General features: G+C 45.5%; 3 protein-coding genes across 5 annotated transcripts; 1 reads left to right on the forward strand and 2 right to left on the reverse strand.

The window, feature by feature from the left end:
- Positions 1-28465: 28465 nt before the first annotated feature.
- LOC139055518 (uncharacterized) lies at positions 28466-61078 on the reverse strand. Its single transcript, XM_070533020.1, has 7 exons — positions 60997-61078; positions 55999-56164; positions 55021-55103; positions 53954-54076; positions 44447-44567; positions 39742-39884; positions 28466-28680 (listed from the first exon to the last, which is right to left on the reverse strand). The coding sequence occupies exons 2-6, from the start codon at positions 56134-56136 to the stop codon at positions 39876-39878; spliced, it is 474 nt and encodes a 157-aa protein (XP_070389121.1). The 5' UTR covers positions 56137-56164; positions 60997-61078; the 3' UTR covers positions 28466-28680; positions 39742-39875.
- A 2709-nt stretch (positions 61079-63787) lies between these two features.
- LOC139055519 (nose resistant to fluoxetine protein 6-like) lies at positions 63788-96443 on the reverse strand. The gene is made up of 10 exons (XM_070533021.1): positions 96318-96443; positions 95636-95720; positions 80310-80743; positions 78901-79109; positions 77911-78022; positions 76419-76503; positions 70457-70548; positions 68063-68242; positions 67576-67669; positions 63788-63895 (listed from the first exon to the last, which is right to left on the reverse strand). The coding sequence occupies exons 3-10, from the start codon at positions 80671-80673 to the stop codon at positions 63847-63849; spliced, it is 1185 nt and encodes a 394-aa protein (XP_070389122.1). The 5' UTR covers positions 80674-80743; positions 95636-95720; positions 96318-96443; the 3' UTR covers positions 63788-63846.
- Positions 96444-97030: 587 nt separating this feature from the next.
- Positions 97031-113443, forward strand: LOC135910940 (uncharacterized). 3 transcript variants are annotated; one of them, XR_010567172.1, is made up of 4 exons: positions 97031-97138; positions 99922-100164; positions 109340-109527; positions 113079-113443. XR_010567172.1 is itself a non-coding variant. In XM_070533022.1 (3 exons), exons 1-3 carry the CDS (start codon positions 106768-106770, stop codon positions 113137-113139), a joined length of 315 nt encoding a protein of 104 aa, XP_070389123.1. In that variant the 5' UTR covers positions 106754-106767; the 3' UTR covers positions 113140-113443. The 3 variants fall into 3 exon arrangements, 1 of the variants encoding a protein (XP_070389123.1); XR_011511825.1 differs by lacking the exon at positions 109340-109527; XM_070533022.1 differs by lacking the exons at positions 97031-97138; positions 99922-100164 and adding an exon at positions 106754-106833.
- Positions 113444-122262: the final 8819 nt, after the last annotated feature.

Here is a 122262-nt window from a genome sequence, read left to right on the forward strand (position 1 = left end):
GGAGATCAATTCCCGGCAGTCCGGAGAGCTCACGACATCGGGAAAGCCTTTGACCTTCCGGTGCCTACGTGGGCGGAGCCACAGACTTAGCCTGGGGGCCTGTGCCCTGGGGTCCTAGTTTCTCTGGACCAAAATAAAATCCTTGCTTTGCCTTGCCATGCCACTTTGTATTAGATCTCTACAATTAATCTATAATTTACCTTAAAGATCGTCTTTCTATAAGTTATCATCGTATATATTATTTTCTTCAGATGAATTTCTATTACCCGCACATCACACCATCGGGCGATATGTCCAGCGTAGTTTTTATTCTAACATGGTCATCCACTCTTTGGACGAAAGTTTCAATTATAGGGGCATCATGAAAGAGCCGCAATATTGCTCTGTTTTCTGCGCACCCAGTGATATCATTAAAATATATAATAAATAATAATTATCGCACTTTGAACCTTTCTGGAAACACTGAATAAACTTCAAGTTAGAGTAATAATCATTTCTGGGAACATACTGAGTCCGGTTAACAGGCAGTCTGCTATCCATTCTATTATATTGTGTTCAATTCCGATAGACGTTATTTTCTCCATTAGTTTGCAGCGGCGCATGGCAAGTTCATAAGCATTTGAGAAATCAATAAAAATAGCACCAGTTAGAATCTGGAGTTAATTATTGATGCGAAGTCGTCTGTTAACTGTAGTAATTGTGTTATAGTTGACAAAGCTTTTCGGTCACCGTGTTGCATAGAATATAGCACGTTATTTCCTTCTAAGTACGTCATGACGGGTTTACCTAACGTGTGTTCCATTTATTTACAGCAGCAACTAGTTAGTGATGTTGGTCTCTATGCTACCGCGTGTAATTTATTTCCTTCTTTATGAATGCGGATAGCCTTGGGTCATAACCAACCTATGGGAAGAGAAGCTGTACTCAGCGATTCGGAAAACATAATCTGCAGAAAAAGTTCAGCAGCATGTCACACTCCTGTCACAAGTGATAGCGACAGCCTGCTGCACACCGGGTAATGCGCCGTCTCGCGTCGTAGCGTTGCTGCTTTCGCAGTTAGTAGTCTTCATCGGCTCCTTTTGCACGATTAGCTGCGGCTTCGCGGGCTCGTATAGCGGGGTCGGACACGCGCCAGCGACGTTTCTCTTCGACATTACGTTACATCCTCTCAGCAGATGACTGAAACGTATGCAGTTCTGCCTATTGTATGGGTGATTTCAATGAATTGATGCACTGTTCACGTCACTTTGTTGCGCGCTTGTAGCCTCAGCCATACGGGGGCGTGAGTTGTTGCACTTTTTGCTCGCTTACGTGGGTATGGGCTATTGGTTACGGTGTCATGAGTCGCTGAAAAGCTTGCGTGTTTTATTTGTTCTTTTTTTTATAGTCAATCTGTGTATGCCTAGAGGAAATGGTCGCGGTCCGACCACAGAAATCTCCCTACGGCCATAGCCCTCTAAGCAGTGGTTCATACCCACGTAAACACAGCCTTCCCATTACGACGAGAACAGAGAAGTAAAATTCTACGCTCAAATCATGAGCGGCAATGGAGTCAGCTCGGAAAACGACGACGCCCGAGCCATTGCTGATGATGATAGTTTTTTGCGTAACAGAGCCTGCTATGGGAAATAACATCGCTGAACGCGCGAGTAGTGGCACGTGTACTAGAGCGTTTGCGCGTCTGGCGCCGATAATTTCTACATGCGAAGCTGTATCTAGCTGACGGGCTGGCATTTTAAAGGCACCATGGCGCGACCTGGCGGTGGTCAAAGCTGGATGGGTAGTACGGAAAATAGTTCGTCCCGTATTGTAACACTGGTCTAACTCGTTTTGTGCCTTATTTTGACTTGTGTGCGTAGTTTCGCACTCGAAAAGCGCTGGACACGTACTTTGGGCGTCGTGGACTACATAATGCAGCGCAGGTCATGAGATGCGGGAGCCTTTTCTCCGACAAACCATGCTAAGGCGGGCGGAGTCGGTCAGTTGGTAGCAAACTCTAGGCCAAACTACGCCGAGCACCGCGTGATCCCCAAGCATCGTCACCACCGTTATGAATGAGTGGTGAATTGTTATAAGGGTCATGGGCTTTACACGCTGGAAGTTTCAACACATGGTATGACGACCTGGTCGTGAGCGACGGAAATTGGCTGGGTAGGATACAAGTCGCAGCTCTCCCCATAAGGTTGCGCTGTCGCCAGGCTGTGTAGAGCTGGTCCCGCTTTCAGGGTTTTCAGGGTTTATTTCTTGTTTTATTTTGGAGTTCAGCCATCGCAAAAGGCACCTGCGTTCTCTGGGAGTAGCCTGTGCGCCCCATTTTATTTTAACCGTGAACAGTGCAGTCGTCTCTAAATATGAATGTGGATGAGTTCTTTTTGTTAGAAAACTGCCAGGCACGGGAATTTGCAGCACGTAAACGAATATTTGATGGTGAAGCCGACCACCTAATTAAGGGAAAGTTCACATAGAGAGCTTGAAACTGTTTCAGAACGTGTTGTCGAAAGAACAAGCTAAAGAAAATGGATCGACTAACATGACACAAAGAGTCAGTTACAGGTATAATATAAGGCACTGGGCATAAAAAGTGTTTAAGCAGCCGCAATCACAAATACGTTAGTGTAAATGAACGAATCGAAACACGCGAAACTGTTGTCGAAGCATCGTTCTTTTTCCTAGAAAAAGAAAGCTACTGGGCGTCAGCGCTAAGGCTACGGGCTCCCAATCAGAACATTTAGTCATTGGCACGTCTGTTAACGCGCTTTTGCGGCATAAGCTTGCATGTGACCCGCAGTCTCAGCGTCAACCCATACCAGATTTGGTCCAGCTGAGTCACAATGCTAACGCTAGTGGCTCATTTTATTACTTTCACTCGTTAAATAATTTATTGTTATTGTGCTACAATTCTCCGCTGATGCACGTGCTTAAAGAATAGACACATAATGCAGCACTCTGTCATTGCATCTTGAACATCGCGTGACTTGAGCAGCACACGCATGAAAGCAACGGCGCACCGAAACAGCGTCTGGGACCTCTCGTGCGAAGTGCACGCATTAGGCCCAATGCTTTGATTTCTTGGCAACGGAACGGATGCCACAAAGCCTCCCATGCACGAAATTCACAAAAAATGTCCGTCGCAGCGCAGCTGAGACGAGCAGATATACCGCGACGCCATGCATTCACCAGGAGGGCATCGCGTTTTGTGCTACCCGAAACCTACAAGCTCGGCATAGAGGGCTCTGTTGACCGGCGTTTCTGCAGCGCTGCTTCACGGAGCGGAGCTAAAACGGCAACGTTAGGCAGCCGGCGTCGCGTCCGGTATAGATCGCCAGTGGTGGCGTGGGCCCGAGGATCCGACGATTTGGGCCCGCGAGGCATAGGAGCGACAACATCGACGTTTACTTAAACCCGAGGGCTGCACATTTCACCTTTGCTGCTTTACCATCTGTAGTAGTGCACGGGGGTGTTTTCTTCTTCTTTTTTTCTACTACTCGACTAGACGTCGCGTTTCTGTAGGTTGCAGGCAGGATTCCAACAAATGTATCCACTACACGCTTCACATTGCTCAGTGCTTGTAGCGTCTGCATTACGAGAGGCAGGAGCTGTTGCATTTTCGGGAGGTTATGATTCATTGCTGATGATTACATTTTTGTACCACTAGAGCGGACAGCGATTTTTTTTAAGGTCATAGGGTGTACGAGCTACCTCCAGCTTGCGCCTAAAGAAGGTGACAGTTGCTGCGCGTACCGTTTCAAAAATGCTTTTGGATATATTATCAAGCTCCCACGCCTCCTTGGTGCCTATTTGCCATGGTAAATTTAAGATGCGTACTCTGTTATCAGAACTTCGCCCATGCAGTTGTCAGCGGGTGAAGCAGGCGCACTCGAGGTCAGCGTGCGCGTGAAAACGGATTAGAAATAGTTGGTAAATGTATTTGCTACAATGCGCATCTCTTCTGTGACCAAACCTGACATATCTCTTTCACTGCTCATACCTTTTGACTTCGATAGGTAGCGCCAGAACAATGACGGTTTATTCCTTGTGAAATTCGTTAACGCAATGGAAAGGAAATAGTCTTTTGCTGCTTTCATTTCTAACTGCAATCGGCATGTGGTTGTTTGCATCTCTACAGAATTTATCCTTTCTCTTCGCCATCTTCTCTTTTTCCATTTGAGGCGAAATATGCTCCCCTTGAGTCATGGCGTTTGCTGCTGAATCCTTTTGAATTTTGTCGTTATGAAGTTATTTTCGCAATGCATTGTATCTTCTTTTAGGTTTACGCGAACACCGCCTGAAAGGCCTGTTCGGCAGCCTTCCCTCTCAGCCAAGTGATCACATTAATCTGCTCTGACAAACGGATGAATGCAGATGTAATGTTAGGAAAACCCGGAAAGATTGAGGAAAGCCAATTTTTTTTTCAACACAGAAAGAGCAAAAAGCAAAACAAGCTTGAAAATTTCTATATGCACTTGTTATTATATACTAGCCGCATTCCAATGTACCGTAGACGAGTAGAAGAGCACACGACGGTGAGCACTTAGTGGCTGTGGTGTTGGGCTGCTAAGCACGAAGTCGCGGGATCGAATCCCGGCCATGGCGACCGCATTTCGATGGGAGCGAAATGCGAAGACACCCGCCTACTTAGATTTAGGTGCACTTTAAAGAACCTCAGCGGGTCAAAATTTCCGTAATTCCCACTGCAGCGTGCCTCATAATCAGACTGTGGATTTGGCACGTCAAACCCCATATCTTAATTTTTTAACGACGGTGAGCAGGCGAGGAGCAGTGCGGTAACATGCACGTACTGCCTACTGGTGATTTTGGCTGTTGACTTGAAACATCTTTTTCTATCTTGAAACAAAATTTAATCGACTAAATGTTTTTAAATCGCACAATCATAGGCCGGTGCAGATATCGAGCTATCTGACATATCTTTATCTGGAGGCCGTTGATGCCTAAATTTGGCATGAATCTCGCAAAAAAGTCATATTTTACCAAGTTCAGAGGTATTTTTTTAAAGATATGCCTTTTTATTTTAAATAATTTTTAATATAATGTAGTGTCAGGCGGAAACGGATAAAATTATTGTACCTGAAAAATTACCGCAGTCTACATAAAAATTTAAAAAACGCAATTCATTTAGCTTTTTTACGCAGCCAAATAAATGCGCAAAATTATAATATGCATTCAATTATGAGGTAATACGAAATAATAATGTCAATAGAGTGCTCTAAAAAAGTTTCTTATTGCATCTCGTTTCAGGCTTAATTGAAATATATACATACAGCCAACTTTTGTTTTTTCGCAGAAACATCAAAGATAGCTCACGCTATAAGAATTTTTTTTCTTCCAAAATACTTTGGCGATACCTTATACACGCAATAGACCTCTAGCCCAGTTTTTAAGAAAATCAACGATGGTCGCTTTTGAGGTCTAGGACGTTTAGCGTGGAATGACCCATACCAAATGGCGTTCTGTGCGCGACCAGTTAAGTCCGCATACAGAAATACGGGAGTCCACAACTGGCTTACCGGCAAGACAAAGCAGGACGATAGAGCAGTCACTACTGCTAGCTGAAGTCTGAGCAGCACCTAACCCAGAGGCAGATAGATCCTATGCTATGAACTGTATGAAAGAACGATACTGTTCGGAATGTTTTTTGCGCGTTCCGCCTCGTTAGGCCACACTGACACGTATAATTACATCGTGCCAATGCCAACTGCCTCATTCACCTGATCACCACGCTTTCCATGTTGCGTAGCATGAGCGCGCGAACCCACATGCGTGTCCATCTGCGCAGACGCGACGGGGTTGCGTTTGGACAGCCTCTCATTTGGATGATGTGGTTTAAGCGTGGTTGACATTGCCTTGCACTGACATCGCGTTAACACAGAAGCTAACTCAGGTTTCAGCTCTTTTTATGTTTATAAAGAAATCTTCGCTCCATGTAAGTTCTAAGAAGGTGCATTGGATGTCCGCCTTTTTTTTATTCAAGACAAATGCCCTTGTGTAATGCACAAACACTTGAAAGACGCAGAATGAAACGATGAGTTGACCTTTAGAGATGTCCCAACCTGAAGACCACTTGTCCAAGTAGCTGATGTGTGTATTATATAACCTAAGGGAAGTGTCGCTGATGCTATTAGAGGTTGGATTGAGCGACATTTTGACGAGACACACAGAAGAGAAACATACACCACAGAGCACAGGTGTGTGCTTCTCGTCTGTGTGTCTTGTCAAAATGTTGCGCAATCCAACCTCTAATACGTTATTCCAAGACGCCCAGTCTTCAACCTTGTCGCTCAAACACGCTGAAAGAAACATTTTTTAGCCGGCATTTTTCGTGTCCCTCCATGAGCAGAAATTAACATCACGAGCAATGGCTCATATCTTCCTAAACTAGCATAAATGCAATCGCACATCCCCCTCGCAATATGAAGACTGCAAGCGCTCAGCAAAGGGATGCTAACCGTGCATCCATTCATTGTAAGCACGCATACAACGTCGATAACAACGTAAGCTGCAATAAAGAACAAGCTGAAAGCAAGCAACTACGTCATCAGCAATGAGTCATAGCCCGATGAGCAAGCAAAAGTTCAATGGATCATACCGCTATAAGCAATGGCTCACACCTCCATGAGCAATGCCTGATACCCCTGTGAGGCAGATGCCACAAAATCTGAGCCAAGTGAAACGAACACTGCATACATGCATTGCGACCACCCACACAACAAACAGAACAGCATACATTTCAATAAAGAAAAAGCTCAAAACAAGCATCTGAAGCATAAACGAAGCATTGCGTAACCCCTTCAGCAGTTCTATTGGTTGGACATACGCTTTCACAAGGCCGAGAAGGCGAGTAAATTTTATGATGGGGTTCAATTAAAGTACGTTCAGTCGGTAGAGACAGGCTGCCGCTTGAAGCCCGAGGTGGGAACACAATGACAAGGTAAGCAAAGACGACTTGGTGCATTTGCCTGCTTTCTCCAACGATTTCAATCTTAATTTACTTTCAGCCAACACCAACAAGGGCAATGCGGCCACCTACAATGAAAAAAGCTATTTAGGACAGTTTGAGGAGACCTCGCTACCACAGCACTGAGCAGGACACGGGCAATTGGTGAAGGCTACAATTAATATGCGACAAATACTGCAATGCAACAACTATCATATTGCAGGTTCTAGAAACACAAAGAACGAAAGACAACTTCCAATCCAACGTGAGGTTTTAACACACCCATAAACAATACAATGCCTAGAATACCTAAAAAACGTTCAACTCACACAAAACATAATTGTATCACAGGTTAACAGGAAATAACTGCCATTGGGATCCTATTTATAAATGTGCTTTTCAGTTGGCCTAATGAATTATTAGTAAAATTAATGTTTTTCTCATTGCGCATGGTGTTCAGTATTGTGAGCAATAAGAAGGGCAACCTTTGGTTACCATAACGTGTGCAACGTTTTAAAACGTTCCACTGTTCCGTCTTCGTGTACTATACATGGTCGCGTTTTCTACAAGCTTGGCTAACTTAATTATTGCGCCATAGTTATTTGCTATTGGGAGTTTGTACTGTCGGCATAGTTTATAACTGCAAAATAAATGAACCGGCGTAAGATTATGCTTTTGAAAAAGGCCCGCGATATGTGCAAGGAAAGGAGCTTTGGGAATTATGTGGACTATTCTTCTTTGTAAAAGTGTAATTCTATTCAGGCTTTCGCTTCTTGTACTTCCCAAGACAAGAAGTCCATGGTTAATTTGGGGGAGCAAAATAACATGTTGACTGATATAGGTAAGTGAAAATGGTGGCAAACCATTATTTTATTATTTATTTATTTATTAGTACCTCAAAGGCCCCATTGAAGGGGTATTACATGAGGGGGTGGAATTTCAGCAGTACATTTCTTCTACGGATGATCTGAATGACGATGAGTCGATCTGATCAACGATGGCGTTTGGCAGGTCATTCCAGTCCCTTGCTGTATGGACGAAAAATGATGACAGATGCGCAGAAGTGCGAGCAGGGGGCGGGTAGACGGCCTTCCCGTGGTTTGTGCGACTTGAAGTGCGATGGGCGGGGCTGATAATGGAGTTCAGAGATGGATGATAAAGGAATTTATGAAACAGACGCAATCTGGAAATTTTCCGGCGGTTAGCTAAAGTTGTGAGATGAGCATTACGTTTTAGTTCAGTTACACTTACATGGTAGGAATAGGCGGAGAAAATGAAACGAGCTGAGCGATTTTGTACAGATTCAAGAGTAATGGAAAGGCTATTTTGATGAGGGTCCCAGATCGCGCATGCATACTCTAATTTGGGGCGGATTAGTGTTATGTAAGCAAGGGATTTCACTGATGGGGGTGCTAGTCGCAGGGTTCGTCGAAAGTAACCAAGGACGCGATTTGCCTCGTTAGTAATCTGTGAAATATGAAAAGACCAATTTAGATCAGATGTCAAATGGATGCCTAAATACTTATAAGTTGATACTGAAGCGATTTCTGCATTCCCAATTAGGTATTTTGAAGATGGTTGTGAGTGACGTCGGTGGAATGATAGCAGAGATGTTTTTTTCACATTTAAGGACATTAGCCATGAATTACACCAGGTTAGTACGTGCTGAATGTCAGACTGAAGAAACAAAATGTCATCGGTGTTAGTAATAGGCCGGTAGATAACGCAGTCATCAGCGAATATGCGGATGTTAGAACATATGTTAGCTGGCAAATCATTAATATATATGAGAAAGAGAAGGGGGCCCAAGACGGTGCCCTGAGGTACCCCAGATATAACAGAGGAATAAGAAGATGAACATTTATTAGCAAAGACAAACTGCTGCCGATTAGTGAGAAAGCTGCATATCCAATTAAAAACATGTTCGTTAAGATTGAGACGAGAAAGTTTTAGGAATAGTCGTTTGTGAGGAACTTTGTCAAAAGCTTTTTCAAAATCGAGAAAGAGGGCGTCAATAGGAATGTTAAGGTCAATGCTAGAGCTAAGGTCGTTAATAAAGAGGGCTAACTGTGTTTCGCAAGACAAACCTTTTAAAAATCCATGCTGGTTAGGGTGGAAGAAGTTGACGGATACTAGAAATTTTATAATTTGAGAGAAAATTATACGTTCCATTAATTTAGAAGTGATACATGTGATAGATATCAGTCGATAATTATGGCGAGAAGATGAAGGCCCTTTTTTGGGGACTGGGATGACCTTGGCTATTTTCCAGTCATGAGGTATAATAGCTGATGAAAGCGATTGCTGAAATATATGAGACAGTATGGTGCTAGTTGCATGTTTTGTATTTTTCAACACTTTAGTATTAATATTGTCGACACCAGCTGAGGCGGTTAATTTCAAAGAGTCGATCATTTTGACAATGCCATCAGGTTCGAAGTTGAAGCCCGGCATAGGTGGAAAGTTAAAGGAAGGGAAATCAGGTAATTCGTTATCGGGTTCGTGGGTGAAAACTGAGCTGAATGATAAATTCAAAACTTCCGCAACGTCATGATCTTCAATTGGATTATTATCATCGTCACACAGTGTTATGTTTCTGATGGGGTTAGGATTGATGCATTTCCAGAATTGACGTGGGTTTGTACGAATCATGTCGGGTAGAGTAGAAGAAAAAAATGAGTGTCTAGTCTTGTATACATGTAGGTTATAGGATTTTTCTGCTTCGTAATAATTTTGCCACGTGGTGGGGTTATTGGTTTTTTTGGCGCTTCGGTAAAGTCTTTCCTTTTTGTTATTCATGCGTTTTAGCACGGAATTGAACCAAGGTGATTCATGGCGCTCAGTTACGGTGATGGTAGGTATGAATTTTTTAATTAGAGCGTGCATTTTGTTTTTGAACAGTAGCCAATTAGTTTCAGGAGTGCGATTATGAAAATCGGTTAGAAACCAGGTTCGGAATGCATCAAGTTCACTGTTGATGCTTTCATAATCTCCTCTGTCATAAAGTGTGATAGTTTTAGTTATTTTTTTGGGGTGCGGCAAGTGGTTGAAAAACGTAGCGTGTATTACTGAGTGGTCACTGATTCCCGGCAGATTTAAGAGTGATATCAAGTTTTCTGCATGTGATGTTAGTATTAGATCTAATATGTTCGATGATTGAGCATTTTGCCTTGTTGGGCTGGTGACCAGTTGGGTCAGACCAAAAGTGTGGCACGTATTCAAGAAATCGCGCGCACAAGAATTAGCCGTGTCAGTTGGGTTCTGCCAATTAATTTCGGGAAAGTTGAAGTCACCTAGGACAAAGAGACAAGCGTGTGGAAGTTCCGAAGTTATCATATGAAGGGCGTTGTGGAAAGAAGGTATAAACGAGGCATCACTGTCTGGGGCACGATAGCAAGCGCAGATTACTGTCGGTGGAAATGAGGCTTTAGAACAGATGAATAATATTTCGATGGGAGAGTCAATCGGCATAACATGAAATTTCAGGCTGTAGTGTGTTGCTATTAGAACGCCACCGCCTCGTTTACCGATGCGGTCGCAGCGGAAGACGTCACAGTTGTGGAATGCGGTCTGTACTTCGTTATCCGTTATGTTCTCGTTTAGCCATGTTTCTGTTAGTACGACTACATTGCTTTCTGTGGTGTTGATTAGGCTAGATAGAGCATCGCGTTTAGGCAGGAGGCTTCTAATGTTAGTGTAAAGGACTGATAGCGAGTTCGGAATGTTATTTTGGGCATGTTTGGCTGATAGCTATAGTGTTCGTGGTAACACTGATTGTGATGTGTGATCGAACGTGTACGTTGTGGTGCCGATAACCATCCTGTCATGTCGAAGGGTGAACTTTTTTTTATGGCTTTTAGCGTAATCTATGAGGTTTTTACGGGCAATACGAGTGTTACGGGAGTAGTCTTCGGATACGCTATGAACTGTACCCTTAAACAGTTTTGCGTTAGAAAGAACCAGTTCCTTGGTTTTGAAGTGTGCGAACTTGACAATGATAGGCCTGTTCTATTATAACCACGATTCCAGACAACTTACCGACGATATACTTACCATGGTCATGCAAAGTCATCTGTTCGCCAACGAATACTACCAGCGTATTTACAGGTGGCACTAAATCTATCTCACTGTCATTTAGCTAAATCAGAGGGAGCTTAACATATTTGTTGCGTGGACAGAACAGGATGCCTCTGGTTTTATTCGCGTGAATTTTTAGGTAATTGTGAGTTACCCATTCATTTATTTAAAAAAAATATTTATGGGGTTTTACGTGCCAAAACCACTTTCTGATTACGAGGCACGCCGTAGTGGAGGACTCCGGAAATTTCGACCACCTGGGGTTCTTTAACGTGCACCTAAATCTTAGTACACGGGTGTTTTCGCATTTCGCCCCCATCGAAATGCGGCCGCCGTGGCCGGGATTCGATCCCGCGACCTCGTGCTCAGCAGCCTAACACCATAGCGACTGAGCAACCGCGGCGGGTTCATTTATTTTCGTTAGTGCATTATTAGCTCTTAATACTATGTGAGCACCTGATTTGCCAGCAATAAACAAACTCGTGTCGTTAACATGTATTTTGTATTTCGCAGACGTGTCTACATTAGTTATTTTATTTATGTAAAGTGCAAAAAGAGAGTCTCAAGGTACTACCGTGAAGAACGCCCGACTTTACCATCTTTTTTTTTTCCTGAACTTTCAGCTGCAATATTTACAGATTGTATCCAATTCTGCAAATACGAATAAATAAAAAATTTGCTACTCCCCTTATACCATAATATCCGAGATATTTTTAATAGAACGCCATGATTAATAACGTCGTAAAATGTATTTGTGAAGTGCAAAAACAACCCAAGTAACACGTTCGGGGATTCAAATTTTCCGATATGTACTCATTTTGTTCTGGAAGAGATAGATCAGTCGATCGTTTTTCATGAAAACTACCTTGTGCCGTGTTCATGAAATTGTGGTGGTCAACAAAATACGTCAGATGTTTTAAAATAGCCTTCTCTAACCCATTACAGAAAATGTACAAAATTGATATTGGCAAATTTTAGCTCCTTCACAGAAGAGAAAGTTCTAGGACACTGGTCCAGACGGGTTTCGGCACTCAAGGCCTTAAGGGCGTTGGTCAAGTTCTTAAGGACATGTGAATTGTGCGAACGCCTTTGACTATTGTTGCGCGTAACATCGCGTTACTGTGTGCATTTCTTTTCTCGTTTTTTCTTTTTTTTCTTCTCTCTTCCTTCTCCTTTTATTCCCTTTACCCCTTTCCCCAGCACAGGGTAGCCAGCCGGTATTTACACTGGCTAACCTCCCTGTCTTTCCTTGCCTTTTGTATCTCTCTCTCTCTTGGAAAATTCCTGTAAGCGAAGATAAGGTAAACATGCGCGTGAGAGGAGGTGGCTGAAATATCAATCGCGTGTTTCACGGGTTTTATTTAGAATCCTTATGCATCAGTCGCCTTATTATTGCGTAACTGCAGAAAGTAAGCCATAACTTCGGTTTCTGAAACAGGTTTGAGAAAAACAGTGGGATCAGTACAAGAGTCGTTGTATCTTAAGCCTGCGTCAATGTTTGGACCTGGGCTTCGACCTGGATGGCGCGTGTTAGCCGCTTTTCCCCGAAAGTGACGGCGTATTCGGATGGCAGTTTCACAATGCACTGGCGTCGTTGAAAAGTTCATATAGAATAGCCATCTAAGTGTTACTGCTAGGCCGTGTAACGTAAAACTATTCCAATATATCTTTATTCCAATCTCCTGACGTCAAATTTGCGTAACCCCCGACGCAAGCATCGGGCGGTCACCCACAGGGTTGTCTGAAGAAACCAAACAAATGCTCCCCTCGTTCACAGGAGGTCGCTTTTGTTTGCTTGAAAAACGAATAGCACTGCCTGCACTTAGTCGCTTGTCTTATCTAATTGGCTCACAACATGCGAGGAGCATATTCAAGTGGAGAGGGATTCGATGGGGCTGAGTCACTGCGCTGAATATCGATAACCGGATGAAGAGGGTGGAGCCGGCGTCTGCAATTCGTCCGCTTTCTCTTATTTAACTTGCGGTGGCTCGTCGACAATCATGGCGGCATGCAACGGAAGCTTAATAATGACGCTAAAACGGATCCTCAGCAAAGAAGAGTTGGCAGAACGAGATCGTAAACCTGCCGAAAGTTCTCGAAAACGTTACACGGCCACGCAAAGAGATTTATTACACGGAAATAAACCCAGGCTCTCCGGTAGGGGCGAGTAGCCAGTGCCGGAGCGATCGGCGGTAGCCATCTTTTATTCCTTTCGGAACGGTGCAGGCTGCGGCTATTCAGAAGAAAATTCAGTTTTGTTCGGCATATTAATGCATCTTTAACGCGTACGCGTCACTTTGGCGCGGTAACTTTTTGCGGTTCTGGGACGTCTCGTAAGGGGCAATTGAAGTGGCTGCAGCTCGAAAACTTTTGACCAATAGTAAAGGGCTAATGGCAACAAGGTGTTGAATCAGAAATAACTATTTTTGTTTTGTTAGGTCAAATTATGCATAATCAGTGTGACACGTCATATCAGATGGGGAGCTACCGCGGTTTTCGTGACGTCGCGTGACACACAGGTGAAGGGGGGGGGGGGGGTGGTTCAAAAAAGTTTTTGACCAATCGCGGTAGGCTGATTGCAAATTGGAATAGAAAAGTTTGGAATAGTTTTACGTTATAGCGCCCCTAGTCTGTAACAACACGCGCGCTCGATTCACTATAAGGAATCAAGGTCATCCCTTCCGGACTTGGTTGTTATCGTAAAGGAGCTTTCGGGCTGTAATTCACCGCATTCCTAGCAGCGCCAGAACTCTCGCAGACGACCACCCGAATATGCCATAATTATCCAGGTAACAACCAAGTCAACACTACAAGCGAACTAATCGAGGCGTACCATGCAATGTAGATATGAGATGCGACTGTTTTGCTGAGACTTCCATTAGCCAGTATCAAATATAGACAAGCTTCGTGAACAAGTGGCTGGCCCGTTAGGGTATCTGGATGGACATGTCATGTTTATCACTACTTTCTGCGCTTGTGAAATCTTTGTGTATATGTACCGTTGCCTATTTGCTATGATTAAAACTGCTCCAGGTTAATGTCTGGGTCGGTGTAGCTGTTTCTTTTGCAGTTTTCATCTTTGTTGACATAATTAAAAATGGATGCGTGAGACTACTAACAATCGATCACATTCCATCCCATAATGGTAAAGGTAAGATTAAACTTGGCGGTAGCTATTTTCTGCTGGCTGACGTGGAATAGCGCAGCCAGAGCACCAGCAACATGTTTGCTTTTAAAACTTTCTATTATTTTGGGGACGTATTTGCAGGAAGCGCTGGTAGGCAGTAGTAGATGTGTGAAAATGGGTTATAACCAAACCTGGGGTGCCTGGTGATGACGCTATCGCCTCGCCAAATTTCTCGTTCTTTAATGTAACAAGATCTTAGGCACATTAGAGAATATTGCTGCGCGCGCAAGCCACCCTGCAACCTTGGTCATGGAGGCAATAACCGCCAACTTGGTAAAAGCTTTTCTATACATTTAATCCCATTCATTTGTTGCCATGAAGTACATTTCTTGGCTATAGGGTGCGAAAATAGAAACTTCATGCCATTGTGTGCTCAACGTCCGTCTGATTGGCCTTGTATGCATCTTACGTATGCCGTGACTGATTGTAAAATAGGCTCAAGGTGTGTAATCAGACGAGTCCACATGCATTGCGCATAAATATGTGCGTCGCAACTCCTTTGGGGAACAGCGAGTACTTAGAGCACTCTTTAAGATATATCTTACGATTGCAGGTTGCGGGCATGCCGCGGACAGCATTTCTTCAGACTTCCAGCCTCCGGAAGATGTCGTGGTTGACTGCAGTTCAGAAGCGGAAAATAGAAGGGCACGTACAGCTTGCTTGGTAGCTGCATATAGGTCATTCTTTCCAAATTTATTAAGCATCAAGATTCAGTAATATTTCGCTCATCAGTAGTGAGAAAAACATATCATTACTGCTATACCGTGTCTTTTTCATATTCATATGCATTAAACTAACGCACCAATTCTGTTGGCAGTTTTCCTGATGCACCTTTCTACGTGTTATGACAAAGCTGCATCTACGTGATGTGAATAAACAAGTGGCAATTTTAAGACTGCATCAATTAAATGCTAAGTGAAAGAAATGTATAGCTGCCATTGTTGAAGCAGTAATTAATCAGCCTCTCCAATAACTAACAATATTGAAGACAAATGTAGCATGGTTGTGTACAGCTGAGTTTATTTGTTACAATTCATATTTACAATGACATTGACACTACGCCAATAAATGTGACATCTTCGGTCTTACGCTTTATTGTGCGTTTTGTTGTACTGCATGATGACTTGGGATGCCACACGATGACATAGATTACTGCATTGTTGCGATTTACGTGCAGTGTCAGGCTGATTAAACAGGTCGAAGCATATCAAGTGTTCTTCTTGTTTGCACATTCTGTACATGGGATCATAACCAGACGCTTCTGAGTGGAGAACACAAATTGACACACACAGCCTATTCTTTTGCTGTATGCAAAGATGGAATGCTGACACACGACACTCATATTTATCATTCGTGCCTACTGGATAATTTTATTTTGTGTCCCAGAAACATGCATTGCATGCGTGTAATCTCGGGGAAGAATATTATCCCAGATGCACAATTTAAAGTAGATGGTGACCATTTTCTGTAGTAATATTTCCGCTACCGTATAATTAAAAATATATACATATTCTTCGTTGCATGCTTCTTACATTCCTCGCCTTGCAGTTACCTAGCTGTAGTAAATATATCTACCACGTGTCTGTAAACTATGAACGATAGAAATAAGCAGTTAGGCTGTTCTGTTTCTTAAGGCTTTTCAACAATAAAAAGTGAACTCACTTTTTATTGACCCGTGCTTCCTATGAAGAAGAGTACGAAGGATGCTTCATGAGGCACAACGAAACACTTCGATGACATTCCAGGTGACCCGATAAATGCGGTGGTGCCAACAAACACTGCTACTTGCCAAAGCTATCAGATATTCGCACCTTCTAGCCAAGGCAAGACCACAGAGATACTGAAATCCATTTCTTGAGTTTCAGTCGCAGTTTTTGAAAAGCTGCGACCAGCAATTACTGATTCTTTTAAAGCACAGGAAACTGAAGACGTTAGCCTCTCAAACAAGCTTGTTTCTTTTTAATGAAGCTAAAGCTAATTATGTCTTGCTGTTCCTTGGGAGTACTCTTCGAAGTACACAGGTCACCTTTTCCAAGTACTCCTGAGTGCTCGATGTTCTGCATGAAAAATCGACGCCCCTCAGATAGTCGCTGTCGTGATAAACTAATAAAAAAAGGTGGCAAAAAGCTTTCAACCGCATTATGCGGATTCTCAAAATAATATTGACTGCACAGAAGTTGCTTGTGCTTTACCAACCAGTGTACATGAACGTGTTCTCATGTTTTCGGATTATAATAGGTGTTTTCCTATCAAGTTCACAGTCGATATTACGTCTAGTGTAATATTACGCTACCTTTCAAAACCTCATGGCAGTCGTTCCACAGATTCATTTATTCAAGCAGATTGTGCAATTTTGCATCTTTTAAAATCTGGGGACCTTGTGCTGCCGGAAAAAGGGTTTCCTTAGGTAAGAGGCAAGCTTGCAGAGAGTGGGGTAAAGTTTCAAATGCCAGCCTTTTGCTGCTCCACTAGCCGTTTACTTAGAAGCCAACAATAAATGTAAAGTGGAAAACCCAAGAATACATGCGGGAATCTCCATCTATCAGATGAAAATATAGGATAGTCTAAAAAACTGCCCTCAGACCTAGTTCCTTATGTAGGAAAAATAATAGACATGTGTGGGGTGCTTGAAAATTTAAAGAAGCCAATAATTAAAGCAAAGGACCACCCCTGAGGCTTCGTGCCTTTTGATTTCATCACATTTGAACGTCATCACAATTTCAACTTTTCATTTTTCTGTTAGATGAAGTTGCTAGACCTGGAAAACCCAGAAGATATACTAGCAAGCATAACTTCGCAAAAAATATTTTGGAGTAACAGTTTTTATACGAACTACTTTCGGCTTGAAACCATTACACCCTACGAACCTGTATATGACATGACACTAAAGCTTGTCATGTGGGAGCAGATCATTCAAATGCTCTAATGCTTGGTCCAACTCAATCACTCTGACATTGTCACATGTGCTACATATTGCCGGTCTTTGACAGGTCCGATATTACAGCGGAGTAGAGGGACGAGTGAGCCGGAGCGGCTGCAGAAACATTACCATGTTTTGCTATGGCGTCATCATTTGCCACCTCATAATATCATGAACATAGGCCTCCTGAGAAACTAAAGCGAAACTGCTTCCTATATAAGCTACTGTAGAGAATTACGTAAGGCACCATGACGATTACGAGTACTTTTTCTGAAGTTTCGATGTCTATAGCATTCACAGAGCGGAAAAGAATGAAATGTAGTAATAATCATCTCGCTATTCTTCCAAGACATCTATCTGCGCGGCGGCATTTGTGGCGTTCCCTAGGTTTAAGAAACAACAATTCAATAAAGGCAGCTCTTACGTATGTGTGCAGGCTGTTTGTATGGTCTTTGGTGGTTAATAAAAGTATAGTAAGCGCTTTTGCCATCCTTATTTCATTTGTCCGCCTACACATGATCATTATATAGCAGAAGTTTCTCACCTGATGAGCCTTCTAAGTATCACAATGATCAACATGGCAGGTCTGCTTCTGTTGTACTTCTTTAGAGAATGGCATAGCAAAAATCCGCTGGAGAAGTGGTTCAAACATCTCAATTTTGGACAAAATTATGTCCCTCTGCGTCCGTCACTTCATTTACTCACTCAATGATTACACACTAGGCAAATTCATCGTATTTCCAATAAATTAGCATCTCGATGACTGCTTGCAGGCAATCGGTCTTAGTCACGATCAGGCAGCTCCTTCACCTAACTAAGCGGAAAAGTCTAAGGAACATATCAGGGAGATAATCAAGCAAAATGCTTCAGGTGAAGTGTACAAGCAATCACATTCAAACCGCTACGTTGGTTTTTGTGGAAACACCATAATATATACATCTATACGTGTACGAAAAGGACAATTATTATAACATAAGTTAAATGAACTGCTAACCTCAAACAGAAATTGCTGCATCTCTTCGGGGCGTTTAAGCTTTATGGTGACGGGTTTATTAATGGCCTGACGATATGCTGGCTGTGTCGCACAACTGAAATACATTGAAGGCCTAGTTGTTTGTTTCGCTTATTAAAGTGACGTATTCTGTTGGAACCCTCCCGGACTTTCCTGAGTATGGATGCTTGCTCGGTGGGTGCTGCAACTGCTACTGCTGCTGTCTTGCTGAATAGGTCGTAAAAACAGTTCGGCAGAGACACTTAAGACTGCTTACGTTTGGGAACGCGAAATCATTACTGTCAAGCACCACCACGCAGGAACACAGAAGAAAAATAGTCGTTGAATGTTGCCGCTATTTGTTGTCGGTCACTAACCTCCACGTCATTTATTGTCAATTTGTGTATGGGGTCCTTTTTTTGAGTTAGATAAGTACAGAATTTTCGCGGGTCTTTAATGAGGAAGTTGTGCAATTTTACATTATTGAATTGGAATTTCGATTGTCTTATTTTATTTCTTAGCACTCTACGAAGTGACGCCACAGTACTGAGTGCAACCCTCGAAATGTTACGGGAAAGCCTGCTTACGCGACGTTTTAGGTGAATTATTTCTCGTGTAATCCATAGACTGTGGCTATGAATTTTCTTTTTCCTCAGCAGGACGTACCGATGAATACACTGATGTACCGTACTTTTAAAATCCAACCACAATTCATTCGGACTTGTGTGGCCTGCACTGTACCTCGCAAACAAATTATCGTATTCTTTTTCAAGAATATCCAAAATACTCTCGTCTTCAGCGTTATTGAAATCGTAAAATTGTTTTGTTGCTTGGCGTGTGATTGGTCGTGCCATATTGCTTTTGAAAAGCACTAAATCGTGGTCGGATATACCAGGCATAATATCCACCGTGAAACCCAGCCTTTCAATAGCATCCGACACATATACAAGGTCTAGAAATGAGCTCGTGGTAGCAGTAACCCGCGATGGTTCAACCACAACCTGCTTCAAATTAAAAGATAAAGCAATATCGAGTAGCAAATCAGAATGCCGGCATGAATATGAGACGCTCAAGGATTCCCAGTTGATTTTTGGTAAGTTAACATCACCGCACAAAACGACATGTGCATATCGTTTATCGTGCTCATTCGAAAAGTCATACGGCGTCTCAAGCATACGTAGATCTGAATTTGGTGGCCTGTAAACGGTGCCAATAAAGATGTGTTTGCTGTTGTTTCAACGCGTACGAGCCGTGGTGCGCTGTCTGCGAATGCACGGGTGCGCGGACGTGAGCTTGCGCGCGTCCGCAAGCATACTTGTGGTCTGGACTTTACGTCATGTTGGCGAGAACAACATCGTCTATAGTTTGACCGATGGTTCGATGCACTGGCCGTACTGGCGCAGCCAACGTAACGGGACGCGGCCAACGCGCTCCGACGCGCCCGGCATTTAGCGACGATCGCCTGCGCGACAATGACGTCGCACTCTAAACGCGCCTATGACTTTAACGACTGCTTCGCCGGCGCTTGGTCGCTCAGTCTCGCCATGAATGGCGCGACGTCTGGGCCATCTGTGCGTGTGCTACAGCGCCATGGACTGACTGAATTCAATCATCTGATAGATGTAGTTAGACGGCAGGCTGCGAAATCTGCAGCAAAGGCAAAGTTCTCTGCTGAAACAGCGGAGCAAAAGGAGGCCAAATTGGCTCGTTATAGAGAAGCTTACTAAGTGCGGAAGGGTGACAAGCTCAAAGCTACTGCAACCACCGCCGTCGTTAAGCAACACGAACAACAACAAGGAGGAGACGAAGTCGTGGATACAAGTAACGGCACCCACAACCAACCTTTCACTAGCCACACGCTTCGGCTGGTGGCAACCTTGATTGCGACGGCTAGGTTTCACCGCGACTTCACGGACAACCCATTCGGCAGCATCTGTAGCGTGTGTGAAAGACTGTGGCCTAGCTTTGATGAAACACTGTGCTTTGCAAAATCCAGTAAAATTGATCTTCCGCTCGTGATAACTAGGTGTACAAGAGTTAAACCTCAGCCATATTTTTGTGCTTCGGCTTGACGCACCGCAAGGCGCCGCCACTTCATGCGCCTTCCTCGGCGCACATCTTTTGTGACATGATCTGGTCGCCCGCGCTGACCGGTGTTATAACTTCAAAATATGCTTCCTTCGTGGCACGAGCTAAAGCTTTCACTTAAGAGGAAGCTTCAGCTAGAGCGCAACTCCAACGCAGCCCATTCAAATGCATATAAAGCGCGAAATCGTTTTTGTAAAATAAACCCTGAACCGATTTTTAATTATATGTGCTGCATTTGAGAGAGAAAATTAAATTCTAGCGACTGTTGGAAGTGGAACTTAGATTTAGGGCCTGAATTTTGTTAAAAAATACTTTCAAAATTCGGAAGTGAAAGAAATAGAAGCACGAACTTTGCAAATTAATAGCTGTGCATTAAGAACAGATATCGAGGTCCTGTAAACAGCATCCAGCGGATAATTCAGAGTGGACAAATTTTTATGCCAATGTGTATGTTACGTGTATTTCTTGCGTCGAGAAGAAAGGTTTCGCAAAGTCTGTATTTCCATATCACTAAATTTCGTGAGATTCATATGTAACACATCAATTTTATCCGCTTTAGGTGCGACATTTGAACCAATTGACATAATTGTGATATCACTTTTGATTTGATTGCTGAGTTACAGCGTTGTAAACTTCATAGTTCCGTTCCCTGAAAATCTTTGATTTTTGCCACTTTTTAATAAAACAGCGATAACCTAAATAAAATATTCGAAGCAATCAGTCACTAGATATTAAGCTTTTCTTTTAACTGCAACAAAGTTCGCCAAATTTCGTGCAGTGGTTGCCGAGAAATAACAGTTCTCTTTTGACATCTATTCAGATAGCAGCACCTGAGCTGAAGCTTCCCCTTAATGCATCACGCTGGCTCTCCAGGAAACCCATGAAACTGGACGCTGATGTATACGCAAGCCTGTGGCCAGAGTGGTGCACAATTAAAAAAACAAGAAAATCAAGTGTTGAACGCAAGCTTAGCTGATGCCGTTATCTCGGCCAGGCAGACGCATATCTAAGGAAGGCCGACGAGCTCTCTGACCAGGTGTCTAGCGAAATCGTCGATTCATTGCCAGTAGAGGAAGTAGCTGGCCGTCTTCGAGGTAACGCCGATGCATAAGCGCACGCGCTTCCAAGTGCCGATGTGAAGCGACAGTTTCGGGGTGTGCTTCTTGTTTGCTTTGATTGTGCGTCATTGCTTAAGTCATAGCCGGGAATTTGGAATTCTTGAAAGTCGATACGCCACGTGGTGGTACAAATAGGAAGCTCAACGAAATGTCTAATTCCTTGGTATGTTGGCATTAGTCGCTTGACTACATATGTATTTATGTTTAATTATAAATTATTTTCTCCTCTTTGTGAAGCGATAAACCCATGTACGGGTCATATAACGTAAAACTATTACAATATGTGTTTATTCCAATCTCCTGAAGTCAAATTTGCGTAACCGCCGACATAACCATCTGGCGGTGACCAGCAGGGTTGTCTGAACAGACCAATCAAATGCTCTCCTCGTTCATATGAGGTCACTTTTGTTTGCTTGATAGACGAAATACATTTCCTGCACTGTGCGGCTCCTCTTATCTAATTGGCTGACAACAGGCGAGGAGCACGCTCAAGTGGAGAGGGAATCGATAACCGCATAAAGAGGGTGGTGCCGGCGTCTGCGATTGGTCCACTTTCCCTGACTTAGCTTGCGGTGGCTGGTCGAAAATCGCGGCGGCATGCAACGGAAGCTTATAAATGACGGCAAAACGGATCCTCAGCAAAGAACAGTTGGAAGAACAAGGTCGTAAACGGGCTGAAAGTGCTCGAAAACGTTACACGGCCACGCGAAATGTTTCAGAATACGCAAATAAACCCATGCTTTCCGGCTGGTGCTGGTAGCCAGTGCCTCAGCGATCGGCGGCAGCCATCTCTTATTCCTTTCGTAATGGGGCAGCCTGCGGCTATTCAGAAGAAAATTCAGTTTCGTTCGGCATATTAATGCTTCTTTAACACGTACACGTCACTTTGACGCGGGGAGTATTCGCGGCTTTGTGGCGTAGCGTGACAGGCAGGTGAAGTGGGTGCAGCCCGAAAGCTTTTGAGCAATCGCCGAGGGCTAATTGCGAATAGGCGTCGAATCAGGAATAACTAATTTTCTGTTTTTCGGTCAAATTATGCATAATCAGTGGGTACAAGTCATATCCGATGGGGGGCTATGGCGGATTTCATGACGTCGCGTGGCAGACAGGCGAAGTGGGGGTGGTCCAAAAAAGTTTTTGACCAATCGCGGAGTGCTGACTGCAGAACTGGTATAGAATAGTTTTACGTTATAGCGCCCTACATTTCCTTCATAGTTGCCTCAAATTTGATCTTGCTTCAGATGCCATCGTCGTACTTGTTCTGCAGGAAGTTGATTTGCGGGCGGCTTTAGTACTGGTGCTCTAGCCATTTTCACCCCTCGCTAGGTAAGCAGCTCACCAATCTGAGCTTCACTGAGCAATAGAAGAGAGGAAATCTCAAGGTGACGTTTCTTTCCCGGAAATTCCAATGCAGCTGCCGCGAGGAAGCCAAGTACATGAGTCAAAAGAGAGCCACCAATAACGCCACCCCCACAAGAGATAACTCTTCTTTGGTGACAAGCAACATGTAGGCGCATTCTATATGTGCACAACATGCCAGCTGCTAGCCATTACAAAGCATATGATGTACTGTTGTTCTAAAAATGAGGCAATTGACAGACACCATGGATGCTATACCCCGAGATATCTAGTCAACTACGCTTACTGATTAATTCGCCGTCTCCTCGTCAATAATAAGCATGTTTCTCTACTGTGGGCGAAGCTCGCCGAATTCCTCTAAACGGAAGATGGGATCGGTCCATTCTCTCCTTGAGATCCACCTACGACTCACGAACAGCCAACAATGTACACGCGCCTCAAGCGCTTAACGCGATAGGGACTTTTATATATACACATTATTTTTTGACCATGTGCATGCCAATTTGATGTGCACCCTCTGCTTACAGCAGACACCTGGAATATGCTACTTGTGTGAGAGCTCACGGGACACCAGAAAGCCAAAGCAAAAGGCCGACTTTTTCCAATGTGCAATAACTTTTCTCATGCACATAGCTAAGAATCGTGCAGCACTCATAACATAGTTAAGAAATAGGACATCATGGCAACGCATAAACCTGAAAATAATTTGCAGCTGTCTTGAAACAGACTTCGCTGTTGCTGTCTGCCAGTTCAGTCAGGCATGAAACTCTGCGCGAATTATTTTAGGAAATGTTGCAGCCATTGCTAAGTAGTAAATAATCGCCAGGAGCAGGCAACTGGCCAGTAAACCCTTGTGCGGTACCATGTGTCATCAAAATACGAAGGTTCAGGCCATGGCTAATCGATCGACGTAACATTCTCGGCATTTACCACGAAAGCTTTCTTATATTAACGGCCTCCCATCGCGCCGAACTGAAGTTTATGCCTGTAGATGCTGTGAATACAAATTATTCGCCTGCACGTTCTAATCTCAAATTTGGATGCTTTTTAATAGCCTGTGCATTTTTTATCATTTACAGAACATTTTATATCTTGCATATTTGTCTTATCACTTGTGGGTAGCAGCTATGTAGACTACTAACCGTCGGCGAAACGTTTTACTAACTTCAGCATGTCGCACAAGAAAGGCGGTGGGCGTCCATGATATGTATATGCGCCTAGAAGAACACGCTGAAATGTAGCGGCGTCTGCTTGACAAGGGTTAAAAAGTGTTATTCGCTTGGCGAGTTCTTCAACAACTGGCGAGGCTTCAGCAACGCTAGACACTACAAAACAAATTTGCGTGTATACGTTATCGCAAGCGTATACGTTACAAACTCAAAAAGGGTGGGTAAACTGGTGTTCAATCTGAGACAAGCTGCTTTAGACTCCACGCGCTTGTCGTAGAGCAAAATGAGTAAAAGCATAAAAAGTTTCCAATAAGAAGCCACCTTCCACCAATTCTGCATTCTTGAATAGTTTCCAGTTGCGTTCAAAACCACGTGCTGCTAATAAGTTCAGAAGTGGTGGGTACCAGGTGGTTATGACACCGGCGTATAAGCGAGGATGGCTTAGTATGGAACCAGTGCCTTGCGAACTTGTGCCACTGCCACTGATGGGCGCCTTCTCGTATTGGCATTGCAAGCATGGGCACTTGCAGCTTGCACGTCACTGTACGTCAGTCTAGTGACACCACAGCAAAAATGACAAGCCTAACCACGGCGTAGCATCGTTGATACACTCTCATTTTTCCGCTGCCTAGAGCGAGCCCGCATGCCTGGCACACCCGAGAGTGTTGTGATGTACAGCTTGTGTCGCTAGAAACTTCAACAGCATGAGTTCCGGCTCAATATACAGCTTCGTATTCTAACACCACGAAGGAGAAGGGCATTTGCGCGTCAAAGTTAGCATCGACTTGGGTGTGCGTTAAACGAGATGTTTTTCCTTAACATCTCTCTAGGCCAAGATGACGCTCCTGCACGTTATTGACACATTACGTGCCCATGAATGTGCGTAACCACTGTTGTAAATATTTTGTCCGTGTATCCACCAGGGGTGTTGGCAACATGCACAACATGAAAATGCATAAGAACCCAGCAAAAAGATAAACAAATGACATACCACTGTTAGACAAGCCATTCTAAACAAACAAAATGGCAATCACAGCAACAACTTGTGCCAAAATGCTACTGACATTAATTTTTTACTTTGTAGACAGGACGCATATATATTTGCATGTCTGCAACGAAAGTGAGGAAGTGGGACAGAACTTTTATGCTTAGACCAGTGGAGAAATGATAGGTGCCTGCACCTGTAATAGAAGCCGTCCGAACGTGTGTTTGGCAGTAGCATGCTACACCGTAGCCAGACCCCCTTCACCCGAGCTCCTCAGCAGACTGTCGCTAAAGGCATGCGCCAGTTTCTTTAAAGGTCCATTACAGTTTTCCTTTCTACCAATAACTTGGAATTTTAGGCCTTCAAAACCACAGATACTTACCCTATGTAATTCTTGGGAGGGCTTCGTGAAAATTTAGCACAAAATATCAACGACTATAGAGGCTGCAAGAAAAAGCATCTCATTATGCAGTGCAGAGCATGCCATGTGCTAAATACGTGCTGCATGTGCTTTTCCGGATGTGAAAGAAGCCCAGTAATAAATGTAATATCACCGCCTGACTGGTCGCTCGAATCAATTTGCGTGTATTTGGCGTCTTCTTTCAAACTCGGAAAAACACTTTACGCAGCCCCGTATTGAGCAACAGAAAGCTGTACTGGGAGTTTCTCATATTTTTTTTCATCTTATAATGTTGGAGAAGATGAATGAATAATTAATTAGGACTAAATATGTTTTAGGCAGAATGCGAAAAATTATCTGAGTATCTACTAGCGACGAGAAACAACATTACCTTGATAAGGTCCAGCTATGTGGCACTTACATGGTCCCAAATATTGGTGCACGATACTGGTGGGAACCCTGCGTTTGTTAATACTCGTTGTTAGGGTGCCTGCGTCAGTAATTTCTCCGGGCATAACCACAGCGATGACGATGAACTGTAGTTTAGCCTTTTGCGTCGAGCCGGCATTTGTGAAAGCCTAGTCATTGAGACTTAAATATAGAAAATGTAGAGCAACACGAATGAAGAGAAAGAAAAACATTTGCGTTGACTGCCCACTCGCATACCAGTCCAGTTACTGTAACATCTAAATTTTTTGTTTTTGTTTTACTTCTCTTGCTCTGCGTGTATCGTTTTTATATAAAAATTTCTTTTAGCTACCTGCTGCCGTCCGATTTTCGCCCTGTCCCCCTTAGTGGGTTCGAGCCGTGACAAAGTTTAATCATCATCATCATTATCATCATCATCATCATGTGGGTCCCCACGCACTAAGGGAATCGCTATAGGCGAAGAATTCCGTGATATTTGCGTTCATTCGCGATAATTGGCGGTGTTTCTTGTGGCGAACGTTTATGTCCTTCAGAATTCTTCAGTGGGAGCGAAACGAGTCACTGCGCGGAAAGTCATCCGAGTATCGGCGTTCGAAGCAGTGCCGGAAGAACTTGAAAGCAGTCACCGACGGGAAGGAGCAGTCGAAAGCTCGAAGCTAACAGTAAGAGGCGAAAGGCAGCGAGGGAAGTAGAGGGCAAAGCAGTTTTATCGTTCCACTTTATGACCGTGGCGCCCCACCTCCGCAGTAAACGCCTTCTTCTTAAATGGGTAAAACATTGTTCCACATGCACCTGCGAAGGTTTATTCCAATTAATCCTGCATGAAACAGGTTACGACTTGCCCTTCGCTACGTCAGAACGAAGATGTGCCAGAAGAGCTATCATTGGCTGGTGCGATATGATTCGGTGGCAATTGGCAGCTGATCAATAAAGCAGCACTAGTCTGAAGCAGCTTCAACGCCGCCAGTGCTAAAACGAAAAGGGGGGTAGGAATTAAAACAAAAAGCTATGTGTTTGTACTTCAGGACGGAGGACTCCATGCACGGGAAGTAGCAGGTTGAAATCCGAAGTTGACTGTGTCCACATGACTTGCTTTAACAATGACTTGGCGAAAACTGATGTAAAGTACACCTATGGCTTTTTGCTTGTTTGATTTGTGGAAGAACCCGAGCACCCTTAAACCGTGCATGGTGTATGTTTCGCACAAAACACCCTTCCAGCAGCCCGAAATTAATGAGAGGGTGAACAAGAGGGTTCTGCTTACAACTAAACCCGTCTACAAAACTAAGGGCGTAAGAAGGGTGTTTCGACATATAATTTACTCTCGAAAGTGTTACTTTCCTGAATGCGTGGCGATTCTCATGGGAGCTTGGTTTAGCGGAGGCAAGGAGTGCACATTTTGACAGCTTGAGAACGGAGAGTCAACTGGCTTTATTCAAAAGTAAAAGCAGTCTTTTTTTTTTGAGTGGCAGTGGTGGCGCCCCAGTCGGGTAGCCGCTCCTGTTCCAAGAATTAGAAGGGGCGATAACCCCAACCTTCATGCAAACTGGATTTTCAGAGCAAGGGGGCAATGATCCCCACGGCGGAGACAACGAAGTGAGGGACGGTCACTCCAATTCCTTTATCATGCTTGCGTTCCGCACTTTAAGGTGCCACAAGCTCGTGGCACTACAAGGTGCGGCGTGAGTATATTCTTGGTGACAATGTGTCTAACAAGGTCACTCGCTTTCTACTTGTGATCGGTTCCAGCAGAATTTTTGTTGGGCTAGTTGGTGCATATTACTGAAGTACTACAGCGCCAAACAGACGACACAAGAAGAAGAGACACGGACGAAGCGCTCGTCCGTGTCTCTTCTTCTTGTGTCGTCTGTTTGGCGCTATAGTACTTCAGTAATTGTGATTGGTTGTTAAGAAAAGAACGATTCCTCGCCAAGACCAACGACACCATCACTGAAACCGATTCCCCTAGAGCATGTAACCCAATTTCTTTTCCTGGTTTGGCATGAGCAGCGTCCTTTTTCTGTCAGCATGTGTGATGCATTGTGTAGTGCCTTTTCAGTTGTTCTTCCTCATTACGAGTGCATTTATGTCGCAAGTTTGACAGGCGCATATCTCGACACCGGTGCCATCTTGAAAATTTCTTCTATGCGCGTATGCCTTGCAAGCTCGCCGGCAACAATTCGTAAACTGCAGCATCCACTACAGAATAAATACATATGTCGGGTGCAAGTGATGTTCGCCTGTCCAAACAATCCAGTTCAGTGATCGCACTTATGCTGTTTGCCATGGGCAGTTTCTATAAAAAGCTTACGCATATTAAAAAAAGCACCCGTTTGTAAGTTATCAGGGGAAGGGCTTGTCGCGATGCGCCGATGCCGTAAGCACCTCGCTTACGAAGTACACAAGTAGAATAAGAGTCAATAAAAGCAGTAGAAGTAGTTATTATACTTCCATTGATATGGTCGTAAACGACATAGGCAACGCTCAGCCTGTCGCCAAGGAAATGTTGCCTGAGGGATCACCTTCCCCTTGTTCGGGTTCTGCCTCCGCCTTAATCTGCTATGCTATCACATCATAGGCCTGGGACGTCATAGAGTACCGGTAATTTTGACGAGTGGGAATAGTAAATTCACGAAAGGCAACGATCTTTCTTGTTAGCATTTATTTCTGTTGATATTCCAACAATTTGCTGACACGTACTGACCGAGCCCAACGCTGTTTAGCTTTGGTCTTCTTGCAAGTACCGGTGCACTTAGTACGTCAAGCCTAGTGGCCTCTGGTTGGCTAGCATAGTGAAATTTCATAGCGTAAATCCAGCACTGTTCTTTTTTTTTCACGTCAGCACCTCCGAGCTACTCTTGATGTTCTTGCTTCCGGGCACCGCCATCTTCAATCCACCTCCTGAAAAGCAGCTTCTCGAGCACACCGGTCGGCGCCTCGCATGCGATGAAGGCCACGAATGACAGCAGGAAAGACCAGACGAGTACGGCAAAGGCGAGTGTGAGCTGCAAAGAATTTTGAGAGGTTTCGCGCCGCACGTTACGTACACCTAGCAGAGAATTACGGTTTACCTTACTTAGAAAATACTGCCCAAGTAGTTGGTACAGCCACTGTGCACAGTACATATTAAAGAGCATTATAAGAGCACTGCGTGGGCCTGACTTCAGTGCTCCGGCCCAAAGCCCCTCCGTTCACGTGCCATCGCCGCTTTAGCTAAATAGCGCCAACCATTGATGTGCGCCCCGGTTCCCGGTTCCCCCAGTTGTTCCGATTCCTATATTTCCAATTCCTAAATTTTCAGTTGTTGCACGCTCGCACCTCACTATTAACATGGTTGCGCTCTTTTGGGTGTATATTGGCCCGACAGAAATAATCGTCAATCTGCCTTGCTTACGTTTCCTTTCTCAGAAAACGACCAACCGCTCCCCTAGAGGAAAGTGAGGGTAAGCGAAGCTTGTAATCGAACTCACAGGTAACGGTGCCGGATTACTTCCGCCTCCCGCTACCTCTGCTCGGCATCTTTTCGTTGCTGTCGGATCGGCTGGGCTTGGGCGGCTCCAATGGATGGATCGGCGCGCCGACGGTGAGGCCTTCCACAGGCCACTTATAGCCGCCACTCATCGAAGGCTGCCTGTTCTTCGGCTGCCTGTTCTTCCCGTACCATCCGTTTTCGGAGATTGAACGGAAGCAACATGAAGCTGGCTCAGCACGTGCGACACCCTCTCTTGCCCCTTCTTTCCCTGGCGTTAGCGGATCGGCTCTGATTGGTAGAGCACGTGGCGTGGGCGCGCGCTTTTGCAGCTGAAATCCTTGCTAATGATTCTCGCTCCGGCGCTGGCGCAACTGTCAACTCAACAAACCGCCCTTTCGCACAGCTGCTCTGCTCTTGGAGCAACTGGATTTGTGTGCGTGCCTGTGTGTGACCGCAGCAAACTTGTGAGCCTATACAAGCTTTGCTTGAAAACTCGGCACTCACTACTTTCTTGTCGAGAATGATGTGTCACGCGGATAAGCTCACGCCGTTTGTGACTTGGACGTGCCGGGCTCACAGAGGTAAAAAAAGGTAATGCGGGCAAGACAGGCGATGATTATTGTTGTGGGATAAGCCCCAAAGGCGTATATTTTTTATGAGCGCTCTATGCAGCAGTGACGCCGCCCCCGGTTAAAACCATAAACCGCGACTACGTAAATTCTGCTTGACGCCGGAAGCTGAGCGGATGAGCATAAGTTGCCGGTACTTAACCTGGTGGGCGAAAACGTGTTTGGAAGTAATTTACCCGGCCTAAGCCCGGGCCAGTGGCTTTATGCGCTGGCCCGGCCCGGGCCTGCACTTGAATTACCTGGTGTGGTCGGAGCACGCCCAAAAAATGTTGTAGTACACGCCTTAAAATGTTGTAGCTTAGATGGCATATCGAATGAGATTGTAATGCCACCGAAGTGACAATAAAACATTGCAATGACATTTCAGTCTTACGCATGCGCTTGTCGTCTTTTCCTAAATGTAAATTTCAGTGTGGAGGATGCCAACATGCATGCAGTGCTTCCGGTAGGGCACTCTCTGTGGAACTAATAGAATGCCTGTTCCGAATTCCCATATACCGTGCTCTTATATTCCAATGTGATAATCCAGATGTCCTAAGACGTATATGCCCAATGGGCATGCCTTCTGAGAGAAAAAAACTTTTACTTTAAATTGCATTCTGCAACCCTTGCCGTTAGGTTCAGATTGAGCAAAGGGGTTGTTTCGTATCACTTTAAACCAAATCTCGGTTGTGTTCTAAACGCTGAAACTATTGACCATTCTTGTGTATTCTTCACAGACGCCGTGTTCCTTGGGAACAACTTGAAAAGCACACTTACATAATATACAGACATTACGTCATATTATATATGTTTTCTACCATTTAAGGACCCTGGCAGTTCTCAGCAGCAGCTACCGTCAGAAAAGTCGCGTAAGGTACGCAAGGAAGTCTGCTAAAAAAGCGCAATAAAATTAGCATAGAGTAATTATTGATTCGGTAGAGATACAAGCAGTCATAGAGGCATAACGTAATCAAGGAAAACAGACCACATAGGTAAATACCCTGGAAGATGTCTACAGAAACTACACAGCTACCTTAAATCTAAACAAGAAAAGTAGGAAGATACCTATAAAGAAAGGGGTCAGACGAGGAGACACAATCTCTCCAATGCCATTCGCCACGTGCTTGGAAGAAACATTCAAGCTATTAAACTGTGAAGGCTTAGAAGTAACGATCAACGGCGAATATCTCAGCAGCCTTTGGTTTGCAGATGACATTGCCGTGTTTAGCAATACCGGATACGAGTTACAACAAATGATTGAGGACCTTAACACACATAGTGTAAGAGTGGGTTTGACGATTACTATGCAGAAGACAAAGATAATGATGAATAGCCGAGCATGAGAACAAGAGTTCAGGATTGCTAGTCAGCCCCTAGAGCCTGCGAAGTAATACGTTCACCTAGGTCAGTTAATTACAGGGCACCCTCATCATGAGAAAGAAATTTCCAGAAAAATAAAATTGGCTTGGTTAGCATACGGTAGACATTGCCAGCTCCTGACTGGAATCTTACAATATCATTAAAAAGGAACGTGTATAATCAGTGCATTTTACCGGCGCTGACACATGGGGCAGATACTTAGAGATTGACAAAGAAGCTTCAGAGCAAGTTAAGGACCGCACAAAGAGCGATGGTTCGAACAATGCTAGGCATAACCTTGAGACACAGAAAAGAGCAGTTTGGATCAGAGAGCAAACGGGTATAGCCGATATTCTAATTGACATTAGGAGAAAAAACTGGCGCTGGGTAGGTCATCTAACGCGCAGGTTTGATAACTGTTGGGTGATTAGGGTTACAGAATGGGTACCAAGAGAAGGGAAGCGCAGCAGAGGACGGCAGAAGATTAGGGGGTGCGATGAAATGAAATTTGCGGGTACTAGTGGAAATCGGTTGGCGCAGGGTAGGGGTAATTGGAGATCGCAGGGAGAGGCCTTCGTCCTGCAGTAGACATGGAATATATTGATGATGGTGATGTATTACCAAAGTACTTTTGACAACAGCCTCCCGAGCCTCTCCCTCTCTTATCGGCTTATGGCATCATGCAGTTATCTAAATTGTGTGATTTCCGCCTTTTACAATTATGTAAATCACGTATTAAACATGAGATATAATTATTATTCAACAGTGGGCACCTTTACACCTTTACTTATTGCTGCCATATAAGGTATAACGAATACTGGTATGTGCCGTGCTCACATTTCGCTTAAAACATATTTCATTATATTTTTGGGGACCATTGCATTCCTTATACCCATATTTCTTGACTTTGTATTAAAACATGACGTTCACTATTATCGTATTCCCTTTATTTTGTGCCAGTATTGCATTGTGTGACATTTTTATGATTGTGTTGCTTTGTAAAAGATATTTCGCTTGTGTCCGCACCAATTCTTTAGTGCGTACCACACTAGCGACGTATACAGTAAAAAAAAGGGAGCACCGTGAAGTCGCTACATGTATAGTCGCTTTTTCACCACGTCACCTCACGCATCTATGTTCAACTATATATCTGCGACTTAGACTCCTACGTTTGCCACATACCTCAAAAGCATTGCATTAGTTATTTCAGTTTTTTTAAGTGCCGACCTCCACCTTATTTCGTCTATGTGTCACTTCGGTCACAGCCATTCACTTTCCTTGGCCATCTTATTTACTCATTCCTTAGCACGCGAACCGAGACCACGTTCGGGCAATGCAGGATATTCCCATGTTGACGAGTGCCAAACCTGTAGGGAGCTTTGTGGGCCCGTGTTCGTACTTCCCCTGCTTCATGCGCAATTTCGTGGAAGTCACCCAAAGTCTTCCGGCGCTCAGCGAGGCAAATGGTTCATTTTCCTAGAGCCCAAAACAAGCAAACGCCTTCTCTATGTTTACCTCGACACCATCTATTTTGGCACATTTCAACCCATCGGCTCCTACTGAAGTCCGCACTTGCGCCAGTGTTAATAGAATCGTCGCCATTTCATCTCGGCATGGTCAAGGGCATGGCCGTGTGATTCCATACGCAGGTCATTTGATTTCTGTAGCCTCGCGGAAATATTCGCCCAAGCATTGAGATTGCCCTGTACTTAACTGGGCATTTGCGAAATTTGGTCCTAAATTGTACGGTCGGCCATTTACAGTGACTGAAGACCACCACACGCTGTCCTGGCTTTCTTCCCTAAAGGATCCTGCAGGACGCCTTGATCGCTGAGCTCTGCGATATCGGGAATGTTCTTACACGGTGGCCCACAAGTACCGTGGTTCACACCAAGATATCAACTGTCTGTCACGCCTTCCCAACGCTCCCCGGATAGTTTTGCGACTTACTCTGCTACTCCATTTCTCTTCTCACTGCCTACTTTCGCTGACCTCACCACCCAGATGCGCCACGACAAATTACGGAACGACACGCGTGACGTCATGAACGGGCTCGCGTTTGCGACGACCTAATCTTCGCTTCAAATGTTCGTCCTCCTGGAAGGCACTTTATATCGGCGCTGCATGCACGCCTAGTGGTTCTGAGCTGCTGTTTGTCATCCCCCGCTATCTGCGTGCCGATGTTCTAGATACCTAATGTGCACACTCCGAGTCACCTCGGGGCCTCCCGCGCGTGCAACAGTGTGTTGCGCCGCTTCTTCTGGTCCAGCCTACGCCGATTTCTCGCAGCCGCATCGCTACATGCGGATTATGCTAGCGCCGGAAAAAGCCTCCTCTGCTTTCGGTTCGTCGCCTTCAACCTATAGACTATTCATAACTATTCTTTCACATTGGCTTGGAGCTGCTTGGACCTTTTGTAATATCTACTTCCAGCGTCAAATGCATTGCCGTCTCCACCAATTACGTGACTTGGTATGCGATCACCAAAGCTATTACTACATCTTGCGCAACAGACGTAGCCGAGTTCCTTCTCAATGGCATCCGTCATATTGGTGCTTTACGTCAACTACATACAAACCACGGACAGTATCTTAAACCATGAAATGGTTTTGGCTGCAGTTCTCAGCGACGCTCATGTGACTCAGAAAAAGCCAGAGCCGTTATGCGGGTGCTCAAGTGAGAACATTGGGAAAGTTGTGAGAAAAAAAGATCATCCAGCCAATGACTCAACATTTAAAAAAATGCGGTCTCTGGCCCCCAATCCTTTATACAGGACCGCGTTACATGCCCTAGTTAGTGCCCGAACAGGCAGACAGACACACAGACAGACAAAAGAACTTTGACGAGGTCCTGAGAAGTGCCGCACATACTCTGCCCAAAGAACTATTGCTTCCGAGTTATTTGTAATGAACGTCACAATACCACTCAAGCTGTAACTTCTAGTACGCTAATGTACTGCGATTTCGAATAGCTACGTTCGAATGGCAGAGACAGGGCACCACAAACTTCCTTTTCATCTTTTGGCACTTACACAGGGTTGCCCGTGCCCGCTGGAGCGTCATCGATGCGTGTGTTCCGCGCTACGGGTTTTCAGTCGACTCGACAGATGACGCGACACTGTGTGGCAACTCCTGCCTGTGGCGACGTCTTCAGGCGGCTTTCTTCTAGCTTGGCGGCGTCCATACGGACCAGTGCACAGCATGGCGGGGCGTGGTGTAGTGTGGTGGGGTGCGCCGTTGCGAAAATGCACTGCACCCATTTTAAGTTTGTGGTTATTATCATGTCCAACCAATATGCTTTGCCGGTTGCCGTTTCATCCTTGCATTTACTTTCGATTATGGGCGAGCCATCATTATTTTCTGCAGAGATGCGTACGACTTACACTGTTGCTGTGCCACCAAACACAAGCGCACTACTGCCTATCAACCGGAGACGAACAGTCGTACTGAGTGTTTTAGTCGCAAAATTAAGGATAGGCTTTCAACATATATCTTCCCGACGCGACCGTTACTGGGACAGTAGGCTTCTCCGCGACAAATTCGCGTAGAATTTTTTGCGCCTCGACAAAGCTGGGTAGTGACCATTTTATTCATTCTATGGCCGTAATCCCATGTTGCATTTCGACACCGTCCTGCATATCACTGAAGATACTCAGTTGGAATACGACCACCACATCATTGCCCGAGCCGGACAATCACGTCAAGTTGCGCATTGTCACCTTGCTATTTCCTAGAGCAAGCTGAAGAGCGAGTACTTGAGTCGCCACCATGACGCCAACTTCCTTCCCGAGGACCGTGTCCTTCCACGATCTACGACCCACCGCGTCGTCCTATCGAAAAAGGCACTGTCGCGCTATGCCAGCCCTTAGCGGGTCCTCCGCCAGGTGACAGACGTAACCTACGAAATGTCCTTTCTCGCGACTGCTACTTTCTATTGCCGACCGCCCACTGACATTGTCCATGTTGGCCACTTAGAACGCCATCTGTCTTCGTCCACATAGGGCATACCGGAAAAAGTGCTCCCGTTCAGGAGGCACATATGTTACAGCGCTGCGCGCAAGGCTAAAGAAGGAGAGTGTAAGGTCGCTCTGATTGTTCGTGTTCTTAAGTGTCACGAATCGGCCACGTGCTGTGTGTATAGAGAGGGGGTGCCCTTCTCTCCCCCCATGTCAGCGGGGCAACCGTTTCTGAGTTATGTGGGGTCACGGACCGCGCGGTGTTGGGTGACACGTCGCGGCAGGCGCCAGGAGGGCGAGTGCCGATTCCGGGAAGTCGGTACTGTGCGCACGGTGTTGGCAGTCCGCCGACGGTCACACGAGTCCACACAGACCAGTCTTGAAAGGGACCGCTGTACACGGTATCGTGGGTCTGGCGCCCGAGTACCTGACTAAGTGGAGGCGCCGCCGCGGTTAAGAAGGGCTTAGCAACCTTGACCCCGTGCCGCATATACGGAGCAAGGATCTATTCTGCTACGCGTCCAGAACGCAATCGCCAGCCTTGTTCGTGGGTACGACTGCCTGTGTGGTGTCGAAGGCCAGCTTACAGTGCACGCTGTAGGGGTGCGGTGCACACGTGAAGAGTGCATTCGGAAGGCGGCGTCTTGTAAACACGCCTTCGGAGAACTTTGTCTTGTAGACAATAAGTAGGACAAGGAGGGCCACCCGTCTCCCACACGGCCAAACTTTGAGTACATCGGCACTACGTGGTGTTGATGCCCCTGCTTCCGCGACATTTGCGGCCTAGACGCCGTTGGGATTTGAGGCGGTCTAGCGATAACTTGGTCGGCCCTGGCGGGCTTTGCTGAGCCCATCACTAACTACGTAGAAATGAGAGGGCAACGGAGTTTTAAGGAAAAAGGAAAAGAGCTTTGTTTTCCAATATGTTTATTTTTAAGAGTAAGCCCATCCCTGTGGGTTGTGGCTTAACAAACGGTTGACTCTGATTGGCAACTGAACCTGTGGGACGGGCTAACGGCCCTACCGCCTTCTTTTTCTTTGTGTACTTGGGCTATAAAAATGGGGACGACTTGCTGTCCCTCAGACTTGGCTGAAATCTGGATTGCTGATAGATCAGTGTGCCTCCGTACTATGCACGTGAAAATGAGTCTGGGCTCTAACAGTCATTGAGACAGTCGAAGAGTGAGACTTTGTTTCTCAATTGTTCAAATTTGTAATGTATTTGTTTTACCTGCCATGTATACAGAAAAGTTTACATAAAAATATTTCTTGCACACCTGATCCCATCGTTTCCTGCCTGTATTTGATCAACAACTGCCGATCATAGTCCGAGAAGCTTCAAGTTTCAACGGGGAAGCGAGGACAGAGAACGAACGAAACATTACGGAGAGCAAGAGAATGTGCCTGAATAGGAACATGTTATCCACCTGCTCGAACAACCGTACTCTGTTATCTCGAACAACCGTACTCTGTTATATAACGTGTAAACAGATTTCCATGTTGCTTTGCTCATTTTGTTAGAATATGTACTCACAGAAAAACGACTGATAAATGCACGTTTATTATTGCGAAAATAGAAGTTGAGAACGCTCAACTCTAGCTGAAACCATCTTCTGCATACAAATGTGGTGTAGTTCTGTGGGTATTTTTATTGGTCTAATGTGCGAACGCTGATCGCCCTAATTATACGTAGCTGAGCTGTGTGTATGTCCGTCCGTACGTCTGTTTGTCTGTGTGTGTGCGCGTTTAGTGTGTTCCATGCGTGAGTGTGTGCGTGCGCGTGTGTGGGCCTGCACGGGAAGCTGAATACTGTGGCAATTTGAATGTGTCGTCCGTAAATGTTCTTTCATTTGTTGGATATATTCTCACACAAACAGTGTGAAGAAAAGGGGTTAACCAAGGGGCCCGATATTTGTTAATCACTGCATAAAAAGCCAACAAACAAAGACACCAAGGACAACACAGGGGAAATAAGTTGTACTAATTGAAGTAAAGAAATTATAAATTCATGGGATTGACGGTCGATGTATAACAACTTGACGCATGTGGGCAACGATCCGACGTCTTCACATTACGTGCGATGCTCTACCAATTGAGCTGCCGCGCCGCCGACTTTTCATGCTCTTTCCGGGGTATTTTTCTGTTAGTGCGAGAAATAACCCTGGGATTGTTAGCCAGCACCACCACTCACAGAACATGGCGGCGGATGTGGAACATCATTTCTGCCGCAGGCTTCACGAGTATGTGATTTTTTCGGGTGAAGGACACTGGTCAATAAAGCCACACGTGCTATCTGAAATCATCAATGTTGCCGGATTTCAGGCCCTCGTTAAGAACGAGAAAAGAGGGCGTTAACCGAGGGGCCAGATTTTTATTAATCATCTCATAAGAAGCCAACAAACAAGGACATCAAGCACAACACAGGAGAAACTACTTGTACAAACTAATTGCAATAAATATTATAAATTAATGGAAATAAGCTTGCATTAAAAAAAAATTTGCCGCAGGTCGGCAAAGATCCCACGTCTTCGCATTATGCGTGCGATGCTCCACCCATTGAGCAACCACTGTGCCGCATTTCCATCCACTGGCTGGGGTATTTATGTGTTACTACTATAACAAACCCTGCGAGTGTTATCTTGCGCAACCACTCGCAAACCTTGGCGGCGGATGTGGAACATCCTTTCTGCCGCACCTCTTTCATTACATTACGAGGGTCTCGGATCCAGCAACTGATGCATTCAGGGAGCACGTGTGGGTTTATTGACCAGTTGCCTTCACCCAAAAAGATCACGTGCTCGTGACGCCTGCGAAGGAAGGGGTGTTCCACATCCACCGCCAATGTTTGTGAGTGATGGCGCTGGCTAGCACCCCCAGGATTACTTCGAGTAGTAGCACATAAATACCCCAGAAAGTGGATGGGAAGACGGCGCCGTGGTAGCTCAATTGGTAGAGCTTGGCACGCGTAATGCAATTAAGTGGGATTATTCCGCCCCTGGGGGAAGTTGTCTTTTATACACTTTCAATTCCATAATTTATAATTTCTTTATTTCAACCCGTCAGTAAAATTATTCTCCCCGGTGTTGTCCTTGGTGTCCTCGTCTGATGGCTTCTTATCACACAAACAACGTGTGACACCGCAAGAGCAACGTAACTCTTACAATTCACCGAGGCTTCGTTGGCAGACTAGGCTGATAAGCGCAATCTGCTATTACAGCTTGAAATTTCGCACTTTGCGCTTGATCTGCAGTGTTAAAAACAACGGCATCTATATGTGTAGGTTTTAAAGCGAAAGCTTTACTGGCCGCGAACTTGCGAGTTCGCCATGGCGGTGCTCCGAGGAGGCACATGACGTCACAACGCGCGCCTCGCCACGGATATTTCTCTCTCTCTCGCTCCCTAGTCACTACTGCGCAAGCGTCACCAGTAGCACCGAGCCACAGGTGTTCCGCCGCTGCGCAGCGCCGCGCCTTTCCGAGACGGCGTTTGGTATGACGTCACACGAGTTCCTCGGCGTTGCGCTCGCCTCCGCTCGCTTCGCCAGCTGCGGCGCATGCCTGATAACATGTCGGAGGATTGAGAAGGAGAGCTCGCGTACGCCGCTACCACAGTTGAGGCGGCAGTATGGACGGCGACAATTCTGATAAACAGGAGGAGGCCTGAAATCGATATCGGAACAAGATGAAGAGGAAATGAATCGCACAGGAAACAGACGAACAGCGCGCCGCACGACTGGCTAAGCGCCGCAACATAGCAAGACATACAGACTAACCTGGACTTGCAATTAAGATAAACCAAGGCTAAATATGCTATGCCTTAGCTTTCGCTACGTATATCCTGGCATATCCAAGCTAAGCCACTACCAATTTTAATGCGAGAACGTTAGTGGTCGCGAACTAGCGATTTCGCCGTGGCGGTGCTCCGAGGAGGCACATGACGTCACAACGCGTGCATTGCCATGGATATTTCTCTGTCTCTCAATCCCTAGTCTCTACTACGCATGTGCCACTAGTAGCTCTGAGCCACAGGTGTTCCGCAGCTGCGCCGAGCCTTTTCGCTGCCGCCTTTTCTTTCTAATTGCTTTCGAGCAGTAGCCAGCCTCGTGTAGCGCTGAAAAAAGTTTATAGAAAAAGTGCAACAGTTTTACCATAGTCGCTTTTCACAGAGCCTGCGTGCTCATGGCGATATATGTCTTGTCGACTGTATATTCCGTCGGCCATCCGCTAGTTGCCTAGTATGTCTGGCATGTGCAATAAAGTGAGCCAATGATGAAAACATTTGGTGCTAAAACGTGGTTCTTTACGTACAGAGAATCACATCCATTTCAGCGATGTTTCTGAGAGACTGAAAAATTTTAAAGGGGATACAGCCGTACAGAAAGTCGTATTTCTTGAAGGCGGCTTGCAATGATTGCTTACATTGTGAGGAACTATGTCTATGATGACTTAGTTGACAATTTTTGAAGGTAAACTGAAATGACAGCTTCACTACTATCAATGTAGCGCAGCATTGTTCTATAAAGAAGCAGTTTAATAAAAGGAAAATGACACACCCACCTAATCGTGGATGGCTCATTCTCCCTTTATTAATTAGTTCCCTCCACCTTGCGAGTTTCCGCAGAACTATTAAATAATGAAGCAAAACACTAAATTTACGAAGCGCAACCTACCTGATTAAATGCCGAAAAGTAGACTCGTTCTCTGGATGAGTGCATCATGAGTTCGAGAAACAGCCAGTGGATGAGGTACACGCCGTACGAAAGCCTGCTCAATGGGAAAAATGCTTTCCAGGACAAGAACTTGTTCAGAGTTCCTAAAGAGAAGCAGGGTTTGTTTCAGTTTTGGGCATGTGTACAAAATGCGAACCAAGAAATGTAGCTGGCTTTAAAAAGAGATGACATCTATGCAGCACTTGCCATCACCATGCTGTTTCTCGCTGGCGCTAGTTTCTTCTAATAAATAACAAATAGACACCAGGGCAACCTTACCTCCGCGGCCCGCAGCACACATTAGTACGGTCCAGGCGAGAAAGAAAGACCACAGTATCCTGTCGAAGAATGCCAGAAACAGATCCGTGCCTTCCGACGTGGGACTGTGGCTCGAGTACCAGATAAACTTCACATAAACGCAGAATAGCACACAACAAACCGATGCACACCAGCCAGCCAGCTGAAGAGTCTGAAATGTATTAAAAGGGTTGGAAAACTCAGCCGTAGATAACAGCCGCGCACTAAGCAGCGCGCGAATCGTTGCAGGACGAAATTCCGACGCGCCACCGACGCGCGTCGAGCTGGTCGTCCAATTAGTGCAATTAGTGCGTCCTCAAGTTACCACCGCCAACTTGAGTACGCACTAACCTCCTGCGCGATATTAACGCAACAGCGTGAATGGCCCCGTGTCGGTGAAAATCAGCCGTCGATCTGCCCCGTTCAGAGTGAACCGTCCTTCAGCAAAAAAAAAAAAATATATCGCTCCGAATCACGAATACCCAGTCACACAAGCCTCCTGCATAGCGCAAGGACGTTACTGATCCAATTGAATTTCTGCAAGTAAAATACCTACAAAAAATCGTAAACTATAACTTACGCTCAGACAACAGACAAGAAAGCGTCGGATTGTAATGGAATACACGATAAAACATATCTTTGTTAACGAAAAGTCAAACATGAACCCCTTATCTAGCATTTTTCCCATTCATTGAGGGAGGCGCCAAGCTTCGTTCCTTGCAACAACACAATCCAGATGGCGCCCGTCTCCGCGCATTCGAGGCCTACGCCTGGGGTCAGGTTTCTACGGAAAAGCTAGCCTTCGGGCACAGCGTTCGCCGACATCGTTTCCCGGTAAACATTACGGTTGCATAAGGTGCAGTTGCTGGGAAGCGGTAGAAGCAGTCACGGATCCTTGAATGCTATCGCGTTCCACTCCTAAGAGGAAGCTTTAGCTCCGGAGCTCCCATCTAAATACATGTAAAAGGAGCGCTCGTTTTTTTTTTTGGCAACCACTGCACCAGATTTGACGAGGTTTGCTGCATTTCAATTAAAAATTAAAATCTGGTGACTGTTGGTTTCCAATTCTTTATTTAGGTCATCAAATTCTTATTAAAACTTTACAAAAATCGAACATTTTCAGGAAATGAAGCTATCATGCATACACTTCTCCACCTCAGCAAGGAAACAGGATATCACAATTCTTTATATTGCATCTGATAGTGCATCTAAAGAGGAAAAAATCCATGTGTTGCACACGAATCTACAAAAAATTGGTAATAGGAAAATCCCGCTTTTGCAGAGTCCCTGTAAACAACGTAATAAATTCCCGCAAGATATAAATCTACATATCGAATTTGTCCGCTTTGAATGATATAGCGAATGCTGTTTACTGAACTACGATATCTGTTCTTGACGCAGAGCTATTAATTTAGAAACTTTGTGTGTCTATTCACCACTCAAATATTCTAAAATTCACTCAAATATTCTAAAGAAAGTTGTACGTACAAGATACTGACAGAAGCAACAACTTCATGAAAAAACCATGCATACTTGGTGGACTCATGGCGTTTGCATAAATGGCATAATGCGGTCGCACATCGCACAGACTTGTTTGAACAAGTGTTCTCAAGAACTCTTTGCCCTGATCTTTCACAAAAACAAATATAGTTACCATCTGCTTTAGCAATAAGTGGCATAAACCTGATCCGACCCTTATGACTGAACGAAAGAAATTGTTTTGACTTCTCCGTTACGAAGTCGAACCTCGCACATACTCTGCAAAAAATTCTGCGTGCCGTTTGCGCATTTACTTGTGACACGCACAGTACTTGCAGAAGGTAAAATAAATTTACAGCAAAGCATTACATGTTGTTGCGTGAGCAAACATGGATGGGTTGTGTCCGCCCCACTTTCGCGTTTGCTCGGGCACGCGCTCAGCTTCCAAAAGCTCGTGTGTGTGTGTGTGTTTCGACGGTGCGCCAGTGAGACGCCCAAGTATTTTGCGGATCCAACAGTCCACTGAATATTTTGAAAGGTTTCCGGAGACATTCCCCAGCTTCCTTGCCAGGACCCTAAGCATTCCTTCCAGTTTATTGCACTACCGGTCTCTGTACAAGATTATTTCTTGACTTGAACAACCCGTTGGATATTTTCCTAGTAAGTGTAGAATGTCGGCAACGCGGTCAGCATAAAAACGAATCTTTGCTTCGATTGAAAAAAGAAAATCATGAAAAGCAGAGGAAAAAAAGATGTTTTCTTTTATTTCTTTTCTCCCCGCATTCCCCCTCTCCCGCTTTTGTCCCCTCGTCTTGGGAACGAAGCTCACAGACGTCGGACGACAGCGCTCATTACCTCTGAGGTCTCTCCCTTTAAAATCAGCCGCCAGCGAAAACACACGCACGTGACGTCACTGCACTAACCCTTCAAATCTAACATGCCGACGATGACGAAGCCGCCTTTGACGAAAATAGCTCCTCCTATCGAAACGTTGGCCAGCCTTTCTGAGGCACCTTATCCTTGTTTACAAACTTTATACTACAGTGCGCTATTCCATCTGTCAGCCCCTTTCTTGATTTTGCGCCTCTATGTCTGAAATATTGATGGGGGCTTCAAATGTTTCCTTCTGTGCATCGTCCGTGCCAAATGCATCAATGGCAAATGAGCATCCGGCTGAGAGCGGCGATCTAAGTGCGCCTCCTTGCGGCGTCGGTGGGCTCTGCAAAGTGCCCTCAAAATAATTTTCTACTTGCGTATTTGTCCTATCAAGGATGGATAGGACTCGACAACTGCTTTCTCTATTCTTTTCTCATCCTGTGTGACTTCGTCTTGGTATCCAATTTATTTTATTTCATATCGTGCAGCGTACATATTTTCGTCTCATGGAGCACATTTCATAGCCGGTTCTCCCAAACATATTTGCTCAGCACTCGCGTGAATTACGGAGCCGTGATGCTTCTCTATTGTCTCTCTAGGTTGCCTCCCACGTTCCTTAAATTGTCGCTAAAGTTCTGGGGCTGGCCCCTCTCAATTTGAAGAAGGAAGTCTGGTTTGGATTAGAGGGTGTTTTATTTCGGTTTTTGCTCTTACATAACAGGTATGTTAATTCTGTAGCGTTTATCTAAATTCATTCTAAACATATTCCCTCATTGCAAAGTGCATTTGTGGTCTCCGGGAAGTACTTTTTCTATGTTATTCGCTTCGTTTGCACTAAGTATTTCATCCGTAAGTAGTCCATCATTCAGGTTCCCCGTTTCCCGATTAAACTTCGTTTTCTTTCTTTTTTCGCCTACAGTTAAAACCTCTAGGCTCTGGTCCTTAAAATAAACATTTGTTACGCCATAATCCTTTCAATGCCTTCGTAGATGTTTTTAGGGAACCATAGGGCAGCAAATACAATAGCGAGTGGCAGGTCAGCTGCAAATGAGACGCCAGAAGATCTTCCTCAGTTCTCCTCTTCAGCTAATCACGTGCTGGCTTCGCAGTGATTTAAAAATATCCGCACTTGAAGCATGACACGCAGGTTCTTATTTATGTGAAAATGCAGACAGGGGTGTCTCATACGTTAAGGCGACTTTGAAACACGCTTCCTCTCGGCATAATGGGCTGACAGCTCAAGGAACCGGAATTTAGACCACTCACTGATAGCGAGGTGTCATCAGATACAGAGGCGACATTTCGTAAAAAAGGCAACATTGACTTTAGAAGAAACAATAGAACATACATTCCCGCATTCCAGTCGGGTGCGTGTATCAGATGTTTCGGACACATACTCTTGCCGTTTTTCACGCGGATACTGTTATTGAGACTGTCAGCACTCCATTGTTAGTGGGGAGTCATCGTCATGTCAACGTTATCTTCTTTTATTATTATTTTAATAAAGTTTATCTATCTATCTATCTATGTTCAATCATCCTTGACGTGACAACCACGTCGTTTCGGTCGTGGTTGTCGTTTTGCTGTCGGAAACGCTTCCGCTTGAAGGACATTGCACAGAATTCCAGCAGTTTCGGGCAACGTCGGGCGCGTTGAAGGGAGACAAGAAAGCCCCTGCTGTCGCAGTAAATAATTTATGAGCCAGGACTCGTTGCTATAGTGATACCTTTAGTTTGTCTGCTCACCTTCGAGATTTAAGATTGTAAATTATCTTATTCATTACCAAACAAAATTGTGCGTCGATGAAAAATTTTGATCACCACCGGCCAACGACCACCACAAAAGCGGGCGAAAGAGCGAAAGACAGCTATTCGCTTTAGGTTTCCATGCTTTACCTGTGCCGCTCTCATCAGCAGAAAAATGCGGGCACCTCGCATCATTGGTAAGAACTCCGCATTCGTTACAGCTTTGATGCTCAACCATCGCGAACCCAAAAGTAAATTCAGAAACGTACCTTGGAAATCTTGCGTTCCGCGACGTCTACTACGATGAGACACGTCATACAGCCGCTAAAGTAGCATACAGCGTGATAAAAAGGTCGGATGTAGTATGCATTAAGCGTGCTGATCATTCGCCTGCAAGAAACGTCAAAAAATAAATGACACGTGCTTACGGCGGGAAGATAGTTGCAATTGAGTGTTAAATTAAAAATCTCAGCGAACAAGTTCTGCCGAAATGCACAATGTCGCAGAACTTTAGCGAAATAAAGAGCAGACCTCAGTGCAATGCAGGAACGGACCAGTTTGTCAAAGTTCTGGATCTCAGCGAGCTCTGGCAACGTCCTCAGATGAATAAACTAATGGTATGAAGCTCTGAAATTCAACCGTCGATATGCCTCCAGTTTCATTCGCTGAACCCGATTCGCTCTTAGGTTATCATCATTCCACAGTTACCTCATAGCCTGCCGAAGAACAAATAGCGACCTCGCCAAACCATCCATGCCTTCCTTCTTTTATTACAGCGAAAGTTCTACTACGTCATGTATCGCACGGCGTAACCAAACCAAGATGTTTGTCATAAGTTAAACCTGGAATCTATTTTAAAGGGCGGGTCTAACTCAAGGAATTATTTTCTTGAAGATTCCTATGATGCGAAGAGCCTCAATGTCGACGTGAATTTTAAGCTTAATATTTCTGAAAACAGTACCTTGCACAAATCATAGCGCTTTTTTTACAGAAAAACCCAATTTGTTTAACAGGGGACGATCCGTTTCTCGTAAAGAACGGTGGCGTAGCACTGAAATTTGTCAGTTCACGATTTAACGAAAGCCTGTTTGCCTTTTCAATTGATGTCGACGACCTTAATTATTTCTTATCACATAATTCACTACTACAATGCCTTGATGAATGTATTGATTAATAGGGCCTTTCAAATTTCCAGACTCAGTCTGGCATCAGTGTCAGTAGCTCTTTAGAATTATGTCGTTTTTATTTACCGTGGACGTACAATTATTTGGATGGTAAACCCCACCTTCAAAAATAAGGCATTTGCCTTAGTTGATCCATTTCTGCCATAACAATTGATTGTTTTATTAGTAAGAACTCACAGATCTGTTTCGGATGCGTTCATTAACACTAGCGTATAGCTGTTTTTAGATGTGTTCTCAACATTTATTTTTTTTCATTATCTTTGATAGTCTGATCCTTCGAATGTTCTGGACACAGTGCATACGCGTGTTACACCATTAGAATTAACCCATGCATTTTCTGAGAAAGGTGTAATAACGTTTGTTCACTTTACGCTATTGGCGTTGCGTGACGTTGACGCTACATGGGCGTTAATGTTGCACTAAAGCCGTTGCTTCTGGATGAACTACCCACGTAGAAATGAGATACTTTCATTTACCGCCGCCTACGGCAAACTTACTAAATATCGTGCTGTTAGTTCAAATTATTAAATTACCGATGAAAATCCTGCGAGCACAAGACGATCGACAGCTTCCTTGGGCAATCTGGAAGGTTAACTACGGCAGGTTACCCAACTCTTCTAGAATTCTCTGTTGCTGAAGGCCTGTTCGTGTTTTTTTGTCTGTTGTAGCGTAAAACCAAATGAAGTAGCTGTAAATGCGTAAAAAAGTGCAGTAATTCTGTGCATGCAGGGAATCGCACTTAACTTGGAAAAAAAGTCCCCGCAGCGTGCAAACGTCAATGCTCTTTTTCTGCCTCGAAAAAATTAGGCAACGTGTGCAATATCATCTTCCCTGTATCTCGGCTCGAGCTGCGGTGCCTTATCAAACACCAGAATTTCGTTACAGAATTCGTTCTTAACGTAGTGTATCATATTCCTATGTCCTGTGGTGAATATTACAGTGGACCGACACGCCAGAGCGTAAATGGAAGTCTTTAAAGCACATGGACATTGTAAACCGCGCAAAACAGGGATCGCTTTCAGACCAGTGCAACACGATTCCATTCGATGCAGCCCAGGATTCACAGAATCTGGTGTCATCGCAGAACGCAGAGAACGTATTATGGGGTGTTAGTCGAAGAGGAAAAATTTAATATGTAAAGAATATATATATATATATATATATATATATATATATATATATATATATATATATATATATGTTGCAATGTTTTCGGAAAACAAAATAAGTTGTTAGACATTCAGCATTCTGGTATCTCTTCTGCCCCTCCTAGTGTTTGGGAACTTTTTTATTGAAACTCCCAAGAGAGGAGCGTGGTTGATGGATGGTGCTGTCAGATGGTGGTCCATATAGAGAGCAAAAATAGACATTGAAAAATCAATGATATGCACTTCTCCACCACACGAGTCTAGTAGACGGATTGGATCTCCAAGTTTGCTGGAGCGCATACGAAAGGGTTTCAAAAAGTCCCCCAGTCGGTTAGACGCTCTTTTTTTTTGGCGAAGACTCAGTGCAATTACATTGGATCCAGCTTATGCAGGTGTTTTCAGAAGGAACGCAAAAGGTGGCAATTCATTCATTTGTTAGGCTTGCGATTTTTCGCTTTTCCATGGGCCCATTTTTTACGCTTTAGCGTAGTTCTTAGCCATGCACAGTAGCAACACAGATTTTTGCATTACTTGGGCTAGTGCTGGACAGGCATGGCCATGCATTCCATTCAGAGCGATCTCGGTGAACTGATGGACCTCTTCATTAGTGTCTTTGTAATGAAGCGGACGCGCTTCATGTTTCCGATAGCAGCTCGGAGACGACGACGACAACCCGTGCTGTGATTTGCAAGATAACTTTTCATTGATGACCGTATTATTATTTTCATTCCTCCTCTATTGCCTCATTTATATATTATAGATAATTATTTTTTTTCCTCTTCATAGCATGACAGTCTACTGAACCCTTCCGATTTTTCCTCGCCTAAATTTATGTAACAAAATTATAGATTTTTTACCTCCATTTTCTGAACACATAGGCAAAGTCTGCCCGACTCTTGGCCAATCCCAGCAAGTGGGTAAGCGCCAAACCCACCAAGGACATCATCATCATCATGAACTAGGGCTGTTCGCTGCTGCTAGGCTGCTGTTGATCTGGTGCTTCTCATATTTAATTAAACACCATTACATTTGGTGGACCCGGCCATCTTTTGCGGGACCGGAGAACATGACGTCGAAGACTGGCTGTCCTCCTACGAACGTGTAAGCGCTTACAATAAGTGGGACGACCAGTATATACTGAATAACGTCATATTTTACCTTGCTGACGTCACAAATTTATTGTTTAAGAATCACGAATCTGGCATTTCAAGTTGGTCCACATTCAAGACACATTTCACCGAAGTGTTTGGCCGCCCCACTGTCCAGAAGCTACGCGCCGAACAGCGTCTATGCCAGCGAACACAGCAGCCGGGCGAAACTTTCACCAGCTATATTGAGGACATCTTGGATCTTTACAGCCGGGTTAATTAATGATGGTGGAGGACGGGAAGATCAACCTTATTCTGAAGGGTATTGAGAACGACGCGCTTCAAATGCTGCTGGCCAAGAGTCCAACCAATGTTGCCCTACTCTTCAACCTGTGTGAGAGGTTCATCGAATTGCACCGCCAACGTAACATCGCCTGCCAAAACGGCCCACAGGCTTATTCAGTCTCGGACATTGGACTTGCCGCTGGCCATACTGATCCTTCTGCTCCTCGTTCTTCAGCTCCAGGATTTCATTCGCGAGGAAGTGGCCCGCCCGCTTTCGCTTCTCCCTCCCACCCAGACGCCTGCCCTAACACTGTCCTTAGCCCTGCAACAAGCCATCCGTGCCCAAATATCTGACGCACTTGCCCCCGTTAACCCGCCAGCTCCTGTGACGGCACCGCTCTCCTATGTTGACTACCTGCCACTTTTCGCATATCCGATGGCACCACTCTCTCGTGCCGGCTACCCGTCGTGAGTCACACCTCCGCCGCTCAACTATGCTGCCGATGTCGACCGGCCACCCCCACCGTCATATTCCGTCCCAGTACCAAGGCACCGGGATCCCTCTGCTCCCATTCAACGACAGTCACCCCAGCTACTTCGTCGAGCCGACACGTGGCGCACGCCAGGAAACAGGCCTATTCGCTTCGCCTGTGGTATTGCAGGTCACGTTGTGCGCTTTTGTCGTCGTAAAATGTCCTCGCCGCGTGACGCATTAAACCGGTTTGCCAACGTGTCACAAAATTCCGTCGAAATACGCTGCTAAGATGCCGCTGACTCGCGGCTCAGACCGATCGATCGCGACCGCCGTTCAGACAGTCACCATTCTCCTTCTCCACGTCGACAGTTGCTGTCGCCTATGCGTCGCCGGCCACCTACTGCCGAGGCAAACTGATTAGCGCAGTTCCGGAGGCAAGAACTGCAAGCTCATCGAACTTTCTAAGGCTTCAATTTTCACTGCAGAATGGCACTGACGTCCATCTCGAGGGTGCGTCCGGCCAAGCGCTTATCGATACCGGGGCTGCCGTTTCCGTCATCCATGAAAATCTTTGTCCCAAGCGGAAAAAATTCACGACCTCTCCATTTGGCATTGCACTCTGCACTGCCAGCGCGCAACACATTCATCCTACAGCTGTATGCACAGCCCGTGTAGTCCTCCAAGACGTTTCGTAATTCATCGAGTCTTTTGTGTTGCCATCCTGTTCTCTTGATCGCATGCTCGGGTGGGACTTCCTGTCACGTCAAATTGCCATCATCGATTGTTCTCGCGTGCAAGTGGCCCTTTCACCGCTATGTGACTCGCCATCGGTCGGCGCCGACCTCAGTGTTCGCAAAGTGTTCGTTGTTGATGATATTGATATACCTTTGGAGACGTCTGTGCTTGTGACTTCTCGTGCTAGACTCAACTGTGGCGTTTAGGCCATCTGACATGCTTGCTCACCGCAAGGACTTATTTTTCCCGTTTGCCATCCTCTCTGTTAGGTCTGTCTCGGCTTTGATACCCATCTGTAATCCACACCGGTATCCAGAGACCATATTGCGGGGTGAGACCTTAAGAGTCGCGCAAGCTGTCTCATGTATTGAAGACCTTGACGTTCACGATAGCGCCACCCATTTACATCTGGATGCCATAACTTTCGTCTCATCAACATCGCCTTCAGCACTTTTCGACAACGCCATCGCTGCAGACATTTCACCATCTCATCGCACTAAACTTCTCACTCTACTGAACGAGTTCGTTTCTTTATTAGACTGCAAGGAACCATCCTTGGGTCGCACGACAAGTCTCTCTCTTGCTATCGACACTGGTTACCAAGCCCCCTTGCGACGGTGTGCGCATCGCGTTTCCACAGAAGAGCGCCGAGTTATCACGGAACAAATGGATGACATGCTGCAACAGGGCATCGTTCAGCCTTCTCAAATTCCTTGGTCGCCACCTGTCGTTCTAGTCGGCAAACAAGATGGCACCATTAGGTCTTGTATAGATTATCGCTGCGTAAATAGGATTAAAAGAAAAGACGTCTACACAATACCTCGGAACAACGATGCCCTTGACTGTCTGCAAGGTGCCGAATACTTCTCGTCTCTATATCTCCGCTCTGGCTATTGGCAGGTTCCCATGGCTGACGCTCACCGCCCAAAGAGAGCTTTAATCACTCCCGATGGCCTGTACGAGTTTAACGTTCAGCCTTTCAGGCTTTACAATGCTCCCACTACATTCGAGCGAATGATTGATACCATTTTTAGCGGACATTAGTGGAAGACTTGTTTATGTTGCCTGGATGGCATAGTTGTTTTCTCGAAGGATTTTCAGACACATCTCACCTTTCTACATTACATCCTGAGCTGCCTCACTTCAGCTGGCCTGCAGCTCAACCGCAAGAAATGCCGTTTCTCAGCCCGAAATTAACTGTTTTGGGTCACGTTGTCTCGAAATACGGCATCCTTCCTGATTCCGACAAGCTTCGCGTAGTTGCCGAGTTTCGAAGCCCACACCTATGAAGGCCCAGCCAAGTTTTATAGGCTTCTACTCTTGTTTTTCACGCTTCATGAAGAACTTCGCCTTTATTATCCCACCCTTGACGATGCTACTTACCGCAAGCAAATGAATATACATGCGGTCATCAGCATGCGATGAAGCCTTTGACAAGTTACGCAAGCTGCTGAGTTCGCCCCCCTTCTTCGCCATTAAGACCCAACTGCGTCGAAAGAGGTCATACCGACGCCAGTGGTGTCGTCCGTAGTGCAGTCTTGGCCCAACAGAGAGCCACGAATGAAGAATACGTCGTGGCTTATGCCAACCATATCCTTACAAAAGCTGACAATAATTACGCCATTGAGAAGGAATGCTTATTCATCATTTGGTTATTGGGCAAGTTTCGTCCTTGCCTCTGCGGCCGTCCTTTCAGCATCATCACTGAGCGTCACGCCATTTGTTGTTCTCCTCCTTGAAAGACCCATCGGGCCGCCTCGGCCATTGGGCGCTTCACCTGTAGGTATATGTCATTCGTGTCGTATACCGCTCTGGCGGAAAGTATTCCGATCTCAGACCCGTCACTATTGACCACTATTGACATGCCCTTCGAGCAATGCAAAGATCCATCGCTTGCCCTGCTGCTCGACTACTTCCGCTCCATCGGTCGTTCCTTAAACGAGGGCGCTACGCCGTCAAGCAGACCACTATACCTAGCGACACAACACCCTCTACCACCGCAACTCCGTGCCTGACGGTCGGAAATGGCTTCTGGCTATCCCTCGTTATATGCGCTCCGATATGTGCGCATACTTCCATGCTGACCCTCAAAGCGCCCACGGCAGCGTCCTAAAAATCTTCACAATGTTGCGTCAACACTATTACTGGTGCGGAATGTGCCGATTCGTGCAGCAGTACGTTCGACCATGCTCCGCCCGCCAACAAAGCAAAAGTCCACCACTCTACCTAACTGGCCCACTCCAGCCGCTACCGTGCCCTGCTCGACCGTTCGACCGCTTAGGCATCGACCTCTATGGCCCGCTCCCATACAGCTGATGTGGAAACCGTTGGATTATTGTTGGTGTCGATCATCTGACACACTACGCCGGGACCACGACTCTTCCCGCCGCGACCACGCGCTACATTGCGATGTTCTTTCTTCGCAACTTTTCCCTTCGCCACGGTGCTCCTCGAGAACTACTCAGCGATAAGGATCGTGTCTCCTTGTCAGGAGCGCTACAGTCTCTCTCCTTCGATAGTGCCAGCTCATTCGCCGGAAGCCGACCGCGTATCACCCCCAAACGAACGGTCTCACGGAGCGCTTCAACCGAACACTCGATCACATGTTGATGATGTACGACTCATCCGACCACACCAATTGCGACACCGTACTCCCGCTCGTTACTTTCGCTTATAACACCGCGACACAAGCCACCCCCGGCTTCTCACCTTTATTTCTCTCTGATTGGCGTGAGCCTTCGTGTTCTCTGGATACTATCCTGCCCTACCGCCCTGACGCTTCCGAGTGCACGACTATATCAGAAGTCGCCCGATACGCTGAAGATTGACGCCAGCTGGCTCGTTCGTTGACCAGCGAGGATCAGGGGCGTCATAAGACAACACGCGACAGTCATCAGGCCACACCCACCTTTTCTGCTGGTTCCCTCGCATGGCTATGGGTACCACCTCACATGCCCGGCCTTTCTTCTAAACTACTTGTCACATGCCTGGCCTTTCTTCTAAACTACTTGCACAGTACCATGGTCCGTACCGGATCATCGATGCCTCCTCCTCTGTGAAGTATATCATTGAGCCCATCATACCAGCGCCTGACCTTCGTTGTCGAGGTCGCGAGACAGTGCATGTTAGCCGGCTGAAGCCTTATTTCGGCGCCGTCGTCCCTGCTCCCTGAGTCGCCAGGATGGCTCACACCCAGGACCAATGTAATGAAGCGGACGCGCCTCGTATTTCCGTTAACAGGTCGGAGACGACGACCGGTGCTGTTATTTGCGAGAGAGCTCGGGCTGTTCGCTGCTGCTAGGCTGCTGTTGATCTGGTGCTTCCCAGCTTTAAGTAAACACCATTACATCTAATTTATTAGACAATTCAACTGTACAGGAACACCTGAATAGGCCAACACAATCAACAAAGTTTATAGCAATGCGAAGGAACTCACTGACTCCTTGCGTAACATTTCGGCGTAAGGCTGACAAAGATGTGGATATCTTGAGCGGGCGCTGAAACTTGCGAGGACAAATATAGGAAATGTTAGAGTATTACATTGTTACATTCTGTAGACTTACAGCGAGAGTAGATAACATTACTACACCAGCTGTCAGTTAAATTATCTTGATTAAGCGATTTAAAGTTACAAAACCTAGCAACAAGCAATATTTGTTTCCTATGAAAAATTGTAGTGGGAATAGGCTTCTCTGTCTGCACCTACATTGAATACAAGATGTGTTTAATCACCAAGAATAAGCAGTCGGTGCTTGAAATGCGCGATCAGGAAATATTGAATACATGTGATGAGCTCACAAAAAATGATAACAGTGAAGTTAGCACTTACTTAAAAAGCTTTAAATAATAGTTTTTGACTATGCAAAGGACGTATATCTAGACGCGTATCGATTCCTGTAGTTTCGATGATATAGTGTATAAACACATTTAAGGGAGCTCTCAAACAGCAATTAGGGTACCGCCACCTTTTCTTAGATACATTGCGGTTAGCACGGGAACTGATCAAAATCAATATATCACTGCACAGTAAGGTTTCAGATAGCTTAACAATTGAGTAACAAGAGAAACCAAAGTTTGCGATCTGTTCGGCTGTCTCGGTGCATAACGCTTAGCGTCCTGATAGTTAGATATCGAAATTACACACTTTGCCTAACTTTAGTGATCTCAGTAGATTGGGGTATATCTTCGAGCACATCACCACGCAACACCTTGAGAAGGCAACCCATCGGCCACACAAGCAGGTCATCCGGGCACTTGCAAGCACCGTCGTCAACAACCGCGTGAAAAAAAAAAGAATGCGTGCATTCTTTGGCCGCATCGGAACGAGCAAAAGTCACTGTCAGATTTGTGGTGATGCGTTGGGTGTGCAGGCGCGGTCCTACCTCGGCTCGTTGCAGTGGAATTCCCGCTCGAACTGAGACGACAATTACTCTTTGCCGAGAAAGCATTCAATCCTTGTGAGGAGTGAAATAAAAACACGTTCGCCTCCCGTTCTTAGACCGCTTCGCTCAGGAATGATATGGCTTCGAGCGCGTCTTGAAGGATTTTAAACGGACCTGTGAATTGGCTGTGACGGTTACTGCAGCGTGGAGGGCAGGTGCGAAATGGGGAGCCATGTGTGAAGCGAGAATGCGGTGAGGTAATTTATGTAATAGCTTTTATTTAATTATTGTGTTACAAAGAGAGCTGCACGTATGCCTAAGCCATTCGTCCTTGCTTCGCAACACTCACAGCAACGACGAATATGCAATTACGGCTAGAATAGGTAATGCCATAAGTACTATTCAAAATATTTCCAAATTATCTGCGGCAAGGAGTCATCTCTATATTTTATAACAAATAATTGCGTCGAAGTACTCACGAAAAATTCGGGAAGGGAAGGATAGCGAATGGTAACACATTCAGTCTGGCCACGGTCCATGTTGCGATGGCACAGCCTAGGAGAGAAAGCATGGCTAAAGCTGCCAGAGCCGCATGCTTCCGTCTGGAAAAAAAAGTTGACGTTTGGCCGGTTGCATGATGCACAAGGTTCGCGGAATGTCTACCGTCAATGATCAAGCGGATGACGTCAACCTTCCGTGAATTATCGTTGCACGCGGCTACTTAGTCCGTCACTAATTTATACTGGGCAGCGTGCATGGCCATAATTTTACTTCAATTTCACGTTATGCTTCAGAATATAATTGACAGTGCAGTTCGCCGTGCGTAAAAGACGTTGTCATTAAGTGATGTGTTCGTTCTCTTCTGTCATGAATGCTGTAAGTCGAGTGCGTGTTATCTTTTTTTTTCTTTTTCTAATTTAAAGATAGTGAGATAGTGATGCTCGATCGTTGCATTAAACGTCCAAGATTCACCCAGTTGACTATGAGTAACCCTCTTGTAAGAGACGATCGAGACTAATTTATTTTGGGAACCTGTAATTTCCTAAGATCAAATAAATGAAAGTAAACGAGTGTTTCTCTCATTTCGCCCAGACGATTGCGGCCCCGCCGCAGCTACGAATCACCCACGCAACCTCGTGCTAAGACACAGAATAGCATAGCAACGCCGCTGTCAGCCGCGGTATCTGAGTGGCTCTGACCTAGCTGTTTTGTGGTCGAGGTCGCCGGTTCGATGGCGGCACCGACGGCCGCTAGTTACATAGGGGCGAAATGCAAGAACACTCGCGTACCGTATGATAGGTCACGTTAAAGAGCCTAAGATCCTCGACATTATTTCGCATTTACTATCCCTCAAAATTTAATTATTTTTTTATGTTCACAGAGAAAGTACGGTTTAAAAGTCAATGAATCCACCAGGATCTTCCTGATCAGTCATAGTATTATTGAACAAACATTGAAAATATACATTTAGCTAGAAATTCAAACAGCTGCTTCAAACTTCAAACAAAACACGAGAATAAAAACTATTTTGGGTATGCCAGCTTACCCTCTGAAAGTCAGCAATGTCACAAGCGATACCAGGAAGAGTTGGAAGTCCGCCGATAAGAACCACGTATGGACTAATTTGTCCTAAAACATACAAACATACGCAATATTCTACTTAATGAAACAAAATATATTTTGGTTAATGAATAAACAAAATGATTCAATGTAAACGAAGGAGCCACAATATGCACACCGGCAATGCCATGTAAGCCTTAAGTACACATATATGTAATTATTTTCATGAGCTTTAGAGACTCGCGAGACGAAAAAATTTCGGCAGAAACCATTATAGGATGAATATCAATGTTAATGCGATTATCACTGATGTAATGTGACGACAAACCGCATTCCCACCACGGAAATGCATGAAGTATGAGCCGGCTGGGCAGCTCTCTCACGCTTCCCTCACCACGCACTGGGTAATGTGTGAAAGTCGTATGTGACGCGCACCTCAGTGCATAATCAGACAATACTGAGTACATGACTGAAATTCAATACGCCCAGACACGGAGAATTTTCAAAAGTGTGGAATAGGCAGAGGCGGCTTAAAACTCAGGAAGCAGCACCGCTGCAATCACTAGCAATGCAACGTTGTTCAAACTCAATAATAAACTACAAGCTTCACGCAGAGAGCTTCAACATGTCCCTTGGTGATCTGAAGAACATACCTTAACGATTCAATGCATTTGTGCACAACCGGAGAATCCATTTCAGATTGACTGTAAAGATAACGCGTTTATTGGTGGCTCTTGAATAACAAACTTCAGTCTATGCAATATTCTCTAAGACGCCGTTGAGAACGGTTGGAATGAAAGCTAGATTCCCGCCGCAGCAGCTCCTGCCTATACGTGCCAGAACCGCCACAGCGCAATTTTTCACCACACCCTCAAATAATTATGTATCCTTTGCATTAACCCTAAGTTTCAGTTGCTGAGTTAGGTTCAAACTTGCAATGACGAAAAAGAAGTTAAAAACTCACATGAACAGTATGTTCGAATAAATTTTTTATCTGGACAATGAGATGCCACCAGTGTTCTTCCATCTCGGCATAAAATTTCTGAAAAAACGCTTCGGTGTCCGGTCCCGTGACGAAACCAGGCAGCAAGTAGAACCACATGATGGTGAAGAAAAGTGGGACGCAAATCCTGCGATGGCACAGCAGCAATAGAAAAGCACCGTCTGTATTCCTAAGGTGTCACAGCTTCAACGTCTTAGCGAACATTTGGTAACGCAGTGATAAAGCAAGCGTGTTGTGATGTGACAATTCCAATAAATCGTGAGAAGCAACGCGGTTCCCTGTATTTTCCTTGTCCTCCGTGTGCGGGTTGTGTTCGCGATGTAGAACAAAGGAAAAGCTACAAGCCTGCGCGGCACATGCAGCCCATTCACAGCATAAGCTGGCGGAGCGGCTTCGTAGAAGCTCAATTTTCGGCACCACACACTATAGGTTCTTCGCAACGTAGTCTCTTTCCGTCGTTTTCACGAGAACGATCTGAACGGTCCGTCCAGCGTCGCCGATGAACTGCGGCTTTTGATGCACTCTGCACAGCGGTCTGCTCAGCACGATGTTGCCTGATTGCAGCGGCACGCGTAGCTTTAGGATTCGCTTCTTCAGCACTGGTTCTTGCCTTACGAGAAGGCACCATACCATATGTACCCAAGAGAAAACACTGTTATCCAGACTAGGTGGCGTACATGTCCCATCCTCTGATCTGTGGCCCGGTGCGTTGATGGTGACACTGATTGTTTATTATCATCCTTATTGAAACGGGTTGTTGATAAATACCCACCTAGAGAGCCTGAGATAACCATCTCGAGCTACATGCAGCATGAAACTACTATATGCAACTGCTAGAAGTCCGGACACAAAGTGGAATATAACTTAACTGTAATGCAAAGTTTGTGCATATTGACAGCGCGCATGTCACATTGCGTGTCAAATTGCAGAATATATGCTAATGACGTTGATGAAAATATAATGACATTTCCTTTGATATGGGACGGTGAGGAACAGTCAAAAAGCCTGCTTGAATTATTCAAGTATGTCATGACTTTTTTTCATTGCAGCAACATTTATGCTTCTGTGTCATCTTCTTTTCTTCCTCAAGACATCTGTATGTACTCTTTACCGTTACCTTATCAACTGCTACATGGCGGGCCGTCTGGCGTAAGAGCATGCCATTTGACGTATTATATTGCAACTGCAATGCAAAGTGTGCACGTATGTACGCAACCTGGCTGGCACCTCATATCGCAAGGCAAGTGGCACAGTATACGGTGCATAATAAAGGGAATATGATGATTCATTGGCACCCCTTTTAAACGCCGCGATGTCATGGTCACCGAGGCAGCTTGATTCAATTAGGTACACAATAAAGGTTTTCCTAGCACTCTTGTACACATCTCCTTAAATTTCTTTTTCTTCCTGAGAGCTTGTCCATCTACCTTGTACCGCTACCTGTGCAGCTCCTACATGGAGTTCTAGACAGTAAAATATTATGCAAAATGCAATGCAGAATGTGCACGTATCGACGCTACGCGGAGCGTATGTCCCATCGCGTCTCTCCTCGCTGTTAGGAAGCGTTTATTTGGCACTTTTCCGCTGCAGGCTTGCAAGCGCTGGCGTGGTTGAGGGGTACTACAGCTGATTCCAGCGAAGCGGAACTGAGTTTGATCGTAGTGGCAACTGGGTATTTCTTTTCTAATTTTCGGTAATAGCTGCTACGGACACCGACGGCAACGGCGGGGGCAGAGGACACTGTCGCCAACCGAAACGGCTATTGGAAAGAGCCCATAACAGCCTACGCTGTAAAATTTGGAAGGTGATTCACTATCTAGTCTATGCTGATGATATACAGAGTATACTTGGACGAGTTGGCGGTGAAAATGCGGTAAGCGAGCACTAAGCTTAGTACATGAACGCCCGGTCGCGTGATTCAGGAATGAGGCTAGAGGATAGAAATCGAAATACACCATGTGGAAAAGAGGCCGTCGGCTGCAAGGAAGACAATATTTTACACCGTATGCTGTTTGGGTGCATTCAAATAGCCGTTTCTGCTGGATGTAGAGTCCGCCGCTGATGTCTGGTGTGCCAAGCAGCTATCGCCGTGAATGAGAAGAATAAATGCCCTGTTTCCGCCAAGATCGAAACCGGGCCCGCTGCCCGGAAATCAGTTGCTCTGCCACTGTGTTAACTAAGCGCTTGCTAGTATGCCGCGGGAAAATGCCCGATAAACGCGACCTTTAGCGTGCGAGGAGGCACGCGATGTGACATGCGCGCCGCGCAACATCGAAAAGTGCACATTTTGCATTGCATGCTGCATATATTGCAGCAGGGGGAACTCCATGTAACAGGTGCACAGACAGCGGTATAAGGTAGTTATGCAAGGTTTGAAGAAGACAACGAACCTTGAGGAGATGTATACGACAATGATAAAAAAAGCAGACATTGTGTACCTCTTCGAATCAGGCTCTGTGAGTATGGTAACCCTGCGTTTCAAATGGAATGCAAATAAATCATCATCATCTCTACCATTAGCATCATATCGTGCCTTTTGTATGTTCAACGCTGCGCATAAAGGACACACACACAAGAAAGAACGATAGAATACACAAGCTGGAAAGTTGCAGCAATTTTATTTCTTATAGAACCTGAACCTTTTAAGCTCTTGCTACAACACAGCGCATGTCCTTTACACACTTGTGCATCCGCTCAAGAAAGCTCCCTCTTTTGCATACAGTGCATATGACCCCTCACGTTATGATCGGCCAGTGGGGGTCGTGACCTTCCTCATCTCCTAGACCACTATGACGAATCGATTCTTGAAGCTAACAACGTGTCCTCCTTATTAGAAACAACCCTCTACTCCTTGTTCTCCATGAGAGCATGTTCCTCCCTTCAACCACGTCCTTAGCGTGGATGACCCTGACGACGGCAAGGACGAGCTGCCCCTTTTTACGTTCCCCACCCGAACTCTTACATTCCCTGGTGAACCTATATCCTAATTTATAAATAATATGTGCTTTTATTATCACGCAAGTCATTTTTGCTTCGAGCTAATATTTTGCACTGGTCTAATCTGGGTTTGCATCTGCAATCTCTGTAGTGAATGGCTCACCAGTCACCTATCTTATTTTTAGCATTGTTCGCATGCTCACACACCCTGTCATTATTGCACGCACCTCAGTGTCCTAAAAAGCGTTTACATAACAGTGGTATACCGTAGACAATGCCTTCTTTGCACGCCACATAACCGGTGCGATGTTTTGTGTTGCACTTCTGGCATACCAACAGGCCCAATCGATACCTTAGTGCCACTTGCTATGTTCAATGTGCGCCCTTTGCATTCATTTGCATATTACCACACGAGGTGGAACACCATGTACCAGTTGCATAAGTAGCAGTACAAGGTAGATATTGAAGAGTTCAGGAAAAAAAGGAACATTATGGAGATATATAAATATTGCTTTATTGATAAATATATATGGCATACCTGATTAAGTAAAGCAGGTTAGGTTACGGTTCCTCACTATTCCGTTTCAAATGGAACGCCATATCATCAACATCGTCAATGCCATCGAATGGTGGCATTTGACACGCGATGTGACATGCGCGTTGTGTAGCGTCGATAGCTACAAACCTTGCAGTGCACTTCCGCTATATTTCAACTGGTGTCCCGACGTGCAGAAGTTGCATATATCAGTTGCATGCTACATGTAGCTGGTTAGCTCAAGCAGGCTAGGTGACCATTTGTCACTCCCCAGTTTTCAAGGCAATGCCAATAAACCATAATCACCGTCATCATTATAATCATCATCATCAACAACAACAAAAACAACAACGTACCGTGCCACGGTCAATGGTTGTGACAAGTGTCCCACGTAATCTCGATACCTGTGTTTGCTCATCGGCACAAGTTACGGCATCTCCTCGCAAAGAACACACTCTTGGTGACGAAACGAATCATAGAGCTACGCACGTGGCTACAGCGAGGTGATGTCGGGCTCGGCAGACTGCCGTGGAGAAAGCAGCCCAAGCTGCAGCTCGCAGTTGGCGACGGGCAGATAGTTGAGGTCGTTCTCGTTAAACCGACACGAAAAGACTTCGCTGCGAAGAACCTGTAGCGCGTGGTGACAAAAATGGAGTTCATATGAAGGCTTTCCTCTAGCCTATTCTGTGACTGTTCTGCAGGTGCCGCAAAAGCTTGTGACTTTTAATATGCCTATAGCAGTGGTCACTAACATAACTACAGACGTGTGATTTTCAACTTTTCATTTTTTTGTTAAATGTTGCTAGACCCGAAAACCCTAGAAAGTACACTGGCAAGCATAAGTGTGCACCAAATATTTTGCAGTCATAGCTTTTTTACGAACTACTTTCGATATCGTTTCCAAGGAGCTGTATAAGTCATGACGCTAAAGGTGGTCAAGCGGGAGTAGATTATCCTAACGTTCTGATGCTTGCTCCAACTCACTCGCTCTGCAATTGTCACACGTCTTACATGTTACTGCTATTTGACAGCTTCAATATAACAGCGGAGCAGAGGCATGAATGCGTCTGAGCGGCTGCCGAAACATCCCCATGTTTTCCCACTACATGACCAACCTAATCTAAACCGAATTCTAAACCGAATCTAAACCGAATTCCTTCGCGTAAAATCTACTGTAGATAATTAGGTAAGGCGCTTTGAGGATTACGAGTATTTCTTCTGGAATTTCGATGTCTATAAGCTTCACAGAACGCAAAAGTAGGAAATGTAGAACTAACCAGGCCACTATTCTTCCATGACATCTGCTCGTCTACATTTGTGGGGTTCCCAAGGTTGAAGGAACAAGCAATGTTTAACGGTAACCCTTACGTTTGTGTGCCGGCTCTTTCTGTCGTCTTAGGCGGTTCATTGAAGTACGGTAATTGCTTTTGCCATCCTTATTTCATTTGTCCACCTAAACATGATCACATATAGCAAAATTTTCTCACCTGATGAGCCTTCTAAGAATGGCAATGATGAACACGGCAGGCTTGCTTCTATCGTACTTCTTTAGAGTGTGGCATAGCAAAAATCCGCTAGAAAAGTGGTTCAGACATGTTAGTTTTGACCGAAATTATGTCGCTCTACTTCCGTAACTTTGTCTACTCACTGGTCGATTAGAAACTCAGAAATTCATCGGATTCCTTATAAAACAGCATCTCAGTGACAAAATCTGCTTGCTGGCATGCCGTCACGCTTTCGATCACGCAGCACCTCTCTCTAAAGCTAAGCGGAGAAATGAACGTTTATGGAACATGTCGGGGAGATAATCAAGCACACTGCTATATGCGATGTGTACAAATTATGACATTAAAAGCGCCATGTTGCTTTATGTGGAAACGCCTGATTATATACACCCGTAGATGTACGATAAGGACAATCATTATAACATAAGCGATATGAATCGCTAACCTGCAACCAGAAGTTCTGGATCTCTTCGCAACGTTTTAGCCAACGGATTTATTAATTGCCACACGATATGCTCATTTTGTCACCTAATTGGAATACGTGGAGGCCTAGTGTTTTGTTTTGCTTATTAAAGCGAACAATTCGTTGGGAACTCTTCCATGCTTTTCTGACAGTGGATGCGTGCTTGGTGAGTGCTGCAACTTCTCCTACTGCTGTCTTGCGGAGTAGGTCGCACTTTAAAGTTTTTGGCAGTGACACTTAACACTTCTTACGTGTGGCAATGCGAAAGCATTATAGTCAACCATAGCTTGATCTAGGCGAATCGTTTCATTGTGACAGTGTTCGTGAAGCCTGCAGGTTTTTTAAGGAAAGAAAACACAAAAAGAAAACGCGAAATAGTCGAAGCGTATTTGATAAGAAAAGCAGGCGAGGAGCACGTGAGCTGTCCGTCTGAGGCCTTTCCATCAGAAAGAACTGATTTTTCTTTCTAGGTAACTACACAAGTGAACGAACAGAATATTGAGAACAACCTTTACTGTGCACTCATTGACTTTTTGCAATCTTTTTATCGATGATGCGTGCGTGATGTGCCTGATGCCCAGAGATAAAATGGATAATCTTTTGAAATAAATGTTAGCTCGAAGGTCAACGTCCGTCCTGTTGTCTGTGTTTTTGGCACGTTTCGCGACCACTGGTCATTACAGTCCCTTTGGAGAAAGAGGCGAAGCATTTAGTCAGCAAGATGGCTGCGACATGAGATGTGCTTTGACGCACGCACTAGACACACATTTAGAACCATGGAGCCGCCGCGGTGTCGGGAAAGCGTGTTGATCTCGAGCAACGGAGGCCCGGGTTGGATTCCCACCCACACCCATGTGTACGAAGTTTTATTTTCAAAGCGAATGATTTATTTTGTTTACAGCAACATACTTGAGAAATCTGACGTAAATCAGAACATTTGTTACGTGTATTACAGCGAAAACTTTAGGCTCTCGTTGGGCGGCATTATTTGTGGCGTCGTCCATGAGAAAAGATGTGGGCAAGTGGAAGTGAAGCAGGCTTCAAGCACTCAGCAAAGCGAAACGGAAAGTGCTTACATTCTTTGGAATCACGTATACTTCACACAGAACAGCATTAGTTTGAATAAATAGCAAGTACAGAAACCATCCGGAACCCATATTTGAAGATAAGGCACCTCTGATAATAATGCGCCGCACGTAGTGCTCCGGGCATACCCTTCCCCTGTTAAGAATACTGCTGCGCAAGCTGCCGCCGCGACAGGAGCTACGGACATGGGGGGTGACGTCATTGGCCTTGCGTATACAAGAGAACCAGCCGAGCAACTGATTCTATTGTTGTTGAAGCACAGCTATCGATAGGCAACCCATAGGAATGCCGAGGAGCAGCGTGAATACGAGGAGCAGCAAGGAGAAAGCGAAACGGCGATACGAACAGCGGCGGCGTGCTTTCAAAATTACCATTACTCCTGTCATTAACATTATCCTAAAGTACCATTACTACCATTGCTCTAAAGAAATAAAAGACTGCATCCCCCCCTTAGCACATGTAATGGTGGTTTTCAACTGCTTCACTGGATATTCGCGTTTACAGAACTTGGATGGCGAGTCAATTTTTACTGATTGAGCAGTCGGCCATTTCTGGTATCATCACTCGTTCACGCCGCCGATGACGTAGGATTTTCGCGCAATCGAGCGTATAATGCTTGTGTACTTAAAATTGAATTAGGTTACCAGCGCTGGCATCAAATCCCAGTGCAGCAGTCCGATGCTTTAAGCATCTCGCCACGATCGCTGATCTTGATGCATACGTAAGCACATTTTCAGTGACATAAACAAACGTACGGGAAATATGCAAGCTTCCCGAGACGGAGTCTCTCGCAGACTTTCTAAAATCCCTTCATGTATCGAAGGCTTTCGACTCGTCGGAGACATTGAGGCATATTTTGTCGGGTACTTTTTGTTTGCAACAATGAACATATCGTTTCAAAAACGAACGCTTGGACTGGGTCTGCATGAACGTCAGTATGCCCCACCGCCATCTGTTGCAGCAGGTGTACCATAACTAGATTTAAAATGAGCAAGAAATAATGAAGAACTACAAGTAATATAAGAGTTGTCACTTTGCTTATGGCACAGGTGTGCGAGAGCACATTTGTGCGCAAGTTTTCTTTACGCCATGCACGCAGGGATGAAATGGACAAATCTATACCACCTAATTACCCACTTCACGAAAGCCTCCTTTCATATAGGTTCCGAAATGTGGGCTTGATCTGAATACATATTTCTTATTTCTGGCTTTTTTCTGTTATTGGTTTATTGCGATATCAATTACAACGTCACTTGAAGCGCGTCCGTGCCGTCGCCATCATGTCACAGAATTGACGCACATCCGTAGTCCGGGCGTAGAGTGTAAAAATGCCTATAAAGACACGAGAAACGTACAGTCCGTTGGGCTATAATAGAGGCATACAAGCAGGCACTTCACCTCCCTCAATCGACGGAGAATCAAGAGCTGACTTATTAGGGCCTACATAACACCACTGATGAGTTAATTGAGGCTCCGCGCATTCCACACAACGAGCGGCTCTCACAGAGACCAGGCGGCATATTCTCCGCACCGTGAACATACAATACCTTATGCAGACAGGAGCCAAGGTCTCTATGTCCCCGAACCTCCAAGACGCGCTCCTCACCCCTCCCATCTCACGCAATAGGCACCCTGCCTACAATTCAGAACGGCGCGCCGACCGCGCGAGACAACTCAACAAGTGTTCCGAGTGGGCTACACATGTGGCTTACACAGACTAAGCTGAGAACTCGCAACCTACGGCATATAGCCATAGCTGCGGTCGCGGGGCCAAACGATACCACTACAACCACCAGCACCATACGCAGCATACAACCGAAAGAGGGCAAAGAAGCTTCCATCGCTTTAGCCTCCGCAATGACTACGGCCTCTAAGACAGCTATCCTCGACGACAATGGCCGCGCTGTCGGCCGATCCCGAGATCCTGCTGCACTAAGGCTGGCCGTCCTAAATAAATCATGGCCACAGCGGCAAACTTTTCAGAACACCTCTAACAATGCGGAGATGTGGACGACTGAGCCCCATAACGAAAACTATCATCATCAGTGGCTCATATGTCCATAAGCAAGGAAAAACGACGACATTCCGGCAGGACTTCGGCAGGATGACATTCCGGCAGGACTTCGTCTCCCGGTCCCATCGTGGGCGGAGCCACCGACTTGATCTTGGGGAGCCTTCGGCTCCCATTGATCTTAGTTCGTTAGGACTCAGCTAAAGTTCTTGTCAAGTCATCTCATCCCCCATAAGAAGAGGCTACAAACACTCAACAAAGTCAAGTGAACAATGCATACAATATTTGGAATCATGAATACAACATGCAGAACAGCATACGCTTCAGGAAAGACCAAGATCTAGAGAAGCATCCGTACCACATAATTGATGATAAGTTGCTCGTGATAGCAATGCAAAGCACGTAGTGCTCCCCGCACACGTTCCCCGGTAAAGATTACTGTGGCGCAAGTTCCCATGGCGACGCCAGCTTGCGAACTGAGATGTGCCGTCCCTAGTCTTTCGTATATAGAACAAGTAGCCAAGAAACTAACTGCAATCTTGTTTCAACACCTCTATGGACGGCGGCGTTCTGTCAAAATTATCATTAATCCCATTCCTACCTAGTCTAAAGCCATCAATCATTGAGCACCGCTCAGCAGTTGTAGTGGTGGTTTTCAAGAGCATCGCTGGACATCCACTTTCGCAGCGCCGGGATGGGGAGTTTTTCTTTCTATCATTGCGAAGCATTCTTTGTGCTAGATAGGTAGGCAGGTAGAATCTGCCGTCGCATCTTCTCAGTAAAAACAAAAGATTATCAGTGACCAATGTGTGAATCGAACCTCTACCATCGAGCACAGAAGCCGGGTGCGGACCCAAACTTTACGCCGCGTCCTTTCGTATTTTTTTCATTTTTGTTGCCTGTACAGCTACAGCGGCATTGCCGTTGAAGTGGTTTTCTTGAAACCAACGCCAGCATCAACGCCAGCATCAATAAAGAAAATAAATAGCGAAAAGTAAATCTTGCTACTGCATCTTCATTAGTAGGGCGAGCCAATGTGGCAGCTCAAGTTGAGCTCTGTGGGTCTCACAGGTGTATGCAACGCTTTCTATAATGTTTTCGTTTGCAAAACATTTCTTGATATCGGCATGACATCCTTCCATACAGAAGGTGGAAAGGCTGAGGACCATGACCATGTGCATATTGAGCTAAGAATTAAATTCTGTGTAGCGTACATGAAGTTGAATATCTACGAAACAAAGAAGCCCTTGTCCCGCACCCTACTTTGATCTGAAAGTGTGTCGGTACGTAGTTAAAGAAACATTGCCTTGTCGTTCGCTCCACTGATAGTTGCTTGACTTGTTTTAAGCATCGCGCCCTCGACCACCACAGTGGTGGGTTCTGTGCACTTGCTTTGGTAATAGTACGTCAATGCGACATTTATACAGGAGCTTCCGATTTGCAGGTGGTAGGCATTGTAATTGAAAATGCATTCTGACAATGCTAAATGAGCAAAAAGCTTTGTGCAAATATGCAGTGATATTTCTGGCCGTCGTACCGAATAAAGAGATGGTGAATGCTCGCAGCATGTTTTGCAGTCGCATTTGTATAACGGTTCGCAAAAGTCGTTGTATTTGACGTTCAGAAAGAGGAACCGAGTCTTAATTTTTCTGAAGAAGAAATTGGCACGTCCCAACCACCCGACATTGGCACTCTTGAACCGGTTACTGCTGCTAATCAACTGCCACCCCGAAGCCCATATAAAAAGAGTGAATGCATGGTAGATTATCTGCAAAATAAGGGGCGACATACAAAGAAATTGCAAAATATGGCACTACCTCGTTGTCAGAAACAGGTTGCACATGGTCGCTGTCGCGAACATGGACAGATCGCACCATCACCAACCCTCTGCTTCGATCTTTATCGCCTTTCAGTTTCCTCGTTCCCGTATTGCTTGCTTAGGTGCTACTGCTACAACGGCACCCCCCGGTTGGGCTCTGCTTTTCAATGTCTGTTCAAGAAAACAGCGGACCTTTGCATGCAGTTACCATTTCACCTGCTTTCACATGCCTTGGCCCGTTGATTACACTGGAAGATTGTGTGCAAAACGACGCCGCACCTTTGAGAACTGGGATAGCATTTTTGCTGGTCTCTGCAGAATGACATGAGGCTATCTACGTTATCGCGTCGTCTAACACCCGCAAGCAGTTGAAAATTGAAACTGCTCCTACTATTACCGTAAGACACCATGCTGAAGTTTCCGCGGAATTGAATCGCTCGATAACATGCACATGTGCGATAAATCATGTCAGTGAAGTCAGAACCCATGTAGCGCGCAACCTTTAGTCAGACGCCACACCGGACCGGGGCTCATTATATACTCAGGGTAAATAAAGGTTGTGAATATGTGCCGAGCCAGTGGTACGAATAGGTCACGGTAACAGCAGATTGACAGCGATTAGACCATCATGAGAAAGATTTACCAAAGCTGGGTGAACGGGCCTAGAAGGAACTCGTTTATACACTGAGAAACTGCATCGTAGAAGGCGCTTACGTCTTATTTAGACATTTTTTTTCTCTTTAACCGCAAGTGATGGATGTCCGTCCACTGCAGCTCTTACAGTTATATGAGATGTGGAACGCCTCTAGTATTCTTTCTACGCATCACCGTCTTTTCGATTCGGCGTGTAAGCTGCGATTAGCATGTTTCCTTATATTACATTTATTTTTCAGTGAACCTTAGCCACAGGCGAGACAGCATTTGCCACTTGACGGTTTCTTCTACTGTGGAGGTGTATTTAAATGACGATAAATTTACTTTTGCAGCTGAATTGCCTTTTTGTTCATACCATGTAACCAAATATTAAGGAGCTGTGCGCATGAAAGGTTGGTCTGTCGAATTAATTGTATTGCCGCAGACCGAATTCACCACCAAGAAGCAGTAACGAAAGAGATGTGTACGGGTAAACACTACATCTTAGTGTGAATGGGGACAATCGGCGAGTAGAACAACATTGCTTACCTCATAAATAAGAATGTGTCAATGGTGTTGAATGATGTGGCTATGATCATTGCTCGCCACTCTGATGTGGCAATGAACATGTTCAGCCTTCCTGCTGCAAGAGCATGATTACAACAAGATTCAGAAAGCAATCGTGGCACTTTTATACACTAAACGTACTAATAAAGCCAATATTCTTCGGCACGTATTCGTTATGCCCACGGAAGTAACAGACAAAGATGCTTTCAACAACGTATTGTTGTCTCCTATCAAGGAGGGCTAGAGGATCATTCAGTCTCCTACCACGTAATTTATGCAGGCGCCTGAATGCTATAAAATATGGAAGTGGTGAAGAAAATGTAAAAAAAATATCTTTTTTAAGTATTGCTATACCCTCATCATCAAGACAAATTTTCCTCACATGGTTACTCTTGTTACTATGAGAGAATATCCGGCAAAGGCAATACAATACTGAGTACTAAGTCACAAACATGCGAAACACACTTACAAAAGCTGTCCGAAGAAATCATGAAGAGATGTCCGACCACAACGTGCACAAGGCAGAAAAGTCGAAGGCCGTGGAAGAATTGCAGAGACTGCTGGTGAACTTGATCTTTGTCGTCTACATTAAGCAAGATGCGCATGTTGGATTTTGCTGAGAAGGCCACGACGACTTGGAACACGACACCTGGAACGCAGTACCACGTCATTCTTAGTGTATGTCTCAAAATGCCCAATTCACGAAGTATTTCCTTGAGATAAGTGCCTGTTTTCCATGGTCTAGACGCATTCGCAGATAGTACGTCCAGCATAAGGATTGTCTGGAGTTTGCTCGTACAGCACAATTCTGCTCAAAAATGTTTCTCCGACTACGGACCCGGGAACGTGACTTCCGTATTCGGTTTGTGAGTGCATTTGCTAGAATGATGATGCGAACGAGTTGACATTATCGGTAGGCAGACACACTGGCAGACATAGATATATACATGTAGACCAATAGGTAGACACATTAGATAGACGTGTATGCATGACACACACACAAACACGCACACACACATACGGGTGCGCGCACACACACACACGCACACACTATTCGTACGCTTGTAGGCACCGGGTATTATAGAAGTAGGCCTGTTCAGAGCGCCACACAATGCTTAGTTACTGGCCGACTCATTCAGCTCAAGAAAATCAGTTTACCTGGTAACATCGCCTCGGACGAAAAAAGCGGAATAAATAAGTATTTATTCCTAAATACGAATCTCGTATACCGGTAGCAAATGAAATCTATTATATATTAGGAATTTGTTATACAACCTTTTCAACTTTAAAAGAAGGTAAAACTTGCGAATAAAATATTTGTAGAGCCGCTACAGTTTGTCATCAAAACAAAACTAAAATTTGCGCGTTTTTTCGAATAAATTATGTTGCTCTACTCAAAGAGGGGATGATTTACTCGTTAATCGTCACTTTACCTTTGCCTATTTTATAGCGCGTAATGCACTTTGAAAGATATTTGTACTGTTGCGTTTCTCACGTAAAACCATTATTTTAAGATGACGGTATCTAAGTGGCGGCCGCAGCTCCTCGACACAGCACGAGAACGTGCCTATAGCTTCACGAATAAAGCAGGGGAAATACAAAACAAAGAGCGGAAGAACCCGGACGAGCATGTAAAATTTTGCAAGCAAGTGGAAACAATCGATAACAGTCTTATAACAAGAGCAAAAATGTGCACTTCTTTCTATGTACATTGACGCGTATAAAATATGGCGCCATTGCTTCTCGTGCAAATGCGCCTAAGCGGTGCTTTTATAAAGATACTTTTAAGTGTAGCTTGTGCTGGTAAAATTTTTCTGTGATCACCTCCCGCAGTCTCGCCCGTATCTGTGGACGCGTCATGCCAGAGCACCCACACGCACAGAGGTGCGCAGCCTTCAATGCAATGCACCAAGAAATGTTGGCCTAAAGATACGTGGGCATATATAACAAACTTAAACAGACATCAGGGGATGGTTTTTGCACTTAGGTCCCGTCTGGCTTGAGCGAAGTTATTTATTATCAGCTGGACAAATTAAAGATGCTCGCATTACTTGCACGAAGACTAGCGGCGTTTGCAATGTCAGCTATCTCACACTGTACGTCAAATGATCTTTTAATTATCTACCTTCATCACGCACCCGATCTGCGCAGTGGACGCTAACTGGTAACGAAGTAATATCAGCTTAGGACAAATCATGTGCTTATAAAGCGCCAGTTTACAGAAAAGTGTGCCCAAACTTTGAAGCATACTGCATTGGTGTTCATGTTGCTTCTTTATTATTCAGCGCGACAGTGATACTAAAATTTAGCAGTAGTTATACCAGACGCTTATCCAGAGGCAATGTCCCAACGTCCAAACACCACGCAAATTTTTCACGTGAACTGCATCCCCTCTCCAACCACCCCTTCTCCCCATGTTCATCAATGACGCGCGAAACCAAGCAAAAAGTCAGGACATCTCCCGAAAGAAAGCTTCTTGCTACGCCACGCCTCATGCCATTAATAGTTGCAAAGTTCATTGGAGTAACATTACCATTTAGCTCACATTGCATTATGATGTGTCGTGTGTAGAATCTCCACTTCTTCGAAGAATACTAGCTGACGTGGCTGGGGTTTATTTTTGTTCATATTCATCTTTTTCTATGTTCCTGAGCCTGATATGTAGTATGAATCGCTAGATTTTCTTTATAAAGGTCATTCCAATAAATATAGTGATCTGGTGTTAATGCGAGCCATGCATATTATGTCATTACTCTTCCAAAATTTTTTGAAATTCCTACTTATGTTTCCTAGCAAATTAGCAAATGCGTGCACTTGTCACCATCGAAAAAGCATAGAACGGAAAATTATTCACTGCACTCACCAAGCTCTTTTCTCCACTCAGATTGTTCTTCCACGAGGTGGTCAAGAAGCGTTCCGGTAATAACAGCAAAAAGTATGACCGCTGCAAATATACTGCAAATATAAGGTCACGTATGTTTTAGGATATACTTTGTCACTGTTTAATGGTTCTAGCATATAGCACCTGAATTTCTTTTTGACAAATATAGTTTTCCTATATTTTTATGATGCGGCCATGTACAATAAGGAACATTGAACCCTTCTGGGTGGACCAGATGTAGAAACACGATATTTGTACATGCTTCATTATTGAGAAGATTTGAAAAAGTGTGTACACAATAGCAGAACACTTCAAGTGCACCCATGCGGCTATGGTTTTGTGCTGCTAAACAGGAGGTTGCGGGATCTGAAACTGCTGTTGGTGGCCTATTCGGCACCTTGCCATCTGGCGTGCATCCTCGGCTCTTTGCTTGAAGGTATCTAGGTCCCATGGATTGTTGCTATCTTCGTCCGACGACAAGAAATTATCTAATGTGTTAGTCACTGTTCGACCAAATACATGTTAAAATGGCATAACTCTGGTTGGTACTTGGACAACCGTCTTACACGCAAAGATGATGGGGGCGAAATAGCGTTCGTCATCTGCCCAACATCGACATGTTTAGAAAACATGTCAGCCAGATTTCTACTGAAGCGTTCAGGTAAGCCCTTTGTTTGGCGATGGTATGCCGTAGTCTTCCTATAAGTAGCAGTACTTTCATCAAATATTTAATTAGATCAGTAGTGAATGCTGTTCCACCATCAGTAGTAATAGTGGCAAGAGCGTCAGGCCCGAGAAATATACTGTCGGCGAAGATTATTGCAACTTTCATGGTCGTCACATTAAGCAGTGCGCAAGGTTTCTACGTATCGCTTGAAATAGTCAGTAGTTATAGAATTCACCTTTTCCCCTAACATAATGCCAGGAATAAACCAAGAAGGGCCATTTAAAATTGTTGAAATGAAGCCTTTGGTTGATTTACTGGCTTGAGAAGACCTGCTGGTTTCGCGGATGTTTTTTAGCTCCTCTGGAATTAACAAGTCATCACGTAGTGCTGCACTGAAACTAGGAACTAAGGCGAGTAGTCCTTCAGATAAATTATGAAGAATGTGCGCCCCTCAGCCAGGTGTCATATGTGGGCTTATGACATGCCTGCAAAATTTCTTGCCGTAAAGCTGAATGAGCCACAACTAAAACCTTTGTCTCGGTGTGACTACAGTTTCTCTTGTAGAGCACACATCCTCGGAGGTAGGACGATGACAGCCTTCCGGAAATAAACACGGAGCTTAGACGTGGAAATATTCTAGCTGCTTTTCACGCGACAACAATTCTGGGCGTTTCCGTGGCGTTTCGGCATTCTGAGCGCATCAGCATTCTCAAGAAACGTAGTCTCCTTCTGAAGGCATTGTACCTACTGGTGTTTGTGACAACCAGTCGACATCGCAGTGCTTCCTTCCGAATCTGTATGCAATCAACTATAATGTCATAATTGCGCAGGATGAGGCTCCATCTTGCCAGTCGTCTGCAGGGCGATTCGATCTTTGCAAGCAAGCAAAGCGAATGGTGGTCGTTGACTGGTTTGAATGATCCGCCGTAGAGGTAGCGTCAAATTTCTTTACTGCCCAAATCACTGCGACACACTCTTCGTGTGTTGCTAAATAGTTTCGGTACGTTTACGCATGTTTTACGCACATCAAATCCCGGTCATGGCGGCTGCATTTCGATGGGGGCGAAATGCGAAAACACCCGTGTACTTAGATTTAGGTGCAGGTTAAAGAACCCCAGAGTCCTACACTACGGCGTGCCTCATAATCAGAAAGTGGTTTTGGCACGTAAAACCCCATAATTAAAATTAAAAATTGACACTCGCTCTGTTTTGGTGGCACTCAACACGAATGCTGGAATAATGGTCTCGTGGCTTCATGTTATAATTGCATCCTTGTAATCGGTGTGTCCCGCTTCATTGAGAAATGAGAGAAGTCAGAAAAAAATTAATTATCATGTCGTATATCCATTTCTTTTGGGTCGCCGGAAGTCTAAGGTTGACTGCAATCGCTGCGTAGACGTGGTGCGCATCTGCCACAGCCACTGAAGATAACATTAGCCTGTATAGTTCGGTCTCTGCACGTGACTCGTGAAGATAAGAAATAGTTGGTGCTTGTGCGATGTGTTGCAATTCGAGTGCGCAGCTTGTAAGTAGGACATCTGCACGCCCATTACGTAAGCAAACCAGAACCCGAGTCACGAAAATGGTATTCCTGAAGAATAGCCCTCTGTGGTCATCCGCTCTATCAGCTCTGTCGTGCAATTTCTCATTTTCCACAAGAAACATTACACTATCGCGTTATCATCGACGAAACGCGATGCAGTAAGACGCCAATGCTCCTATTCTTCAAGAGCTATAGCCTGATTCGCCGAGAATGATACATGAGACTTGCGTAAGTTAATGATGGTGCCGCTCTCTTGCAGAAAATGTATCCCTAGTATAAGTTCTTCAGGACAATTTGTCAGTACAATAAACTCTAATATGTAAGTGAAGCTTCGTATCTCAACTCTTATAGTGCATCTGCCGAGAGGCGCAATGTGACCGCTTGCCCGTGCGTATCTGTGCTCAGTCCACCGCTTCAAACTGTCTTGAGTTTTGTTGTCATTTCGTAGCTTATAACCGAATAAAAAGTGCAGGCGCCGACTAAGGCAATCAGCTCACATCCATCAGTTATCAACCTCAAACATTACGTAATCTTTTGGTCGTCGCATCTCTTTACCGCAAAAATCTAGTAGCCACAGTGCAAACGTCTTGCAGAATCTTCGCAACTCCGGTTGCCAGCGAGCTCACCTCTATAGGTTGCTCACTTGCATTTGGCTCGTGTGAGCCCTGTGAACGACGCCTAAGCAGTCTTGAAGATGCATGTAGTCTGGGCGTTCAGTAATGCTTAAGTGACGGTGAACGCGATTGGCTTCGCGAGGACTAACGAGACTAGGGTATACGTGGGCAAGAACTCCTCAATCTCGGTCGGCCATTCACAATTTCGGGAGCACAGTGCGTCTAAGGAAAAACCTCTTAGACCAGCTTGGCAATACACACCCACCTCACCGCAGTGGAAACATAGAGGCCTGTGCTCGTGGTTGCGACAGATGTCACTTTTCCGGCGGCACCTTGACCCTACTCTAGTCGAGGTGCGCTGCGTGCTGTAGGCTTAGAGGTGACCGTTGGTTCCACAAGACGGGGTGCACTGTGTGCAGTTGACCGATAGGCAGCAGACGTCGCAACCGGTGTACTACTCTGCACAGTGGTTGGTCTCAGCCCATCAAAGTACGTTGGGACGCGTGGAGACGTTAATGGCTCGCACTGTGGTTTCGGCAGGACAAGCCTCGTTTCACGCCCGACAACACCGATAACAGACAGTGCCCTTAGAGCCTGAAGTAACTAACCTGCTTAGCTTTTCTCTGATCACTGACATGACAGGCTCACATAGTTTCCTGGTTGTTTCCCAGGCCTTCAGAAAAAACCCGTGGCGGAGATGCAATTCACCGCAAGGTTTCATTACGGCTCCCTTGCTCTAGCATCTCTTCGATGGCTGCTGCTTCTGATTTGGACCGGTACTTTGTAGCGATGCCTTTTCAGATTCTATGCTTTTCAGGCTTTTCGCGCTTGCCCAGTGGTAAGAGCGACGGTGTGCCCACGTCACCAACAGGATCAGGCGACCGTGTGTGGTGGATGACAAGAATAGCATAGAATAAGGCATAAGGCATCGATACAAAATAGCGGCCTCGGGGACTGTGCGTGGTTCGTTGCGGACAAGATCCGCAAAGAGATCTTGTTTTAACCCACGCTTGAGAATGCAACGGTAAATAGCGTAGGTTAGGGCGTGTTGCTATTGTCCGCGTCTTGCCTTTGTCTCTCGTCCCTTTTCGTGCGCTAAAAACCTCGAAGGTATGAGAACGCGTAGCTTTAAGGTATAGCTCTTAAGCTAGGTTCCCACTTGGGAAGTCTTGAATAAGCATCATGGCTCACCCGCAGCATTCTATTCGTAATGAAGTCAAAAAGGCTGGGGTTTGCTTTACCAATATACTGCCAGGTACTGCAACGTACTGCTGAAAACCACCGACTCATTCGTCCTCACAGGTGACTTCATCGTGCATCATCAGCTATGGGGAAGTACGAAGATTAGCTTCAGACAGCAGAATGACGGCAATCTAACGTATCGGCGGAGCACTTGCTTGGACGTGACTGATTTCAAGGTGCTTTGCTGCATTCACGTACAGTGTTCCCTCTATCACGATTTCCTGTTTCTGTTCCGCCGTTCCCTTCCCCAGCGTAGGGTGGCAGACTGCACGATCGTCTGGCTGACCTCTCTGCCTTTCCTCTCTTTGCTATCTCTCAAGCGGGAAGAAAATCGGGCAAGCGGGAGGAAAATCGGGCAAGCGGGAGGAAAATCTTTTCCCCGCGTGTCCAAGATGACCACATTTGTTTCGCCACTGCAATGAAAACCACTGCCGACCACATCCATCAAGTCTGCGTAAGTTTGTCCGCGTGGTGGCTCTGTCCATTGCACCATTTCAACGGTATGTTATTTCATTGACCCATAACTTATTAAGAGCTATTATTTTCCGCGAATACGCGAAATAATCGCTTTCGTCTGCCACGGAAGAGGAAGAATGCATACTTTTGATACCTTTAGCTAGTTGTTTTCCCTAAATGTCGTCAATGAACAACGGAAGATGTAAAATTTTACGACCAGATGTTTAGATGTTAGGGCAGCTTCCGTTGTGTCTCGTGTCTTGCTGTGTCTCGTCCTTCGTACTTTGTGGTTGCATGTGTTTGCGCTGTTACAATTTTTATGTCATGCAGCTTCCTGTGTAGCGAAACGGCTTTCCGCTCTGCCATGGCGAAAAAAATCGGTCCGAGACGAATCAGGCTCGTCGCCTGGTTTTCCGCCCGTTTGGCCGACTAGGCGGCGGATTTTGTCAAGATCTTGCCGCTTCCGCCTGCCCCGAGATCAAGTGTGAACGCAGCCTTAGGTGGCCGTTCATGCTTTGAGCGACGGCGTTGCGCCTCGGCGGCGTAACAGGGCGAACGAGCACAGTGAAACTTATAAGCGAACGTGGAGTGTAGTAGAAAAGAAGAGCGCGCGAAGAGGAAAGTAGAGGAGGTTGCTACACTGAAAGCATGAGGCTGCGAAGGATCGGAGGCGAGACAGCCTGCGCATGCGCTGAATTTCTGGCGGCCACGGCCGCCGCAGCCGCGTGGACGACCTCATCTTTGTTTCCGTTGTGGCGGGGGATTAGAGATTAGCATCGCGCATCTAAAACGATGAAGGAAGCTTACCTCCTAATTACACCGCTATTACGCAGGAAACCGTTTCCAAATTTAGGCACTAATTTATCGTGTTCAGGTGCATTCGATTATCGGGGTTTAGAACACTTTCATCAATCGAATAATGTGTTCTATTCTTTCGTTACATTTAATAGTAAACCTCCGTCGGGTTAAAGATGACCTCGACTCGGATTTATTGTTGAGCCTGTTCGTTTGTTGGCCAATACGCTGGTATTTCCATAACAGTCCCATAATAAAGCGATGGCGGTTGGGGAAAGGGATTGCATTTTTCGCCACTGAAATTTACTACGTACAAACTTGTCACTTTCTCAGTAACTAATCGACCTGATTTCTCCGCTAGGCTGGAATCTTACTCACCACTTCAAATTCACCTTTATTATTCGTGCGCAAAAAAATATCTACAAACACTTGTTGACAATATGCGGTCCACAGCATGCTGCAAAAAATAACTCAGGCGCATTCAAGACCATGTAATACCTAAACGCCTTCGCTTGCACAAATAACCAATGCTAGCCAATCGCTAGTCGCTCATAAGGACAACAACGCGTTTACTAAGAAGTGTGATGTTAAGTTTGGAAAAAGCTGCAAGTCTTTCAACCAACTTACAGAATTCCTATTTGAATACTGCTCCAGGGCTTCGGTTCTGCTGTCACGCAGTTGGACATTTCAAGACGGACGTAAGGAAGGCTCACTGGAAAGAAGATCAACGCAGCAAGTAAATTACTTATAATAGATATGAATATGATTTCATGCCAACTGCCGGCAAACGCGAGCATACGATGTGTCACATCAGCAAGTGCATTCTGCAAAGATTCAATGTTTTTACAGCAAAAACTATTCTGGAGGTCACCCGCCAACTTCCGTTCCGCGGAAGTACCACATTGTTCGAATGAACTCACGTATATAGAGCCGCAGTATACGTGTCTATGCCACTGCTGCAGAAGTGCCGGCCGCCGACTCTATTCTATACAGAATTGCGCAGCAACAATAAGAAAAAAAACAACGCTCGCAACTATCACATGGGACGGAACTCACATGTGCTGCGCTTTTTTTTATCATTTGTAGCCAGAAAAACGGGTAGGCCTTCGTAAACTTCTTGCGCCAAGGCCGCGGGAATACTCCGCATTTGTGGGTGACCCACTTTCGGTAAGAGCCTTTGGCCATTTCTCATTAAAGAACAGCGGATGAACACATCTCGCGATGAATGCCAACGTAATGCGTTTAGCAGTGAAGCAAAGCAGTGACACACCATACTGCCACTACATAGAGGCGTCCGACGTAAGACTTGTGTGTAGCCGAGCTACTTTCTCGCGCTTCCCTTGGAGACACGGGTCCAATGAGCGGCAACATCCGCACCTGGTGCTTGTATGCATATACAGAGTGCCCAAGCTAACTTGGACGAAGATTTTAAACAGAACCAATACCTCTAGAGAAATCGTGCCGACTGCATAGTAGCCTGCAGGCAGCACGAATGTCCATTCGTTCGCTGCTGCTGCCGCACTTCGCCACTGCAGCATTTTGACAGCGAGTTTCCGCGGTCATCGAGGGAAGTGTGTTCATCTTTCCTTGCACGCATTACATCACGCTTGTCAATTTAGTTAGTAAGCGATGTTTACAAGTTTATGCGGCCCAATGAACCACCATGCTTATTTCGTATAGCTGTCTACTGATCTGATATCGAAATCAATTATTCGCCGTTGGGGCGAAACTGCGACTATTTTTGTCAGTATAGCAATCTGCGCTTACGTTAGACAGACGCGCTAGCCTGTAGCGTAAGCATAAAAACCCTGCGGCGCCTTGTTTTTGTCTCTGCAGATCGCTACCCACGCCTTATTAGTGCAATCGACACATAGTAGGTTGCATTCCCTCAAAAATTACACGATGCTTTCGCTGAGCTACAAGATTACTGGGGTGCTCAATAACATGCCAATTAAAAACACTTTTTTCCTGGTTCCTTGGAGTACCTCAGTGAGCCATAACCTCTAAGTCATGACTATTCATTTATCTATATATCGTACTTTGTGGCGAGCAATTAGTTAGTCAGTACGTCACTGGCATTTTCATTCAAATAGTGAATAACAACTTTGTTCTGGCTTACCTGAGTTAGCCAAAACATGTAGGTCACGTTGGTTACAGTCATCGATAAAGCATACTCCCAGGCGAGCAATGGGGTCTCCTGGAGTAGCAATGTATTCACTGAAATAGCGGAGCTAAAGAAAGCAACGACGGAAGTAAGAACAAGCATACCATGAATGCTTGGAGCACGGAACACATAACAGACAATGACAAAGACAAGCTAAGTAGACAAGCGGGCAATAAGGGAACCCCGCCACCTGAATCCTTACAGGCACGTGTGAACTCGGTAGTGATAACGTTGTGATTTGAATTTCAAGTGTATATTCTTGCTAAGCAACACTCTACAAACGAAAAAAAACTTTCAATTTGTAGATTGGAATAGACTTCGAGAAAAGAGATGTTTGTCCTTGCGTTTCTTGAATGTCGCCGACATTGGTAGCCAGAAATTATCAATTGAACGAAAGTGCAGCTCTGAAAGAATAATTCACACTCAAGACTTTCTGATGAATTAGGAACCTTGTCTAAGGTACGAGTGCTCCTTGCGAGCATTGTTCATATCTCCATTGGAGTAAAATGTGTCCTATTCACGAGGATTGTAAACACCGCGAAGCAAGTCTTCTTAGAACGCCAGTATAACACGAAAGGAAGAAACACTTTAGGTGATTACTGCTCCGACGTACAATCATACGGAGTGCAATTTGGCCCTTACATTACAGCTGACACTACTGTTTATGGCACCACGTTTCTCAAACCATGTGTGCGAAATTACTGTTTGATAAGAAAGCTGTGGTATGGCAATGCAGCAACCTACTTGAACAAAGCAGCAGAGAAGAAAAAAATACATCTACAAGAGTGACAGTACTTCGTGCTGGGGAACAATATTACTCTACGATGAAGTCACCTTTCGAGAAAGTGTGCTGCTAGTTTACTTTTGTGTTAAAGTCAGTAGATTTATGTTTCTTATCCCATGTACCTTAGGCATAATGCGAACATAATATTAGATTTATCTTACCTTCGGGTGAAAGGCATCGGTGATGGAGTTGGGCACTTCCATTGCTGTCGTATCTTTAATGTAAACAAGTAAGTTGCAGTACTGGCCCCGGGACAACACGTTTCCATACCCGTCGCGCACAAAGGTATCGAGACACTCGTCGAACGCTCCCATGTCGACTTGCACAGCGTCGAAGATTCCCGCGGGGAACCTTCCGCTCGCGTCCAATACTGCGATACACAGCGGTTGGCACAATATATCCTCTGAACAGGAATTTCCAATACTGGATAACGCTTTAACTGGCTCTGGATCATATTACAACCACATATAAACAGTGTTTACAGCAGTCTTTAGTGTTACCGCGCCGCTAATAACAAACTTGTATTAAGAGTAAGCTTTAGCTCGAGCCTAACTACGACGCGGCCTATTGAAATGCATGTAAAACGCAAAAACGTTTTTCCCAGATACCCCTTGGACCGATTTTAACTAATTTTCTTGAATTTGAAAGAGAAAGCTAAATTCTAGGGACTGTTGCAAGCGGATTTTCGATTTTGGACCTGAATTTTGTCAAAAAAATAGAAGCATGAGGTTTATAAATTAATAGCTCTGCATCAAGAGCAGTTATCGCGGTTCTATAAACGGAACCCATTAGGTAATTCAAAGCGGACAAATTGGATAGGTCATCTTATGCCTTACGTGAATTGTTACGTTGTGCACGATGGTTCTGCGAAAGCTGTATCTACATGTTACAAAACTTTTTTAGATTCATGTGCGACAAATCAATTTTGTCCGCTTTAGATGTCCTATTAGGTGCAATTCACGGAATTGTGATATCATTTTTCATTGCTGAGTTGCACAGTTGTAAATTTGATAGCTTCACTGTCCGAAAATGCCAATATTTATTAAAAATTCACTAACTCAATTAAAATTTCGAAACCAGCAGTAACTAGATTTTATTATTTTATTTCAAATGCAAGAAATCTCGTCAAATTCGGTTCAGTGGTTGCCGAGAAAAACAAATTGTCCTTTTACATGTATTTTGATAGGAACAACCAATTTAAAAGAGCGAGAAAGAGAGAGAGAGAAAGGCAGAGGAAAGACAGGGAGGTTAACCAGAGATTATCTCCGGTTGGCTACCCTGTACTGGCGGAGATGCAAGGGGATGTGATAGGTTAGAAAGAGGAATAAAAAAAGATAAAAGAAAAGCTAGACACACACGCACGTACACACAAACTGTTTCTGCGGGCACTGTCACGCAGCCCGCAAAGGCGTTCCTAGTGTTATGCAGTGTCAAAAGCTTCCTCTTGATGTTATAGGAGAGTGGGAGGTGATGGGGGGGGGGGGGTTGCACGTGGTGATTTTTTTGGAAGCCTTTGGAAGAGGATCGCAGGTTTTTATACACACTCAGAAACAAACAAAGCTGTACTCACGTCTCAGAGCCCATGGCTCGAGGTTCTGGAAGGCTCGCATGGTCCGCAGCAGCGCCGTGCTGCACTCGGGCCGCACGTCGGCTTCTAGAAGTTTTCGTATCAAAGATGGCGGCACTTTGGAAAGGCCCGCGGCCACCACGTCTCGAGCAACTTGCGCGTAGTCGATCTCCTCAATTTCGCCCACAGTGTTATTCGGGCTCCTCGAAGTCACTCCTGTCGATTCACTCTGGCCAGTAGCGACCTTCGCATCTTGAGCTCGCGAAGTATGGGTTAAGAGTGGCAGCATCACACACGACGACACCAGCACCCACAGCGCCACCTGTGATTTGCGAGCGTCTCTCCTTGCTGACTTTTGAAACACCATGGCCCTAAATGGCTTGGAGAGGATGGCAATCAGTAGCACCTGCGATGTTTAGCTTTGCCGCAATGAGATCCTGGAAGAAAACAGAGGCGGGCACTAAAAGTTAACAAAACCCGCTCCCTGAAATCTAAACAACGCAAAAGGTTCGCAAAACTTTTTCGATCTTTGATATGCTGAGAGTCATCCTAAAGCACCGGCGGTTTAACTAAATGAACGCGCTCTAGAACCAATTCCGTGTTCTCGGCAAAGATATTTTCTAAGTTTAGTTTTGCTGGCAACAGGGTTCCTTATCGACTTATGCCTCACAGAGGTGCAAAAGAACACAACTCCCATAGACACTCATAGAATGGTATCGCAAAGAATGGATCGCAATTCTCAGATACCCTATTGCTACCTAAATATTACGGGGAACTGAAAGCGCGGGGACGTTTCTTTTTTTTACGATGAGGCCAACAAACATATGAAATTGAATGGCGTGAAAAAGGAAGCCCTCAAACTATGGCATGCTGCGTACTCGAACAAATCACACGGCGATACAAAATGGCTAAGTCTATTTCATGCAGTCTGCGTGGACTGAACAGTTGGGGCTGTTACAGGTGGGAGTGGTGGCGACGCATCGCAATAAGCGTGACAGCCGGTTTGTCGATTTGCCTACAAGGCAGCATATATAACTAACAGAACCACAGCAATACTAGCAGAACCGGGCTGAATGATGCTGCAAGATCTCTCTCTCTCTCTCTCTCTCTCTCTCTCTCTCGGATCCTTTTCAACGGAAAGACTGTGAGAAGTGGTGACGCCGGCCCATGAGCCCTGCCGTCGTCACTGCTGTTATTTCGACAGAAGGTGGTAGGCGGAGAGGCGGCTGCTGCGACCAACGTAGCGGGTTTCCACAAGGCTGCGCATGCCGAGCTTGCGCTTCGAGCACGCGCTGCCAACTACATTTTTCTCTTTTACCCCAAGCACCAAGGCGCAGGCTGAGAGCAACTACCAAACCGTGCTCGCGTTGTGGCACCGGCGGGCATTGCAGCAATATGTCTATGCTTAGCATAAAAAAGGTCATTATTTCGCCTACGTTTTCACCACGTCGTTTTCTTTTCATATTTACTCCCTGATCGACAGAGCAAACAAGAAAAAGCTGAATAATTGCGCTTATTAAAGAACATCAGCTGACCATCAACTGACCAGAGCGTGCCCGCATTGTGGCGTCGGTGGGCGCTACAGGACCATGCAGGTGCATGCTTAGCATAAGCAAGGTCATTGCTTGGCGTAGGTTTTCACCATGTCTTTATTTCATATTTACTCCTTCAGTGAGAGAGGAAACAATAAAAGCTGAATAGTTGCATTTGATAAATCATATCAACAAAACAGTAACGTTAGAGAATGCTCGGAATATAGAAATGAATGCGTACAGCATGCCTGCTACACTTTTTGTTTTCTTTTGTTATGACGCACAGATCTTTTTTACACAGAAGACTGGCTCTACTTCATCGAGCAGAATGCTCTGTTATGTTAACCGGAGTGCTGGAGCATTGGCAGCGGTGTAGCTAGGCCGTCTGGCGCCTGGTACCCACAGGTCTTCTGTCAGACCCCCAACCCCACTCCCCCTGTTGGAGTCAGGACGGTGAGGATGTCGAAAATGTCGGGGAGGAGACGGAGGACGTGTTGCAGCACCAGCAAAGCCACCTTCGATACCGCGCTTGCCCTTCCTTTCCTCCCCCCCCCCCCCTTCCGCTTTCGTTCCTAGAGATCGCTAATGCAACAGCTATACCCGCTGTTTCTTTTTCTGCACCAAATAACACAGGGTGCCTCACTGATAACTTGTACTAAGCACATTTGCACATCTGCTGTCAGACTGTAAGGTTTGGCAGCTAATACAGATGTGGCACCGAGGAAACTACCAAGTAACAAAATTATCTTGATAATATTTTAATTGGCGATTTTAGAGGCAATGTTGCATTTGGGAAACTGAAGCCGTCAGTCGCATGTTGTCCAACAACAACTTCACAAAATTTGTCGTGGGTACTACGGCATGTAATTTTGGCTGTCGACTCCCCTGAACCCACAGGAAAATTAAACAGCGTGTCAGCGGCGCTGATCTCACCACCCTGTTAGAAAACGCCACCTGCTTTCCAGCTTCGCGGGCGCCAATGCCATGACAATTACGAATTCTCTTCATTCGGATCTATAAAGCCTTTCTTTATTTGCTGCTATTGGCAGACGCTATTATACGAGCTGCGGTACCGCCAAGAGGTTGCGAAAGGAATGAAGCACGCTACGCGTCGATTTCTGGCTTCACCATGCAAAAAAAAAAAAACCTCGTTGCCCTTCTACTCTGTGAAGACGGATGACCAGCGACGCTGTGTATGTGGGCCCCTTGATGGCGATCTGCACCTCCGCTGCGGGTCGGGCCGGCATTGCTCTAGCTTCGGGATCAGCCCACGTATGGGAGTGCTTAACGCCGGCTACACCTCACGGGCGGTTCGGGCCGGGTTTGCACCCTTCTTCGGGATCGGCCCACGTGTGAGGAATGCTTAACGTCGGCTTCACCTCCACCGCGGGTCGGCCCAGCATTGCACTACCTTAGGTATCGGCCCACGTATGGAGAGTGCTTAACGCCGGCTTCAACTCCGCGGCGGTTCGGGCCGGTTTTGCACACTTCTTCGGGATCGGCCCACGTATGGGGAGTGCTTAACGCCTGCTTCACCTCCGCTGCGAGTCGGCCCGGCATTGCACTATCTTCGGGATCAGCCCACATATGGGAAGTTTCTTACTTACTACAACGGCAAGAAATTTCCTTGGAGGGTATAGGTATGTAGCTTCCCTGTAAAAATAGAAAGAGAAAAAGAGAAGGCCGCGATGAAGCCCTTGCCAGCGAAAGCTAGCGCTACTGTTGGTCTGCACTCGCAATGGAGAAGATAGAGATCGACGTGACTCATGCACTACTTCATATTTCGTTCAGTGCTGCCATACCGAGCCACCCACAGTACCAAAGTACTGAAGCCTCTGGCACCCAAGACAATTTTGTTTAGAGAAGAAGCTTTTGTTGAGTTAATAGTATGCCTAGGGATCTATAATTGCCGAATTGCAATGTTTCCTCTATAATTGCTATTTAAATAGTCATTTAGGATATCCTATATTAGGATAGCTCTGACTGAACGGAAGCGGGACCCAAGAGCCACATCGCCAGACGGTATGGTGAGCAAGGCCTGCTCATAGCGTGAGCGCACTGCACTAGCACACCGCACATGAAACTTTCCGCTACGGCGAGTACTTCGCCGACCACTTAAACAACTAAATTATTAGCCCGCTGCAATAGTGGGGTCGGGCATGTAAAAAGGTATACCGGGCCCATACCATCGTCCGGCTCATCCAGGCTAAGGACGTCGTTGAAGGGAGGAACTTGTTTTCATGGAGAACGAGCTCGAGTAGTGGATTTGTTTGCAATATCTACCTGAAGAGTGGAGAACCTTACGTCTCGTCAGTCTAGCACGACTTAAGCACACCGAGGAGCCGAAAAGGTTGGCTTATACCCGCTCTGTCCTCCCCAGATCCTTAACCCAGAGAAGGCAACTTCCCCCCTTCTTCCATTCGGAGCGTCGAAATTCATCGAAGGACCCCCGTTCAGGGCGAGGGTTCGTTCAATCAATCCAGCACCTTTTTTCATGGAACACACAGAAAGGGAGGGAGCTTCGTAGACGATGATTGCCACGCTTGACTCACGGTCGCGCGTCTTGGTTCCTGGAATGACCCCGCATTTAACTGGAACATCAATCAAACGACCGTGGCGGTTACCGGAGTCCGTGGGGGAACGCCTTCTAGAACACCCTTTTCCAGGAGCTTTCTTGCTGCCATTGTTCCGTGAAGGCGACAGCGAATCAACAAACAATACTGGGTCCATCAAATCTGTCTCGCCATGCTGGCACCGCAGGCCGGCCCGAGGGGCACGCATTCTTAGCTTCACGAAGCGATTCGTTGCAGTGGCACAGGAGAGGATAGAAGGTCACTACCCCGGCTGGCCGATCATAACACCGCACATTTGTGCACTTATTGCGTAGGCAGTTAATAAAGCTGCAACCTACAATTCTGCGGCCCTCGGGCGCTATAACGTAAAACTATTCTAAACTATTCTATTCCAATTCTGCTATCAGCCCCCCAATATTGGTCAAAAACTTTTTTCGACCATGCCTACTTCACCTGCCTGTCACGCGACGTCACGAAAACCGCGATACCTCCCCATCTGATATGATGTGTACACACTGATTATGAATGATTTGACAGAAAGAAGAAAAACAGTTCTTTCCGATTCGAATCCTTTTCGCCATTAGCCCTCGGCTATTGGTTAAAAGCTTTCAGGCTGCACCTACTTCACCTGCCTGTCACGCGACGTCACAAAACCGCAAGAACTCACCGCGTCAAAGTGACGTGTACGCGATAAAGAGACATTATTATGCCGAACAAAACTCAATTTTCTTCGGAATATCCGCAGGCTGCCCCGTTCCGAAAGGAATAGAAGATGGCTGCCACCGATCGCTCAGACGCTGGCTACTCGAACCTGCCGGAGAGCATGGGTGTATTTGCCTATAATAAAACTTCTTCCGTGGTCGTGTCACGTTTTTGAGCACTTTCGGCACGTTTACCCCGTCATTCTGCCAACTCTTCTTTGCTGAGGGCCCATTTTAGCGTCATTTTTGAGCTTCCGTTGCATGCCGGCGTGATTTTCGACCAGCCACCGCAAGCTAAGTAAGGCAAAGCCGAACAATCGTAGACGCCGGCACCACCCTCTTCATCCGATTATCGACTTTCAGTGCAGTGGCTCGGCCCCATCGAGTCCCTCTCCACTTGAGCGTTCTCCTCGCCTCTTGTCAGCCAATTAGATACGACAAGCCGCTCAGTGTAGGCAATGTTATTCGTTTTTCAAGCAAACAAAAGTGACCTCCTATGAACGAGGAGAGCGTTTGATTGGTCTATTAAGACAACGCTGCGGGTGACCGCCTGGTGCTTGCGCTGGTGGTTGCGCAAATTTGACGTCAGGAGGTTGGAATAGAAACATATTGAAATAGCTTTACGTTATAGGGCCCCTACACTACACACACATATATGGTAACACATATATGGTAAATCGTGTACATGAGCTCAGGCTGCTGGTTACCGGAGCATTCTTTACAATTTACGCCCCGTCAAGCCGGTGGAAAGAAGGGGGTCTTTAGACATATATGAACCCAGCCTCCAGCTGGCGCCTAGAGCCCACAGCCCTCCCTCCCCTGTTACTACGCCACTAGGTATTGTTTTTTTTTTTGAATGGTTTGCGGTAGGCGCTACCTGAAGGATTGCCCGATACTGATAAAAAAGCAAGAATGAACTCGAAATTCACTTGCAAATGTGCCCCAGCAATAATTTGACGACTTTCAGGTGCAAGAAACGAATACATGGAGGAAACACGACACGAATGAGGGCCCTAGCCTGATTTTAAATGCACTAAAACAAGCCAGTCAACGTGGGTACCCTTCCAGAGTCACAGCTCTATTTCCAGAGAAGCGGTACCTTCATAAGAATTGCATTAAGTATTTCAGTTGCCAGGGACTAAACCATAAAAAATTATGGTGCTTTCCGTGCCCAAACCACTTTCTGGTTATGAGGAACGCCGAAGGGGGGACTCCATAAATTTGGACCACCTGGGGTTCTTTAATATGCACCTAAAGCTAAGTACGCGGCGCGTTGTCCTTGTCCGAGCTCGAGGAAGGCGAACTGTCGGACTTTGGCGGCGGTTCCTCGGCGCCAGCCAGCAGCAGCGAAGATGATGATGATAACGATTCTGAAGAAGAGTTCAGTGACAGCTACGACGAGAACCTCATGGGCGCTTGAGCTCAGTTGCCAATGGTAGTGGAAGCGGCACCATTCGAACGGCAATCATCATCATCTCGATATTTCCCTCCTCTCAACAGCATGACGCGGTGTCGTGTGGTCTATCTGCGGTGGAATGGCAGCAAGCGGGCGGCTACTACTTCCGGTGGCCTGCTGCGTGCACTTGTCAGAAGGAAGTCGAGAAGGAAGACTGAACCAGGTGCGCCTCCAGAAATGGTTTAGGGCCTTCTGATTCCTGCAAGACCTCGACAACTCGGACGTTCCACCATCTGGCCTGTATATTCGCGAAGCGTACATCCGGGAAGCCTGCCATATTTAGGGCGTTCAGGTTCCTGAAAGACCTTGGTGACTCGAATGTTGCCTGCTTCACCGATCCTCGTTCGGTGCAGCAAGCAGCAAGCTTTGCCCGCGCCGGTGGCGCGGTGCCGCCACTGCAAGCCGCCGCAGGCCAGCGCCATCATCGCCTTCGCAGAGGGAGGGGAAGTATGGGAACTGAGGCATCGGAGCCAGCAGTCGAAAAAGAGGAGGACGAATTGACTCGTGAGCGCGAGCGGAGGTTGGAGGCTCGACTGGGCACGCTTGTGCGCCGCCGACTATGACAGGCGTGGACTGAGCGACCGCGCCGTTCCCACAAGATAAAATACCATACATTTCGTTTAGACCATCCCTCTCATGGTGGCGGCTTAGCTCTCTTTATCTCCTAAAAAATTGTGCACCGGCCTAAATGGGTTACTAGCTTATGACTTCAGAAAGTGAAGTCCTGGCTATACGCATTTGTATTCCAGGCCGCATTCCACTTTTGTTAATCTTTATTTCTCCGAAAGCATTCTGAATACTCGCGTTCTATATACAGTAATTGCATCCTGCAGAAAAGAGATAATTTTTGCCGGAGCATTTAAATGTTATCATAACTTTTGGGGGTTAAAGACCGATTCGGCTGGTAAACGTTTGTGGGAGTAGGCCGCTAACAATAATTTATTATACCATAACGCAAAAACAACCCTAATTATTTGTAGTCAGTCACTTTCCGCAATACATGTGAGTATCACAAGTTCTCATCGGTCTATCTGCACATGGTCTGCTATAAGCTTGGGCACAAGCAGTGACTGTCTTTATATACTTTTTGGGCTTGTATGCCCATTGACTCAAATTACTGTACATTAATATACTTTTGTTAATTTGAGTGCATACAAAAATATCTTACACATAGCTTTATCGAATCACCAATACAATAATGAAGAATAGGCCATATATATATTTTCTCTTTTAAGATATTTAGTAAGAAAGTCCTAATTCACTGTGAACTCCATTGAAAGCTGGTTTTCAAAACCTTAGTGGAATGCAGAGTGCTCACGCGATTACAGGATAGGAAAAGCAGCATTGCAAGGATTACTTCATAACCAGCGTCCTACCAATTGCGGTGACTATAAGTTCGTGGCTACAACATTTAAAAGAACGGTTGCAAGTGCGAAGTACCACTTTGATTGTAAGTACTTCGACTTTTTTTTTCGAAGGCCACCAACGGAAAGCACTCTTTCGATTTCTAGGAAATAGAAAGATCCATCCGGCACAAATGAACGTCTGCTTTGTAGTTCCAACATTCTGCGAATTGGACAACTTACCAGAAGATACTGCTAAAAGTCCAGAAAGTCCCTTTAAGCCGACTTTGCCCTATCACGCTACACCGCCTACTCATGACGAAAACTTAGAAGAACTTACACTTTCGGAGATAAAATAAGCCAGCTGCATGCCTAATTCAGCTTGAAGCACCAATGGCATTACTGGGGCAATTATGAATAATTTAGGATGTCATCGCAGGCATTGCTTACCATGGTAAAACATTATATTAAAAATTTGTCAATTCCACCAGATTGGAAACTTACAAAATATTCGCATGATTAAAGGAAGTCAATGTACCGGTTATTCATTAGATAACATTAAGCCGATATCTCTTACATCTAGCCTAGTAAAACTCATCGAAAATCATTATACGACTACATAGATAATTAGCTGATAGATAACATCATTTTGAGCCCATGTCAAAGTGGCTTCAGACGTGGGTGCTCTATTTGGTTTGACCGTGTCGACCTAGAAATTCGCATTCAACTAGCTCGAGGTCAGAAAAAATATGCAGCCTTAATCACTTTGGATATCGCTAAGGTATATGACAGTGTATACCATGCAAGCAATTGCAAGCATGTATACCATGTATGCAAAGCACTTCAGAATGAAGGCCCGCCAAATTATTTTCTCGCGTGGATTTATGATTTTTTTTAACTGCAGGGAGTTTTACCACTCTCAACACGGATTTCCTTTATTAAGGCACCAACAGTCAAAAGGCCTACCGCAAGGATCAATCCTATCGCCATTGCTGCTTATTGTTCTACTGAGTACTGTACGTATGCAACAGGATGTGCATATGTACGTGTACGCCGACAACATAGCATTTTTGTATGCTTTGGTAAATTTACATATCTTTTACCAAATCTACAGTCCTATATGAGCCGCCTAGAATTGTGGCTTGGTGGCATTAATCTCTCTCCTAATATCAAAAACAGCTCCATCCCTGTGAAAATTTTGTTTCTTTATGTACAATAATATATCCCACATGTGAATTCCTTTAAATATTTGGCGCACTGTGCACCAAAAAGCTTGATTGGAGTCCGCATAAAGAGCATATTACCTCAATGGGAGCATGCGCAGTAGAAATGCTGCGTAGACTTGGCAGCAATCGATCAGGGCAGCGTCGGCACGCCCTCATTATGATATACTGCGGGTATATCAGTGTTCGGCTGCGTTTTCTTCTGTGGCGGACCTGCTTACAAAATTCGGCCTCTAATCTATTAGAACGAGAGGCATAATAAGTTTATGTCTTGGGCTTCCTAAATTTGTTGCTAATGGTAAATCAATATACAAGCCTGCCTTTTCTCCCCATACGATTTCATATCCTAACAGTAGAAACATTTCTAAAGATATATGCATCCCCACAGAGGAGATCACGATACGTTTTCATTAATGAATCGGCCTCATTCTTTAAGTGGTATTGCTCACGTTGCCCTCAAGTTGATTTCGCACAAAACTATTGGACCTATCAATATATGCGATGTGGCCTTAATAATGTTTTCTGTTCCAGTCACTAAAGTTGAATTTGATATTTTTCCAAACTCTGATAAATATTTTCCCTATCAAGATTTGACTAGTATTTTGGAAGACCATCTTGCACACCTTGATACAAAGAGCGTTAGAGCAACGGAAGCTTCCGCCTGTGAAGTAAAACCAGCTGTGGGCACAGTGTCACCAGTTGGTCTTCCATTCGGCTACCTGACTTCACGTCTATCTTTCAGGCGCAGTTATTGGCAAGTGTCTTAGCTCCACCCAAATAGGAATCATGACTGTCACCAGCTGCAATCGTAAGTGATTGCCTGCCCGACTGTCTGTCTGTTCTTCAGCAATGACATACAAATTGTCAGATTCATTAGAAGCGTCCTATTCTCTTTTTCCAAGACACTTACGTCTCGTTCGTTTTGTGTTGGTGCCAGACCACGAAAGTCTAGCCTTAAACAAATATGCAGATTCACTCGCAGTAGCATCCTATGATGGTCCTACAATCTCCATTTTACCTGCGTCAGCTTTCATTACTGCGGCGCGATTCAGAAAACACACTACTGCAAATAACTTCACGCAGTCATCGTTGCCAACATTTCCCGCATTTCAATTTCCCGTACTCCAACAAATGGTATTCCACTAGAAAAATGATGTAATGATTACGAGACAGCGATGACCAGTCTTTTACTCAACTTTTATCTCTGGAGCCCGGGTCCAGCAATATCGCCTTTGTGCCCTTTATGAAATGAAAGTGAATCTCTGCAGTACTTCTTTTTCACATGGCGCCGTTGCACTATCTGAGGGAAAGGATATTTAAAACTCTTCCGTACGCTTGGCTGAAATTAGACTCTTCTTGGAATTCTTTCCTTTGGGGCTATCGTACTAGGCTACAGCAACAGGAACGTTTCTGAACTCCTCTGCATCTTTCTGCGTGAAACAAAAAGAATTGCATGCTAGAATTCTTCTTAATACTTACTATGGGCACAAAATTCATTTTATGAAATACTTGCATACGTGATTGTTCATATTTGCACCAGTAGACATTTTAAATCCCTTTTCATCTCGCCCTAATTACTGAAAAAATTGGTAACAGTTTCTTCACTACGCGATTCATTCCTGATGCCCCAGATTGGGTTGCGTCATTTCACTAGGGAACAAGAACAAGAGCTGTGACCTTTGTACCAGCCTGCTCGGTTACCCGTAACTTTTCCCCTTGTAAGCAGCTGTATATACATATGGACTCCTCATAAAATTTGATGGAGGTGCGGGGTAACAACACAGAACGGAGCTTCGCAGTGGGCGTCACTTCGGTTCTTCATCGATGTCGCAGGATACGGTGCCTAGTGCGGCAACGCCTTCTTCGACTTTCGTACTCGCGCATCCACGTGATTCCGAACCTTCTGCGGCACCTATGGCGCCAACGTCGACGACAGTCTGGAGACGTATAAGCGGATGAGCAGCCACAATAAATGAGACCCCACAGTGATGCTGACGAACATATTTTTTTTTACTTGCTGGGAACTGCGCAAGCGCGGTTTCAAAACCACGAAGAACGTGACTAGGATACCTGCAAGCAGAAGCGGAGAGATCTCTTGAGAAAACTACTGGCTTGGAAGGTCGCTGGCATCACGAGTTCAGACGTCCACCGAAGGCTACGTTGCCTATATAGAAGACGTGCTGGCATTCTGCCACAAGGCCAGCGCTTAAGTGCCGGAGTCTGAAGAAGTTGGGCATGTATCTTAAAAGGCATCGCCGATGACGCCATCAATTTACTCATTTCTCGGAACTGTATTTTGGTTAACGACATTCTCGCGGAGTGCATATCGAGGAGGTGAAAAGCCGTCGTATCTATCGGTCATTTGCACCGCTTCCCAATACGGCTGTGAAATCGTCTTGTGAAGAGCGACAGGACTCTCCTTCGCGGCAGCAGGAGCCGCGGGGGTTGTTTTCGCCTGCGGCGCATGGACAGCATGAAACAATGTGGGGGGGGGGGGGCTGAAGCCCCATAAGCCCCCCTCCCCTGGCTACGCCCCTGATGCATACCCAAGACTGCATGGACGTGGGAACCGCCGTCGTCGCCGTAGCACAATTTGCAGCACAATGCGTGCGTAATGCAGGGGTTGTGGACTCGGCTGTCATCGTCAGTGCCCGCAAGTTCAGTTTTCCTCCATTTCCCAATAGCTTCTCATCTTTTGCACATCAATTAAAAACTACAAATAATTTATCCGATGCTTCGCGTTTCTTCATTATCTGTTGTTTTCATATGGTTTTGACTCACAAATACGTGGAGTGTTCTTACAAAGCCGGGCCCCTCGGTTCCCTTTCTTTTCGTCTTGTACACGACAACTGAATATATTATGCCTATGGCCTACCAATTAGTCTTTCTTGCCGCCTAGTCATGCAAGAGTTTTATTTCTTACGTTACAATACGTGATGTTTTTTCGTGTAAAAGCCTCTGTATTCTTTCTAGAACACGAAAATACACTCCTAGCGTTTTGTTTTCCATTTCTATAACTATTTATTATGCGTTTTTGAAAAGTTGGTCAATTTCAAATGCCTGTCATTCTTGGAAATATTGTGGGGCACCAGGCTTAAAGGTGTCAAGCGGCTATTCGTGTAATTATTTTCATGGCCGTTGTTCTCTGAGACGGTTGCCAAGCGTCTACTAACCGAATGGATTTAGTCACACCGCGGTACCCGCAGCGTTTCAACTTTGCGGGATCACATTGGTTTTGTAATATTCAATTATATATACAATCAATAGGTTTTGCAAATCATAATTAAAAATCAACTTGGTGGCTACAGTGTCAAGGCTGTTGTGACCACTGTGCTGTGAAGCACAATCCAATGTGAAGGCTGCTAGTGCAAAGGCAACCGTTGCTTCATCATGGTCAAGGAGCCTATGCTTCCTACAGCAAGTTTTGGCCACTTGCATGTGGCTTTTCAATATTGAATCGCCTTCTGGAAGGCCATTTTCCAAGCAATCTTTTCAGCCTATAAGTTGGTAAAATATCCCCTACTGTTCATTGAAGTCGCTAAGAATGGCATTGATTACTTGATAGAAAAACTTTGCCGTAAGCAGAGGTAGAAGTCCCAAATTTAGCGTCAATATCGCTCAAGTGACAACACGGATACCTGTAAATTATAGAAGCAAATTTGATTTTGTGTTTTGATAGATGGCTATAGGTTGGACGGCCCCAACAAACATGGGACGATGCAAGTGATCGTGGATTAAACTTCTTTTGAACAGCCTAGCGATAGCTTTCCCAGTAATGCAGGCTTCCAACGCGCGCCCACAGGGCACTCGCACCACAAAGTGCAGAGTAACACGCCATCTGCTACAGCACGCGAAGGCGAGGCCCGAAAGCAGTGGATACGTAATAAATAAATCATACGTTATCATCATCATCATCAGCCCGGTTACGCCAACTGAAGGCTAAAGGCCTCTCCCATACTTCTCCAACTACCCCGGTCATGTGCTAATTGTGGCCATGTTGTCCCTGCAAACTTCTTTATGTCATTCGCCCACCTAACCTTCTGCCGCCCCCTACTACGCTTCCATTCCCTTGGGATCCAGCCCGTAACCCTTAGTGATTATCGGTTATCTTGCCTCCTAGTTACATGTCCTGCCCATGCCCATTTCTTTTTCTTGATTTCAGCAAAGACGTCATTAACTCGCGTTTGTTCCACCACCCAATCTGCTATTTTCATATCCTTAACCTTACAACCATCACTCTTCTTTCCATAGCTTGTTGCGTCGTCCTCAATTTAGGCAGAACCCTTTTCGTAAGCCTCCAGGTTTCTGCCCCGTACATGAGTACTGGTAAGACACAGCTGTTATATACTTTTCTCTTGAGGTATAATGGCAACCTGCTGTTCATGATCTGAGAATGCCTGCCGAACGCACTCCAGCCCATTCTTATTCTTCTGATTATTTCAGTCTCATGATCCGGATCCGCAGTCACCACCTGTCCTAAGCAGATGTATTCCCTTACCACTTCCAGTGCCTCGCTACCTATCGTAATCTGCTGTTCTCTTCCGAGACTGTTAAACATTACTTTAGTTTTCAGCAGATTCATTTTTAGGCCCACCCTTATGCGTTGCCTGTCCAGGTCCGCGAGCATGCATTGCAGTTGGTCCCCTGAGTTACTAAGCAAGGCAATATCATCAGCGAATCGCAAGTTACTAAGGCATTCTCCATTAACTCTTATCCTCAATTCTTGCCACTTCGGGTCTCTGCATACCTCCTGTAAACACACTGCGAATAGCATTGGAGAGATCGTATCTCCCTGCCTGACGCCCTTTATTTGGAATTTGTTGCTTTCTACATGGAGGACTACGGCGGCTGTGGTGTCGCTATAGATATATTTCAGTATATTTACATACGGCTCGTCTACACCCTGATTCTGTACTGCCTACATGACTGCTAATGTTTGGACGCAATCAAACGATTTCGCGTTATCAATTAAAACTGTACACAAGGGTTGGATATATTCCGCACATTCTCCAGCAGCTGATTGATATAGTGTGATATTGATCTATTGTTTAGTAGCCTTTACGAACTTCTGCCTGGTCCTTTGGTTGAGAGAAGTCTAAGCTGTTATTAATATTACATACGAAGGACGAGTTCGATGCCTCAGCCGTGTCTGTTGTTGTCACGTGACGGCATACCTTGCAACGAGGTTTCCCACACGGTCGACAGCCCTTGGACGTGTTTGACATCTGTGTTTTCGCCCTGACTAACAAATCCCTTAAATTTTTATTTCTTCTATACACAACCCGAGGCAGCTGCTTGAGATAGTAGCGAGTTGGATGCTGTGTTTCATGATATTGAAATGGCGGTAGAGAATGGCATTGAGCCGAAGAGCACCGGTAGTGTATGTGAGGACCAAGATCGGATCTGATTGCGTATTGGTATTGCTTCACCTTTCTCCCATTATATGTGCTCGATCTAAGATGCGGGCGCGTTCAATGGCATCGTCTACTATTTTTGGAGGATATTTTTGGTGTATGAGAGCAGATTGCAGTTCCTCCGCGGGTCGCTCAAATTGCGCAGATTCGGAACAGACTCTCCTGTATCTGTGGGCCTGGGAGTAGGGGATGCTTGTTTTGCAGGGATGGGGGTGGCTACTATTATACAAATGCGGATATTGCTGACGATCTGTCGGCTTTTTGCATAGGGAAGTGGAAATGCGACCGCCACTCAGTGACAGAGTGTTGTCGAGGAAGTGAATACACTCTTCGGCCATATATATATATATATATATATATATATATATATATATATATATATATATATATATATATATATATATATATATATATGGCCTCTGGGTTAGGAGAGGGCTGAGCCATTGCAACTTTTGCTTGTTGAGGGGGGCATGGGTTATTGCTCATGTTGACTGTTTTTGCTCGCACACATGAAAATTTTGCGGCACATTAGCCATGAACCGCTTCTCACTCAGGAAACATTAAACGTGCGCATTTGAGCTTCGCCTTGTGCATGGCTGAAAGTGAAAACTGTCCGGGGTCAGGCCTTCAAACTTTTGTCAAAGCTTTGCGGTCTGCGATTCACCCATCGCCACACACATATGCAGGACCCGTATCGGTTGTACATTTCGTATGCTGAAACGCTTGATACGCACAGTTGCAGGTTATTTGTGACAGTGAATATATTAATAACCAAGATTACCGACCATTCTCAGTAGCTGAGAGATTTAAGGTAGTCGGTGAGCGCACATTTTGGACACCAGTGAACTTTATTTGTAGCCGTGATTCACTTTGTGTGTCCTCCTTAGTCTGGTCTTGTTAGAGTTGTTTTTCCAATATGAATAGGTTGCTCCGTAAAACAGAAACAGAAAGGCTTTTGTGAATTCAATGTAAAAAGTGGCAAAGGGACAGCCGCAGCCTGTGTACATTTGTTCACGGATACGTATGCATTTGGTTCTGTAACCGACTGCTTTTGTACCGATAAACGAATAAATAGAGCTGTACTCACGTCTCAATACCCGCGGCTCGAGGTTCAGGAAGGCTCTTATGGTCCGTAGCAGAGCCGTGCTGCACTCGGTTCGCACGTTGGCTTCCTGCAAATTTTGTATCAAACAGCGCGACCCTTTGGAAACTTCTGTGGCCACTGCATCCCCAGCAAATTGCGCCTAGTCGATTCCCTCAATTTTTTCCACCGTATTATCCGAGCTTCTTGAAGTCGCGGGTGCCGATGCACTCCGATCGGTAGCGATCGTCGCATTCTAAGCTAGCGAACGTTGGACAAGGAATGGAAGCAGCGCACATGATGGTACGAATACCCATAGCCTGAAGCTCGCGACCGTCTGTCATCGCTGACTTTAGGGACACCATGATGCTAAATACGTTCGAGAGCACGGTAATGAGGAAACACGTCTCCAAGCGTCGCTGCTAGGAGGTCCTCGCGTGAGTACAGAGTCGTATGCTAAATGATGACAACGCGCGGCTCCCTAAAAGAAAAATGCAAACTGCGCACAAATATTTCCTATGCTTTCTGTCGTGAGAGGAAACTTAAAGCATCAACAATTTCACAAGGTACATGCCTTCCGGAACCAATCCCGTGTTCTTGACGAAGATAGTTTGTGAGTTTACTTTTTCTGGCAATGGGGTTCGTTATATAAATGCACCTGATACTGTTACAAATAAACAGCACTCACATGAGCGTTCCATGATGTTTTCACGTCGAATTCAATGGTAGTCCAGCAGTTCTCATAAAAGCTAACGTTCCGTGAAAAAGACTGCGCGAGAATATCGGGTAACGCGATCAAGCGGGTCTTTTTTTCACAGCGGAACAAAGGAAGATGAAATTGAGTGACGTGAGAATGAAAAAACTTAAACTACAATAAGCTGGTCACTCACTGCAAGTTCGCACGGACAATGCGCCAAGGCTCGGGTGTCTCATGGCTGTTTCACTATCACCTTCCACAGTGTAGCTCAGGCAATCGCAACTATGGGCGCAACATGCGTGAGTGCGGGACACACCGTTCAACACGCTGCGCCTAAGGCAGAACTAGCATTTGAGCAGGCATCTTCTTAAAAATTGGTATACTGCAATTACACTCTCGCTCATTCCTTCGCAAGACCACGACGTCCGTGCGTGGCATAATCAAGATTACTGGACTGCGCACACATGTATTTTTTGTGTGCGGTCTTGCGGCTAAGGCAGAACTAGCATTTGAGCAGGCATTGTCATAAAAAAGTGCTATACTGCAATTACACTCTCGCTCATTCCTTGGCAAGACCACGACGTCCGTGCGTGGCATAATCAATATTACTGCGCAGACATTTTTTTTTTTGTGCCGTCTTGGTCAGATAGAGGAAAATAGAGTTACTAAATACAGCCACGTATTTAGGCACGATAACAAATCACCAGGACAGCTTAGGAACGCATTACTTTCAAGACGAGGCACGCAAGGGGCAGCGACCAAGAACACAACGCAACGAAGATACTGGACTACGAAAGCGCTCCAACCCACAAGTAAGTTTTATTTTCAAGAAAAAGTGTTTCATATATGCACATAAACCCACCACAGTGGGACAGGAAATGCAGTTTATACCAACAGGTCACGTAATAGTAATAAATGCGAACATTCTCGCAGCATCCTAGCTACATATCTGCTTTAATGCTGGCCTTATGAAAATGATAAGTTGCGTTCGTGCAGAACGATCAATGGCTGGCTGATGCATGTGTCGTTGGGCTTGGCAATGTGAAAAACCTCCAGCTACGTGCCATTGGATGTCTTGCAATGCAGAAAGCGGATAAGTGTTCGTGCTTCAACCAACTTCCCCGATGGATGCCACATGTAATAGAAGTCCTAGAGGTGTTTGGTTCTATGGCGAAGAATTAAATTTTTATATTCCACGGAAACTAGAGAGACACGACGTCATTTATTGCCAGTGGTGTACATCTGTACCAAGTTTATATGCACCGATAAAAGAAGCTTTGCAACCAACGCTCGTACTCCTCTCGCAGACGTAATCCCAAGGTCAGCGTATCTGTGAAGGGAATAAATAAAATTGCAGGATTTTCCCAGTTTGAGGAAAGCATAACTGAGGACTACTGTATCGTTGCTCGCTAATAAATACATGACCCAAAGAGCGTCAAGGCTGCAAAACAAGTTTTTTAGCAATCATTAGCGACCCGGACACGCAGAAGCTGCAATTTTTACGGTAATTCTTGCGCAGATGTTCATGGTCACTTCAGGCTAATGCTGTTTTACAGATAGCGTACTTCGAGTAAGAGTTCTACCTGTAGAAAGATTACCAAAGCGCGTAGCGTCCTTTATCAAAAATATCCTGCCATTGAGTTCTGCATGTCACAGGAGCAAAAGATTTTCATTTGGTTTATTGAGCAACTCCAGCAAATGTTTCTTTTTACTACCGTGTCGAGAGGCCATTTGGTGACGTGCTTATTTTTCAGTGCTGATAGTTCAGGCTTTTTCCTCCAATGAGCAGTGCCTGCGAATATGCTATCAAAGCCAAGACCGCAGAAGCCACGCTAGTTATATTCTTTTCGCGCTTTTCTGTAACTATTTTATGTCGGTCCTAGCTTTGTGAATAGGAAAATTACGTAAAAAAGAAGCGATTAAGTACGGACGCATGACCATCATCTGAATGCTTTGAATTCCTTATGGACATGATTGACTGGAATTCGTGTTTATGATGATGTGGTAACATAGCGTGATAGTGCATAAAGTACCCTCTTCTTTCCTTAGAGGTCGTTAGTTTACTACATCTTTGAGTTTCTCGCTGCCTCTTAGCTGCAGGCATTCTGTATTGTTGTACGAGATGGCAGTATATAGCAATGGAGGCAAGAAAATTTTTTAAGGTATAGCTTCTCAGACCAAATCTAGGCACTCACATTAGTGTTCGTGACCACTTGGTAAGATGGCACTTTATTGGTTCTCAGTTTGTACCCGTCAAGGCGGCATAGCGGCTATTGTGTTGTGCTGCGAAGAACCAGGTCACGGGATCAAATCCCGGCTGCGGCCGACGCCTTTCGATGGGGGAGGAATGACGCCCAGGTGTACGAAATTGAACCGCAGTCCCCCACTACGGCGTGCCTCGTAATGAAATCGCTCTTTTGGCACGTAACACCTCCGACGTCAATTCAATTCGCCATTTGGCTCACTCTTCCCTAAATGAGAGTAGTGCATTCTTATTTAATGCGTTTAGCATTCTCAGGAAGCGTTGTACGATTTCGATTGACTATCAATCCACTCGCATGAGCCGACCCCGATGAAAGCGTAGTATAGCGCCATCTAACAAGACCAGTGCGCTGCAGACAACCGGTAATACTTCGAGCACCACTACCTCAGAGACCAATTCGGTACCCAGTACAGCGTCCGCACACTAAATGAATAAAAGACTGTAATGCCATACCGGGCCTGCAAAAGTGGATGTCGAGCGAAGCTGCTGAAAACCACCATTACAACTGCTGAGGATGGATGTTTGCCATTGTTAAAACATGTTGGCTGGCTAGTTGTTTACAATTCATGATAGAGGGTATAAGCGTGATGGAATGATGACGTAGAAAGAAACAGATGCACAGCGACAACAATCTAACTTTCAAATATAGATTTTATTTTTCCACGCATCAATAAGTACTTACCGTACGAACGGAAACAATCGTGACAGCAAAAAAAGAATATTCAGTGGTGCATTTCGATCAACCGCACACGCTTGCAAGGCATAGTGAAAACATATACTTCAATGGTCACAAAGATAAACTGAGGAATCGTATCTCCTTTGCAGATACCGGCACTCATGGCTTGCTCATGCACCCTTCCTCTAATTTTGCAATTTCGTAAGCATCCACACTCTCCCTTGTCATCCTGCTATGAACCCTATACAGAATGGAAGTACTTTCAAACTACGGTTTGCAGGAACTCGGAAATATCTCGGAAATTAATACCTTAATGGCCCCAGATAACACTAGTGACGTTTTATCAATGCTCTTTTAGTCTCTCTTTGATGCATTTCCCTGTTTCACCAACATACGTTTTTCCGCACGAAAGTGGAATGGCATAGGCAACGTTATGGGTGCCGGTTAGAAATTGTTTGCGATGTTGAGTAGAACATGCGTGCCTTTCCTTATTGCCTGTATTAAGCTGTTTGCATCGTTTCTGTAGACGCTCATAGGCAGAGAAAACCACGGCCGCCACCAATTTCGCCGCTATTCTTCTAAGATTATGTGGAATCAGAAGGCACTGCGGGACCTTCATGAACACAACGATGAATCCATTGCTGCTTTTTGTACAGGTCCCACTGTGGACTGCGTCCACACCAGTGCGTGATGCATCGGATATCACGAAAACGATAGCCGACGCTAAAGACCACGTGTTCACCTACGGAAGACGGGCTTTCATGACGAAGCCCGACCAGCCACACGTGACATCAGCGCCGCCACTGGGATATATAAGCCATGCCGATTAGGACCACATCAGAGGGCACGGCGGGACCTTCATTAATACAACGATAAATCCGTTGTTTCTTTTTGTACAGGTTGGTGTTTAATGCTCATCTATCTGTTTTCGTAGCGATAATATGTTAATTATTGTCCTGCCATGCCCGGTTGTATGTTTGTCACAAATGGATGAAGCGTGGAATGTAGTTTTGCTACTGCTGGCTGGGGATGTAGAAGTGAATACCGGACCTTCTGGTATTCAGCTAATGTTAAAAAACATGCAAGAAACCTTGCAGGCCTCAATAAACAGCATTTCTATTTCACAATAATTTCATAAAAAAAGCAATTAACGATGGGTTCGATAAACCGAACGATGCACTCACTGTCATTGCAAAACACACAGAACAACTGACTCAGTTACGGTCAGAGGTCAGCTCTTTGAAAGAAACTATAAGCAATCAACAGAAGTTAAATGAGTTGGAAGACCCAAGTCGACGAAGGAACCTTATAAATTTTGGCCTTGCTGAACCAACAAATGAAAGCCCTGGTGACTTGAGAAGGTGGGTTCTTGATTATATATTTTGTACAAAACTTGCTGTCACAACCAATGCAGTCGAACGTATACACAGAATAGGTAGAATCAGCGATAGTTTACGATAGGTAGCTAGGCACTGGAAGTGGTAAGGGAGTACATCTACTGAGGGAGGTAGTGACCACGTATCCGGATCATGAGTCTGAAATAATAACAAGAATAAGAATGGGCTGGGGTGCGTTTGGCAGGCGTTCTCACATCATAAACAGCAGGTTGGCACTATCCCTCAAGAGAAAAGTGTATAACAGATGTGTCTTACCAGTCCTTATGTATGGGGCAGAAACCTGGAGGCTTACGAAAAAGGTTCTGCTTAAATTGAGGACGACGCAACGAGCTCTGGAAAGAAGAACGATGGGTGTAACGTTAAGGGATAAGAAAAGAGCAGATTGGGTGGGGGAACAAACGCGGGTAAATGACATCTTAGTTGAAATCAAGAGAATCAAATGGGCATGGGCAGGACATGTAATGAGGTGGGAACCTAACCGAAGGTGATTAAGGGTTAGGGACTGAATTCCAAGGGAAGGGAAGCGTAGCAGGGGGTGGCAGAAAGTTAGGTGGGCGGATGACATTACGAAGTTTGCATGGACAACATGTCCACAATTAGTACATGACCAGGGTAGTTGGAGAAGTATGGAAGAGACCTTTGCCATGCAGTGGGCGTAACCAGGCTGATGATGATGACAACTTCGTAATTGGTATGTTTAAGATAAAGCAATAATTGAAGAGATAACTAATTAATGGCAGATAATTACTTAATACTTCTGGATGAGAAAAATATTGGTGAAAGCACACACGATTAAGTCCATTATTAAGTCAATACGACTTCTCTAGATCTTTTGGGTTTTTTAAAGTCTTGGTCCAAGTATATTGAGACACCCGGTAGAAGAACTACAGAAGAGGAAATCGTGATAGGTTCGCAACGCTCATGGTCAACAATTAAACAATGCCACCAACGTTGTCGTGTTTCAGAAGAGGAAAAATGTAGAAACCATCGACAACTATTATCAATGTGAGCGAATAGCCCCTGCGAACGGTATAACGAATGAGCGAGTGAACGACAATGGCTGCTATCGTTCCTTGCCATCCATCACGACAACATGCTTACCCGATTGCAAGCACCCTTTCGCTAGGCACTTCCCTCGCTTTCCCAAAGTTCGTTCGAGGCAGCGGTTAAGATCAAACACGTTCAGTTCTTGCACTTCTTGTTGTGTTGGTGTCAGCGCTGTCAGCATTCGGCAGAACACTCAGCTGCGCTTTTGGTTTATTTTTCCTGGGCGAGAATCCACTTATGGATTTTCCTGTGCCGCATCATCTGTGATGGGCTGGCCACCGCCGGGCGGCCAGCGTTACATAAGAAGAACGAGTGTGGGACCCCCATCAACTTCCTTCGTTTCCTTCCCGCCACCCGCTTGCCCAAGAGTACGCGCGCTCTCTCTGGGCTTGACGCGACGGACGAGAGAGGGAGCTTTGACGCGCTCCCGCAATAGCTTCATTCGTTTCTCCCATCACTCTCATTCCCAAGAAGCGACAGCTGTCAATTCAAACACAACTTGGAGATATGGCCGGTTCGCCCATATCGCCAGTAGGGTTGACTCCCACCAAAGGACATGTTTTCAAGTGCATTAATGAAATATATCTTCATTGCCTGTGCTTAAATTAGCTTTGCCTTAACTAACACCAAAGGTCGCGCTGACACTTCATCGCGTTGGCATCACGCATAGTTATTAAGATGCTGATGCCCTAATTCGCCCTAATTAACACCGAAGGTCGTGGGTTTGACTCCCACCAAAGGTTGAGGGTCTACGGGCCCGCTGGTCCGTAAACATTCTCAGCTAGAACTCCTTATTTACAGATGTCCGAACGCGGCTAGCACTTGTCCGAAAAGCTGATTTCTGTATTACAAAACCTAAAGGAAGTGTCACTGATGCACTCGGAACCTATCTTTTACAGCGAAGCTGTTAGCCTCTTTGTGGTCGGCATTTTTCGTGTCTGTCCGTGAGCAGAAGTTATCATCACCACCAAATGCTCACAACCCCCTAAGCGATCAAAAATGCAATGGCACATTCCCTTCTTAATAGAGAGACTACGTGCACTCAGCAAAGTCAAGCGATCAGTGCACTCATTCATTGGAATCACGCATACAACGTACAGGACATCGCATGTTTCAATAAAGAACAAGCTCAAAACAAGTATCTATCATGATCAGCAATGGCACATATCCCGGTGAGCAAGCAAAAATGCAGTGGCTCATACCTCGTAAGCAATGGTTCATACCCTCGTAAGGCAGATGCTATAAATGCTCAGGAAAGTAAAACGAACAGTGCATACAATCATTGAAATTACCCTTGCAACAAACAGAACAGCTTACGCTTCAATAAAGAGCAAGCTCAAAACAAGCATCCGGACCATAAATTAAGGATTGCAGCAGTTGGAGTTGTGCTTTTGCAACTGGTTCGCTAGACATCCACTTACGCAGGGCCGATATGGCATGTCAATTTTTAGGATGTGGTTGCATTGAATCGCGTGCAATACGGTGAAACAGGGCGCTGCTTGAATGACCGAGCCGGAGAACACAATCACGCGGCCACACGAGCGCAAAGACGACTTGGTGCATTTTCCTGCGAGCTCCAACGACTGCGCGTGTTAGCTGCATTTCCCGGAGTTTAACGCCATATTCGGATGGCAGTTTCACAGTGCTCTGGCGTCGCTGCTAAGTTCATATAAAATGGCTGACTAAATGATTACTGCTAGTCTGCTACAACACGTGCGCTGAATCAGTTATAAGGAATCAAGATCATCCCTTCCGCACTTGGTAATTATCGTAATAGAGATTTAGGACTCTTATTCACCCCATTTGTAGCCCCGATAGAACATTGGCAAACGACCACCCGAATATGCCATATTTCCCCAGGTAAGGGCCACGACCACAGTACAAGCGAACTAATGGAAGCATTCCCTAAAAAATAGATGAGTCCGGAGGGTCTTAGTGTCACTTCTATTAGCCAGTATGAAATGCAGACAAGCTTCAACAAATGGTTGCCGCGTTACGTCATCGTTACGTTCCGTGCTCGTGAAATCTTTGTGTATGTATACCTGCTTACGGTTCCTGTACAACATTATTGCAAGTTAACGTCTAGGTCATTTTACCTACTTCTTTTGCTGTTTTCATCTTTATTACCGTCATCAAAAATAGAACCGAGAGGCCACTAACAATCGGTCACAATCGGTCCCATAATGGTTCGCTTCGTGAGACGCATAGGGAGATGCAAATGCGACTCCTAATAATTTGCATTCGTAGAATATATAATTGACGTCATTATATAGGTTTCAACAAAGCGTGCAAACAACCTTGCTCAATGCAGTTGCGCCATAATAAAAAATAAATCATGTGTGCTGAAGGCGGTGTACAATTGGGCAACTGTTTATTGTTGGCGGCGAAATCCGAAGCCACCCATGTACAGTGGCTGCTCGTTAAGGACGTAAGGCGGTCAAAGTTTTCCGGCTCCCTCCTCCTACTCCGTTCCACATAATCATGCAGATGTCCAGACACGTAAAACGACAAAATTTAAATATAAACTACTTCATCTAGAGCTTCATGCTGGCGGAAACTGTATGTATCGTTGAAGGGAAAGATACACAGGAAAGCGCGCACAACTACGTGTGCTTCTGAAAAAAAATGACCCATATTATCATACTTGTAAGTTAGCACTGGAAAAGAAAGCGTAAGGATCGTAATTACGACAGTAAAATCCGCCACGGAAAGCCAATTTTTTTTTCGTTAATGCGAAAACATTATATGTCCTATTACTCGGAAATCTGTCGGCGTCACCTCATGATGATAAAAAAAAATGCCCGACGCCGCAAGGAATAAAACATTCGTGAGCTATTACACTCCGTGAAGGTGGATAACCAGCGAAGCTGTTTAGACCACGACAAAGAGGCAGCACGGAATGTTCAACAAAGCAACGAATACATTTAATTATCTCGATCAGTGGTCGTCGCGACGAAAGTTACGCAAACACATTTAGCTATACACATCCTTCAGGACTATTATATATATATATATATATATATATATATATATATATATATATATATATATATATATATATATATATATATATATATATATATAGAGCCTCTGGATTAGGGGAGGGATGAGCCGTTGCATGTTTTGCATGTTGAGGCGGGCACGAGTTATTGCTAATGTTGACTGTTTTTGCTAGCCAACATAAAAGCCATGGACAGCTTCTCTTGTAAAAAACCAACGACACTCAGGAAACATTAAAGGAGCGCACTGGAGCGTCGCCTTGTGCATGGCTCAAAGTGAAAACTGCCCGTGGTCAAGCCTTCAAAATTTTGTCAAAGCTTTGCTATCTGCGATTCACCAATCGCCACACATTTATGCAGGATCCGTATTGGTTGTACATTTCGTATGCTGAAACACTTCATAGGCACAGTTGAGTGTAGGCTATTTGTGACAGTGAATATATTAATAACCAAGATAACCGACCATTGTTAGTAGCTGAAATATTTAGGGTAGTCGGTGAGCGCACATTTTGGACACCAGTGAACTTTATTTGTAGCCGTGATTCAGTTTGTGTGCCCTCCTTAGTCTGGTCTTGTTAGAGTTGTTTTTCCAATATGAATGGGTTGCTCCGTAAAACAGAAAAAAGAAAGGCTTTTGTGAATCCAATGTAAAGGGTGGTGAAGGGATGACTGCAGTCTGTGTACATTCGTTCACGGATACGTATGCGTTTGGTACTGTAACCGACTGCTTTTGTACCGACAAACGAACAAATAAAGCTGTACTCACGTCTCAATACCCGTGGTTCGAGGTTCAGGAAGGCTCTTATGGTTCGTAGCAGCGCTGTGCTGCACTCGGGTCCCCCGTTGGCTTCCTGCAAATTTTGCATGAAAGAGCGCGACCCTTTGGAAACTTCTGCGGCCACCGCGTCCCAAGCAACTTGCGCCTAGTCGCTTTCCTTAATTTTCCCACCGTGTTATGCGGGCTTCTTGAAGTCACGGCTGCCGATGCACTCCGACCGGTAGCGATCGTCGCATTCTAAGCTAGCGAACGTTGGACAAGGAATGGAAGCAGCACACATGACGGTGCGAATGCCCATAGCCGTATACCTGAGGCTCGCGACCATCTGTCATCACTGACTTTTGGGACACCATGACGCTAAATACGTTCGAGAGCACGGTAATGAGGAAATCCACGTCTCCAAGCTTCGCTGCTAGGAGGTTCTCACGTGAGTACAGAGTCGTATGCTAAATGATGACAACGCGCGGCTCCAAAGAAAAATGCAAGCGGCGCACAAATATTTCCTATGCTTTCTGTCGTGAGAGGAAACTTAAGGCATCAACAATTTCACAAGGTACATGCCTTCCGGAACCAATTCGGTGTTCTAGACGAAGATATTTTGTAAGTTTACTTTTTCTGGCAACGGGGTTCGTTATATAAATGCACCGGATACTGTTACAAATGAACAGCACTCACATGAGCGTGCCATGATGTTTTCACGTCGAATTGAAGGGTAGTCCAGCAATTGTCATAAAGTTAACGTTCCGTGAAAGAAACTGCGCAAGAATATCGGGTAACACGATCAAGCGGGTCTTTTTTTTTTCACAGCTGAACAAAGGAAGATGAAATTGAGTTACATGAGAATGAAAAAACTTGAACTACAATAAGCTGTTCACTCACTGCAAGTTCGCGCGGGCAATGCGCGAAGGCTCGGGTGTCTCATGGCTATTTCACTATCACCTTCCACAGTGTAGCTCGGGCAATCGCAACTATGGGCGCAACATGCATGAGCGCGGGACACACCGTTGAACGCTCTGCGCCTAAGGCAGAAATAACATTTGAGCAGGCATCGTCATAAAAAAGTGGTACTCTGCAATTACACTCTCGCTCAATCCTTGGCAAGACCACGACGCCCGTGCGTGGCATAATCAAGATTACTGGATTGCGCGCACATGTATTTTTTGTGTGCGGTCTTGGTCAGATAGAGGAAAAAAGAATGACTAAATACGCGCACGTATTTAGGCGCGATAACAAATCACCAGGACAGCTTAGGAACGCATTAACTTTCAAAACAAGGCAGGCATGGGGCAGCGACCAAGAACACAACGCAACGAAGATACTGGACTACGAAAGCGCTCCAACCCACAAGTAAGTTTTATTTCCAAGAAAACGTGTTTCATATATGCACATCAACTCACCATGGTGGGACAGGAAATGCAGTTTATACCAACAGGTCACGTAATAGTAATAAATGCGAACATTCTCGTAGCAACCTAGCTACATATCTGCTTTAATGCTGGCCCTATGAAAATGATAAGTTGCGCTCGTGCAGCACGACCAATGGCTGGCTGATGCATGTGTCGTTGCGATTGGCTATGTGAAAAGCCTCCATCTCCGTGCCTTCGGATGTCTTGCAATGCAGAAAGCGGATAAGTGCTCGTGCTTCAACCAACTTCCCCGATGGATGCCATTTGCAATAGAAATCCTAGGGGGGTTTGGCTGTATGGCGAAGAATAAATTTTTATATTCTACGGAAACTAGAGACACACAACGTCATTTAATTGCCAGTGGTGTACATCTGTACCAAGTTTATATGCACCGATAAAAGAAGCTTTGCGAGCAACCCTCGTATTCCTCTCGCAGACGTCATCCCAAGGTCAGCGCATCAGTGAAGGGAATAAATGAGATTGCATAATTTTGACAGTTTGAGGAAAGCATAAGTGAGGCCTACTGTATCGCTGCTCGCAAGTAAATGCATGGCGCACAGAGCGTCAAGGCTGCAAAACAAGTTTTTAGCAATCATTAGCGACCCGGACACGCAGAAGCTGCCAATTTTACGGTAATTCTTGGGCAGATGTTCATGGTCACTTCAGGCTAATGCTGTTTTACAGATAGGGTACTTCGAGTAAGAGTACTAGCTGTAGGAAGGTTATCAAATTGTGTAGCGTCCTTTAACAAAAATATTCTGCCATTGAGTTCTTCATGTCACAGGAGCAAATGATTTTCATTTGGTTTATTAAGAGACTCCAGCAAATGCTTCTTTTTACTAGCGTGTCGAGAGGCCATTTGGTAAAGTACTTATTTTTCAATGCTGATAGTTCAGGCTTTCTCCTCCAATGAGCAGTGCCTGCGAATATTCTGTCAAAGCCAAGACCGCAGAATGCACTCTAGTTATATTCTTTTCAAGCTTTTTTTTGTAACTATTTTATGTGTGTCCTAGCTTTGTGAATAGGAAAATTACGTACAAAAGAACCGATTAAAGACGGACGCATGACCATCATCTTCCTTATGCACATTATTCATTGGAATTCGTGTTCATGACCATATGGTTACGTAGCGTGATAGTGCATAAAGTTCCCTCTTCTTTACTTAGAGGTCGTCAGTTTCCCGCATCTTTGTGTTTCTCGCTGTCTCTTAGCTACAGGCATTCTGTATAGTTGTACGAGATGGCAGTATATAGAAATACAGGCACGAACATTTTTAAAGTATAGCTTCTCAGACGAAAACTAGGCACTCACATTAGTGTTCGTGACCACTTGGCAAGATGACACTTTAGTCGTTCTCAGTTTGTACCCGTCAAGGCGTTGTAGCGGCTATTGTGTTGTGCTGCGAAGAACGAGGTCGCGGGATCAAATCCCGGCTGCGGCCGACGCATCTTTGTGGGGGCGAAATGACGCCCAGGTGTCCGAAATTGATCCGGAGTCCCCCACTACGGCGTGCCTCGTAATCAAATCGCTGTTTTGGCACCTAACACCTCCGAAGTCAATTCAGTTCTCCATTTGGCTCACTCTTCCCTGAATGAATGTAGTGCATTTTTATTTAATGCGTTTAGCATTCTCAGGAAGCGTAGTCCGATTTCGCGTGATTATCAATCCGGTCGCATAGGCCGACCCCGAAGATAGCGCAGTAAAGCACCATCTAACCAGGCCAGTGCGCTGGAAACAACGGTAATACTTCGAGCACCACTTACTCAAGGACCAATTCGGTACCCAGTACAGCGTCCGCACACTAAATGAACAAAAAACTGAAACGCCATACCAGCCCTGCAAAAGTGGATGTCGAGCGAAGCAGCTGAAAACCACCATTACAACTGCTGAGGATGGATGTTTGCTATTGTTAAAACATGTTGGCTGGCTAGCTGTTTACAGTCCATGATAGAGTGTATAAGCGGGACGGAATGATGGCGTAGAAAGAAACAAATACCCAGAGACAACGCTTTAACTTTGAACTATAGATTTTATTTTCGCACGCATCGATAAATGCTTACCGTACAAACGGAAAGAACCGCGACAGGAAAAAAAAAAGAAGACTCGGTGGTGCACTTCGATGAACCGTACACGCGTGCAAGTCATGGTGAAAACATATACTGCATTGGTTACAAAGACAAACCGAGAAATCGTATCTCCTTTGCCACTGATAGCGACACTGATGGCTTGCTCACGAACCTTTCCTCTAATTTTGCAATTTCGTAAGCCTCCGCAATCTCTCTTATCATCCTGCTATGAGCCCTACACAGAATGGAAGTACCTTCAAACTACAGTTTGCAGGAACTCGGAAATATCTCGGAAATGAATACCCAAATGACCCGATATTACACTAGTGACTAGTGACTAGACACTATTGAATGATGAATCCGTTGCTCCTTTTTGTACAGGACACGTTGTGGACTGCGTCTATACCAGAGCGCGATGCATCGGATATCACGACAACGATAGCCGACGCTCAGGACCACATGTTCGCCTCCAAAAGGCGGGCTTTCATGACGAGGCCAGAGCAGACAGACGTGACATCAGCGCCGCCACCAGGATATATAAGCCACGCCGACGGGGACCATATTAGAGGGTAGGGCGGGACCTTCATGAACACAACGATGAATCCGTTGTTCCTTTTTGCACAGGTTTGCGTTCAATGCTCATCGATCAGTTTTCGTAACGATAATAGGTTTATTATTGTTTTCCCGTGCCCGGCTGTATGTTTGTAACTGATTGATGAAGCGTGGAATGTACTTTTGCTACTGCTGGCTTGGGATGTAGAAGCGAATCCCGGACATTCTGGTATTGAGCTAATGTTAAAAAACATGCTAGAAACCTTGCAGGCCTCGATAAACAGCGTTTATATTTCACAATCACCTCTTCAAAAAACGATGAACTATAGGTTCTATAAACTAAGCGATGTACTCACTGTCAATGCAAAACACACAGAGCAACTGGCTCAGTTACGGGCAGAGGTCAGCTCTTTGAAAGAAACTCTAGGCAATCAACAAAAGAAGTTAAATGACTTGAAAGTCGACGAAGCAACCTTATAATTTTTGGCCTTGATGAACCAACTAATGAGAGCCCTGGTGATTTGAAAAAGCAGGTTCTTGATGACATATTTTGTGCAAATCTAGGTGCCACAACCAACACAGTCGAACGGATACAGAGAATAGGTAGAATCAGCGATAAACCTAAACCTGTCTTGCTTAATTTCTTTTACTACAATGAAAAAGTGTGTGTATAGAAGAATTGCTTTAAGCTCAAGGAAACAGGTATATCGATCTGTCACGACTATTGTAAGGCTACGCTGACGAAGCGTTCTCTATCATTGGCGGTATGGTGAGCAATTTAAAAATGAGCCGCGAAATATTTCACTGGAATATCACCGGCTACGTGTAGACGACAAAATATTCTTTATTTCTTCTTTCTTTATTTATTTATTCAAGCCATTCCTTACCGAAATGCCTTGGGGGACGCGACAAAAGGCACTGAAGGTGCCTGACTGGTCCTCGCCACCCTTGGCAGCTGCGGTCACACCAGCACATAAATCAATAACAGAAATCATTGAATACAATAGCCGCGATTCGAAACACGGTAGAACTTAAACATCACTAACTGTTCTTTATTTTTTTACACCAATAACATAAATATAGATACAATCAGATACATTGTACAGGTATATCGAAACAATCATCCGGGTACAGAAAATATATCGGACTTTCAATATGAAAACCCATGATACAGACTGAGCGGAAACCAACTGGGATTAGTCCGGCACGATTCTTAGCCTGTGTTAAGGAAAACATTTTAAAAAACAAGCCGCCTTCAATGTGATATCTTGTCATGCAAGTTGCCCGGTGTGGCCAGCATTCACCATGTTTCCTCGAGGTATACGATGGTTGTGCGCGGAAGAGGCAGACAAATATGTGTCTTCCGGCATTGTTATTAAACTATCCTTCACGAAAAAATTGGAGTTTAAAGCATTGCAAAGTATTCAATAAGTAATCGAAAATTATTCTGTATGATTCGGCAATTCTACATGAATGGGGACTATTCCAAAGAACGAATATGTTTTTAATACTTTTCGAGTAATTGGCACCAATGTGCAAGCAACCAAAGAAAGAAACTGAAACAGCTAGGGATTCATTTTTCATTACAACAACTAACCAGCATCCGAAAACCAAGATGCACTTTAATGCGAAATGAGTGCAGTTGTCAGTTGTTATGGTTGTAACTTGACGATTGACACAAGTTCATTCACAAACATTTTGGACAAAAAAAAGGTTACGTGTATCTTTACTACAACTTTACTACAGCTTTGTTTAGTAGCACTTGAAAGTGTTTAAAAAAATCCTACTACATTATTGACGAAATCATCTAAATAACCATTTCTTGTACATGCTGACATGAATACCGAGAGGGTCCAGTGCAGTCTATGTATAAGCAACTCGACTTATTGATAGGCTGTACCTCAATACGATGCAGTGACGAATTATGTGACACGTGCTTATCAATTCCATTTATGCTTTCAGCCATGTTTTTTTCATTAACTATTTTGCTTTGGCAAAATTTATGCATATTATTTAAACCTTCACATCAAAATATCAACTTGTAAGTTGCAGTCAGTGCTGTGCAAGCTCATTTCACTATAGTGAACTAATCCCATTTTCACGTTGAAAATATATGAATTTATTTGCTTCAAATAAACTTTTAAAACTCACTTATTGCACTGAAAAAAAAATAAAAGGTCGTAACGTTCTATCACGGCCGAGACATCCGTCCAAGCCGGCCTACCTTTCGGGCACCGCCCAGACGGAGGCGTACGGGAAGACGTGGGGGCCAAACGCAGCAGAGACAGAAACATCTGAATAGGCGTGAGGTGCCAGGGAAGAATTATTGTTGATTCGCATTGAACACGCTACTTCTAGAGCTCGCAGTGGGAACGCCCCGACGCCACAGGGGCGGGTCCGGTGCTCTACTGGGACAGAACGCATAATATTGAAATGAAATTATGGGGTTTTACGTGCCAAAACCACTTTCTGATTATGAGGCACGCCGTAGTGGAGGACTCCGGAAATTTCGACCACCTGGGGTTCTTTAACGTGCACCTAAATCTAAGCACACGGGTGTTTTCGCATTTCGCCCCCATCGAAATGCGGCCACCGTGGCCGGGATTCGATCCCGCGACCTCGTGCTCAGCAGCCCAACACCATAGCCACTGAGCAACCACGGCGGGTGCACAAATTCGAAAGCTATACTCGTATACAACTCGTATACGAGCATATTTCGAAAACAACTCGTATACGATGCGGTGCCAACGCTATTCAATTAGTGTTCACCACATTTTTTTTTAATATTTGCGCCGGCGCCGGGCCACAATGTCAGAGCGCTCGATGTGTGTTCGCTTGCGTTTATCGAATTTGAAGCCCATCTTTTTCAGTAGTCTCCATAGGGTATTTCTGCTAATATCAGGCAACTTGGGGTGGCCCTTCACTTCTTCAGGACGCTGTCCAAAGTTGAGATCTCTCGCTCACCACACTTACGACGCAACTTCAATCGTATGGCGTTGAGCTTAAAGCTGTCATATTGCCCACTGCGAGAGCTCGATATTCTTACCTTGCGAGGTCTTCTTTTTTTGTGTCTTGATGCCACTGTCGAGACATTCTTTTTTTATATCGCGCAACTGTGCGAGAGAACATCCCATACATCTCGCGTACAAGAACGAACACTTCACGCAAAGATTTCTCATGACAGTGATACCTTGTGCTTGAGTGCATATTGATGATTGGTATTTTCGGGCCTCATTACCTGTATTTTATTTCCTCCGTGACTTTCTTTTCTCTCTCCCCCTCCTTGCCTTTTCTCACTTCTCTCATATTATTTCTGCATGTTTGCTATTCGCCATCTGCACTAATGAAGCCGACTGTGGCGAGGCCAACCCCGTGCCCCATGGCCTTAACTGCATGCTTCATCTCCATTACCTCCCTTTTCTTTGCTTCCCCTCTTCTCTGCACTGCTCTTTTTTTCTTGCACTCACCAGCCATTCCTGTTACCGCTTTGCGGCTTTGTAACGCACCTTAACAAGTCGTGCACCCTCTCTGAGGTTGCACTTGGTGCTCATGCTTTATGCGTGCGCAGGCCCGCCGCCCGTGATACACGTCTCCGGCTGGTTCAACTGATCCTGCTGCCTAGAGACTGACCATGGAACCAAACGGAACCAAGAGCGTGCACCTTCTCTTTCCCCTTCAGGGGAAGCTGGCTGCTCCTCATCCTCATCGCATTGCAATAACAATGCGGTATCAAGACGAATGCGGATCACTGTCATTCTGTAGCATTGCATTTACCTGCGGGAGATTGAAACTAGGTTCCTGAGCGCTGTTGTTGTCTCCCGTTTTAATTACCTTCCAACTTTATCTTGAAACACATGCTTCCGCTCCACTCAGTATTTTTTTTACGCAATTGGGCTTATGTTACTAAACTTCGTTTGTGTCGTCGGTACTGACGACCCCACCTTACTCTTCTTCCTCTTATGAGGAAGCTTTAGCTCGGGCCCAACTCCGACGCGGCCTATTCAAATACACGTAAAACGCAAAAAAAAACGTTTTTCTGAAATAAACCCTGAACCGATTTTACTGAAATTTGTTGCATTTGAGAGAAAAAGTTAACTTTTAGTGACTGTTGCAAGCGGAATTTCCATTTAGCGCCTGAATTTTGTTACAGAAATATTGAAAAATGCGGAAGTTTGAAGAAAATGGAAGCACGAGGTTTAAAAATTCACAGCTCTGCATCAAGAACAGATATCGCGGTTCTGTGAACGGCATCCGTTAGATTATTGAAAGCGGACAAATTCAATAAGTCATTTTACATGTTACATGGATTTGTTACGTTGTTTACAAGGGTTCTGCAAAATCTGTATTTACATGTTATTAAATTGCTTGAGATTCATGTTAAAAATATCAATTTGTCCGCTTTGGATGTACTGTTAGATGTATTTCACAGAATTGTATTATCATTTCTCGTTGATGAGTAACAGAGTTGTAAACTTGATAGTCTCGTTTTCTGAAAATTTTCGATTTTCGCCAATTTTTTATAAAAAATTCACAACCTAAATCAAGAATTCGAAGCCAACGGTCACTAGATTTTAAATTTTTTCTTTTAAATGCAACAAACCTCGTCATATTTGGTGCAGTGGCTGCCGAGAAAAACGGATTCTCCTTTTACATGTATAAAGATAGGAGCACCCGAGCTAAAGCTTCCTCTTCAGCCCGACGCAGATGGAGCAATTTTCTTGCGAAAAATTGGCGAACGGTGGTGCGGCGTCCGCCCCGGTGGCCGGCGCCTTTCCGCCATCGATCAAGGTGGGCTAGATATGTTCGCAGGCGGTCATCAGCTCACCGGAATCGGCGAATGAAGGCTGTCAGCGCGGACCAATCAGCACGTGGTCGCGTCCGAGTTCCTGCCCCCGCATTTCACTCGGCTAGCCAGCCACGGAGCCCAAGGCTAACATGGCGGCAAAAGCTGCGCGCACCATGTGCAATGATCGACTGATCACATCCGTCCAGGCGCGACCAATATTATGTAATTATCGCCACCCTGAGTACAAGGACCCTCGGAAAAAGATCGTCGTGTGGCAGGAAGTTGACGCGGAGATGGGTAGCGACCCAGAAGGCAATCCAACAATAATCACAACTTTTTGTTGAGATGTGCTTTTTGCTTACATCAGCGCGGGCTCTTCCGGTGTATTGTTTCATTGGTTATTCGAAACAAAAAGGTGGAAACAAGCGTCTTTATCATTTGTTTTCGTTTGCTTGAGGCTGTCCGTCTCCCTGCCCCTTCCTTTTACTTGTTTCCCACTTTTTTTCTCTCCATACAGGGGTGCCTATAACATAAAGTGATTCCAAACTTTTCTATTCCAGTTCTGCAATCAGCCCTCCGGGATTGGTCAAACATTTTTTTGAACCACCCCCACTTCGCCTGTCTGTCACACGACGTCACGAAAACCGCCATAGCTCCCCATCTGATATGACGCATACAGACTCATTATGCTTCAATGGACCGAACGAAAAAAAATAGTTATTTCTGATTCAGCGCATTTTGCCATTCACCCTCGGGTATTGGTCAAAAGTCCTCGGGCTGCACCCACTTCACCGGCCTGTCACGTGACGTCACAAGACCGGGAAAACACACCACGTCGAAGTGACGCGTACGCGCTAAAGATGCATTAATATGGGAAAAAAACAGAATTTTCTTTTTATCGAGCAGTCGCGGGCTGCCCCGTTCCGAAAAGAATAGAGTTTAGCAGTGCCGTATTGCGGTACGGCAAGTGCGGTATGCGGTACGGTATTACCGTTCCATACTAATTTACCACGATGACCGAAGACGTTTTAGCTGCGTGTGCCGCTCGATGCGTACGTAAATGTGATAATGATGATAGCGACTAACATTGGGGCTTTGCAGATGGCAATAACTATGCACTGAGCGCGAAATATTCATTTTGACGAATACTTTTGGAAAGCTTTAGGCTGTCCATACGCGCATTATTTTTTACAGAAGTGCCCGGCTACGGCAAACTTAGACGCCAGCACAAGGCCGGTAGTGACATCTTGTGACACTTCGTCCTGCAACACGAGAAACCTTTTGTTACATAGGTGTTCTTGTCTAATGCATACATAAAAAAGGGTATGTTTCTTGTAAATTGTACCGCTGCTGGCACTTCCCACCAGCAGATAAGTAGAATATAGTTAGTTACTGCAATAAAACCTCTGCGTCCCCCTCTAAGTAAACTCTGCATCACTAGATGGCGCCACCTACCTGTTTTTTGTTTATGCCACTGTTTACTTTTCGCTTGGTTGCTCCGCAGAAGGTGATTTAAAGTAACCTCTTGTCTTGGTATTATCATGGTAAAAAAAGCACGCGAGACGTGGACTCTGTGGCCGACATCAGCTCCTCACTGCTTTGGCTTGGTGCAGCTCGGCTCGGGACACACCGTGCCAGCCGAGCCTTACCGACTCCTTACCGTCTAGTATGCCGTACGGAAAGTCATTCCGTGCGGTAAAGCTCGCGCATGCGCAGTACTCGACCGGTACGGTATTACGCACTAACCGTACCGTATAGCGTACTTTCCGTAGCACCGCTAAAAGTCCCTAATAAAAGATGACTACCGCCGATCGCTCAGCCACTGGCTACTCGCACCTGCTGGAGAGCATGGGCTTATTTGCGTACAATAAACCCTTTTGCGTAGCTGTGTAACGCTTTCAAGCGCTTTCGGCACGTTTATGACCTCGTTCTTTCAACTCTTTGCTGAGAATCTGTTTTAGCGGCATTCTTGACCTTCCGTTGCATGGCGCCGCGATTTTCGACCAGCCACCGGAAGCCAAGTAAGGGAAAACAGACCAATCGCAGACGCCTGCACCACCGTCTTCAACCGGTTATCGATTTTCAGTGCACTGGCTCGGCCCTATCGAATCCCTCTCCACTTGAGCGGGCTCCTCACCTCTCGCCAGCCAATTAGATAATGCAAGCCGCTCATTGTAGGCAATGTTATTCGTATTTAAAGCAAACGAAAGTGACCTATAAATGAGGAGAGCATTTGATTGGTTTGTTCACACAATCCTGCGGGTCACCGCCCGATGCTTACGTCGGCGTTTACGCAAATTTGACGTCAGGAGATTTGAATTAGAAAACATTGGAATAGTTTTACGTTACAAGGCCCCTGGATGCACCCAAAACCTTCCTTTTCTCTTTTTTGCTTCTTTTTTTCTCGAGAGCAGCAACTTCAGCTGAAGCAGCCACCGCACATGTCCCATGGTTCACACCGCACCGCTTCACACCGTAGCTGGGCACCTTCTGCGACAACTGAAAGTATGTGTTCGTGACCTCTTTGAGCAATTACTTCGCGTGCAAACTGGGAAGCGAAGTTTTCAGAGCGCATAACACTTACCGCAGCACCTAGCACAACACCGCGGTTACCGCGGCTGAACCAGATCACGATCACGATTGCCACTGCACAGCGTGGCCAGCCCCAGCGATTTCTTTGCGTCCTCCAGTCCGTGTTTTGATGAAAAATGTCAGAAATTGTCAAATCGACCTTAAACCTAAACAATAAGTCGTCTTATTCGCCGCCATTGCACAAATAATGGTTCAGTTGCATATACAGCAGCAGCAGCAGCAGCAAACGACTTTATTGTGGTCCTGAGGAGCTAAGCGGGGGCCTGCAGGTCCCTACCCAGCCGCTGGCTAGTCCCATGTCGGAACAGAGAGGCCATGCCTCTCCGCTCGTTCACGGGCCCTCTGGACAGCCAGGAGCTGGACGTCCTGTCTCGGGTCTGTGATGGCGTTCGTCCAGTCTTCTTCTGTATTAAAATCCTGTAACACAGGGCACTGCCAGAGCATGTGGTTTAGTGAGCTAAATTCAGTGCCGCAATCTGGGCAGAGTGGATCGATGTCCGGGTGGAGCTTGTTCAAAAAGCCCCTAGAGGGGTAGGACCCCGTCTGGAGCATGCGAAGCGTGCTAGCTTGTGGCCTGTTGAGCTTATGATGGGGGAAAGGAAAACTCTGCCTATTCCCTCTGTAATGAGAGGTGATTTCCTGAAAGGTAACCAGTGGATCACTGTGGACGAGCTCTCCCGAACTCACCCGAGACACCATCCCGTCGCGGCATACGAAACCTCGCGCACGGTCGTGGGCTATCTCATTGGGGTTCAGGTGACCCGGTAATACGTCTGGTCCCATGTGAGCTGGGAACCAGACTATGTGGTGAACAGTGTCAGAGGGGTGTTTGACGTTTAGAATCCTGGCTGCTTCTTTGGCTATCAATCCCGATGCGAATGCTCTAACAGCTGCTCGGGAGTCCGTGTACACCGTAGTGCGTTCTGAGTCAAGTAATGCGAGAGCTATAGCAGCCTGTTCCGCCACATCGACCGAGGAGGTTTTCAGCGAGGCTGCCGAGAGGAGTTCTCCCCTGTCATTGACTACGGCTACGGAGAACTTGTTGGCACTGGCGTGTCGCGCCGCGTCAACAAAGGTCTCCGTTCCGGATATGTTCTTTAAGAAAGCTCTAGCCCTCGCTAACCTTCGACCTTTATTGTGTTGGGGGTGGACATTTCTTGGAAAAGGGTCTACAATAAAGGAGTTCCTTGTCTGAATATCAAGTTGCGTGATATTTTCCTGATTGAAGCTAGGACGGAGGCCGGCCGCATCCAGAAGTCTTCTGCCTGCTTTGGAGTTTGATAATCTAATAATTTGTGCTGATTTTTGTGCTTCTATTAATTCCGAAGTTGTGTTGTGTACTCCCAATGTCATGAGTTTCTCTGTGCTAGCCGTGATTGGCACGCCGATCACCTTTTTGATACTTTTGCGCATAAGCGTGTCTAATTTATCCATTTCTGTTTTCGTCCAATTGAGGGCTGCGACTATGTAAATGACATGGCTGATGAGGAAAGCGTGGTGAGCCCTAAGGAGTATATCCTCGCCTATGCCACCTTTCTTGTTGGACACTCTCATGATTAATCTAATAATGTTTTCAGTTTTCGTGGTGAGTTGGGCTATAGTCTTAGCGTTGCATCCCTTTGAGTTTATTGAAAGCCCTAGTATTTTGATAGAGTCTACTCTCGGGATGGTGTGCCCATCTCTGGTACGAACGCTAATTGGCACCTGATCGAGTGGGGTGAGTCCCCTAGCACCTCGTCTAGCCTGTCTGTACAGCAGGAGTTCCGACTTTCCAGGCGAGAGTGCCAGTCCCGTACCTTTCAAGAAAGACTCTGTAACATCTAGAGCCTCCTGTAGAGCTTGTTCGACCGTAGCCTCCGATCCTCCAGGACACCAGATTTTAATATCGTCAGCATATAATGCATGACCTACGTAAGGAATTGCTGCAAGGCTTTCCGACAACTTGCGCATTGCTATATTAAACAGAAGGGGTGAGATAACTGCCCCTTGGGGAGTACCCCTGTTTCCTAGTGTGAAGTATTCCGAGACTGATTGCCTCAACTTTATGGCCGCCGTCCTGCTCTCGAGGAAGGATGCAACGAAGGAGAAGAATTTAACTCCTAAGTTCAAGGCCGATATCTCCTGAAGGATATAGTCATGTGCAATTTTATCGAATGCCTTGGATAGATCCAGTGCGAGGACGCCTTTTACATCTTTGCTTTGAGAGTCCATTATCTGTGTTTTGAGCAGGAGCATGACATCCTGCGTTGAAAGCAAGGGCCTGAAACCAACCATATTGTACGGGAATAGTTCGTTGCACTCAATATGTCTCGATATCCTGTTATGCACTGCATGTTCCGCTACTTTGCTAATGCAAGAAGTAAGGGAGATAGGACGGAGGTTCTCCAAGCTGGGTGATTTACCTGGCTTGGGGATTAAGACCACTGTGGCCTTCTTCCAACTCTCCGGTACAACGCCTTCCTCCCATACCTCATTTATCTCCTTCACTAAAGCTTGAATTGCTTTGTCGTCCAAATTTCTTAAGAGCCGGTTTGTAACTCCGTCGGGGCCTGGGGCAGACCTTCCGTTTAAATTGTGCAGCACTTCCCTGATCTCAGCTTCCGAGAAAGGAACGTCCAGCTCTGGGGCAGGCGCGCCCTCATACTGAGGGAGGGGAGAACCTGGGCTTTGGCCAATGGGAAGGTATTTGTTCGCTAGTTTCCGAAATATGGAGGCCTCTGAGATGCCTTCCATTTTTTCCTTATTAATTAATCGGTCTATGACTAGTCTCTGATTACATTTGGATTGTCCATCGTCTAAGAGATGTTTGAAGAGGGTCCATTTGCCTCCTTTGCGCATTTTTCCATCCGCTGCCGAGCAGGCGTCTCTCCATTGCTGTTTATTAAGTTCTGAGCAATGCTCCTCAATGAGTTTATTCAGCTCCGCGATCTTTTTCCGTAGCCTGCGATTGAGTCTTTGTGTCTTCCATCTCTCGAGGAGAGAGCGCTTGGCTTCCAGGAGATGCGCTAACCTTGCATCCATCCCTGGGGCATCAAAATCCGTAACTATTTCCTTGGTGGCCTTCTCGACATCCATTTGTATCTGTACAAGCAGTTCACTGAACGTGTCGTATACTGCCTCATCTTCACCTCTAATTTTCCTAAAGAGGTCCCAGTCTGTGTACTTATAGGTTTTGGGAGGAGCTGCTATTATTTCCATCCTGAGTTCTATTATGTAGTGGTCGCTGCCCAAGTTCTCCTGTAAGTTGGACCACGTGGCCACAGCATTTCTAGTGAAGCTGAGATCAGGGGTCGTGTCTCTGGCGACCGAGTTTCCCAGCCTCGTGGGGAAACGTGGGTCCGAGACCAGCGTCAGGTTTAGGTCTGTACTCGCTGCAACTAGGTTGGCCCCTTTCTTTGTTCGTGTTATATAACCCCAAGCCGGGTGGGGAGCGTTGAAATCTCCTGCGACTATTAAGGGCTGCGATTTCGCAGCGGTTGCGACCCTATTTAGTAGTGAGCGGAGATTATGCTTATGAGCGGAAGGAGAGCTGTACAGGTTGAGAATGAAGATGTTTCGTCTAATTTTTCCGTGGGGGATGATTTCAATTAACTGTGCCTCGAGACCGGATTTCTTATCCGAGTTACAAATTTTGACTTCGTGCTCCTGAAAAGAGGTGTCTTTCCTGACGAATGTGGCAATACCTCTGCCATTTTCTCCTTTTTGGCTAACCGAACGGTAGCCCGATAAATTTACCTTCTCACTAAGTGTTTCTTGCAAGAGCAGGACGTGCGGCATTATCGCTTGTGCTTTGATGAGCTGCAATAGAGCAGCCTTGCGCCTTAAGAAGCTGGCGCAATTCCACTGCCAGATAATTAGGTTTCCGGTGTGTCCCGCCATTTTGATTTCTATTGAGCTAGCAGAGCCTGCAGGGGACTCGTGTTATCGGGATCCTGCTGTACTTTCTTAGCTTTTGCAGTGGTGCCAGTGGAGATGCTTTTGATTTTGCTAGCGTCTATCATTTTCATTTTAGACTCGAGGATGCCAACTTTACGTGTTAGGTGGGAGATGTTACTGTCCATATGCCCGACAGTGCTAGATTGAATAGCTAAGGCCTCTCTCATCTGCGTGAGCGATTCCTCAATTACCTTCAAAGACGCGAGTATGTTTGGTTCTGGCTTAGGGTCCTGAGCGGGGGACTCGTCAGTTTGCATTGGCTCTCTTTCCGTGGTCGCAGGGGGGGAAATAGCTTTGCGCTTATTCGACCCTTCTGCTTGTACTGGGATGGGTAAGGCTACTTCGCGGGGTTCACGCGAGTTACGGAAGAGCTCGAACTCAGCCCTCAGCGTTCGTAGTGCCTCTTTTAGCTCTGCATTTTCCTTCTTAAGCATTAAAATCTCAGATTGCTCTCTTTTATGCTCCGGCGAGATGCCCTGTGTTACCTGTTTGCCGCTTGAGATGCTCATCCTGGCCTTGTCTGCCCAGGACATTGGTTCCTGGATTCGGACCCTGGAACCCGATCGTCCTCTCGAAAGGGAGCGTCTGCTGCTATTGTCGCGCCCTCTGGAGCGAGAGCGCGATCTGCGGGATCGCCCTCTGGATCGGGAGCGGGAGCGTCCTCTCGATGCCGATATGTTGCGATGGGGGGAGTAGAAGGGTTTCTCTCCCGCCATTGCTTCTCCGCCGCTAGCTGTGTCGAAACCACGCGGTCCTGCCGCCCGCTGCGCGTGCTGTGCGCGCCTGCGGCGCCGCCGTCTTTGGCGCACGATGTATGGCACCTGGAAGCGCTGTTTGCACTTGCGGTCTGCCGTTTGGTGTGCCCCACCACAGATGGCGCACTTGGGATCACATTGATGATCCTCTGATGGTGTGAGCATGCCACATCCGCGGCATTTTTTTTGGTCTTCGCCCTTCGGGCAAACGTCGGACCTGTGGCCCAGTTCTCCACACGCATAACAAACGTCTACTTGTCTTCGATACAAGGAACAAGGGTAGCGAACACCATCACATACGACGTTTAGGGGGACCTTGTGTCCGTCGAACAACACGATCACTGTTGTTGTCTTCTTGATTCTTCGAACCCCCAGTGCGCCGGGGTTTCTCCGGTTGACGATCATTTCCGTCATTTCTGCGTCACTGATGTCCACGTTGATTCCGCGGATCACTCCTTTACATGTGTCGTCCGACGCAGCCACGTAGGCCGCCACTTCTATGACGACACTTGCCATACAAATCTGCTGAACCTTCGCGTAGGCGCGCGCGTTCGCCTCGAACGGCGTGGCAACCACGAGAATGTTCTGGAAGGGATACAAAACTATTTTTTCACTGCATTGTACTGCGAATGGAATCAGGCTGTTTCTAGCAACACTGAAATCGTGGCGGTGGCGGCGGCGGC

The sequence above is a fragment of the Dermacentor albipictus genome, chromosome 2 (genome assembly GCF_038994185.2).
Source record: "Dermacentor albipictus isolate Rhodes 1998 colony chromosome 2, USDA_Dalb.pri_finalv2, whole genome shotgun sequence".
Lineage (NCBI taxonomy): Eukaryota > Metazoa > Arthropoda > Arachnida > Ixodida > Ixodidae > Dermacentor > Dermacentor albipictus.

Excerpts from the sequence above, each read along its gene's own strand:
- LOC139055518 (XM_070533020.1), bottom strand. The coding sequence starts at position 56,136 with ATGTGGTTCTACTTGCTGCCTGGTTTCGTCACGGGACCGGACACCGAA. Across the intron at positions 55,104-55,998 it reads TATTCGAACATACTGTTCAT|GACAAATTAGTCCATACGTG; the intron begins GTGAGTTTTTAA and ends TGTATGTTTTAG. Across the intron at positions 44,568-53,953 it reads CTTCCCTTCCCGAATTTTTC|GCGAATGATCAGCACGCTTA; the intron begins GTGAGTACTTCG and ends CGTTTCTTGCAG.
- LOC135910940 (XM_070533022.1), top strand. The coding sequence starts at position 106,768 with ATGGGGCAGCGACCAAGAACACAACGCAACGAAGATACTGGACTACGA. Across the intron at positions 106,834-109,339 it reads GAAAGCGCTCCAACCCACAA|GACACGTTGTGGACTGCGTC; the intron begins GTAAGTTTTATT and ends CTTTTTGTACAG. Across the intron at positions 109,528-113,078 it reads GACGGGGACCATATTAGAGG|GCCCGCCGCCCGTGATACAC; the intron begins GTAGGGCGGGAC and ends ATGCGTGCGCAG.
- LOC139055519 (XM_070533021.1), bottom strand. The coding sequence starts at position 80,673 with ATGGTGTTTCAAAAGTCAGCAAGGAGAGACGCTCGCAAATCACAGGTG. Across the intron at positions 78,023-78,900 it reads CCGATGCCTTTCACCCGAAG|CTCCGCTATTTCAGTGAATA; the intron begins GTAAGATAAATC and ends TGCTTTCTTTAG. Across the intron at positions 63,896-67,575 it reads GACACATTCTTATTTATGAG|GCATTTTTACACTCTACGCC; the intron begins GTAAGCAATGTT and ends GTGTCTTTATAG.